This window comes from Ruditapes philippinarum, unplaced genomic scaffold (assembly GCF_026571515.1).
Source record: "Ruditapes philippinarum isolate M1 unplaced genomic scaffold, ASM2657151v2 ctg2171_1_1_1_1, whole genome shotgun sequence".
Taxonomy (NCBI): Eukaryota; Metazoa; Mollusca; class Bivalvia; order Venerida; family Veneridae; genus Ruditapes; species Ruditapes philippinarum.
The window spans coordinates 6362-140565 of record NW_026864434.1 but is presented as its reverse complement, the minus strand read 5'-3'; the positions used below and the strand labels follow the sequence as shown (position 1 = coordinate 140565).

The window sequence follows — 134204 nt, the reverse complement described above, 5'->3', positions numbered from 1 at the left end:
ATTTAATTAAATACCTAGTACAGCCGATATACAAATGGCCGCCATACTGTGCGCGAAATCTGATTGGCTAATTCAAATGCAAGCGTTTAAATGAGTCCAGAAGTTTCTAACGGAATATTTTTTCAACGAAATAATTGCCCATGCACCGTCAGTGTGTTCGAATATATTTTTCCGTTCAAAAAATTGGAATCAATCTGTAAAACGCTTTACTTAACCAGTATGGCCGATGAACGAAATAGACTGATATTTATATTTTATTTTTAATTGATAAGTACATTATTTGAAAGTTTTTGTTAATGATAGACCATGCAATTGAAAGAACAAAAGATAAGCTTTTGAATAAAGCTTGAAAGGCAAGTAAACAGACATTTTTTTAATTTTTCAAAATGCTACGCATTTATGAGCAATAACTATTAGACGTCAGGCTTGACCAACATAAAACTATAACAAGCCTGTAACGTCTAATCTATTGGACTACATATCCCCATATTTTGTAAGTAAGTATACAACTTTTTACTGGTGATTATCATACATATATGGATTTATTCATTACACGAACCATGCTCTATCTACTTAAACTTCTTAAACAATTAGGAAAATTAGAATGACAGACTATTCTCTCCCTTACCAGTTCCTCTCCCTGACGGTTCTCTCCCTAACCGTTTCCTCCCCTGACGGTTCTCTCCCAAATTTGAAATATGCAGACAGTTCTCCCCCAATTTTATTTTTATAAGTTATCATTTTAGTTTTGACTTAATCTAATAATATTTCTTAATGAAGTTTATTAAAAGAATGTGTTTGATATTAACTGCATTTTATGTTTTATGTTTATCAGCTGAAAAGTGTTTGTAAATTTAACACCTTTTTTCATTATTTTAATCCTATCAACACCTTTATTTTGAGAGGTACAGATCATTGGACAGTGATTGATATACACCTGTACTTATTGTTAATGTCTAGCTTGTGATGTTCATTCATTTGTTAAATAGTGAATAAGGTGGAAACAAGTATGTTCTACAAAATAAATAAACAACAACTGGTATGCAAACACATTCCACATTTACTTTTTTACGAAATTGATTTAAAAACATGTAGTCATTAACTTGAAACAATATATAATACCAAATAACTAATATAATACTTATTCATCAACACCTTTTCACAGCTATTTTAATCTAATCAACACCTTGATTCTTGAGTAATGAATTAATAAACACCTCAATTATCACTGACAGCAAACTTAATGCATACATGTGTGTATTGAACTCCTTTTTTCATTATACAAAAGTTTAGCTATTAAAAAAATTTATTAATAATTTTTGCCTATGAATTTCATTTTTATTTATTAAAAAAATATATATCTAATGTTTATCCTAATCCAGTAAATTATTCATTAATTATTTTCAATTAAAAAGTATACATTACATCTAATTAAAAAATCAGAATAATTAACTAATATCATCATTGATCAATTACTATTATAATTATGTTAAAAAAAAAATTTTAACTCAATTAATATCAGTTGATAATAAAGTTACAAATTTATTAAACATCTAAATACTTCAATAAAATATTTTTTTTCTCTTATATTAATTTTTGATAATAAACTTACAGATTTATTGTTGCTGATGATGCTAACAAAATTGAAACTTGAATTAAACATCTGAATTACTTCATTGAAGTATTTTTCTCTTTAATTTATATCAATTAATAATAAACCTACCCATTTATTTAACAGCTAAACACTTCAATAAAATCTATTTTTTTCTAATTTATATCAATTGATAATAAACTTACCCATTTATTTATCATCTAAATACTATAATAATAATGTAATTATAAAAATAAGAATGGGGAGGAACTGTCTTCTAATTTGCAAATATGCAGACAGTTCTCCCCCAAAATAGGGAGAGAACCGTCAGGGAGGAAACGTCAGGGGAGGAACTGGTAAGGGAGAGAATAGTCTGACTACCGGAAAATTAGGCCTTATTTACCTCTGCTCCAGTATAAGTATGGAAGAAAAAAAGGATCAGCTTCTGATACAATGAGTAGAGGCAGTCATCAGCTGATGTGTAAATGCGACGAGGCAAACATAGTGTCAGAATTCTCATTGCACCCCACAGTGCTATGAATGTAGGTGATGATCCAATCATAATCGCAGTTGGAAATGACCATCTTAAAGAATGTGCATGAAATAAAATAGAAAACATTTTTGCAAGGACTGGGTGACATGTGAGACACGATATTAACAGAAGTACGCCGATCTTGGTATGCTTGGTTGTATTTCATCTGTCTGAGTGAAGAAAGTGGAATATGTTCAGTAACAGAAACGTTACCTAGCCTTCAAAAAGAAAGACCCTGTCTCGTCTTAATTCACCAACATGACCTTTTTTTATCTTTGTCTTTTTACATATCATGAAGTTACATACAGATGTATCCAATATATCCGTGTTATATATCGGCAAAATATAATGTCGGTTCAGGTTCAGTGTAAACTCGGTTAATATGAAAGTTCAAGTGTTTCGATCTAAACAGTCACGAAAAATCAAACGCAGAGACTATATAGTAACGTGACGTCATAAAGGGAAAATAATAACCATGTAGTTTTTTTCGCGCGAAACTTAAAAAAAAAATGTCGAACTCCCTGGGCGTTGCAGATAAGACGCTGGATTCAAGCATCTCTTCTGCAGATGCGAGTACAATGTTATTACGTCTTGCTGGGAAGCAGCCATCAAAGAAAGGAGAAACAGCAGTGAGTAGAGTCAGTGCGACCCAGTCCCGCACACTTTCCCATTTTTTTCTTGAAAATTCAAATGAATTTATTCAGTTTTCATTTATGTTTCAATGAACTGGCATGCTTTTAACAGGATATGACATAATCTGGAATCTTGCACCCAAGCCTCTCCCTGGGCCTGGAGAGTGCAGACGAAAATGTAAATAGCTACATGTACGTGGCTGTGTAGGTCACACATAAAAACAATTTATTCAGCAATTATAAACCATGCTAATTTCTACTTTAATGTTAAGATTATTATAAAATATATATTTGAAAAGAAATGAATGTTTTGTTATGGCAAATTTGCTGTTAGTTATGAAATATATGCACATGAATTAACTTCAATTAACATCAAGGCATTTCACCTTGATTCTTTTGTTTAAAATAATACCAAACTTTTAAGCGAACAAATCATAACTAAATAGCTAGATGAAAAAACTTTCAATAATAATTTTTTATGTCTGTGTTTACTACCTACAAGTGGTAAAAAAATATGTTTCCATTGCTGTTACATGTTTCCTGTGTGCTACTATGGAAATAAATGCTTGTATACTGTAGGCCTACTGTAGTAAGAATGTGCATTAAATTTATTTGAAGTCCTGAAAATTTGCCAAAAACTATATCTTATCTGGACTTGATATATACATTACAATTATATTACAATTGAGATATATGTTAAATGATTTATAAAACATGTTTAAGATGTAAAATAACCTTTCAGTATAAAAATGGCCTTGTGTGCGGAACCGAGTCCACTATATATTATATTTGGCCCATTCCTGTTGCTTAAAATCAAGTGCGCCTAGAAGTATGACCTACTTAAGATAGAAACGATTTGGTAATCAGTTTTTATGGGCAAGGATGTAATTTTGAAAATAATATCATATAATAGATATTTTTCTAATTTTTCCTTAAAAAAGTGTATGACACTGGGTACACTGACTCTATGACATATATCATGTGTATGAACAGAATAAAATCATGAATAATAATGAAACCCCTGTTTTTACCTGAAAGGCTACAACTACGAGGTCATAATGAAAAGTTTTTACAAGGCTGAGAATTCATACTGAAAAACTTTTATTTTACTGAACTAGTAACTAGTTCTGGCTTCAAAAACTTTATAAGCCGCTTTTTAATATTTTTGTTTTTCATCTGATGCGGTTCACGTCATGTCACACATCATGTCATAGTATATAAACAGGTACACTGAAGACCTTAAGCTAACTACTAACTTACCAAAAAACAAATTTTCTTGAATAATCCATTTGTGCTTCTATCTTGCAACAACTGGATAAAAAGAGCAAGATAAACATCACAAATACAGTAGCCTAGCTGCTAGCACATCAATTTACAGCATAAATAGAGGATATATTGATTGATTAGATTTAATACTAAATTTATTTAACAGGTTTAATAAAATCATGATGCATTGTATGCTTGTCTTGTTCAGAGTTCAATAAATCTAATATTAAAATCTATATAGATATATCTAGTGTAATATAGTTTTTATTTAATTAGTTTATTACACTCCTGTGTCATGGCTTATATGATAAATTATTTAAAATGTGTATGTGTATGATATTTAGGAAAATGCTGATGTCAATAAATTACAATGTAGCTTGAAAAAAAAGAAAAAGAAAAAAAAACCTGTCTAAACTAGATTCTACTTGTTAGTACTAAAGTAAACCTTAAATGTTCTTTAAGGAAAATGATTATGCAAATAGATTATGATATTTGTAAGTGTGAAAATCACACTATTTTCCCCCAAAAAAGGGCTTGGTCACCTTACGAATAACTAGTAAAAAGGCCCTGTGACTGTGTAAAATTTCAAATTATATATTTTTATGCTTTTTAACCTCAGTGGAGTTCCTTTAAATTTAGTCAAAACAGTATTCGTTGTTGTCTTTTACAAAGAAATACAAATTAAAAACCATAATGATATATCATTATAAGGGAAATGGGTCGATGGCCCAATTTTTCAAACCAAGGGAGGAAACTATATGAAATGAAAATAAATTGAATTGTATGGCTTTTAAAGACTTCATGATGACCAAAAGAAAACTGTATGACAAAGAACAGGATTTCAATTGAATCTTAAAATTTTTAAAACTTTTAATGATTTATGAAGAATCAAGACATTAATTGTGTTAATCTCCCATTACATTCCATATATAGGCCTCTCCATAACAAGCATTGGCTGCCTCGTCTATTTTTAATGAAATTTTGGTTTTTTTCCCAATATCTTAACCTTGCCATTCAGCAATCAAAGTTCACTTGCTGATTATTTAAAGATTAATTTCAATTCTCGACTTCAAAATATTTTGAAACACAATGTTCGGTAAATTGAGTTTTCTAATGTACACATTTTTTTCTCTTATAATGCCCTACTTAAAAGACACATTCTTATGGTAAAAATGATAAATTTTGTGTTTGATAAAGTAACCTATATGTATATTAAGAACCTAAAATCTATTGGGCAAAATTCCATTCTTTTCTATGGTTTCAGAAAAAAAAACATCATGTTTTGTCCAGTGATATGAAGGATCCAACTATCTGTAATTAACATAGACTTACAAGTTGAAAATTTATTTTTTTTGTGAATAGTCAATATTTTACACTCCAATTTCAAAACTAGCTTTTACTCATACACATTTACTTCTGTATTATAAATTACTTACAAGTAAATAAAATGTACAAAGTGTTTAGTTAACTTTTCATATCGCAGTGGCACATATTATTTGAAATTTAAATTTTTTTTTTCTAGAGTGATCAGAAGGACAAAAACAAAGGGCAAAAGGGTCCCAGTGGAAAACGGGACAGTGTTGTAAGCAATGATGGTACTGATGGTAGGTATATGAGCAGTGTCACGACAAAACCAACATAATGGGTTTGCGACCAGCATGGATCCAGACCAGCCTGCGCATCTGCGCAGTCTGATCAGGATCCACGCTGTTAGCTATCAGTTTCTCTACTTGTAATAGGGTTTGTAAGTGAACAGCATGGATCCTGATCAGACTGCGCAGATGCGCAGGCTGGTCTGGATCCATGCTGGGAGCAAACCCATTATGTTGGTTTTGTCGTGACACGGCTCATGGTAGGTGTCTAATATTCAATCAAGTTTTGGCATACCAGGGTATTTGTAAGAATATTAATTAGTGTGCTAAGTTTGCTATGGTTATGTCCTATGTACCTTGTCTGGTATTTACTTTTTTAAATCTATTCTAAAATACTAGTATACAATGACAGCAGGATTGTTAAAATGTAAGAGAATTACATGTATTCAAACTATAACTGTCAGGTTTACATGTGCATTTTTGTATAAATAATATTTTGGTCAAAATCAATGCATATGTTTAAAGTGCACAAATCATGCATCATGTAAAAAGTATAAAATAACAACTGTATTCTGTATATTTGTTTTTCAGGTGATGATTTACAAGACTTCAGAGAAGTATGTCATGAATTTATACACATTAAAATGTCCAGAAAATATTACCTTTGACTCATGACTTTTATGTTTGACAAAAAAATTTAACCACCTAAAAAGCCCCTATCTGTCTTGGGAGGTTATGACATTTAGACATTCCAAACGTAGGTCAAAACTGCTAAGCTTTCAATCATATATTAGACAAAAATAAAAGTTCTGTTTTGGGTCTCTTTCACTAAACCTAATTATACATTGTACTTGTTAATCTTATCCTTTTCTTGCTAGGAGCATACTTTTTCCTTGGCCTTATAAAATAGTAAATTGTCAGGGTCCTTTTCAAATTAGCTTTATAAATAAGTCATTCAATCTGACCTTCTTCAACAAGTTTTTAATTTGTTGCTTTTTTTAGTTATTCAACATGCTGGACCAATCAAATACTGGCATCATCACAGCAGAAAACTTGTACGCGGAACTGAGTCGTGTCGATAGTGAGATCACATACGAAGAAGTTGAAGATGTTCTGAAAAAAGTGGACAAGGATGGCAATGGCGAGATAGATTTTGATGAGTTCTTGGTCCATATGACAAACTTGGGTGGAAATCTGTATGGGGATGAAGTAGGGGAAGGTATATATTCACATTTGTTTCCCCCCTGTTTTTGAACACTTAAATTAAAATCTAAACAAGAAAGTGTTTGTTAAACACAAATGCCCCCAGCTCAGATTTTTGTCAGTAACAATATTTCAAAAAAATGTAAACCCATTCACTCAGTTGAGGACGGAATATCAAACTTAAAGGACAACCTTAGGTATGTTCCTTGTAAATATGAGACATTGGTAAAAGAAAATACAAAGGCAGCAAGGCTGTATAAAAAAGTGTAAAAAAAGACTTTGTGACTCCCAGCATTGGACTATCCAAGGTATATTCCTTTCAAATAAGAAAAAACTTCAGTCTATAAATAAGCCAATGTAAAAAAATCTTTTTTTGGCACCCTTGACTTTGACCCACTGACCTTTAATACTTAATCCAAAAACTATGCAAGATGTCTTCCTATCAAATATGAGAAACACCTGTCAATAAAAAAGGCTATATGGGCAAAAGTGTAAAAATCTATTTTTAGCACTTGTGACCTTGTACCAACTGACCCCTAACTCAATTCAAGGATGCAAGTTGTCATCCTTTGAAATATGAAAAATATCAGTCGAAAAATACAGGCTGTTTAGCAAATGTGTAGAAATCTAATATTGATGTTCTTGACTTGACCCACAGACCCCTAATTCAATTGAAAGGAAGAATAACATGCAAGTTATCTTCCAACCTAATATGATAGACATCTGTCAATAAATAAAGGCTATATAGACAAAAATGAAATAAAAATTAAGCACTGATGACCTTGACCAAACTGACCCCTTACTCAATCCAAAGGATGAAGACCTACAAGTTATCATTCTACTAAACATAAAATGCAAGTTATCATCCTACCAAATATAAAAAAACATCAGTAAAAAAATAAAGACTGTATAAGCAAACATGTAGAAATCTATTTTTGGCATCCTTGACCTTGACACCCTGACCCCTACCTCAATCAAGAGGAAGAGTATCCTGTAATGTAAGTTATCTGCATACCTAATATGAAATATATCTGTCAATAAATAAAGGCTGTATGGGCATTAGTGTAAAATGCTATTTTTAGCACTACTGACCTTGACCCAACTGACCCCTAACTCCATCAAAAGGAAGAATACCATGCACATAATTTTCTTATCAAATATGAAATACATCTGTCATTAAATAAAGGCTATATGGGCAAAAATTGGGGGAATCTATTTTTAGCATTGGTGACCTTGACCCGACTGACCCTCAACTCCATCAAAAGGAAGAAGACCATGCAAGTTATCTTCCTACCAAATATGAAATACGTTAGTCAGTATAAATACAGGCTATATGGGCAAAAGTGTAAAAAAAATCTATTTTTAGCACTGGTGACATTTACCCACTGAGCACTACCTCCATCAGAAGGAAGAATTCCATGCAAGTTATTTTCCAACAAAATATGAAAGACATCTGTCCTTAAATAAAGGTTGTTATAATGAGCAAAAGTGTAAAAATCTATTTTTAGCACTGGTGACCGTGACCTAACTGACCCCTAACTCCAGACGAAGAAAAAGACCCCAATTTTATGTTCCTACAAAATATAAGAGACATATGTCAATAGAATAAGATAAATACACCTGAAGAAAAGTAAAAATCTACTTTTGACATTATGGTGACCTTGACCCAAATGACCCCTTACTTAACCCAAAGGGTTTGTATTAAACATGAATGACTGCAACTTAAACAAGAGGGCCATGATGGCCCTGAAGTCGCTCACCTGTATATAGGCCCCCAGAGTGGGGCCAGTTTAAACCCCAGGGCTTTATTTGAACAAACTTGGTAGACACCCATAACAAGATGTTTCATGCTAAACATCTAAGGTCTTGCTCATTGAGTTTTTTAAAAAATAATTTTTTAAGTTTTAACTATACACATATAGTTCAAAGCAATGACACCCCTAGGGCAGGGCCAGTTTTGCCCCCAGGGTTTTTTTTTTTTTAACAAACTTGAAGACACTCACTAGAAGATGTTTTATGCTTGATATCTAAACTCTAGCTATTTGTTTTTTTTTTCAAAGAAGATTTTTAAGTTTTTGCTATACACACAAAAAAAAAATCAATGACCCCCGGGGCAGGGCCAATTTTGACCCCAGGGCTCTTATTTGAACAAATTAATTAGTAGACACCCATTAGAACATGTTTCATGCTAAATATCTTAGCTCTAGCTCTTTGGTTTCTTTAAAAGAAGATTTTTTAAGTTTTTACTATATGCTATCGGGAAAATCAATGACCCCCTGGGGCGGGGCAAATTTTGACCCCAGGGCTTTTATTTGAACAAACTTGATAGACACTCATTAGAAGATGTTTCATGCTAAATATCTTAGCTCTAGCTCTTTTGGTTCTTTAAAAGAAGATTTTATAAGTTTTTACTATATGCATATAGGGAAAATCAATGACCCCCTGGGGCAGGGCCAATTTTGACCCCAGGGCTTTTATTTGAACAAACTTGGTAGACACCCATTAGAAGATGTTTCATGCTAAATATCTTAGCTCTAGCTCTTTGGGTTCTTTAAAAGAAGATTTTTTAAGTTTTTACTATATGCATATAGGGAAAAACAATGACCCCCTGGGGCGGGGCCAATTTTGACCCCAGGGCTTTTATTTGAACAAACTTGATAGACACTCACTAGAAGATGTTTCATGCCAAATATCTAAGCTCTACCTCTTTGGGTTTTTTAAAAGAAGATATTTTAAGTTTTTTCTATCGGTTGCCATGGCAACCAGAGTTCTGCATGGAATTAAATTCTTTGAACAATTTTTAAAGATGACCACCAAAGGAACATTCCTGTGAAGTTTGGATGAAATTGGCTCAGCGGTTTATGAGGAGATGTCATTTAAAGTAAAAGTTTACGGACGACGGACGCCATACGAAAAGCGATCACAAAAGCTCACCCTGTCACTTTGTGACAGGTGAGCTAAAAAAGGGCTGTATGAGCAAAAATGTTAAAATTTTATTTTTTACACCAGTGACCTTGACCCTAGAGACCCCTTTCTCCATCCACCTACCAAATATGAACAGGTATTTTTTTTGGCTTATTTTATAGCCGTTATTGGGTCAATTGAAAATAGTATATTATTTTCCCAATCCACAGGAAAAAATTCCCAATTGAAAGTTACAAAATAAAAATATTGAATAAAAGTTCTAAAATCTTTGCTTATAAGGGCTTCCTCACTGTAATAGTGCTTAAATCTTTGAAGATGCCATCATAGACAGTAATTGTTTGCATCCATTTAATCACTGCAAAATTTCAGTCATGCATTTTTTCCCAATTTTTAACAAAACACCACTGAAATTCCCAATTCCATGGGTATGGGTCGTGTTCCCAAAATCCTTGAAAAAATCCCTGATGAAAGATATCATTAAATAAATTAAGTAATTAGGAGATATTTAAGATAAATCTAAGTTAAAAACCAACTTGCCGGAATAGGTTAACCTGCTTACAAGGTCCTATTTTGAAAGTTATAAAAAGGGAAATAACTGGGAAAAATGAATGGCACAGTTATCTAACGTGGCAAATATCATGTACTTTGTATTGATAAGTATGTGTTGGTAATTATAAAGCCATTAGTATAGATAGAACCTAAGATATATCCAACTTGCCATTTTAGGTTAACCAATTATTCATTTTTCACATGCTGAAAAGGGCAATTACTTGTAATAATGAAAGCCATAGTTATGTAACTTGCCCAGATCATGTACTTTGTGTTGATTAGAAAGTGTGTAAAAGTTTAAAGCCATTGGTATACATAGAACTTGAGAAAAATCCAACTTGCCATTTAGGTTAACCTCGTAAGGATGGACAGACGGTTGAATTTAACTGATATGCCCCAGGGTTTTAAAAATTCTTGTATCTATTATTAAAATTTTTTTTTTTAATTATTTAATTTGTTTTCCAATTTTTATTTGTAATATAAGTCTCTGTCATCACATAAATTTTAAAAAATAATTATAACAAAAATAATAATGAAATATTACTAATGTCTTCTTTGCAGAAGATGAAGAACAACGAAAAAAGAAATCAAGGCGAAAGGAAATGTTTTATAAGACGATAACATGTTTCTCGCGATCAAAAACATACCCTTGCAGATATAGAGAAAACAATTCCTAAACAGGCACCTCATGTGATTGGTCATTACACGGCAGGTGCCTCGTTTAATTGGGCTCACAACACGTCAACTTGAACGACAGATGGAGAGGATGCAAAGGTCTATTTGCAAACACTGACTCTCCTTACGCGAAACCTCTTCAATTTGTCCATGTTAGTAGGAAAAGCGACAAAGAGGTATCGTCCAAAAGAAAGAAAACAAAGGACAATTAAGAAATAGCCAGGTTCTTGCCGAGACCTTCAACAGAAAAAGTGTTGGGAAGGAACAAGACAATCTGACGAGGGAAATTCAGGACACCATGATAACGTTTGCTCATGAAAGTCTTGAATCTGATAAGAATTCAGATATCTTCATGCAGCTGAGGGAAAAAGCTTGGATCAGGTAAAGGATACATTATTCATAAATTAATTGTTGATTAAAGCATTGCACTATTTAAAACTTGTTTGCTAAAATTTGTAAACTATTTATGTTGGGATTTTTATCTGCTCTCAACACCTCTGTGCCAATTACCCAAAGCATATTTTTGGATTTCTCGTATGGTATCATGAATACTAGAACTTATAAATAAGAACAACAGTCATGCACTGAGCATTTATTTGTAATTATTCATAATCATTCACCAATGACAATATCAATGCAGCAGCACATAAATTGTATTAGACATAATATCAGTGATTTTTACCATCGTCAATATGCTGATCGAAAAGCCAAATGCAATTACAGGCATATAGACACATTTAAAAATGAGCACTTTACGGTTCTCAATGTTTGAACAGTACATCGTAAATGTCTTGACTGTGTAGCTAAAATAATCTAAAGACTGCATCATCACAGACAGAAAGGCAACCTTTTTCACATTCTTAGTCTCTTTAAAATCATAAGTATAGTTTTTACACAATTCTTTAAATTTTTACAATTTAACAGTTGCGCATAAGATTATAGAATATAAATGACACTTGTTAATTGTGAACACAGATTCATCGTTTAATTATCATAGGAAGGTATCCTGCAGTTGTTTTTTCAGCGTAGAGATAAAATTTTCTTGCACATCAACAATATATTATCACAAATGCTGGATAATTATTTGGTGTGCTTTTAGTTTTTAATATTACCGAAAGTGACATTCACGAATTTACAGCCTCTTATCTTTTCTACCTGGGCCGAACTGGATACCTCAAATTACAACTCCATTATAAAATTGCTTTTAGTCCGCAAACCAAAAAACTTTTATGCCCTCGAATATAAATAATTTCACAGTATTGCTTTTATATCTATATAATAATGAATAGCCACAACAACAATTTATTGATTAGATCTTATTTTTATTACAATAAAGTGAAGGCCAAATTCAAAGAGCAGAAGCTGCAGACACCTGAGGACATCACATATCAACCTTTCCTTCCCTCAACAAGGTAAAGCCTTCTTATGATAAGAAAAGTCCAACAGGCTTACAACCATCGGGTACAAAGCAAAAAGAAGGTATTTTATGCCACTGCTAGTGAGGATGAGAGGAAAATGCAGAAAAGTGAAGTAACATTTGAATGAATGTTTGTAAGTTATAAGTGTCAAGGGTATACAGTTTTGTGAGTCTTTTAGCACTGTTGTGAAAATTCATTATAATCATTGCCCATTCAGTATGTCTGGACATCAGCAGTTAAAGGCACATAAGATAAGATTAGTACTCTGACTAGAGATTTCACAGGTTTATGTTTTATAATAATCTCGTAACAAATAAAGCATTTTCCTGAAATTAACAAAAGACAAACAGATTATACATTTTCAGTGTAGATAAGTTTCATGTTAAGAGATTCAAGTTTCATAAATTCATACAAACAATTTAGGGCTTTTGAATAACAAAGGCAAAAAAGAGAATATTGTTTTGTTTTTTTTATCAAACGAGGAGACAGATTGCATAGACTAAATGATACTACATGATATTTCGGAACTAGATATAAATTCTGAGAAAATGCACGTTTCGAGTTCAGTTGCATAGGATATAATCACTCGGAGTCTGAGTTCTGAGTGATTAATTACAAAGCATTCGAACAAACCAAACGTGCATTATTATACTATAATGCTTGAATATTAAATATCTATTTCCATTCTAACATGCTAATCAAAAAATGAGAATTGATAAAAATATGTTGAACTACATTGAACGGTAGAAAGAAATTTCCCCCAAACATCATTTGAGCCGTGTCACGACAAAACCAACATAATGGGTTTGCAACCAGCATGGATCCAGACCAGCCTGCGCATCCGCGCAGTCTGATCAGGATCCATGCTGTTCGCTATCAGTTTCTCCACTTGTTATTTAGGTTAGTAAGTGGAACAGCATGGATCCTGATCAGACTGCGCGGATGCGCAGGCTGGTCTGGATCCATGCTGGTCGCAAACCCATTATGTTGGTTTTGTACATGACACGGCTCATTTTGGTTTATTGACGTCATATCCGACATCAATTTCATGACGTGTTAGCATTCCTTATTCATGCACTTGACTGCCCTATCTGTTTGATATTATGAAGTGTGTTAGAATTGTGCATTTAGGGGTTTTCACCTTTTCTTAAAAAAAAATTTGTGCATATATTTTTTTAACCCCCATTTATTTTTCTATGTGAAAATTAAATGAAATTTTAAGGATATATATCTATAATGAACATATTTTTTATTTTTAAATTATCAGGAAAAAAGAAGAATTTAATGCTTGCTCTTGGATGGACCACCCCTAGAATTCAGTATTATGATGTTGCCTTGCCAAGTCTTAAAATGCACTATCTCAAAACCAACTTGTAATGATGTACATAGGATCAGAGCCAAGGTTTGTCTCATTATAACTGTAGACAAGTTTTGATGCATCACACATTTTTTCACAATTATAGAAGTTTGATTTTATTACATCATAAAACTATAGAATTTTTTTAATTTATAAAATTCTTAATAATACGATGTCGCCAAAAAAATAATCTAATTTTCCTACTTAATGCATTATAAAAGTCAAATATCAAAACAAACTACTTTTATGTAGATGTTGTTAAGCGTTGAACTTAAGAAATTGACAGAAAGCGTATATAACATTATAAGTTGTGTGTCCTTTTAAACTCATCTAGTTTTATATTTATGTACAATTTGTTGTTATTTAGGCCTGAGCAGGTCCTTGATGATTATTACCTTGAACTGAGCCAGGAAGAAATACAGAATGCATGGAGATGCACTGGGATAGGCTTATGCTAACGTCATTACAGCCAGAGAGGCTGTTACGTTAGTTTTCAAAACTATTTACAGTGCATATTTTCCACATCGTGAGGCAGGAAGCTTTTGTTGTGTGTCCGGTGGAATTCCTGGACCCGTTCAGTTTGTAAGACACCTTTCAAAAAAACCATCCTGCTATCATGCTGCCCGGAAGATCACCCAATTAAAACAATTAATAAGAAGTTGCTAAATGCATAAACCACGTATAAATATACGTCCAAGAACTGGTTCAAAATACAGTATTACAGCCCAGTAGTTCAACAACGCGAGATACACCCAGCCCCCATTGGCAGCCCATATACTTCAATTTCAAACGTATGAGAGTGGTTAAATCTTTGTGGTTTCATTAGAATAATTCTTGAATTTTGAAATACTAAAAGCGTGTTTTGTCTTTGTGGTTTTTAACTTAAATAAATACCTCTTCATTAATTGTTACATTATTATATATATGATATATTATTTGTATCAACCACTTTTAGTCTTTCGTAAAAATTTCTATCAAATTCTTTCAGCATAATATATATCGAACTTTTTTTTTATAAAGTCCCCTTAAAATAAGTTTATGGATTGGGGGAATAAAATTTTTGTTTACATCCACATATTCTTAAATAAAATATAATTATTTCTTAACCAATTTTTTTTCCTTATGTTCTTTTTTTTGGTTTATATGTGTAAGATATTTTCTGATTTATTTTTGCAAGAAAAATTGCTCCAAATGAATCAGATGCTTTCCAGATCTTTGAAACTGATTGCTAGTTGTAAGATCAACTCCTCAAATTCATTTCAGTGTGAGGCCCACCATGGAAGAATTGGGTAACCAAATGTGTAGCCTCAGTAAATAAAGACTTTACTTACTTACTTATTACTTACTAGTATCTAAGGTTGTTAATGTTGATCAAATGATAATTACACCTCAGGAACTTCTTGTACATCGTGTATTTTATAAAAAAAAAATTCTTTAAAAATACATAGAACATGGGGACTATGCTGACTACCGGGTATGTACATTATATTGTAGGATTATTCTTACTTTTAAAATTACTGTGCACATAATTCATAATGTATTTACAATTCCAAAAAAGGGAGGTAATTTAAATGAAACCTTTACAAATATATTATCAGAAGTTATCACACCTATGTTATAACTTATCTTCTATAAAACACGTCTCTCTTCCAGTAATTTATAATACACAAGCAAGTCAGAATTGCATAAAGTCATTTTATTTGCTAAAAAGTCATTTTATTGTAAAACTTTTATAGAAAATACAATGAAAATAGAAAATATTTAGAATAAATATAGAAATGAATAATATAGAATTAAGAAAAATATGTAAACATGGTAAAGCTCCACGCTAACATATAATTATGCTGTAACATATACATGGGTAACAACTGTGGCAATTATATAAAGTGTTAAGTTGACTATAGATGTGTTAAGATACTAACTTTGATACGTATCATGCTATGCGTTATGAATACTGCTAGTAATGGTAGTGTGGCAGTTACCCTTCGGATCACAGGCAGTAAGCTACTTTGAATGCACCCTGAGCACTGTTCTGCCATGCATCGTTCCTGTGCAGAATTTGTTTCAAGCAGTTTACCAGTACTGTAGTTTCCTTTCACTTCACCAGGAATTGATTAACTCTTTACCATGCCAAATAGTATTCAGTGCAAATAGCATATAATAGGATTTCATGATCAATTACGACAGTGACCTATACACTTATCCAGGAATTGAACCCAAGTGCCCAATTCAAAGTCAAACCACTCTCCTAGCTGGGAATATTAAATTAAAAATCGTTTCATTATGAATTATGTCAAAAATCTTTGTGCACTTATAAATAATTGCGAAGATTGACATTACCCATTTCAATTATTTATTCATTTCTTTTTAATTCCTATTTTTTTAACTTTAATTTCCTGTTTGAATCTTTTGAATTTCCTCATTTCCTAATTTAAACAATTCTTATATATTTTTTTTTATTGAGTATAAATCTTACAATATATCTAAATATTAATTCCAAAAATTGCATTCTACAAAAGTCATGATACATGTTTCCAATGATATAGCTGTATAAAAACGAATACATGTTTTTCAATTGATAATCTTATAAAAAACTAAATAAATAATATACAAGAGTCACCGCCGGGGAGCAAGCTTGCCTTTTTACTTTTCTAAAAGCAAACAAAAAATGATGCGTCAAGGTCATTTATGGATGAAGCGTAAGGTCAGTGTGTTCTACTGAGAGTCTTGGTCCAAGGTTGTTGTGGCCAAGTATGAAGACAATACACCAAGAACTAAAAAAGGTTAATGATCCAGATACAAGTTTGATGACGCGCATAATTACATTGAAATGCATTAAAAAGTAAAATATTTGCTGAAATGAACAAAGAAAATAATTTTTCACATTGCAAACTCCACTTAACCACCCATGTTAATTACTAAAAAGAGGCAAAACATATGCAAAATAGTTCTTTCAAATTCTGCATTCCAATAACCATGATAACTTAGTAGAAATATGGTGAAAAATTAACAGCCAAATCTGTCATAATAGTCAATTATTATAGTATTATTTACTTTTATCTTGAATCTTTTTACTTTCTCTTAAATTCGATTCTTTTCTCAAATTTTGATTACCTTGAAATATTTTGCTTTGATCTGGGATGCTGTGCCAGCTTAAGGTATCACAAATATATTTGAATTACTGATAAAAGAAAAACTTAATCTGAAATAATGGATTTATACATCAATTAATTGTAATAATTCCTGTAAAATATCTTAATGCATATCAGTACAGTACATCATATATGGTTAACATTTTCTTTCTGGAATAACTTGCATATGTTATAATAATAAAACTTTAATATAGGCTGGTAAATACAAAAAAAAAATACTAATATGAAACAAAACAAAGTTTTCATACAGACATGTAACACCTTATAAAGTTACAGGCATGTTTTATTTATTTAATATAATTTTCTTTTTCAAGACACAATATCAATGTAAGTCTAAGCCACTATCCGAAGCAAGACAAGTTACAAAGATAACGCCATAAAGTTAAAAATATCTTTGATTTTCAGGCTTGTTACAAGGAAGTCTTTAAAAACCTCTCCCATCATGCAAGAGAGTCCCTTGTCCTACGAATTAACCCCAATCACTAAGGCATGTGAGACAAGACACACTTTCCTATGGTCCTCAGCTCTTCATCACATTCAACAACCCTATGCCAATCGGCGCAATATTCCCTTATATCTTGCGACATTCCGCCATTTCTCACCGCTTACAACCTGTACAGAAATAATTAAATACAGAAAGTGACCGAAGACAAGACACAATACCGCGTGCGTGGACAGTGAGACCACACTCTCACACCAGCTATATCATACGCGTACACAGACCTGTCATATTTCATGAAAGTCCATTACGTCTGAACGACCAACACGAGTGAAGTGTGCGAGAGCATAACTAGTGACCTCATCCCACTCATTCTATCCAACTCTATCGCTGACACTTTTCATAGAAACAATATATTATATAACAAATATTCAGGGTCCACCAAATTTGTATTACATATATCCAAAATTCTTAATATCTGAAAGGCCAAAATAATTGAAAACGAGTTGGGACTGTGGCAACAGCACTGTTATAAGCAGTATATCGTTATAAGTTTGGAGTTTACTATACCTATCGGTAAAACAAAATAATAATGTCAAAATAAATTCCACTCCAAAAATATGATGTTTTATAAATTAATTTTAAGTTTTTGTAAAGCCATTGGGTTAAATTGTGATATCTTAGTCTGCCAATTCTTTATTATCATAAACTTAACAAGGCAAATTTTCTTATAAATTGTTTAATAAAAGTGTGTCTCAATGTTCAGACCCACTTAACCTAAATTAACCATTCATTATTGTACAAAATCTAAATAAATAACCGTACCTCATCTTTATTTTTGCCAAAAGTCAACACTGTACCACTTTAGGATCTGTGACAGTTTATTGTTCTGTTTACGTCCCCCATGTCAACCTGGCATCCATTCATCTCCTTCCAGGAACGACTCTGCGGCCAAGTTTAGAGTCATAGATACCCTAAACAAAAAACAAGCAGATGATCATAGTATTGCAAGCAATCCATAAGTCCCCTAGCCGGTTAGAACCCCAGCAACTTTTCTGATGGGCCGCATTGGGCCAGTCAATTTTACCAGTGATATGAAATGACATGAATGAACTTAAATCTTTTGAGTTCTAAGTTTGTCTATATCACAGTAATGTGTTAAGTTTCCCTGCCTAGTAAGGAAAAATTATGTTTATACAACCTTGTCATATTATTACAATGTGGGATTTTAAAAGTAAAATCCTATAATGAATGAAGAATTGGAGTGAAAAATACCAATTTCTCGAAAAAAAATTTAAGTTCAAGGGGGACATAATTCTGGAAATAGTCTGCTAGAGTATTTAACCTTCTCAAAAATGTTGAGTGATAATAAGAAAGCGATATATATGAAGTTTGAAGTAGATACATTAGGAAATAAAGAAGTTATTTAAAAAAGACAACATTTTTTTTCATAAAAAATTCTAAGGTCAAGGGAAGGTAAATACTGATAATTTTTGTGCTAGAGTTGTAAAACCTTGTCACATATGATGTGGTTGATGACCAGAAACTTATATTTAAAGTTTGAAGTAAACACCTTAAGAAAATAAAGAACTTATATAGTGAAAAGCTGAAAAAATTTAAATCAAAATCTTGAAATTCAGGCTATTTGTTGCCGTAGCAACCAGAATTTCAACATAGGAAGAAAAAAAAAAAGACGTGCATAATCTCCATACTGCCATCTATCCATGTATCAAGTTTCATAAAAATATTTACAGTACTTTTTGCGTTATCGCGGGATCCAGTTTATGTGTTCAATTTGCCATATTTTCAGGCTATTTTTTGCCATAGCAACCAGAATTTTCCACATAGGAAGAAAAAAAAAAGACGTGCATAATCTCCATACTGCCATCTATCCATATATCAAGTTTCATAAAAATATTTTCAGTACTTTTTGCGTTATCGCGGGATCCAGTTTTGTGGACTGACGGACAGAGGGTAAACATAAAGTCCACTCCGGTTAAACCGGTAGGGGACTAATAAAAGCATAACCTTTATTGTATTTGTTAATAATATGAGCAGTGTTGAGATGAGAAAAGAAAACGTGTTTCTTGCATATAGACTGGCATTTCTGTAAGTTTTACTCATGCCGAAAATTTCATCTGGTATTGGGGGTGAGATGAGTCATATGCTATACAATGGCATGCTTAGGATGACGTTATTTTACCGTATGCATGGAGTTGTAATTTCATACGCTGTAGTAAGAAAATAGTTACAGATGTAATGACATAAATTTCCAAGGAAAATTGATTTTTTAAGGTAGATAATTTTAATTTAATGGAAAATGGTAGATTATGCAAGAAAAAATATCTGACATATGCTTGCGGTTCGGATCGCAATATCAGTTCCTTGGGAACCCACCCATTTGCAGCCCCCTTGGGACAGATATTCCGATCGAAACAGCAATCCCTCAGGACAACAACATAAATGATATTATTAATATAAATAAATGTATGAATGACCACAGGAAAGTGTTATACCAGTATACCACCGGGTATATTGCCTAGTATATTGTATTGTAAGGTTAAGTATAGATTGATCTATCGATTCAGTTTACAAGGTCAAGCCCTAATAATAATTTATAATCACCTCGGCAGAGTAAGTTTTGATAGGAGGACAGCTTTTAGCGCCACACACTAGGGCAAAGTGTATAAGAGGTTCTGGTGTTTCCAAGGATACTTTCAGTCTTGCATCTGAGGAACCAAATGGCTTCATGAACATACCTGCAAATGGTGGAAATAACAAAGTCATTTTAGGTTTTATCACATACTTGTGCCACTTTTGTGACTCTGTAAAAATGGTATTGCACGGCTGTGTATATATGTTTGACAAGACATCATACAAACAGCATAAAGACACACATTTTAGTGAATAAGCATCATACTATAGGCGTGTCAATGAAAAATGATTATTTTTGTGTCACCTTGAAAAAGGCAACATATAGGGGTTACTTTTGTCGATGGTGTCAGCGTCCCCTTAAGATTGTCCGGAACATAATTCAGTCATTATAAGTCAGATTGACTTCAAACTTGGTATGCATGCTTCTTTCAATAACCCGAAGTGCAGTGCACAAGGACCGGTACTCTTCAGTTCTTATTTTTTGAGTTATTGCCCTTTGTTAATTTTCATACTTTAATTTTGTCCGGGCCATTTCTCTTTAACTAAAAAAGCTATGGACTTGAAACTTCATAGGATGATAGATCTCATTAAGAAGAAGTGCAGTACACAAGAACCAGTACTCTTCATTTGTTATTGTTTGAGTTATTGCCCTTTGTTAATTTTCATACTTTATTTTTGTCCAGGCCATTTCTCCTAAAGTATAAAAGCTATGGACATGAACTTCATAGGATGGTATATCTCATTAAGAAGAAGTGCAGTGCTCAAGAACTGGTACTCTGCATTCCTTATTTTTTGAGTTATTGCCCTTTGTTAATTTTCATACTTTATTTTTGTCCAGGCCATTTCTCAATAAATTATAGAAGCTATAGACTTGAAACTTCATAAGATGATAGATACTTATTAAAAAAGAAGTGCAGTGCATAGAAACTGCTGCTCTGCATTTCTTATTTTTTGAGTTATTGCACTTTGTTAATTTTTCATATTTCACTTTTTGTACTGGCCACTTCTCCTAAACTATATTGTTCACAAGGCGAACACAATCCGACTCGCGGAGTTTCTAGTTTCACTTTAATAGTCTTTATTGTGGATATGTGATAAACAGAATATTGTGTTTTGTGTATGTTCATTCCTGAATATATTGAACTCCAGAGACTCGCATAATGTATTTCCAGTCAACTCTTTCAATAAATTCAGTATTGAACTTACACTCATTCAATATGCCCTATATATCAATTCTGTATCATGTAAATCATGTTTGGTTTTCATGCCAATTTCAACACATTTTTGGTTAAATCTCAGCAGACGGTCCACCTAACGACTTTTCTACATACTTGCCAATTTCTCTGCAAGCGACTGACTACTTACGTGAATCATCAGTAAGAGACAATTGACTCTAAGACTCAAAGTCCGAAATCAATTGTCACAGTGAATTTTAGCATGTCTCAAGAATTAAACCAGCCACCCCTGGATAAGGAATACAATGCTCATCAATTTTGTAAATATTTATGTTACTAGGCAGAGATGAAATAAAAAAAGTTAGGTTACTGACAATAATAAAAGACAGAAAATTACTATAAGCAATTTGAAGTTGTAGTATTTTTATATCAGAATGTCATACCCATTCCTTTCCTGTTGGCACGGAGCACACCATTTTCTATGTCCTGTAACGAGTACTGATGTCCGCCAATTATGTACCGCACTGTGTTGAAAAACTGAAATACATAATTATGCCCTTTACATTACTAAAAACTCAATAAAGACCCCGCAGATTTAGACCCCGAACAAGTTCTTGAATTCTTCACTCATAATCACCAATAGCACCATGCTTTGGAAATGTAAAAGATAGATTCGGTAGAACAAACACTACATGTTTAAGTTCATGAACTAAAAATTGTTCCTTTACAACCACAATTAATTGAAATGCTTTGCAAAAACTACATTTTAAAGAACACAGGATAGATTCTAGTATGTGCATACAAACTTTAAAATAAAGTTTCAGACAAAATAATCAAGCACCTTAAGATTTCAGACAAGTAGAGTTTTCCTATTTGTCAATGCAATAAAATTAATTCTCCTAAAATTTTAAGTCTAAGGTAGCCCAATTAGGATAGGTAAAAATTACATTTTCACAACACTGGTTATCTCACTAAACTGGAAGTTTTTGACCACGCCAATACCATTCACTTTCAAACACTTCACTTTTAATAAATGTCATGATTTTGAACTGTTCATTATCTGAAGTAACAAGAGCTGTCGGAAGGACAGCACGCTCGACTATTCTAAGTGCTTGATAGTAAAAGAGCCTTGATAATGTTAAATTTTTTAAGATCACAAAAGGTCTAATTTTTTTTTAATAAATTCATGTTATAGGCCTTAGAGAGAGTCTAATTATACAGTATTGGCTTGACTATCCGGAAGGTAATGTCACAAGGTTGTTTTATTGAGTATAATAATACTAATTACCTATGAATACAAAAATTTGACAGAAAAGGTACAAAGGGATTCTAATTAAGATGTTTTATCAAGTAAATCACTGCTTTATTATTATGAATGCATAAAATTGTCCCAAAAAAGGCACAAACCCTTCAGTAGTAATTGAGATAACAGGCTTACAAGCAAAACTTTACCATGAATTTCTAAGTTGAAAAAGGGGAGAAAAAATCAGCCTAAATGCAAGATAGAATTATGGATCTTTGTCAGTGACCTACAATTATGACCCTAAATGCATATGTGAAGTTTTAAATAAATATCTTTAATAGTTATTGAGATATGTAAAACTTGCATGTTAACATTAACCAAGAGACTAAGTAGAAAAGGGGATATGAATCAGCCTTAATGCAAGATAGAGTTATGTGAAACTTGGTCAGTGACATACAATTATGACCCTCCAATTATGACCCTAAGTGCATGTGTAAAACATTCAAGTAAATATCTTTGAAGACCTTTAACCTTTAACCCAAATTTCTAAGTTTCAAAAGGGGCAAATAATTCTTCAAATTTTGCAGGCAGAGTTATGCAATTTTGCAAACTGATGTACATTGTTACTATAAAAAAAGTATTTTAAAATTTCAATTGAAATATCTCAAGCAATAATTGAGATATTTGACTTTACAAAAGAACTTAAACCAAAATTTCTAAGTTCCAAAGGGGCATAATTCTGTCAATATTGTAGGCAGAGTTATCCAACTTGTCAAATCTGATGTACCTTGTTACTATAAATAAGTATTGTAAGTTTTCAATTGAATATCTCAAGCAATAGTTGAGATATTTGACTTTACAAAAAACTTTAACGCAAAATTTCTAAGTTAAAAGGGGCATAATTCTGTCAATATTGTAGACAGAGTTATCTCACTTGTCAATCTGATGTACCTTGTTACTATAAATAAGTATCGTAAGTTTCAAATTGAATATCTCAAGTAATTTATTGAGATATTTGACTTTACAAAAAACTTTAACCAAAATTTCTAAGTTAAAAAGGGGCATAATTCTGTCAATATTGTAGGCAGAGTTATCCAACTTGTCAATCTGATGTAACTTGTTACTATAAATAAGTATTGTAAGTTTCAATTGAATATCTCAAGTAATTATTGAGATATTTGACTTAACAAAAAACTTTAACCAACGCAGACGCCGACGCGGACGCGGACGCCGACGCCGGGGCGACTACAATAGCTCTCATATTCTTCGAATAGTAGAGCTAAAAATGTGTAAGCTGCCGGATAGCTCAGTCGGTAGAGCCACAGAACGGTATTCCCAGAGTCCTGGGTTCGAGTCTCACATTTTTCTCACCCAGTGACATGAGTTATTATAATAACTTACATGTATGTAGCTTAAATATGACAGCCTTAGACTAGAAACAAAAACAAAAAGCATTCTTAAGTCCTCGTTGCAATTATTTATCTCAATTTTAAGAAAGAGATTTAACCTTACCTTATACCTCTGCCAGAGATTTACCGGTGGTTCCCATGGTTTAACAAAATTAGCAATGTTAATCCACCTGCGCAATTATAAACATTGATGGAAGAAGGGAAAACTTTCCCCTCCCAAGTTCCCTTTTTCCCTATCTAAATTTACAAGCCCTTTCGAAAATTTTTTGATTTTGTTAAAATTTTCGTTTATTTCTCCCCTTTTCCCTTTTGTATTTTCATTTCTAGATAAAAACAAAAAAAATTTTTTTTCCCTTTTATTTTTCCGTTTAAATTTTATTGATGGATTTTGAAAGTTGGGGTTTTTAAATTTCTTTTTCACAGTCAAATTAATTGCTTTTTTTACAAAGGGAAAGCCCCTCCATTATGTCATCTAAATTATAATAAGTAGGAAAACCCCAAAAGGGAAAAACCTTTTGGCCCTTTCCCTCTTTTTTAAATAAAACACCAAAGTAATTTAAGTGTAAATTTACAACATGAAAAGGGTTGGATATTTTTCAACTGTGAGCAGCGGGAAATCAGTTAAATTTTGCCCTTTCCCACAAAAAAAACCCATCGGTTACCTTCACCCTTTTAATGAAAAATACTACATTAACAGATGACAAATTTTATCAAATATTTTAAATTTTTAAATTTTAAAAAAGTAATTTACACATTGCAAATGATTGTAAATTAACAACAAAAAGTGGTCAAAAAAGGCCCTCACAGCGTAGTGAAGTCAAGCAATAGATTATGGTAATAAATATGGTACATTATTACTTGAATATTTCTATTTTTCTTAAAATTTTATTACATTTTTCTCAAATTTGATTTTCTTGAAATATTTTGGTTCAATTCTGGAGACCTGCAGCTTTAATCTTGGTCAATCACAAATGACTGTAGGAATTACCTTATTTTTATTCTAAAGTAAGCAATGATTTAGCTTCAAAATGTTTTAAAGTGTATAAAGCTATATATCTGTTGCTTTACAGCGGTTATAATAAATTTACTGTGAAATCTTGTTTTAGAGAAAGATGATACTGTTGTTAAAGAGAGATCATTGCACTACAGAGGGCCACTTTGCTGAGTTTATACTGAATATACATTAATCTATACAATATTTATTTTACCATCAAGTTCCTATACAAAATGATCAAATAAGATTATAATACATAATGTGTATACCTAATTAAATTTAAGTTTGCCCTTACGGAATTCACTTATAAGTCACTTATAGGCTATTTTATATGTAGATTATACTTCACTTAGTCAATTCACCTATAAGTCAAGTATATGTATTTTAAATGCAAATTAGATGTAAGTGCAGTATATGTCTGGCATTTTGACATATAAGTGAAGTATAAGTTATATATAAGGCACAAATATGTGACATGTAAGTCAAAGATATGCTCAACTTATAAGTAACATATAAGTGGACTTATATGTTACATATAAGGTGACTTATATGTTACATTTATAAGTGACTTAATATAAGTCACTTATAAGTAACATATAAGTCACATGTAAGTGGCATATATGTTGCTTGATGTCAAAAAACCTTGAAATAAAATAAAAGTTTAGTAATTTAATTTCAAAAATGTTTATTAATTTATATTCATAGTCATATAAATGAGCAAAATACAAAATCCAACATACATATCCTTCAGTTTCAATCATCTTACATTCACTATAACATAAACAATATTCATTTCTAGCAGCAAGTTTTTGTTTTTTTATACTGGTTTCTTGGAATCAAACAACTTTATTTATACAATTATTTTTGCTGGAAGTCTGTCGGTGAGGAACTGTTCAAATCATAAATTTGATCAAATGTTTCTTGATTATTCAAACTACTATTTCTTTTATTGATGTCTGTTTCAGTGCTCTGCTTCTATTTCCTCGGAGAACTTTCATTGTGGCTGTTGTTCACCTTTAAAGATAAAATTCATAATTAATTAAAAAAGATGTGGAATAAATTCCGACCATTGTATATGCAGTTAAATTTCATATTTTTTTTATATCATCAAACTATATAAGCTATTTATGCTTATGCATATACGAATATACTAAGTTACACAGTATCTCATTTTAGTGCACAAGTCAACAGTGTTGTTTAAGAATTGCTAAAAGTCTCTATAAGAATTGATTTACTGCACTATTTGCAACAAAATTTATTATGCTCTTTTCTGTGAAAGAGTTAGAGCAGTAAGTATAGAGATTTAAAAAAATATACCTTTTCAGGCTCAATACTGCATATCATTATTCACCTGGCATCTCAAAGTAAGAACTGGTCCACTAGCCTGCAATGTAGTGTAAATGTAATATCAGATTTCTCCATTGAAAACAACAATAAAATGATAAATGATTATGATAACCCTGTCTTATTCAGCTGCATAAAACTACTGATTGTACTATTTAGTTCTAAAAAAATTCAATTAATTTAACTATTAAATCTAGATTTAAATCAATTACAAGTATTAGTAAATCTAATGTATGAAGCTTAGAAATAAAAAACAGCCTTGGATCTCTCAAGTTACAAATTTTAGTTTTTGCTGCCATCTTACTTTGATTGTTTAATACAAATGTATATAACCTGTATCAATTCTGCATAAATGTAACTCAAAGGTATTTACCTGATTTTGTTGTATATCTTCTTGTCCAAGGTGATTCTTCTTGTCATTCTTATTTACCATAACTATACTTAAACATCTTAAACAAAACAATATCTCTAAAATTCCTAAAACATCAAGTAGATTCTCTGTGATTTCCACCAGCTTGCTAACCTAAATGTTTTCAGACTTACAACTGTGTACCTGGGGCAGGTCCAATGTTATGTAAAACAGGGTAAATCCAAAAAATCAAAGCACTCATCAGTTCTATCTTACAATCATTGAATGTTAAAAAAATCAAATATGTAATAGATATGTAAAGTTTTAAAAATTATTATACATTTTTTGAAAAAGAAAATGCAATGTCCTTTTTTACAAATTCAGGATAGGAATGTTATCTTTCCCCCAAAATAATCACATGGAACAGTCTGATTTGTAGGAAATGACCAGTCAAAAAAATTAGTCATGCACATATGGTGGCAAAGGCAGGTGGCCAGTTTTATCAGACCTCTGATCTATGTGGTGTATCAGTGGATGTAGAAAAATATAAGCAATCTTCAGGCCATATTGGTTCCTTGATTTTATATAGATTAAAAGGGCAATATAGAACTGTTTATTTTTAAAGCACTGTTTTTTTTAGTTTAAATATCTAAAATACACTAGGCCTAAATGTCTTAAAAATAACACTTGTATATTAAAAAAAAATTACACCTCTTTTTCTTGTTAGAATATCTTACTTCCCCGAAATTAGGTCTGTAAGAAGTACAGTTGGTTTAAAAACATATAGATTTTCAATGTCTGTTTCAAGTTAGAAAAAAAAAAAACAAGAGTAGAATCTATGCCTTGGGTGACTTTTATGTGAAATATTTTCCTTGTTGAGAAGAAATGACATGGAAATTTCATTTCTGTCCATGGTAGCCTAGAAATCACTGATTGAATGCCATTTCTGTCCCAATTCCGCACAGAATATGTACCCAAAATTTTTTACAGGTAATATACTTAATTGATAATCATTTTTCCTATTATCTTATTTAAAAAAAACCCAGCTGTGTTAAAAAAATTAATAAGCAACATTTAAAAAAAAAATTCTTAAGTGTTTGTGATTAAGGGTCTAAGATTATAGTATTTTAAATTCTCAGTATTTTGATACCCATTGTGTTAAAGCAAAGAATTACAAATCAACTTCAATAAATTTTATCAATTTTTCTCATGTTTTTGTACTTAGTAATTTTTTCAGCTTTGGTCAGTAATAAAAAGTCTCGCAAAAGTTCTAAGTTTTCACTTATATCTAACATAGAAACTGGTTACTTCAAACTTCAACAGTATAAGGCACTTATAGGTGACTTGTATGTGACTTATATGTTGGGGAAAAAATGGCCAAAAGTGAACTTATATGTAGCATATACCTATAACTGACTTAGACAGGTTTTTAGGTGATTTATAAGTGACTTATATGTAACTTATAGTTCTCTTATAGGTCAAGTATAAGTTGCATATAAGAAACATATAAGTCACTTAAAGTCATTTTGGTAAGGGTACTCACTACCATTATACATGTACATGATACAGTTTTTAATTATCAAAAAATTAGGACACAAAATCAGTTACAGTATGCAGATACGTACGTAGCTTATATATATAGATAATAATACATTGAATTTCACTATTATCAGCAGCTAATATATAGATAATACAACATTCACTGTTATCGGCCGCTAATCTTTCTATGTCAGTATTCAGATAAATTAAGATATGACCTTACCTTCCCATCAGGTGATAAATAACTACTGTAAATTTTAAGTATCAGTTTCCTCAAATCCTCTCCCAATTCTCCCGCTGTAATTGACCAATATGACATATATAAATAGTTATAATTATGTAGTATAATACTTGCATACATTGTAATGTACATGTTATAGGATCCTACACAGAATTTAGCTGCGCCACGACAAAACAAACATAATGGGTATGCGACCAGCATGGACCCAGACCAGCCTTCGCATCCGCGCAGTCTGATCAGGATCCATGCTGTTCGCTTACCAACTCTATTACAAGTAGAGAAACTGACAGAGAACAGCATGGATCCTGATCAGACTAATGTTTTCCTTTTCAAGATATATAGCTCAAGACATTATTTTTCAAATAGTAGCAAATTCTACTATCCTGTTTTTTAAATTTATTGATTTGTAGTTCCAAATAACCTTTTTGCATTTTTGTCCCAATGTAAATCACCATGACATATTAAGAGGGATTATAATTGCATATGGAAAAAAGTTTTTGTAGAAATTATTTTTCTTCATTCTGGACTTTTGCTTGACCAGAGTTTCTAAGTTGCAATATAATAACATTTATGCACACTTTTCCTCCCTCTTCTTATTAAACACAGCCATATTTCTTTGCATATCTTTGTTAATTTCTTGGGGGAGGTGGGGAGGTGGAGGGGGGAATGTTCATATCACTAAAAACAGACATTTAAACATGTTTGGTTGCTTGGATCCAGACCTCTCACATCCTAAATGCGCATCTTACCCCTACACCACAGGCTTCCTATACATTTATTAGGAAAAAGTTGGAAGCAAACTAAATTATTCTTAATTAAGAATTTCCATTAGGGTTTGAAATCCTTCAGTAAAGATTAAATGGTAACAAATGTAATATTCTTTTCTTCTCATGATATTAAATAACTTAAGCAAAAAGAATAAGTTGAAATAAAGGCAAAATGGTTACATTCTCATCATAATTAAGTCACTTCACCCATTGTATTTAAATAGCATTGATAAAGTCATGACCTTTTACATTAAACATGTATAATATTATCAAGTTATATGTATTTAACTTTTTTTTAAACAATAGGTAGATATGTTTGAATGATTATACAGCTGGAATAACCATATATAACACATGTGAAATGAATAGGGCGAGTTTAATATTTTGTCAGCTGGGTACTATAAACACATTTTCAGAAAGAATAAAATGCATGGCATTAAAGGCAAGACATGTCATGTGATAAATATATCAATAGCTCTCCTTATCAAATCCATTTAAAACATACATTGGAGATTAAATACTTGTCAATGCTTAAGTTTCAAACTGATTTTTACCTTTCTAGTACAAAATCTTAATAAATTAAGCAAATAGAAAAATTGTTCCAGAAAAAAAGAAGAAAAAAAACCAGGTTAGAAGATCAGCTAAAATGATTACTATGTCAGCATCCTTTACAACAAAAGACTTTGAAGTACATTTTTTTAATAAAATATTATTCAGTATTGTACTATGTGATAACAAATTAACCTATTTTCAGAATATAATGTTATCATGATTTCATATTAAGGTCAATATAGGGAATGTAGATTAATCAAGGTACATGCACATTTAATATTGAACAGTAGGTCAACAAAGGTTATTGAATTAATGGGTCATCAAAGGTGGCTGATTAATACAGAACATTACAAAACAAGAGGGCCATGACAGTCCTTTCAATGCTCCTCCAAATAAAAACTGTAGCTACCTTTTTTTTCTTCTCATGCTGAATATTGTACAATTATAAAGGTTCAATAAAAAGATCAAGATATTCCTTCATCTTTGCCACTGAACAAGTTTGATACAGATTCAATCAAAACAGTAACCTCAAGACTGGTAACAAGCTTCTGACCTTTTCCCTTTGGACACTGGATGACCTATAATTATTTGAAGTTGACCTTACAATTATCAAGATAAAAAATGCTGTAAGTAATACTGATTATAGCTCACTAAGATACATGATGATTAAATAGATTTTAACTTACTGGCCATGGACAATGTTCCTTCTAAATTTCAGAAACCTAAGCTAAGTTCTTACTAGAAAAGGATTCTATCCTAATTGTAAATGTGACCTTGACCTATCGATCTCTTCACCAAGAAGAGTCATATACTGACCAAAGGCAACGATATTACACTCAGCATTTTTGCCACCATTGACATTATGACCTCAAACTCAATATAGGTAATCTATTGCCCATGACTATCCTCCCTACTAAGTATGAAAATAGTACAAATGATAGTTATTAAGTTATTGAGCAAATATTGATGTTGCTAACAGACAGAAAGGCAAACAGAAGTTCTCCCATAATAAACATTTCTCTTTTGTGATCTCTAAAACACCATAAGCAAATTTTTTCTCCACAAGTACAGCCTGTGTGTAATGAACACAGAAATTCATCCCACCAAAGTGTGTGCGAATAGACGGATGAACAAGACTTACTGCCATACCATAAAAGGACAAAAGTGATATTTGGAAGTATGAAAAGAATATATTGTACTAAGAAGTTCTTTATGGACAGTCATTGTAATCAGCAAAAAGAAGTCACTATAGAAGGCATATATTACCTGGTCGCGGTTTACAATCCGAGGGCCCGGCATTTAAAGCACTACTATCATCATCCTCAAGAAGTCTGTAATAGACATCTTTATCCTCAAATGTTTCCTGATCTTTTACCTGATGGCCAAAATGGCGATCTATCAAGGCTTGTCCCATCTCTATGGCCCTTTCTCGATCTTTAAATAGTAAATTAAATAGTAATTTAATTATCTATGAAACAAAATGTCCAATCCCTTGTGCTGAAAATGTGTACAAGAACAATAGAAAAAAATATAAAGTATTCTTACATGTTAAGAAGAGATCTGTACACACAGAGAAGTTTAATTAAAAGCAAACTTCATCTATAATTGATGTTCAAAAGTTGATAGATAATAAGGAAAAAGAATTGTTAGTTTTCTATGAAAGTATTGTTTCTTTTTATTTTAACATCTTGCAGAGATATCTGTATTTCTGGTGTTTTTAAATCTAAAAGAATGCATTAACCCTTCCACTGCCTGTAAATTGAAAAGTTGACCTTTGACCTTCAAAAATGACCTTGACCTTAAGAGGCAGTCTGCCTGCTACACATTTTGAAGACATTTGCCAAATATATAAACAATCCATCAAGATATAACAAGGTTATAAGCCTTACAAGGCTTACAGACTTTGACCTTTGACCTCCAATTACGACATTGACTTTAAAAGCCTAGCTGCACATAAAGTAAATGATGAAACACTTGCTGTGACCTTGACCTTTGAGTTCTAAAAGCCAGGGTGAAGTTTGAAGTTCCTAGGTTGATGCAGTTTGCTGAAATGGCCTATTTTATCTTTTGCTATTACAGGTAATAGTGACCTTGACTTTTAGTCTTTTGACCTGCAGGTAGAACTCATCAAGGTGCATCCACATATAATATTTCAATATAACAGATTTGATGAATGTTGAAGTTAACAACAATAGATGAAAACATAACCAAAAAGGTTAAGCAACATTTAGGCCAATGACTGGGTAAGGAAAATAGCTCCAAACCAAACTCAAAACTTTAAAAAAAATCAATCTATACAATGTCAATTACAGTTCATTTAATAATTTTTAAATCGGTTAAGTTTCATGTAATTCATGTGATAAAATGGTGTCACATGTAGAGGACAACTACACTGTAACAATATTAAGTATTTCATTGCACTTTAGTACACAGTCATAATTGCTTGTTTCAATGTCTAAAGTTTAGAAAAAAATCTACTGCTGAGAAGGAAATTGTTCATATCCTTATTGCCACAACTGTCCTCAAACGAGTTTTAAAACATTCATACTATGAGAAATGTACCATGATTAATGCAACTTCACCTATTATCAAAGTTACATGTGTACTTTGTGACCAGTTATACATATACACATACATATGCTCCTCCTCATAAAGCTTGTGATGCAAAAACAGTTTCCAAAGGATTCAAGTGCTACAGTCCTTAATCATCCCCTGTAAACACTTGATCTTGCACCTTTTGATTAGTTTTTATTTACAAAAGTAAAACGTTTCTAGTTTAGAGATATTCATCAAGAAAAGCACTTGGTTACGGCTGTATTTAAGCGCTTCAGCAGAATACCTGTTTCAGACTATGAAATATGATTTAAATTTTAGATAAAGTGGTTAAAAAATGTACCTGTACATGGGATTCTTTTGAAATGCCATAATTGAAAATATCTACAAATGTTTATAAACCTAAAACTTCTGAAGTAAAACTGCAATATTTTCTGAACACCAATCGTATTCATGATCAACCCATAGGCCACGTTAGGTAATATATATTTCATATATTAATACATGTCAATATATGTAGTGAAGTATACTGAAATAATTGTCTTACCAACTTCCTTAGTTTTGACCACCCAGTCAACAAATTCTTTGCCACTGAAAGAATTTTTGTAGCTTCTCAGCAATGATCTATGGTCTTTTATGATTCCTGAATTCCTCAGTTCTTTTACAAACTCAGCATATTCATCAGGTTCACACACTATATCTCCAACATCTGAAATAATTAGCGAACAGTCAATAATTTTCTATTCTGTCAATCCCCTCCTATCAACTATAAAGAATGATACAGACAGCTGAGCCAAGTTTTTGTTGAACTTTGAGTGAAATCAACACTGTAAAAGACACACAGCCATTTTTCAGCTTCACTGGTGGAGGAATACCTCAGATGGTTGTGCCCCTTCTTGCATTATTTCAGTCACAAGCCCTGAGTTGAACAACCAACCTTAAGCTGGATTGAACTGACCCATAAGTAAAATATGTACTAATGAGATAAAATTGAAAAATCTAAATTAATTATAGGAAAGAAATGTCTTAACAACAAAAACTTTGATTCAACCAGTTTTTATTTTTAACTAAGGCAACAGATGTGCCAACAAAAACAAATGGTTTGGCCAAGGATCAAGGGGGATATCTTAATCCAAATGCTGAAAATACAACTGATTTTAACAGCCTTTTAACCGATGATATGTATCGCCAATCTTTTAATAATTAAAAGGTAATGCAGCTATGAAAATTCCACATTTCAGCTACAAATATAGTAGTGCCATGACATGCAGGCTGGCCTGGCTCTATTCTTGTGGCACAGCCTAATTACTTTTGTTTCCAACAGGTAAAGAGTTAAAAATATGTGAAAAAAAGAATGCATACCAAAAGATTTTACAGCAGTGCTTGGATCAGGAACTTGTGGAGCATCAGGACCAGCTGGTGTACTTTTCAACACTTCCAGTGCCTCTGTCCACTTTTCTTGGTCTTTTACCTTGATAAAACATATTTAGATCACTCAATTTACAAGATCTTGCACACAATTTTATTCTTATATAAAAAGGTAAATAATTAAGTCCAAGTTGTTGCTAAAGCTACATATCTTTGATAGAAACCTACAATTATTATCCCAAAGAAATGTATGACCCTTGCATTAAGTACCTTCAGTGGTTAATGAGCTATGAAGTGACACATAAACTTTCATTATACATATACAATGTATATAAGTTCATATTTGCCAAGATGTAGACATTTATATTACTTTTAAGTAATAAACAAAACAAACAACAGGTTAACATGTGAGTATGTTCTTATATGATATAATTATTATACATCTAATAAAAAAGTCAACAATATTTTTAATTACCAAATTTTGTAGATCCTCGTTACCACCAATATGTCTGGCATTGAAGAATATCTGAGGAACTGTTCGTTTTTGTGTTCTCATCTGAACGTCTTGACGAGCGTGTGGATATTTCTCTAAGCTCACATCTGTGTAAGGTACACCTAACTCCTGTAATGTACTCTTGGCCTTCATACAATGGGGACAACCCAAGATGGAGTAAACTAACACTCTTCCTTTAAGTTCCATTGCCATCTTTAATGTCCTATAGTTCATTCAATATTGAACAGTTGAATAAGCAATCAATTCTTCAAGTTCCACTGTCAGCCGTCACGATTATCCTGGCTGCGGCTGTTGTATCATTCAATAACATTCATCGATAATTAACAGATTATTATACAGTAACCTGAAACTAGCTAAAGTTCAAATTTCCGTACACAATTTTGACATGCAACAATAAGCGAGGCTGAAAGACATGTACCCCAACAAATAACAGATAAATAAACAACGTTCAAAATTTACTAAGTAAATGCACTATAATTAATACCTTGTCACACCCATATATATAATTAGATAAATCATTGATCAATGTAAGAGATGTACATGTATACCCGGAATTGATTGAGCTTGTTCAACCGTATAAAAGGGGAGTAACTTTTGTAATATTACTACACTATCATGTCCAGTTACTTTTACAAAATAAGCCACAGTGTTATTAAGATTTTTATAGGTTATATTGTCTAAATAAACGGTTATATTGCAAATAACCGTTTAAATACATATACTAACGAATTTCTGACACAACAAACTTCCTTTATTAGAGCTGGGACAGAAGACATAGGGCCTATCCCAGATGAGAGGAAAAACTGAAATAACTTTATGAATCGGCAGTAGCAGCCGTTTATATAGATTTTATAATCGCCATATTGTTACAAACATGCAAAAATATAAATGATGAAATAATTATGAAGTGCCTTTAAGTAAATCTAAAAACTCACGTATCATCACAACCACAGAGCTGTATTATGAGTGTAAGAGACAAGGTCGACCGTCGCGGATGTTTTAAATTAGGCCTACTGTTTCAATAAGATTGCGTAAATTCTCCGACTATATAATTGAATCACTACTATTTCACCACAAGTTTCAAAAAGAAAAAAAGATATTGATTTTGTCAAGCAATAAAAAGCTTTGATTAAAGATTGGGTGTTTTTTTCTAACCTAGTTAATGAATGGAGTTTTATTTGCGATTTTTGTATCAGACATATATTATATACTCGTAAATGCCTTATAACACAAAATTTAATGCATATGTTAGGACTCTAGTACTATTGCTACTTTGTCGAATTTTACCCTGTGTAGTTATTAAAATATCATTTTGATTATTTTCACTTAAATTTGTTTTATAAACGTAGTTTTAGCTGGGAAATTGCATAATGACAAAACCGAGCAAACACGTATAATGTCTGAAAATCTTGCGTTTAAAAGAGATATTGATAACAGCTGTGAGCAAAAACACATATTTAAGCAAATTAAAGCTGCAACCGCTACAAGTAAAATACAAGTAAAAGCTGCAACCGCTACAAGTAAAAGCTGCAACCGACACAAGTATACAGAAGCTGCAACCGAGACAAGTAAAAGATGCAACTATACAAGTATGACATAGTTCATGATTTGGGTTTCATTTAGTTCATTCCTAAAACAGCACGTAAAGCATAATTGAGCCTCGTCATGACAAAATCAACTTAATGGGTTTGCGACCAGCATGGATCCAGACCAGCCTGCGCATCCGCGCAGTCTAATCAGGATCCATGCTGTTCGCTATCAGTTTCTCTACTTGTAATAGGGTTGGTAAGCGAACAGCATGGATCCTGATCAGACTTAAATTAATTAAAATATTTTACGAGTAATTAATGGTCGTTTGTGGTTTATGCTAACAGACTAATTTCTAAAATAAATAAAATAAAATAAAAATCTAAACAATCACATTTATATTACATTATGTTTCTTTGAAGCGAATAGGCTAAAATCAAAAGTTCACCAACACTTATAGTCCGAATGTTAAACTGCATTTTCGTCAACATTCCAAGCATATAAATCTACCTTAAACTTTTAATTGCAAATTTCTTTTAGCCATACCATATACATTTATTAGTAATAAAATAATACAATGAAAGTTTATATGTGCAAATCGAAACTACATTTGCACAGTTTATGTTAATTTCTGCAATGTTTCATTTTAATCTATCCAAATTCACTCATTCGGTGGATGTTTTAAAACGTGTGCCATAAAAGTAATTGTCGTGTGACTAGTACATGTAGTAAAATGGCTTATAGATGAAACATTACTTATTACCTCCTTGCTTCATCACGTGTTCGTATTTTTGTCGTTACACCATCAACGTAAAATTGCAGTCAGGGAATATTCATTGCGATAAAACAACACACATAAGGGGTCGTCTTCTACGAAAAAAATCTAAACATGACACAAAACAACCGATACCAAGTAGATTTGCTTTAAAGGGACTCCACTGAGGTTTTTTGACATGATGGAACTCGAAATATTTTCCAAGATTGTGTACCAATTAATGAAGGTCTGGTCTTCCCCACACCCCGTTTACCAGAGTAATCATTTTTATTGTGGAAAATGTTCACAAAATGAGAAGTGTTGCAACGCTTTTCACTCAAAACCCACTAAGAATGTCACAAAAATCATTTTTTAATTTAATTCTGATTATGTTTGTTTGTTATCCCTTTCAGACCTGTTAATTCTAATTGCTTCTCTGGATCTATAGATGTGAGATTTTCAAATTTTACCTTTATTTCCTTTTGACCTCAGTGGAGTTCCTTTAAATGGTATTCTGTTCTAAAAAATGGATCAATTAATATAAATTTTGTAGGGTTTAGAAGTATATTTTTTCAAACTAGGGCTAACAGATAATTTACAAATTCATTATCAACTATGTTTTATAGGATAACTACAAAAATGGTCCATGAGATTGATGAAAGAGGCAGGGTGATATCTGGTCACCGCAAAATAAGATACTGCGGTTTTTATAACGTTCATCGTACTCTGTTATCTGTATATACTGATTATCTGAATATAATAAAACTTTGATAGCATCTATTTGTTTAATGCAGTTTTAATTGTATAGCATTTATATAATTACAATGACGTTTGAAAATGAAATATTTCAATGTTGTTGTACACAATTTGATTAAGCTCTAATTTTATTTTTGAAAATGGTCATTTTCTCGTGACAAGTATAGAGAACGCCACAAAAAAAAAACTGATTTGTAGGTACACCATAAATAGTTAATGAATTATTTAATTTAAACAGCATCTAGAAGTAAGTTGACCATACAATTCATAAATAATTGTTTAAAAAGGAATATACAGAAAGAAAGAAAGAAAGAAAGAAAGAAAAGAAAGAAAGAAAGAAAAATAGAAAGAAACAAAGAAACAAACAAAGAAACAAAGAAAAAGAAAGAAAGAAAGAAAGAAGAAAGAAAGAAAGAAAGAAAGAAAGAAAGAAAGAAGAAAGAAAGAAAGAAAGAAAGAAAGAGAAATAGAAAGAAAGAAAGAAACAAAGAAACAAAGAAAGAAAAGGATGAATGTCAATGTGTACAAATTGAAAATATTAAATAGAAATGTCAATTTGTACAAAATTCAATTTTGAATTAACCCTCTTCTAGCTTGTATTCTATACTTATATTTAGTGTTGTCCAACCATTCGTAGTTTAAGGGGTTTCAGTATCAATTTATCAATATATCAATCAATATATCAATCAATCAATACATCAATCCGCAAATCGATCAACAAACAAACGAATAAATACGGATGAGCATGCTAGTTAAGACAAAGGGCACAGACATGGCATTATCACAACATGCATGATTTTAACATATTTTGTTCTTTAGAATATATTATAGAACTTCAGCTATCAAAGACATAAATCCGTAACTTGAAACCGAAGCTTTTTCGTGAGTTCGATGAGATTTTTAATGTTTATTTGAATGGCTTATAAAATGCACACTTGTGAAGAGTGCAAGGGCTTTTACATTCCATAATCATTTTACATAAATAAAGTGGAGTAGTTGTCAGTTTTAAGTGGATACCATTCTGGTTCTTTGCTAGATTTAGTATAATTATCCGCCAAAATTTGGTTAACACAGGTTGACAAACGGACTCTTACTAAATAGCTTTTCAATAACATTTTGTGGTACAGATATTCAAGCACCTGAATCACGTTTATCTTTTATTTCTATTGATTTAGCTGCTTTTAACATTCGTTAGAAACGGCCCTAGCTTATCTAGTCTAAACATTACAATATTTTGTAAATTAACATTATGAGTATACAATAATCTGTAAAAAACAAATCAATCAAAGAAAAGAAAAAGAGAGAACTTTTGACATTTAAACTGAATAACATTAACATGCACTTTGCACGTTGTTATTTCTTCTAAGTGGTGCAATCTTTAAAAGGGAAAGACTGTTTCTTTCCTCCCTTTGTGCAATCATCCACTATCTATATGTATTGTTAATCTTTGATAAAGGAGTATATATATTAATAAACATTATGCACTTGATAATGTCATAAATGATAATGAAACTTTCGAAAAACACAGTATTTTTTTTCTTTCATCCGCTTGCTGATTCAGCCATCATAACTAAACTAGTTCAAATGGACTTTGACCCTTTCGCAATTGCGCACGAGACCACAGCGTATATATAGACGGACATTAGACTTGACTTTACATATTGCGAGTGCAGTCCGTTGGCGAAGTGTACTCAAATATTAAATTTTGATTTTAAAAAAGTGGCCGGTGATAAAAGGACATTGTATATACAGCTCCATTATGGAGCGATTTATCGTAATATTGAGCGTCCTGCTAGTGGCCGTTAACGCAGGTGAGTTTATTTTTTTCACACTTTTCAGTACGTATTAGACATTTGTAATAAAGTGCGATAATATTTATTTAAAAAAATGAATAAAAATAAAAATATCTATACTTCGGAAAAACGAATGCATGTTGGTGTACTTGCTGCTGATAAGACTACGTACTAAGAACCATGTAAATTAGTATATACATGGTCGGAATGATGGAGAGAACTGTAGTGATTGACTATGCAATGCAATGTGAAGACTATAACGATCCTCTATTTTTTATAATCCACACAGCACGTAAACTTCGTACAAATAACGATGAGAAATGTTTTCGTAACCGGGGACATGCCCATATTTTTTTCTAATTCTACCGAATATTTTGTGAGGGAATAAATGCATTATACAAGAGACAACTTTTGGTAAAATTCTAAGATATGACCATAACAATATGATTAAAAGATTGTCTTAGCTAACCATGACTATTAAACAATTTCTTAACCATTATATTTTGTGTAATAAACTTGTCCTGTTTTTACTATTTAATTTAAATATAGATTTAATACTGCATAGATAGATTGCATGGATGTACAGACTGATATTATTAAGCATTAACTACGCGAAATATGTAAAATGGTTTTGCCCATCTTTCAAACTGGACAAAACTATTTAGTTTCGGGTAAATTAACCAAAAGTGTATTTGTATTACATTTAATGAAGACAAGCGCAAAGTTATGGACTGTGCTATCTCATACTCTTACTTTCACTCATTATCATTTAACTGACGTACGTACGGACGGACGATCAATCGATTGATCGACCGATTTGATTGATATAATAGTTCCTGTGTGTAGTCACATTAGTGCAATAACAGATTAACTCCTATAAATTATATAAGGAGTTAACCCGTTACTGCACTACGGTGACGGTTATCCTCTTATGAAAATAGTATAGTTTTTAAAATTAGTTTTTAAAATTCAAAGCTTATTTTTTGTATGAGAAGGTTTATTATGTATAAAACTAATTTGCCATTGATGTCACTTGTGACTCATGTACTTGTATAATTATATTCTAAATATGTTGACTCATAGACCAGTCTGGTCTACTGGCTTTGTAAAATCTATTCTATCCTATATTGTATTTTTAAAATAAAATCACTTTCTTTATTCTTCTTTTTTCTAAAGAAAAAAATGCAATTGGTTTCGTCGTATTATTGTGATCTAAGGTGAAGGATTTAGGATTGCACGTGTTTATCACAAATTAACCTACCTTTAGGACAATAAGCACGTAATTACCATATGATAATGATTTAAACAGTGATAACAGTTATCATATAAATGATAATGATGAGTGAAATATGTGGGATTTTCAAATAAATGTGATGAAATATATCAGTTATTAAATTTTAGGTTATCAATGGATATATAAGGTTATTATGATATATTAAATGTAGGACCCATTCGAAAACTGGTGACAATTATTTAAGATCATTTCGTATAAATAAGATAACTTGATGATAAATATGGGAGATAATTTACGAAAATACTGATATAATTAAATTAATACGCATTTAAAAATGCGACTGGATGTCAAAGGTGCATGACATAAACGAATTAAAATTTAATACAAATCAAAATTCATTTATCATATCAAATCAAATCAAGTCAAGTAATCCCTGTTCACTAAGTTTTAAGGATCAGGATCAAGATCAGGATCAAATTTAAATATTCAAATATTTCAAATATTCTCCATTGTTTATCCTTACTAAATTTAAAATTTAAGATTAACTTGATAGAAATGGACTTTAAATAGCATGTTTATGAAATTTAAGAATAAAATTGTTGTTTTTAAACAAGATATGGGCGGTTAGCGTACTAATCAGCAAATTTTTAGATTTATATGTGCCATTTAATTTTAGGAAAAAGGATTAATTTTAGTATATGAAAATGAAAATAGAATCAGGATCATTTGATCCTTATCCTGATCTTTTGTTAGTTTATTGGCTAGGGGCCAGGTATAACTACATATGTTAACAAAAATTCTATAGAGCTTTTTTTATTAAAGCCTTTGTATTATTATTAAATATCTTTTCTACCTATTCAATATTTCAAATATTTTCAAAAACCACTCTAATTTATCAGTGAATAATTCACTGATAAATCCTATATAAGAAAATGGTCTTTATTAGCATTTTATGCTTTCGGATCTGATCCTTTTTCAGCATTGTATTGTATTATTCAATTTTTTATGCAATTTTGTTCGTGCAAAAATGTTTGAAACAAGCTACATGTATGTTTTAAACTAAATCCTATGTACATAGATCAGTTAACTAAGAACATTCGCTGCGATATTCCTACACTCTGTAACCTGAAACATAGACTTTGATTAAAAAACAACTTGTGGTTATTGGCCTTTGGATTTTTTATGAAACTTTCATCTATTTGTAGCGCCCACTTAAGTAGAAAAAAATACTTTGTACCGATTATAGTCCTAAGAGTAAAGTAGATGTTTTGATATCTATTTCTATTTCCGGGTCTACTTAAATATTATGATTTTTAACCTTAATGGTGTCAACTTGATCTGTATTTTATTGCGTCTTTTATTAAAGGTTATTTTCTTTATTTAGTCTACCATGAACTCTTCATTTGTCGTTACTTTTTTTCTGCAATTCAAAAACAATAGCTGTTTTAAAGAACAAACAACATAGTGGTCAGTGAATTATAGTCTATATATTCCGGCAATGATACAGAATGTGAAAAGAATTTTACAAAATTTAAGATAACTGTCACTTACAACACATGCCCGGGATATAGATATTAAACGTAAAAAATTTACGTGAGGAAAATGTACTCCAGTATGCTTGCTTAAGAATAATTATTGATTTCGCAGTTATAGGCACAATATTTCTACTGCGTGACTTACGCATTTAGGACTATTTTTGCATATTTTGACCTCTTTTTTGTAATTTACGTTGATTGAAAGTGCCGTTTGCAATTTGTAAATAATTTTCTTTGTCCAATTTACAATACATTGTATTTTAATTAAATATATATTTTAAAAATTTTCACGAAAAAAACAACAAAAAAAACAACAAAAAAAAAAACAGGAATCTGGAGGCATGCTGCTTTAAAATATATATTGAGAATTGAAGCATAGCGAAAAAGGTTCGAGCATAAAATGTTCTGCAATATATCAATGGCATATGTAATGTAAACGAATTTCGTTATTTGCCTTGGAAATGTTTCTTCCTTTATTTCAAGCACGCTTTAGACATTTTTTATGAGCACAAACCGTTTTCTCCTTAATTAAAGGTCCATAGTGCCTCAGGAATATGCTTTTATTTTTATTTCTCAAAAACATTTTTGTGTGTCCTGTAATAGTTTCCAAAGAGTTACTAATTGGTTAAATACCTGACACATCTTTTCTTTTGTTGCTTTTTAGCAATTAATAAAATTATAAAATTGAATTGGTATCTTGTATGGAAGTCAAAATACTACTTTAAGTTCGGCACTTACTTAAGCCATTATTAAACATGATAAAACACATGTCTGCCATTTCTAAAGAAAAACTTACTTGTTTTAGGTAAATATATAATATATGTATCGTATATATATTTAATTTGCCAGTAAGAATATGCTGTGACACATAAGAATTATGTTCCTCTTTGTACAAAAATCGGAACTTGTCGGCTATTATTCATAAGTTATCCGAAGTTTGACGGAAACGAAGGGCCGAGAACATGAGATTAACATTATGTATCGCGTTTTGCTTGACAATGACAACATTGTTATGAAACATACTTTCGTATTCATTATATTCCTCTTTGACTACTTTATGTATATGGTATTTTGTTTTACAATTTTTGAATTATTGCAAATAATCACTCTTTCTGCCTTTAAAATCAGAAAATATTTTAATCATACAAATACATGAAATCGTTTCTATGCCTATATCATACACATTACATAATGTATTATGTTCACAATTAGAAATTATTGTGAAACTTAATCCAATTATTGAAGTTTCCCCAATAGTATGTATTGCAACGCTCTTAAAAATCGGTTACGAAAACATATCTCATTTTATGTACCGAATACTCCAAATATCCTTCTTTCCATACACATCGTTATTTGCACGAATATTATGTGCTGTGATAGCGGATCGTGATAGTTTATCACTCGTGGTCTTCACATTGCATTGCATAGTCAATCATATTTTATAGTTTGCCCCCCCCCCCCGCACCGCCCTTTCATATCAATTTTCTTTAAGCTTTTTAAGAAATATTTTTTTATTAGTTAGTTTGCCATTCTGATTTGAGTATTTTCCTTGACTTATAGAAAGAATAATGAAATATCAACCAATTCTCTTTATTGCCTATAATATGGTATTTTGTCCTTACAATCAAAATTTATCGTGAAACTTGAACGGTCGTCATCTCCGCCATGATTATGCTTTAGGTTTAATATTTTGTTTTACTGTTAGAAAGTATTTTGAAACATATATGTTATTATCCTCTTAGCCTATTTATAATATTGTCTTTTGCTCAACAATTAAACAATATTTTGAAACATATAAAAATTATCGATTTTCCTCCGTTTTTGTTATTATGCATCACATAATCGTGATTTGCTTAAAAATTGAATATTTCGAAATATATAATTGTTTTTCAGGACCGATACAATTGTCAGCAAAGAGTACAAGCAAAACATGCCCAAGATCATGTACAGGTAAATATTTCTACTACGTATTACTTTTGTACTTTTATAAAAAAAATTAGTCTCTTAAACCATGAATATTGTTCAAATAAATAATAATAGAAAATGTATACATAAAATCATAAAAGAATAAACATTATTTTTCTATATAAAGGATAATAAACCCTATAACAATACGCAACGAACAAAGATTCAATTAAATTTTATTCATTGGAATACTAAAATGAGTTTTCTGAATTCATTCATATTCACAGGAAGCAACAAGTTTAACTACATTGAAGGACGGACATATAATTACAAGTATGACTCTGACATCAAGACTCAGATCCAGGGTGCATCAGAGGACATGGCTTCCTTGCACCTCTCTGCCAACGTTCAGATGGAAGTTCTCTCGAAATGTGAACTTTCTATGAGGGTTTGTTATCAATTTATTATATAGATAACTTAACACACAACTTAACGCTTAACGACTCTAGAAACGTCTTTTGTCAGCAGTTGAGTTGCGAACACTGCATTTCATCACACGTCCTGTCAGTAGTAATGTGATTTGCATAATTTGTATTATCATATCTTTTATCATGCATATTTTGAATCGGTTACACTTTATACAAAAATCATTTTAGTTCGATTTGTGTAGGAAGATATAAGCTTATAGACACACCCGCGAGTCCGTTTCTGGAACCAGCTAGTACTAAACAATGAGTGAAATGCTTCTTGCTCAAGGAAACAACGGATCAACTCTAACGAGATTTGAACTCAAGTGACAAGCGATCCTTAGATGAATTACTCTAACGCGTTAACATTCGGCCTTTGGTCAAAGTTATAGTATTCATGCTTAGAATCTGATATTTACGATATCTTTTCTTCTTTTACAGCTGAGTGACGTAACATTGACCGAATATGATCCAGAAGACAAAAAGATGAAAGAAGCATCCACAGATTTCAAAGCTGGTCTTGAAAGATTTCCAGTCCGTTTCTCATTCCAGGACGGGGGTATAGATGACATATGTCTCTCTGGGGACGAACCAACATGGGTTCTGAATGCCAAACGTGGTATCATCTCCCTTTTCCAAAACAACATGGATGATTTTGCAAGAAATCACACTGTGTCAGAGGTAACCTTATTGATGACTGTTAATCAGGAGATTTTAGTTTTTAACTGCCATAGAAAAATGCTAGAAAGATGATTTATGAGCATAAGTACAACTTACTCAAGATTAATCACAGGGGTTTGACATCTAGAAATTTATCAAAATTACAATGAAATACAGAAACTTCAAACTATGGCATATTTAATATCATTTTTCCATGTAAGTCTTTCAAATCTTATCTATATCTCAGCAGAAAACCTTTATACAAATGACTCAATAAATGACTCAGGTTATAAAGTGATTCTTTCAGGAAGTTTATCTTTCCGACAGACATTATTGTATTATTTTTATAGATTAAACAAGGTTTCATAATTACATGAACCCATGATATATTTACCGTATTGTTTTATTTATAGACGGACGTATCAGGAGTCTGTGACACAGAGTATTCTGTCGGTAAACCAGGCTATTACACCACCTCTGTCAGCAAGACCAAAAATTTGCTTGGCTGTACTGACAGACATGGTTACAACACCGCAATCCAGGGAATACCGTACACCGCACAATCAGTAAGATTGGTTTCACCCTTTTTCGATTAATTCCATCTTCTACACAAAAGAACACAAACTTATAGAGACCTTTCATTTCATAGTATTTTTTGTAATAATAAACACATCAAAACTTTTACATTACGCTAGTTCATTGTTTTGTATTGATACAGAGACGAGGACAGTAATAGTGTTAAATATTTATCTTTGTCAGTTGAAAACTTGAACAATCAAAACTAAATTTGTCATTTCAAAAAAAAAATGAAACAAAACATTGCCTTTTTTTGTATCTTTAGGACATTCAGTCACTGCCATTGTTGAAGAGCGACCATAACTGTGTCCATGAAATAGACAAGAAATCGGGCGTATTGAAGAGTGTCGAATGCAAGGAACAGCACGTGTTCCGACCATTCTCCAAGTCCGACAGCGGAGCTATTGCGATTAACACCCAAACTCTGACATATCGTGATGAAACCACAGGAACCATATCACCAGGTTTGTGGGAGCATCTCAAATAAGCTCGTTAAACGTCGGCAAATTTCGTCACTTTACGTATCTTATAACGATCAAGTAATATAGAATCCATTCATTAGGTATTATAAATTAAGAAAACAGATGAAATTTTTGAAATTTACACAGACTGTTATGATATAAGTACATTTTAATTTTGGTGTTTTTTCGTAAATTTATCAATATAATACCTTATAATTATTTTGTAAAATTCATTGTTAATTTGAGTTTACCACGTTATAGGTTATTCACATAATACTTTAAGAGCTTTTTTGATTATTCATATAAAACATGGATTTATAATTTGTTCTATTTCTTGTCAAGCGTTTATGAACTAAGATATACATCTTTATCTCTCAGTCACGTTTAGTAAATATGTACATAGCATATGACATACGAAAGGAGACCGTTGTAACATGAAGTCGTGCAATAATAAAACCTAAATGAAACAGTTAATTGCCTCTTACCCGGTGAAATGTAAATTATTATCTTCTATATTCACAGCACCAATTAAGACAAGAGTTTCTTTGAAGTTTGATCATGTACATGATGTAGCAGGAGAAAGCAAAAGTCGAAAAGATATTACTCGTAAACTCATGGAAATTTGTGAGAGGACAAAGGCTGGTGTTCGCCCCGAAACACCAAAACTCTTTACAGACCTTGTGTACATGATGAAATCAGCAGACATCGAAACATTGTCAGACATTAACAAAATGCTGATAGACAAAAAGCTGTGCAGTGACAATTTGTTCCGCACTAGGTAAAGTAGAAGCGTTCTTGTGTATAGTCCATACCACAATGATATCCCTCTTTAAGTGTATCAATTAAGTTTGTCAAGGAAGAAAAACAGCAGAAAAAAGTAATTAATGTACGTATATGATAAATGCGGTCTTAAGATTTTATTTATGTATCAACTGAGGAAGCTGAATAAAGCCAAACATGTTTTGATACTTAATTTGTGTTGGTTTTTGATCCAATTATCCGGTCTTAATATCAAAAACAGAATAAAAATCACGTTTGATTTCCACAGTAATAAACACGTCACGAATTGAGTGAGACAATGTCATTAGATACAACAATATCATTAGACTTAAAACCAACCACAATGTCTACAAACTGGTATTCCTATATTTAGGATCATAGAAAAGACATTTAAACCGATATAAAATGCGTTTGTTTGAGATTTTACTTGAGTTTTGATTTTGCAACGTTGTTTATGTTCAACAGGAAGTTCTTTCTGGACGCCCTTCCGATGACTGGTACCAGCGCTTCTCTGAACATGATCACAGAGTTGATAACCAGCAACGAAATATCTGGTGTGGAAGCAGATATGTGGCTTACAACCCTGTCCTTCATTAAGAACCCAACTAAAGACATGCTGAAGGAGGTCAAAGTAAGAAGAATCCATTTTCAATGTATCATTTGCAGATTAAAATCAGTCTTAAATAATTTAACGCGAAAGGAAACACAAACATATCTGAACTTAAGACAGATTCCATCATTTGCATGTTACAAAAAAAATGATGATTACGGAGAGGACTAATGCGTACAATTTTGAGCTTTCCTTTTGCACAGTGAAATAACTAATAAAATTGATAAAACTTATTGTTATCTATATGTAGTTTCGTTAGAGATAGTTTCCTAATAATACTATAATATTTCTTCATAACGATATCGGAAACTCTGAATCAGAATAATCAACGTAATATATATTCCTAATGGTAACTATGATTAGTTGTTATAGACAAGGATCCGCTTAGAATAACACTACATGCTTTGTTTTGCAGCCACTGATCAATGCACCCGCCATCTCTGAGAAAGCAATGCTGTCGGTCGGGACGTTGGTACATAGCTACTGTTTTCACCATGGTGACTGCGAGAACGACAATATGGTCAAGGCCATTGTGTCAGCATTTGTTAACAAGATGGCAAAAGGTTGCAAAGTTAGAGATGAAAACGCAAAAACTGTAAGACGTCTCCCGAGTCTTTCTAAAAAATCTTATAAGCATTACAATTAAAGTATCACTTCGACTGTAATATATTAATAACAGTTTTATTGTGGTTTAATATAACAAATCTCGAGTCTGCTTCCTGGAACGATTCAGTACTGATGCCTTCATGGCTCGAACCCTAATTCTTTACCACTATACCACACAGCCTTTTTGAATATCACTTAGGTCCAGTGAGTTATAACTTTTGTAACGGAACGAAACCTTTTAACCTTTTAACATATTAATGATTTCTAAATGACACACAAATTTTGTATTTATAGACACTAGCTGCATTAAGAGGTATTGGAAATGCTGGATATGCATCAACAGCAATAAAACAACTCTCATTGTGCATGGAACTGACAACCAACCCAATAGAGATAAGACTGTCAGCCATTGAAGCCTTTAGACGAATGCCTTGTGGCTCAGATGTAAGTTTCGTTATGTATTTATATATGAGCCGCGTCACGACAAAACCAACATAGTGCGTTTGCGACCAGCATGGACCCAGACCAGCCTCTGCATCCGCGCAGTCTGATCCGGATCCATGCTGTTCGCTATCAGTTTTTCTACTTGTTATAGGGTTGGTAAGCGAATAGCATGGATCCTGATCAGACTACGCGGATGCGCAGGCTGGTCTGGATCCATGCTGGTCGCAAACCCATTATGTTGGTTTTTTCATGGCGCGGCATTTATTATTTTCACATGCATATCTTTTTAGACACATTTGAAAAATCAATAAAGAATAAAGTGAAGACAGTGTTACATATTTTTTGTAAATAATGATTCTTTGAAAACGTGACAAATATTCTAACAAGAAATTGAGTTAATTTTTCATTTGTACATGTAATATTGATATCAAAGTAGTAAAAATACCGTTCTGGTGGTATTACGATTGATCAGTTATATTTTAATTCAGAGATTATCCCTAATGAAAATTCTCCAAGACATTGATGAGGATTCTGAAATAAGAATAGCTGCCTATAAAGTTCTTATGGAATGTCCTTCAAACAAAGTTCTTGGTGTTGTCAGAAACACATTGGCAAAAGAAGAAGTTAATCAGGTTAGTGATGTTCTCTTTTATGATACTTTTAATGTTTTTAAAATATTTAATACGGAATATTTTAGATCATTTTATTAAGAAAATACAAAGCGTTATTATATATAGTTTGACATGCTGTTATCGAAAATATCGTTGTACATACAGGTTGGGTCTTATATCTGGACACATTTAACAAACCTCATGGAAACATCCGATCGTCACAAACAAGATATCCGAGCTGTCCTTGAAGATGAGACATTTAAGAAGGAGTTTGACCTTGATAAAAGGAAGTTCTCCAGGAATTACGAGGGGTCAGCGTTCATAGAGCGAATAAATACTGGAGCTAAAATTGAAGGAGATCTCATTTGGTCCTCTAAGTCATTTATCCCTCGTTCTGGCATGATGAACCTCACATTTGATCTTTTCGGACACTCGGTTAATTTGTTTGAGATAGGAGGACGGGCTGAAGGGCTAGAATATTTCATGGAGTCATTCTTTGGACCAAATGGATACTTCAAAAATCCTGAAGCAGACACTACTAATACAAAAGATATGGTGCCGAAAAATATCCGACCAGACAAGTTGAAAAAGATCGACAAAAGAGTAGGTTTTTTTTCTCCTATGTTTAAAGTGAGCGCATTGTAATTTTGAATTTCATTTATATTTGTGATAACACATTCTAAATGCTTAACATTACTTCTTCGCTTGAGTGAAACAATTTGACTTTAATATGTTGTACATTATTCGACACGACATTGTTGTTACACTGTAAAACGTATCTCATATTACTGTTTCGTTTTACTCACCAGTTTACACCAAAGTTAGATGACCTTCGAGGCTCACTGTACATGAGAGTGTTTGGCAATGAACTACGTTACATGAACTTCAAGGGAATTGACTCCTTGTTATCTGGACCTGACTTTAACCTCTTGGACATGCTCATCAAATTTTCTGAGGATAATGATTATACATTCACGTAAATAAAATCTTTAAATAGTTGAAATACTGAATTTAATGATTAATGTCCATTACTTCTAGTTTGCGTATTATTATCTTCTGTCTTTTGAACAGAAGAAAAAACATTTTTTATAAATATATCAAATATATGATAGCTTTACACCTTAAATAATATGGAGTGAAGACTGATGCCACTGGATATCTACCTAAATCAAGTCTTCAAATAATCTTGATATAAATAACGACTTGTGTCTTGGCGGATCCTTCTTTTAGTGGAAAAAGTTGGCATTTACACCTTAACTACCGCACTTGTACTAAAGTACATGTATTATTGTAAAATTATTTGTCCTGATTCGTATTAATTCCAGTCATTCTGCAATGTTCATGGACAGTACTTACATTGTTCCAACAAGCTCTGGTTTTCCTCTAAATCTTACTGTGAATGGTACAGCAACCGTAGATTTGAAGATGAAAGGTAAAATGGACTTGAGACACCCTCCTGCATTAAATATAGCTGGACGTATTCATCCAAGGTAAAACTTACAAAATATATTGTTTATAAAGTTACTCCGCCGATGGTTTAATATTATGACTAAGGTATTTAACAATAAGTGGAAAGATACATAAGTACAAAACGTATTATAACTTTTCCTGTTATGAAATATAAAGGACCGATAAATCATATCTAGATATATTATCAAGAGACACATTACTTAACCTGAACATCAAATTTGAATAAAGTCTATGGATTTGTCGCCCCTTTTTAACCACAAGAATTAACGGATACTTTTAAATTAAAAGCGTCTAACGAGGTATTTCTTATCTTTAGTGCTGCCATCGATATATCATCAATGATGAGTGTGGATGCATTCGTTACTAAGTCAGGAGTGAAAATGGTATCAACCCTTCATACCAATACAGCATTGGAGGGAAAAATTACAATTGACGAGAAAGGATCAATTTCTTCAGAATACGAGATGCCTGAACCAAGGATGGAAATTATAGACGTCAAGTAAATCTTAAAAGAATTTTCATAATTTTAGAAAATCTTTCTCAATTATGATTATGTTACAGTAAATTCTTATTTGGGAGAAAACATATGTTTGTTTGTTTTTTTTCTGCTAAAGATTTATAGTGATTACCTGTATTATATCATGCCTTACGTTGGTATTTTAGATCTTCATTTTTCACCGTTCACCGCGACACAGAACGTGAACAAAAGATGGTCGAGGACAACAGACAGACATTGTCTTACTGCTCTTCACAGAAAGTTGTTACATATACTGGACTTGAGCTCTGTGCAGAGATTGAATATCCAAACGCTAGCAATAAGGCAGACGCACCTTACTTCCCATTGACTGGACCAGTCAGCGCCGGGGTTTATCTGTACAACAGGGATACACATGTTAAATACATTCTGGAAGCCAAGTCGATACATGTAAGTGACATTTTGTTCTTTCTTGAATTCAGCTTAACCCATTACTTCATGAGCATTTTTTGAAAAATGGCTGTTTTCATTGAAAAGTCTCCCGTTACAAGTTCAAATTGCTATATAATACTATAAAAACTGCTTCAACACTAATCAAACTTGGCACAAATGTTGACTGAACCATTGCCCTTGCAACAACATGCTCGGGCTTAAATTGTCTGTTACCATGGTAACGAGGTGACATCTCAAAATTGCTAAAAATCCTTATTTTGTGTTGATTTTATCCATCAAAATTAATTTCAAAGTGCTGCAACTTCTCAATGGATTGAGATAAAGTCAAATGCTTTTCAGCGTTGGTTACACGTTACCTTATGGTCAATCTGGGGTCATTTATAGCCTCCTACAAGTCCAAAATGTTCTTGGCGATGAGGGGGACTCCGCCCCCTTCACACCCCCCAAACAGAAGGGGCCACATCCCCCTTCTGGCAACCCTCTGATGTATCTTTTGGTTTTGGGCCGCGCCGAAAAAAAAGAGGTCACTTTTTTAACAACATTTCTCAAACAAAAACAAGTGTTTGGGGCCTAAATAAGGCATTTTTTCACCATTTGAGACAACAAAGGGGGGGGGTGAAAAAGGCGTGTATATAACGTAATGGGTTAAGCCGGTGCTAGGGGGCGTGGACGGTAACTTGCACTTTCCATTACCGCCCATGAACACGCTCAATCAAACCAAGCCTGCATTATTTACAAATCTGTCGTTTGTGTGTTCTTTAGGTATTCTTTATTTCTCTTTATTCTACTATGTTTTATAATGAAGATGGACACGGAATATTGATATTTTATTTTTGCTTTTATTTGTGATTATTTTTTTGTAATATCTTTACTATAGCGTTTTACTTACCTACATGTTCATATTTTATTATTATTATCATTATCATTATTATCATACACATTTATATGCACGAGTATGTAGAGTAGTATGTACAAACAAAATCGGTAAAGTGTTTAACCCTTTCACTGCCATAGGGACGGCTTAAGCCGTCCCTGTTATTTTCGGCGTATTTGCCATATGGACGGCTATAACCGTTTCTATAATAATAATGATAATAATAATAAATTAATAAAAATAATAATAAAAATAATAAAAACTATAAAGAAAATTATACCATTGACAATAATTATCATTATACTAACATATTTGGAATCATATATAATTATTATAATACTAATAACAAATAATTATAATTGAATTAATTAATGATATAGTAATTTCTTAGAAAACCCTCTGGCAAATAGGTTATCAATAAAACATTAACCCTCTGGCAGCGAAAGGGTTAATAAGTGTTTATTTTATTAAAATAGTTTCATGCTAATTTGATCATTTAACCTTTCTTTCTATTTATTAGAATATCACTTTCTTTTAAAGCATAGATCTTAAACTGTTACCTTCAGATTGAACTATTATAATTATTCTCAAACCTTAATTACAGAACAAAGACAAAAATATCGTTCACTTCAAGTTTGACACACCTGGTTCACGTATAGAAAGACATGTTGCAGTTGACTTTGGTTTGAATAAAGTTGACCACACCCTTGATGCTGCCCTCATGTCACCGTGGGCTGATATTAACATACAAGGTAGAATTATTTAGTGAATACAATGTCAGTGTAAAAACAATTATAGTTAATATTTTGTATTGATTTGCTTTATAACAGGCCTATTAATTTTAGATACGGAAACAGTACAGCTTACTGGTCATTCATTTATTATTGTTTCATAAAGTCAAATAAAGACAGATTTTATTGAATCTGTTGAACCTTTAAATGTCACATGTTAAGCCCAAATGTTATTATTTGTGAGTAAAATAGACTTGCAGTTTACTATCAAAACAGTATTAAAGAACCATTGGTTTCAAATTTGATTATTAAAATTAAATATGGTTGAGAACTTTTGTAATATACCAAATTCATGTTTTTGCAATCTCATTAAAATTGCATTGTATTTATCTCATTTTCATAGGCACAGTTTTAAACACCAAAAAAGCATCAGGTCTAAGCGGCAAATTGAGCATTGACAAACATCTGCAATACTCATTTGATGCCAAATTTGTAAGGGATGTGAGTGACAGTTCATATATATATAAACCGTCATTTGAACTGCAAGCGAACAACAAGATAATTACCACAGCAAACGGCATGATGACTCTGAAGAAGAATTTTAGACAATGTGACGTTGAGTTCAGTATCGGCGGGGAAGTTACTGGACCATTTTCTACACAATGTAATGACTTATTTTCAATTTTCAGTTTTATCATATTCATAATTATTGTAGCTGTTATTTTGCTTTATTGAAATAATAACATTTGAAGGACAATGTGTTCAGAGGAATGCTATGAGAATCTAGAATGTTTTCAAGTTTTATATATACACATGTACATATATACATGTATATATATACTGATCTCAAGTTGTGATGCACCGTTTTTTTATTTTATGTAAGTTATCGTGCTTATTACTTTAAATATAATTAACATACCATAATTATTACAAAGACAGTATTGACTATTAATTTACAATTTCAGTTAGTTACAACAATAAGATTGCATTAATGGGAATCCAAGGAAGTATTGGTAGAACTCAAAACAAACAGTATTCATTCGATATTAATCTCGCTACGACCACATACAAGAAGAAGGTGCTGTATAAACCACTTGTTTCCATAAGAACACCTATTACTGAGGTTATGGCTTTAGGAGGTGGAGTATCGCACATATTAGGAAAAGGCTTAGATATAAATCTAGTACTCGACAAAGTTGTTGCGAAGAAAATCACACTTAAAGGTTAAATTTATATATATTTGTTTTCATATATATCTCAATAAATGGTATAATTTCCAAATGTAATTATAACTTTATCGTTATTAATATGGATAAAATTATATCTGCGTTTCTTTAAAGCGTATGTTACACAATTTATCTTCTTGTTAGTTAGTACCAATATGCTAGTAAGGTGAGATTGGTAAAATAAAATGTCAAGATGCTTATAAAACAGATAAATATTTACAAAATAAAACTTTTTTTTACACAAATGAATTTACATAAACAAGACTGGTTTAGATTTTCTGTGGAAGAAAGCTACATAATATTTCTGTGTGTTGTTTTTTCTGATAGATTTTTATTTTGTCTAGCTAAATCATGCATGTTATCACTCAGTACAACAACTAAATATCTTTAAAAAAGCGATTCGAGTAATGCAACTGAAAATCAAAATAAAATACAAAACAGAATTATGCAAAAGACAGAAAAATTATGACACTACATTCTATTTCATGATTTAAAAATTACTTACAGGTAAAGTGAACAAGGCTATCAAAAGACGCAGATCAATATATAACACAAAATTGGACTTTACATCTGGTCCAGCCGACTTTGCACTTAAAGCCAAATTTGATAAGAGAGCCGCTGGAACGTTGGCAAGTGACATTGACTTCACTTACGTGATCAGACGTGTAACCAGAAATAACCTCAAGCTGGTTTCTAAAATAACTAACCAAAGCAGCAAAACTCTCACAATGGCAAAAGCAAATGTGTAAGTTTAAATTTCTATCATAATAGTTTGTAATAGTAAGAACTTCATTACAAGAAGAAGGTATTAATGTTAGAATCTTTAATAATACACATAATTTGATTATTAGGAAAGAACTAGGGACTAATTACTCACTTGAATGTGCGTTTGTCCGTCCTATCGTCAGAACTTTGGCGTAATTGCACGGAAAAAAAAAGAATGGAAAATCTTAAGAAATCAAGACTGCTATTCTGCAAATTGATTTTTATGTTTTGGCGTTTAAAAAGCTTCATCATACTTTCATAATGATAGCATGCATAAGTCTCTGATTCACTTTGAGTAAATAGCATTGTTTTTGTATTTGTTCTGTTGCGCATGCTTGAATGTGTGATTTTGTGTGTGTGTTTTACTTGATCTTTTTTAAGGACCATATTTCAAATATACGAGTTATCAGAATTTCCTAGGTAGAAAGATCTGACCATTTTTCATTTTTCCGTTTTAAAAATCATTACCAAATCTTAAAACTAGCATCAAATAAAAATTGAATCCTTTTATTTAAGGAATTTTGAGGTAAAACGTAATCCAGAGCTAAACTTCAAGATTCTTGGTGAAGTAAGTCACAACAAAAAACATACAGAGATTGCTGGAAATATCTTGTACGGGTCGGACTTTAAAGATGACAATAAGCAAATCGACATGAGATTTGAAATGAACAGAGTCTTGAGAAGTTTAATGAATGCATCGGCTGATATAAACACTCGAGTGAGAATTCCAGCATTGGTAAGAAGTTTAACTTAACATTTTTGATATATTTCACTTTGGATTTCGTTTTCTCATATCACTTAAGACAAAGGTTTTTTTACAACTCATTTAGAGTACATGTAGAGACATCTGAGAACATTATCTCGTCCAATGAAATGAATCAAGTATTAGATCATATGAGAAATTCAAAAAGGTAACTATTGCCTGCTCTATGTGTACTAGAAAAATATTTAGAACACCCCTGTTTAAAAGAATATCTTAATCGGTACACTTGAAAGCAAATCATAACAATTTAAAATGCCTGATGTTACATGAGTCAGGTATCTGCACGTGTAAGTAAATTATTAGGTTAAATCAGGTTTCCCTGTTGTTGATATTTCAGAATTTTATTACAATGGTAAAAGGAGCTCACAGTCATGATGACAAGAACTTGAATTCAAACTTAATGTTTAAATTTGGAAAAGGTCAGCCGATAGAAACAAAACTAAGAATAAGTGACAATACAAATAAATTGATGAAAGTAGATGCAGAATATCAACTCAATATACCAGGATACAACATTGATATTGAACATGTTTTGGAACAAACAGTCGATAACAGATACATAAGCACACTTACAACCGAAATGAAAAAGGGTCAAGAGAGTGAAATTATAACCATATTTATGCCAGATAGCAGGAAAATAGCCTTTAGTTCAGATATTAAAATTTATGGTAAAAGTCCAGCTTATTTCAAAGGGGCATTTGGTTTGGACCCCTCCGATTTTATTACAAGTCTGTCATTTGAGAAAGATTCGACAAGATATGCAAGCTCCTTAACCTCAGCAACTGAAATGGGAAAATCATCGTGGCTGACCCTAGATATCTTTCATCCTTCACGACATGTTGTTTTATCATTCAAAGGTAAAAAGGACAACGACGTTATGTTTGGGGATGTAGATATGCAATTTAACACTGACCAAAAGATGTCCATAAAATCTTGGTTCGAAACACCAACATCTGAAAAGTTGAATGGCTCCCTTGCATTAAATTTCCCATCTAGAACTGTTATTCTTAACGCTCATCTGACAAAGGGATCAAATTACTTGAGCCATGTAGATTTGCAATGGGATCTCGACAATAAAATTATAGCCGACACTGACCTGATCATTAAAGATAAAGCCATCATCGGAAGCGCAACATTTACAACCCCTTTCAAAACATTCCCGAAACTTGCATTTGAAACACAGTTTAGCCACGATAGTGAACAATATAATGTGGAATCAAAATTACAATTAGAAAAGTCAGATACTTTAACACTTAAAGCGGAAATTAAAAAGCCCATAAGCGTAAAAACGCTTGTTGGCTCTTTCGCCGCCAAGTCTTCGAAAGCGATATATGGCCTGAAAACTGTATCTTCAACATTTAATCACAAATTAAGCAGTTCTCTTGCATCTGACCTACGATTTGGCTGGAATAGACAATTCATACAAACTACCATAACTCTTCAAAATAAAACAAAAGGATTGAAAGTTGCATTAGATGGAACGATTAATCTCAAGACATCATATCAGTACATGAAAAAGGGAAAACTTATCCTGTCACACAACAACAATGGTAGAAATTTTAATACTAATTTGAGCTTTAACAGAAATAGAAGATTTTACACGGTGGTATCAAAATGTAACCATGAGCCATCACAAGGCAGTTACGACAATTCAGGTTCCGTTCAAATAAAATCACCTTACGGAAACGTGGAAAGCACCTGGAATCACAAAAATACAGTGGAGAACATTGCAACAACATTTACATCTACATGGGGGAAAAATAAAGCCGTCGTCGGTAGGTTCACCAGTAGTTTTGATGAAACATTCAATGCCAAATTTGAGCTTCAAACCCCTTTTACAATTTTACGTGAAACATCATTCGAGACTTCGCTTATCAATAGAAATGGTCTTCTAGATAGTAAACTTCATGTAAGTGCTAATGGGAACCAACTTGGATTAGCAGAGATTGGATATTCTCTTGAGGAAGATAAATACTCTGCAGGACTGATAATTAAAATAGCGGATCTTAACGTTGATACTAAAGTAGAGGCTAGTGCAAACCTTCCCGGAGATGGTAGAATAGCAGGTTCCATCAACGCTTCTATTTCACCGAAAATATCAATAAGCATCGAAGGAAGTCAGCATATTTCAGAAGAATCTGGCGCCTTGGTCAATACACTTCTTCAATGGAGGTCCTCATTTCCAGGATATGAACAGATTCGATGCTCATATGAAGTTTTAGCAGCTAATCATCTTTCTACCAGAACTACCTTACTATACAAGAAAGACAAAGAGATTAAGCTTGAAACAAACTTTGCTTTTGAACGCAATGAAAAGCTTTTGTCGTTTTTCCTTCAAACACCTTTTGAATCACTACCAAAGTTTGAAGGGAGCATAAATGTCCAAAATGATTTAGATTCTTTCAAAACAGATGCTTACATAGAAGCTCAACCAGTTCTTGCTAAAACAGCAGCTCAGTTGTCATGGAATACCAAGTCTGGATTAGTGTCAAACATACGTATTGATTTGCCACTTGCAGAGTACCCTTATTTTCAAGCCGGCGTGAATGGCAGTTTGAATTCGGCATCATCAGCAATACAACTTAATGTCGAGTATATGCCCAAAAACGTAATTCTTATAGAAGGAACACATAGTATCATCGGATCAGAATTATCATTCAGTGGTAAAGCAAAGACACCCTTTGGAACAGTAGCTGTTAGGCATTCTGGTAAATCAAATGATTTTACATGTGAACTGTCTTTAGAAGATTCTAATTTAGTCGATTTCAGGGTTATGGTAGGATTTACAAATACCGATGAAACCTCGGGTACTGCAACTTTGTCAATTCCTGGAAAAAGGGACATTAAAGCGACGTTTACACACTCTGGTAATGCCGTTAACTTTAAAACACGTGCTGAAATTCAGCACAATAGAAAAAATTATTTTGTGTCAGATTTGAGCTTTGCGGCACATGATAATGTAACAATTTCATTTACTGGAATTTTGAAGACACAGGCTATATCTGATTCTGAGGAATTCCAAACATCCTTTGATTTTAATGGTATTCCTTTGAAATTCGACACTCACGGGGAATTTTCGACGACTAGCCTAGGGAAATCACAGACAGATATTAAGATTGACATAAAAACAGCTGCCGAGGGTAGTCTTGTTATTAAATCGAAGCTAATGAAAAATGTGAAAGCATCCTTTAGCTATCTTAACCGAATTGATTACATGGAATCGAAAGTTGACATTATTCATGGTGGTGAAAACATCATTGACTTTAAGGCATATATGAACAGGCTTGAATCTTTGATACTGGAAGTTACACTTATATCACCAGTTTTAAAGGACATTACTTTCATGTCCAGATTTGATGGAGGTATCAAGAATTTTGTGATAAGATCAGAAGGCAAATATGGTCAAAGCAAGGCGGACGCTGAATTTACATCAAACATTGATATCAAAACGGTTCAACAAAAGATAAGGTTTAGTGCAACAGGAATGCATGACATTTCTGCAGAATTAAATCATAACGGTGACATTAACCAATTCAAATCTTACGCTGAGATCAATAACGGTTCAGAAAAACATCGCTTAGACGTTCACTTCAGTAGTTACGGAAAAACGGAAGGAAGTTTCTCACTTGTATCGCCATATATTTTACCATATGCAGCAAATTTCCAGCACAGTGGTAATCGTCATGATTTCAAGTCACATGCAGAATTAAAGATAGCTGAAGATATCAGTGTAGCTGATTTAACATTCCGTCTTCCTTCAATAAAAGATGTAGTTATAGAAGTAAATTTCAGAAGTCCGTTCTTTAAGGATGTCACTATAAGTTTAAGCCACGTCGAAAAAGCGCAAGAGTTACGTTCTTCGGGACATCTCTCAATTGAGGACATGGAGGACTTTGATCTGAAATTGACATCAACAAAGCAACCACTTTCCATCATGTTTGCTTTGAAAACACCAATAGAAAACTTCACTTCTTTCGAAGCGTCGTTTGCCATGAAGAAATCGAAAATCAATGGCAGAGAATTCCATTTTGATTATGCTCTAAATGGAAAAACTTCTTTAGTAGATCTTACATACAGTCAAATGAAAGGATATACCGGTCACTTGTCGATTAAATCACATCTGATCCCACAAAGTTCAGTAAGTTTTGAACTTATTGGGGAATTGAATAATTTTACAGGACATGCTGACTATAACTTCGGAGAAAAGAAGTCTGAAATAGACATTTTCTACAATGGATCATCCAGAAAAGAAGGCTTGATGACAATTACATCGCATTTGATACCCGATCTGTCAGTTGGTTTCGAGCATGATGGGACGTTAGAGAAATTCAAAAGTCATGGGGAATACAGCATTGGGTTTAAAAAAAGAGAATTTGATATAAGTGTTAATGTGCAAAATGATGTTGCAATAAATATGCAGTACAAATGTCCTGTTCATGGTTTATCTACAGCAGCATTTACACATAAAGGTGAATTGTCAGACTTTACTTGTCACGCCGAAATAACAAGTGCAGAACACAAATTGGAAGGTGATGTATCTTTCAGCTCAGTGAACAATATTCGTGGCCTGTTGGAACTCAGACCATCTTATTCTTCAAAGTTTGATCCTTTAACCATATCTTTTGAGCAATCTGGAACGGCAAGAAATTTTAAGTTTAATAGTGATTTTACTCTAGGAAATGACAAAACAACACATGAACTGAAATGGAAACTGTCGGACCGATTACTTTCTACAAACATTAAAATGATATCACCATATATGAAACACCTGTCAGTAATCTTTAAGTTGGAAGGACAACCTAAAAATATAAAAATGCAAGCAGGATATAAGTTTGGATCAGATAAAATTGATACGGACTTTACATGGGAAATGAAAAACTCTTCAGCTACCTCAGCATTCAGTGTAGCATCTTCAATATATCCGGACATTACAGGCAACTTTAATATTCAAGGAAAATTGAATGATTTCTCATCAAATATTGACTTGAAAATAGACAATGATGAAAACAGTGGATATTTCAACTTCAAAAAAGTGAATGCCGACATCGATTCAGCAATTGAAATAAAGTCAGCGTACATGGATGACACCAGACTAGAATTGCATCACAGTGGGAATATAAAAAAATTCTCAACCAACTTCATCAGGACAATTGCGGGAAAGCAAAACAATGCAGTGGTGAAACTCAATTTAATGGATGACATACAGGGTAAAATATCTTTAGATGAACCATTATTTTTGGTTGAAGGATCTTTCAAGAAAGGTGTTATATCTGTTTCAATGAAAAAGGGGTCAGATGATTATTCGTTATCCTTAAGCTATTCACTGAAAGAGGCCATCATAATAAATGGCAGAATAACAACGCCGTTTGAAGGTTACAAATCTGTAATGGCATCATATGAACACCATGGCAAACTGAGGAATTTTAGATGCACAGGAAAACTTGAAATTGAAGGCGCGGAAAGCGTTTTTAACATTAAATTGAATACAGAAAAAATTAATAACCTGGATTGTAGTTTGGATATAACATCACCATATACATCACCAATTGATTTGAAAGTAAACAATATCGCAAATGCAGAAAACTATATTTCAACCTTTGAATATCGGAGAAAAAATCAGAAAGCATTGGGATTATCCATTTCCGCTACCAATGGACAGGCAATGAAGAAATTATCAATTTCACTTACCTTGAATGATAAAAAACATGAAATTTTAGAGATGTCATTATCGTCGTCAGGCCTTACCATTTCATCTGATATTAACAGCAACAGTTTAGAGATAACATTTACACAAAATCCAAAGTTAGTTGCTACATTCTCTTTAAACTATAAACAATTTCCAACGATACATGCAAATGTAGACCTTGATGGAACATCTTCAAACTTTGTAGGTAGTTTTGATTTGAATATTGATAGCAAATCAATCAGTCATTTCACAATTTCACTGAATACTATTGACAAAATTACCGCATCGTTCAATATGGATTTACCACTCATTGATAACAAAGAATTCAGCGGAGATTTTAGTTTTATTCCCGGAGATAATGCATTTAAAATTGAAGCTAAAATGACAAATGAGTTTCAGAAACTATTTGAAGTAAATATAAACTTGAACACTAATACTTTTGACTTTGAGCTTGAATCCAACAGACCTCATCAACTTTCTGCAAGAATAACCTTTACACATGTCAATCAGAATATAAAAATGAGCTGGGAGTTAATTCATGCAAGGAAAAATCTTATTAATGGCAATATAGACTTAACAATGACATATAATCCGATACTCATTAGTGGCACAGCGGCTGCAAATACATTTGATTCGGAGATTTCTGCAACAATCCACATCGATCAAAGCTTAAAAAGCTTTAAAGCAGAAGGGTCGTTTAAAAAGAACAAAAAGAACAAAGAAATCTGGTCTGTATTCAGCCGTATAAATGCAACCAACGATGTAGATGCTGAATTTAGTCTCACAATCCCAAATATGGAGGATATTACAGGAACACTCGTCCACACAAAACGTACATACAGGAGTAAAACAAATGCAGAACTGAGATTAAATGCAACTCATCACTTTAATTACGACATGGAATTGAAATGGAAAAATGGATTAGATGGAGTGCTTTCTATTACAACCCCTTTTGAAGGTTATGAAAATATTAAATTTAAAACTGAGCATGAAGGTTCTTTCCCTAGCATGAAGTCGTCTGCTGAAATACAAATTGCAGAAAAAGTAATTGCTGCTTCAGCAACTTTTTCACAGAAAGAGTCTAGTAAAGCAGAGTTCAAATTATCTACACCCTTTAAACAATTCGAAAATTTGGCATTTAGCATGTATCATGACGGTGAACTATCTAGCTTCCGGACAGGTGGAAAACTCGTGTATGCTAAAGGAGAGGATATAGAAATAGATCTTGATCACATGTGGATTGGTATGACTCAACATTCAAAAGTACGCTTTATGTCTCCATACACTGATGAAATAGTTGTAAACGCGAATCATAGTGGCACAGTAGCAGACTTTTCAAGCGCTTATGAGATGACAATAGGAACAGGTTTGGAGATTATTTCAAAAACATCCCTAAAAACTGGAGAAAAGTTTCTTCAATTTTCAAATGAAATGTCATCAAGAATGAGTGGCAAGTCTTATGAGCATAAATTTGATTTAAAACATGACGGCAGTTTTGAAAAATTCAAAACTGAAGCATCACTTAAGTGTCTTAGTTATCAGTACCGTCTCGAGACATCATTTCAGCTCGATCCAATTATAGAGGGATCTGTCGAACTCATCACCCCGTTTGAAAATTTTAAAGACATCAAAGCCGCGTTCACTCATACTGCAAATGCAAATAATATTCTTACAACAGGTGAGATTCAGTTTGCTCCATTGAAACCGATTAGTGGGAAAATTGATATTATGCAATACAGCTTGAAGAAAACGGTTGCGAATGTTGAGCTGATGACTCCTTTTGAGAATATGAAATTAAATAAGTTTTCTTACTCGCATTCCATTGATTTAAATAACATTCATTGTGAGATCGATTCTTCCATTTATGGAAATGATATCAATGGAACATTTTCAGCATCGAAAACTCCACTTACTATAAATATTGACATTCAAACACCATTTAAAGGATTTGAAACGATGGGTTTGAATGGAAACTTTGAGGCAAAAAGGAATACTCGACATTGTAGTCTATCAGCAAAATGGAATCCAACAAGCCAGATTGTAGTAGAAGGGGAAGTCAGTTCTGGACATGGAAAAATATCAATCACTACACCATTCAAGTCGATCAGGGATGCATCAATGTCGATGTCCGTAAAACAACTCAAGAATGGTTTCCTCCAAAGTATAAAGATAATCCACAATGATAATAGTTTGTTCGACATTGATGTTGATCACAGTCTTTCACAAACACAAAAGCATATTCGTGTTAACACTCGGGCACCAAGATCAATGAAATTTGAAGTTGATGGTGAGTTTTCCCTATCTTACACAGATTTCGATATCGATGCAAATTGGAACACTGAAGATATTGACAGTAGGTTTAGCACAGAAATATCATATGATATCAGAACCGCGAAAACTATGAACATTAAGCTTACACAATCAAAACTTCCTGGCAAAAAACTTGCACTTACTGCATTTGTGAATGATAAACACAGTAAAGCAGATCTGTCATGGGGACTTAAACCCGAGGATAAATTAGGATATGAAATCATTGTAGGTGACTATGATGGTACTTTAAAATTGGACCTTCCTAGCCGAAGTCTCAAGTTTTTTGGCTCGCATAGAGGACAAATGACCGAAGGCTCATTCATGTGGGACGCTAATGGTGATAAGACCAAAAAGATATCGATACAGTGTCACACCGTTACAGCCAGTGACATTTCCAAAGCTTCAATTGTAGTCATGATGCCATCTCTTGGAAAGGTAAACAAGTTTTTGTACTTATATAATTTTGATATTTTTTATTTATTGATTTTTTGATATTTGATAACTTTGCTTAAAATTGAAACACGTGCGTACAGGGGGTATCATTCTTAAATGAAAGAAACTAATATACACTAAAAACCTCTCTATTTACACCACCAACGGGATGGCCTCATTAGTGAATATTATTTTCAAGGCTTATATATTTATTACCATGGTCTTTTTTCCTTTTTTTTTTCTTTTTTTTTTGTAATCTTGCAAGTGTTCAAACAATATTTATTGTAACCTTCACTGAAAAAGACAATATATAATACTTAATCTGATGATTGCAGAATATAACTCTGGACTTGATATATCACTGGTCTCAAAATTGTTGGGTAGAAAGCAACATTTAATCATTATCCAATGCATTTTCTCAGCTCGCATAATTGTAATTTGTATACAACATTCTAATCATTGCCGTTTTAACACCTTTTCAATAAGGTACCATGCCTAAGAGCCAATCAAGCAGATAATAACAAAAAACTTGTGGTCGAATAAGTTGTTGACTTGATTGTCAGTAATCTAAATGTGGGGTGAAAAAAAAAGAATAAAACAATGAATTAAGACTGAAACTGGTGATCTTAATAGTGGATAAGCGAGATGATCTAACTTGTGGGTCATGTGACTATTGACACTAAGAACAAAAGAAATCCTTTCTTTAAAAATGGTTAATAACTTGGTTGTCTGAATGTCGGGGTTGTCTTGCGTAGAATTTCTTCTGTAAAGTTAAATAAATCATTTCTCTTGGCAAAATATAGAGCTAGAACTACCATTTCCATAGTGTAAATACATTGTTCACAATTTTACAGTAAGTTTTTTTCAAACATGAAATAAATATTTGTGATCTTCATCAAAACTTTCAAATTGTATTAATATTCAGAATGTTCAAGTTGGATCTGAAATCTCTGTAAACCAAGGACGAGTTATCTTTGATGGAAAAACTGAGTTATCATACTCGGGCGATTCCAGTAAAAAACTCGTGTTTACATCTAAACTTGAAGATATTTCTACAGAAGGAACTCAGAATTATAGGTAATTAGATATTTGTTTCTATTTCACTACTTCACTGTACACTTCCTAGCTACAAATTCGGTTATACTTGACATCATATGCGTGTAAAATTAATTATAAAAGGTCATGTTATGAACTTTTTTCTCGATTACTATTAGTTTTTTTTGTTATAATTATTTATTTTTCAATTAATTACCTATTTTATGAATATACCAGTTAAACCAATTGTTTCAGCTTAAGCTTTGGAGTAAGCCATCCATACACAACACTTGGGGTAACGGTTAACACAAACGCCGGTAGATCACGAAACGAATATACAGCTGGCATTGGTTTAGAATACCTGACAGTAAGAAGGGATACCAAAAAATTCCATATGGGTGCTAGAATTGATAAATTAATGAAAGCTATAAGTTTTGAAGTAAGTTTATATATGGTAATAAAATAAAATAAAAATTACTGTCTCTAGTAAAAAAATACATGGTTTATGTTAATTTTACAAAATCATAACGTTCGTAACGTTTATTTCAGAAAATAATTAAAATTAAAGTACTTTACATATTACGGCCATAACTGACTGTCTTTTTTTGTAAACTTATGTATGTCGCTAACATTGAAAAACATGACTTTTTGTTGACGTTGTGTCAAAAGTAATTTTATGTTTTGCAGCTACAAAGTCCAATAAAATCTATAAGTATTTCTGGAAGAGCTCAAACTGATGATAAATTCCGCCTATCACTATTAAACATTTACGACCAGAGACAACCATTGAGTACAACTTTCACCTTCGATCGTGCTACACGTTCCATTGATTTTGTCACAAATTTCGATGAGGGTTTGTATAGTCTTGAATTGTTCATAATGACTTTCTTTGCTAAATTTTGCATTGTTGTTGTTTGTTTGTTTTTGTAAACTTGTATTCGCTTGAAGAATTCTTAAGATTTTCGTCGTAAGTGTAAACCACATGTAGAATATCGTTACAATTTCTTTTTGTTATTTCAGACAAGCCAACGAATGAGTTCCACATTAACATGAAGTATGTCAACAGCACAGCAATATCAGCAGAAGTTTACCATATTGTCAGATATAATCGAGTAACAGATGTTCTTATAACAACCCAACTAAAAACTTCCCATATCCTTCATAATAGAATACACTGGAGACCACAAATTATGAAAGATGTACAGGTATGTAAAACAAGATAAACTAATTTAAAGTTCACCTGAAAATGTAAAAAATTTATCATGATGTAGGGACATAAAGTAAGTTAGCTCAGTTTGCATTATATGAAATACAAATATTTTCTCTTTTAAAGAGTTATCTGGTAAAGTGTTCAAATCAATATTACTTATTACTCGGATGATTTTATGAACCGTATTTTAAATTGTTTTATTCTAGGCTTTTACGAACAGAAAACTGGATGATTACCATATGCGTCTGCGTAACACTGCAGCTGAAATAGAACCTGAAATAGTTGAAGAGGTGACGGAGAAGTTCCGCAAGATCTGGGGTGCAGTTGAAGAAGAGATTGGCAAAGAGAACATTGCGGCATTCGAAGCTGCAGTTGTACAATACCTTGACCTTGGTCTTCAACATACTATTGCTTTGTCACAGCCATTAGTACAACCTATTAGTGACTTTTTGATGCGATCAAGGTAACTTAATATTGATAAGCAATTGTAAAATTGGCTCGGTTAAGACCCCGTTGGTATAATTTTAAAACTATTGATTTTTTTCATATGATTTTTTTCATATGAATCTACATGAACCTCCGGTTTAATTGCGTGTTGACTTCTATTCGGTATTTTACTTTCAGAGTTAAACTTTTAAAGTCATATTCAAATTATGTATTCTTATTGTTGTTGTGTTCGTAAATAAAATATTTCGGCGTAAATTATAAAACTTTGGTATTATTTATCCAGAAATGAAGACAGTCGCCAGTTTCAAGTTGCTACTTCTGACATATATGTAAGTACGATATAAGTTGTTTTCGAGCGTTTGCATGAACAAATATGTGAAATAAGGAAGTTGTGAATTCGTATTTTAGTAAGGGGATTGATAACAATGGCCTTTAGGCTTAATTTGATTTTTATGTGCTCTTTATTTAGTAAACACACTTTCGATTGACATTCCTTTTGCTTCGTCGGTAGCAAACACTTTGACTATTCTGAATTATTGAAACAGTTTTGTTGGTAATTTGTTCCTTCGGTTTTGACTCATTTAAGTATGTGTTTATTTTCAGGCGGAATCATGGGACTATGAACGCCTTATTGCCCTGAAGCAGACTATTTCAAATAAATTCAATTTGGTCTCAGGTATGCCAGTCTTACTCATTTACTTGTACTGAACCTTAGGACATAATTTGATGACTTAAACAATTTAGAATTTATCATTACGATCATGTTTTAGATTTTTTGTTATTCATTTTTATAATTAATCAAATCATTAAAATACTAATATAGATGGTTTGTTATTTTTGCATCCATGATCAAACATGTAATGAAACAAACCTATTAATACAAACCTAAATCACTTAAATCATTGAATTGGACTAGATTTGACAGCTTAATTATACCTATACAATTTTAATGAGTGAATCTTGATATTAAAATTGCTAAACATTTCAAAACGAGGCAACTTTTAACCAACATTTTAATCTGGGAAATAACAAAATCATGACCACTAAATAAATTGAGAAGATATAAGACTATTAGGTCTTCTCGTCAGTTGCAGATAGTTGATGCAATGCATTTCTATTTTACAGAGAAAATGAAGCTACCAGCAAAACATATCCCAAGTTATGTTAACCACATCATGTCAAATGCTCTAAATTACACTACAGAGCGAATGCCAACCGCTGTAGCAAGCCAGGTATTCTTTTTTTTTTTTTTTTCATTTTCATTATCGACTTTATGTACAGTAACACATCATATTTATCTTCGGATGAGCAAATATAAATATTTTACTATACTTTATATAATACAAATACATGTGATTGAAGTATCGTGCACTCTTTCAAAGAGTGTCGACCTCCTGGTTGAAAATGATCCGACTTTCATACTTCTGATGAGCTTTACCAAACCAATACTAATGTCAGTGTCTAAAACTGTTGAAATGCTAAGATTTCAAATTTCTATAGAATTCATTTGCCTTTCTTGTTTTTTTCCAGATGGTTGTTTTAAAATCATATGGCATAATCGATGCCATGGAAGTATTCGTAAAGGATGAAATTTTAGCCATTGAAAAAGAGGCCGAAACAAAGCTGAGGAACATCGAAGAAATCATAATGGGACATTTGAAATCCCCATTCACTGTTTATGATCCTGCTCATGGCGAAATTCAGATGGAACTGTACTCTTTTATACCTTTATACTCATTGGACAGTTTGCCCGCATTAAATGCTGTCAGATACATCGAAAAACTACGGGAACTGAAAAAATCTTTGTCAAATAGCATTCCAGATGTAACATTGCCAGACCTTTCAGGAGAATGGGTGCCGCCATTTACAGGTATATATATTCGCTTTTAATCTATTCAATAAGTATATACATGTACATGTATGTATATGTGAATAAGGCAAATACGTTTTAGAAGAATCTAAGTAACTGTTTAGATATTTGAAATTATTTGAACAATTTGAACAACGTATCTTTTATCTGGATTGTAAAGCAAACTTTCAGTGTTTTTTTCAGCTGATATTTAAGACAGTATAATACAGTCGTATATCTTCTCAACTTTTTTTCAGGTGTCGCATCAGTCTCACTAGGTCATAAAATCACGACATTTGACGGCTACATTTATGACTTGAGCAGTGACTGTACATACATCCTGTCACGAGATTATGTTGATGGCAACTTTACTCTTGTTCTATCAAATGATGGCTACACCACACTTACTGTTCTTTCATCAGGAAAGCCAATCTCCATCAATCTACAAGGAGAGGTATAATCATTTTGCTATCCAGAGTTTGTCTAGTAATAATTTGAATATATAACAAGCATTCACTTAAGCACACGCTTTAAATAAAAAAGCAATTAACCATTGAAACATATTTTTTCTTTACATATAGTCATGACTGATCTTCCATGTTATTATTGATAGTAACAAAAATGTTTTTGTTTTTTTTTATTTTTGTTTAGGTTTTCGGGTGTTTATTTTGTTTGTTCTTTTTTGTTCGCTTTTTTCATAGCAGATGCATTATTGGTTTAAACATATTTATTTAAGCTCGATTGCGAAACAAGTTCTTGCAATCTATATTAATCAATTTCGAGTCTGCTTCCTGGAACCAATCAGCACTGGTGTCATATGAAGAAACATGGTCGCGACCTGATTAGGGCTCGAACCCATGATCGCAGGGTTAATAGGCAGGCACCAAGTAACAACTAGGCCACCGCTCCCCTTTGAGATGCATTAATCGTTAAGATATAACCTAATCGTAACTTAATTAAATACGCATTGAAATTTGTATTTACAGCTCCTTTTGGATGGAAAACCAGCCGACGTACCTTTCACAGAGGGAAACATAAGAGTAACTAAGGATGAAAATGATGTGGTAACAATCAAGGGAGGTAATCACTTTAGTGTGGACTACGACCTTACAATTGATCACATGAAAATCGAGATCAGTGGGTGGTATCATGGCAGAACTGGTGGACTTCTCGGTATCTATGACAACGAGCCGTCAAATGACAAAATGACGTCATTCAACAAAGTAGTCGAAAGTAATGATCGCTTTGCTAGAACATGGCAAGTTGGAACCGCCAGCTGTTAAAGAAATAAACATTTAAATATGCATAATACTGTGCATATCTTGATATGAACTTTTAGTTATTTCTATAGATTATTCGTGTATATTTCTTATATATTATTTATTTTTTAATTGTATTTTGTGTGTGAACTTGACCTGACAAATGCTCAGATGTGACTGTTTCAGTCTTATTATTCCAAATGCGTATCATTGCAGACCGAATGACATTCTTATTAAGAGTTGAAACGGTTAGTCTAGAAATAATATAAGAAGAAGAAAAAACGGTAAAACTAGCGAAAGAAAAAAATCATACGCATATAATTATGTTATTATTGTCTACGATTTTTGCTAGTATTCACTATTATTGTAGTTCATTGTCATATTTATCCTCTTCCACTGTTCATATTAGAATTATTTGAATTAACACGAATCGAATAAATGACTGTAACATGTGTAACGTATGTGAAAAGAACGTAGTTTAGCTCTATGTAGCGTCTTTATTAACGGCCAGTCAGATTGTTTTGTTTTATACGTCATTGTTCATTTGTATGTCAATAATTTATATTTATAGTTGTATAATTTATTGTTTTGTTTTATGTGTGTCCTGTTTTCGTCCATTCTAGGGTCATGTTTTCGTTTATTCTAGAGTCCTGTTTCCGTTTATTCTCAAGTCCTATTTTCGTTTGTTTTTGTTGTTGTTTTTTTTCTAATGCGATTGTTCCTTTGTGCCAATATATGTAAAGAAGATACATTGATTAAGTTTCTGTGATATAAATATATGATAATAATACCCTTTGGGGTATTAAACAGTGTAGAAACAATGCAAGAGTTTAATTTCATATTATGTTTTTGTACTGTGTGTGTGATTTAAAATGAATGTTTATATTTACTATTGCATCATTTCAATAAAGAATTGATTCTTGCTATATGTTTTGTCAATTTTTCAATATGGTTAGAAATGAGGACTAAGCGTTGGTGTTGTCATTGAATAATTATATTGTCAAAACATAAATATTTAGACGAGAAAAAAAAGTTCAAATAATCAAAGAACTATTTTCAACCATTCCATGAATTACCAGATTCATTACATGTCTTGTTTACTTTAATGCTTGTCGCATGTTTATCTGCTTCTGTGACATGAGAGGCCCGTTGGGCCGCGTGTTCTTTTCTAGTATATACCAACTTGGTTTTGTTCAGCCTGTTTAAATTAAAATGTGTCTCTATGATAAATAAATTTCAACTTGTACAGTTCTCATTAAAAGCCCTTCAAAAGTTCTCATCAAAAGACATCGTTATCATCCGAAGCTTAACAATTGTCACGTGACGGCAAGCAGTAGTTCTAAGCATATTTTGTAACTGTAAGCGGATGCGTTTATATAAAGGCTTGACCCTGTAGTAAGCATTAGAGAAGAAATTATCAATTTGAAAAGGACTTGTAAGTTTTCATAAAAGATTATCATAATTTTACTAACAGTCGAAAATGATTTTATTACTATAATTTTTTTTACAACACTAACATGTGTACAAACGTGTCCACTAAATTCATGATCGTCACAAAATTCAGGATTTCACAACCAAAAAAAAATATGATAAACAAGATCAACAAGGAAAGACGGCGTTCAATGAACGCAACTCTGTAGAGAACAATGTAGGAAATGTGGGGTGGTTTATGAACATAGCTAGAAGATGTATAAAAAGGGGACATCTGAAGCAAGTACAAGTTTATGAGGGAAAAAAGTGAACTTCTTGAAAGCTGCGTGCCTCCAAATGAGCCAAAATATTTTAAAAAATCGAACTTGAGAAATATGTAAGCTTTTATGAAAAGTGAAAAAATTTAAAGTAATTATTTACATGTCATGTGCGATGATGCCTGATTCTGCAGTATTTATTACCATATAAAAGTTTCATGGAAAATAGCATGAATCTTTGGGCATGCTGCTTAAAATCGTAATATACATGGACAGTATGTTTATAATTTTATTATCGTCGTACATTTGTATATTACCTTTTACAGACCAGAAATTGTTACATTAATAGTAATGAAGCAAAAATGTCATCTAACCATCGAGTTTCTTGTGTAATTAAAGATATTTTTGTGTTAAAACAGACGCAGGTATACTTGTCGAAGGATTAAACACAAACGTAATACTACAAAATATAAGAGAAAATAATACGAGTTCTAACACGTAGTAAACAAAAAGGAGGCGATTTATATGAACTCTTACCAGATATGTAGATATGTGTCTCTGCTCTAACATACCAGTGAAACATAAATATTACGATCTTCTAATGCAATTTGTCAAATATATAATTTAGTTGAAACCAGTTAAACGAATCCATAATGATTTAAGAGAATTTCTAGATGCATTATCATGATGATTTGCACCATTTACTTTGAAGTACAGTCAAAACAGCCCCAAGTCAACCCGATCCCTAAATTGGTTAGTTTAAATTCGATATACATTTTTCTTAAATGCATTGGTATTGCTGTAACTTATCTCTGTATGGGTAGACATTAATTCATTTCTATAAAGTTTATCAAAAGCGCAAAATAAATAATACTTAAAAAGGGGCTGGGTTGACCAAAGATCAGATTAATTTGGAGCCGAATTGACTAATTTGAGGCCGTGTGATTTGGGAAACCGTTTATTTTTAATAGCACACATACAACTACACATGTATATCGCTTAAGGAATACGAGGACATTTATTATAACGTCTGAATATTCAATTTATGCATTATTTTAAGAATTTGAAAATAGGAAACACATTTTTTCAAGCACTTGAGTATAAGAGTTACGAACCCCGACACTCGTAATGTAAGAGATCGAAGCAATTAAAAGTTCAAATGTTTCAAGAAAACTTTTTTACGATATTTTGATTCTTCATATTCCATTAAATACGAATTTAAATTAAACATGTGTTAAACTTTGAATTGCTTAACGATTTTTAAAAGTATTTTTAAAAATAAATTGATCATAAGATTTTTGCATACTTGATTATAAAGATAAAACGTTCGTTACTTACAATATTTACCTTATCTAGAAATATATAATCCACGCATACATTTAAAATTATGCAAAAGAGAATATGGATGTGGGACAATATACTTTCCCTAACGAGATCCACCAGCGTGTGGCGTTTCAAGTTGATATCTCTTATACTTCTTCAGTTGTGATTGAAGAAAAAAATAAATTTGAAAAATAACGGCATCTCGGATGAACAAGGATGAAAAAGTCAATGAGGCTGTGAAGTAACACGACACTGCATTTGTGCTAATTGACATATTATGGAACATATGTCACGAAAACCTCAATTCGGTATTCCATGCAGATTTAATCTTGTCTGAAGCCGACCGTATTCTACCATCAATTCACGTGCACAGATAGATAGTATCTTGTTTCGAAATTGTTTATTTCTAATCATCAGCTTTCATATATTTGAAAGACCCTGATACGACTTCGTTTTCAATAATGTCTTTATTTTCACGATTTAGTATCAATTTTTGCTCAATCTTTTTTAGTTTGGTTTTAACTGTGTGATTTACATACTGATGAATTTCGACATATCTATAACAAGATCAAATATTTGATTTGTTTGTTAATAAAAAAAATACCTGATATAAACGTGCCCTATAATCCTGAGAAATTAGAGGACGAATTTCAATATAAAGTGTGGAAGTATTTCATGGTTTATAGCTCGAGCAGTTGGTACGTAGAGTCGCAGAGCGGTATTCCGAGGGTCACTGGTTCGAATCCCAGTCAGTTTGCACATTTTTCTCATCGTGTGACAGGTATTCGATGTAGGTCTCCAGCTACATTACTTTCCAATATATCCAGTAATGGAGGCTTTTACCTTTGAAGTATTATTTATTAGTTTAGAACTCTGTAGCCTTAATAGTGCATCGATGTATTTTGTGGTGTAAGACCTTTATCTTACTGTTCATAGCTATTTCATTTTACGACACCGTCCCATCTCGGTAAATAACGTTAATTCCGAGATTTGGTCCAAGCTACTTCCTTCTCCAGTTTGTGTATTTTTTTAGGGATTTTACCTTTTTCGCATTGGGATGTCTTGATAGTGATAACAAAATATATTTTTGTGAGTATAATTATTCTGTAATTCAGTACCCGTTCTCCTGAATGATATTTTGATAGTGTCGGTTTCGTTTCTATTTCGATAGAAATCGTGATCAGTCACCCGTAACGGCGAAAAAAATATATATTTATGCCAACCCTAAATCTGAAAGAGTGAGATTTGAAATAAAACAAGGATTAGCAATTTTATTTTCAAATCATTTGTATACTTGACACTTGTTACAGGGACAGGTGTTCCGCGCGTTGATTGGTCACTTACGACTTACCCCCCCCCCCCATGTAAACTGTACTCTTAGTGTAGTATTTTACCATGTTTACATTTGATATAAACTTTTAATTCAATTTCCGTCATTTCCCACAAAAAATACATAATATGTGCACCATACACAGTGTTGCATCTAGAATTGCAAAATTATGAAATGGTAGACAGAAGGTGTCATTCAGTATTTCATGCACGCTTCCGTTTTCATTCATTTCATATTAAACAGAAAAGTTGTGACAGTTCCGTTAACAGAATACCCTGCCTGTTATCAGTAGGTAACTAGGTTACATTGAAAATGATGGTGACCAACTAGATAATACACAGAAAATTTCAATCACTGAATGACGAATTACACTTACAGTCAACCCGGCCCCAAGTTAACCCGGCCCCAAGTCAACCCGGCCTCAAAATTGGTCAACCCGGCCCCAAAATTGGTCAATCCAGCCCCACAGTATTTTTATTTGGTCAATGCGGCCCCAAAATTGGTCAATGCGGCCCCAAAATCGGTCATTCCGGCCCCAAAATATATATTTTCAAAGAAAATTATTTAAGTCATCTTGTTGTATGATGGAATAAAAATGATTTATTATTAATTGTACCAAATTTAACGATTATTTGCATGTTATTTCACTGTAATCCAGACAAAAAAACCACTTACTTTATAAAATATAAGTCATATAATGATATTTGATATCTTCTGTTCTTCACAGATATGATTTTATATATATATAAAAAAAACAAATATAACTTATAACTTTTTTATTTAAGCCTGATGAAGAGTATTGTATTACTCGAAACTAGTAGCCAATAAAAACTTTTAAAACTTGACCTGGTGTTGTACGTGTGTTCCTCACCTACATTACTTATTTTTTTATTTATAAACCAAATTTAACGATATATTGCATGTAAAATCATTTTATTATTAATCAAGAAAAGTTAATAAAAAAATAATCAATTTATAAAATATAAGTCATATTCGGTATCTTCTGTTCGCTACTGATATGACTTTTATCTGTTCGCTACGGATATGACTTTTATAGAACGTAATTCGAATATAACTTATAACTTTTTTATTTATGGACAAAATTTAACGATATTTTGCATGTAAAATCATTTTATTATTATAAAACATCGTATCAAGAAAAAATAATAAAAAATAATTACTTTGTAAAATATAAGTGTTTATATTTTAAAGCAAAATAAATAATAAAAAAATGGGGCCGGGTTGACCAGAAATAACATTGGTTTGGGGCCGGGTTGACCAATTTGGGGACGGGCTGACTTGGGGCCGGGTTGACTTGTACCGCTGAATGACTGGTATAGAATATATATTTTCAATTGTTTTTTAAGCAACATAAGATAAACAAGAAATCTGAACTACCTGATACCCTACTCGAGGACACAATATCATCAAAATTCTTTCTTTCCTAGGAGCATACGTCTTTGGAATAGCCTTCCCCTAACTGTTCAGTCCAGCCCCAGTTTAAACATCTTTACTGAGAGGCTTGACCCATTCTATAAATTCTAAACTGCACACTATGTTTTTAAATTAATAGTCTTGTAGAACTTTTATTCTTTTAACTTTTTAATTTGCATATAAACAAATTCTTTTATTTATTAACAGTTCCCTGACAACGCGCCTGCTAGTCATAATCAGAATTGATTGTTAAGCAGTATGATGTAGATGTAGATGTAGATAATGATAACGTAATTGCTCATAAACCAATAGCACATTCTGATTTTATTACTATAAAACCCGTCAGTCAGCATATAAATACATTAATTTTGACCTAATCATGAAAAAGAATACCTTTTAATGTGCATGTGCTAAGGGTACCATTTTAGTAAATTTTGCAAAGAGTGTACTGATAATGATATGCACTGGCTTGGCGTTGCTGGCACCATTTTTAAGATCTTGGAATGGTTCTATATTTAACCCTTTACCTCATATAGATGTGTTTTGACGGCTTTTCAAAACCTCCACCCCCCCTCCCTTTTTTTTGAGGCCTCAAAGTTCAAACTGTGAGAAGTTATCCTATTTAGGCCCCAAACACTGTTTTCGTTTGGGAAATGTCATTAAAAAGTGATCACTTTTTCAGCTCCTCCCCTTAGCAAAAAGGTACATCCTGAAGGGGGTTGCCAGAAGGGGGATGTGCCCCTTTTGTTTCAAGAAAATTTTGGAAATGTGACAGGCTAAAAATGGCCTCAGGTCGTTCGAAAGGTAACATGTAACCAACGCTGAAAAGCCTTTTACTCCAGAAGTTGCAGCACTTTGATATCAGTTTTGATGAAAAAAAAACAATGCAAAATAGTGATTTTTAGCTCGACTATTCGATAAGAATAAGTAGAGCTATTGCAGTCACCCGAGCGTCGGCGTAACCACTTATGTTAAAGTTTTTGTAATAGTTCAAATATTTTCAAAGTCCATTGACATATGGCTTTGAAACTTTGCACACTTGTTCACCATCATGACCCCAACCTGTAGACAGGAGAAGGTAACTCTATCAAGTATTTTGACAGAATTATGCCCCTTTTTCGACTTAGAATTTACGTTAAAGTTTTTGTAATAGTTCAAATATTTTCAAAGTCCATTGACATATGGCTTTGAAATTTTGCACACTTGTTCACCATCATGACCCCAACCTGTAGACAGGAGAAGGTAACTCTATCAAGTATTTTGACAGAATTATGCCCCTTTTTCGACTTAGAATTTACGTTAAAGTTTTTGTAATAGTTCAAATATTTTCAAAGTACATTGACATATGGCTTTGAAACTTTGCACACTTGTTCACCATCATGACCCCAACCTGTAGACAGGAGAAGGTAACTCTATCAAGTATTTTGACAGAATTATGCCCCTTTTTCGACTTAGAATTTACGTTAAAGTTTTTGTAATAGTTCAAATATTTTCAAAGTCCATTGACATATGGCTTTGAAATTTTGCACACTTGTTCACCATCATGACCCCAACCTGTAGACAGGAGAAGGTAACTCTATCAAGTATTTTGACAGAATTATGCCCCTTTTTCGACTTAGAATTTACGTTAAAGTTTTTGTAATAGTTCAAATATTTTCAAAGTACATTGACATATGGCTTTGAAACTTTGCACACTTGTTCACCATCATGACCCCAACCTGTAGACAGGAGGAGGTAACTCTATCAAGCATTTTGAAAGAATTATGCCCCTTTTTCAAGTTAGAATTTACGTTAAAGTTTTTGTAATAGTTCAAATATTTTCAAAGTCGATTGACATATGGCTTTGAAACTTTGCACACTTGTTCACCATCATGACCCAACCTGTAGACAGGAGAAGGTAACTCTATCAAGCATTTTGACAGAATTATGCCCCTTTTTCGACTTAGAATTTACGTTAAAGTATTTGTAATAATTCAAATATTTTCAAAGTCCATAGACATATGGCTTTGAAACTTTGCACACTTGTTCACCATCATGACCCCAACCTGTAAACAGGAGGAGGTAACTGTATCAAGCATTTTCTTTACTATCAAGCACTAAGAATAGTGGAGCGTTGCTGTCCTACCGACAGCTCTTGTTTTGCAATTTTGAGACGTCCTCCTGTTGCCATGGTAACAGGAAATTTAAGATTGAGCACGCTGTTACAGAGGCTATGGTCCAGTCAACATCTGTGCCAAGTTTCATTAGTATTGAAGCATTTTTCATTGTTTCATAGCAGTCTGAACTTGTTACAGGAGGTTTTTCAGACAAAACGGCCAATTTTCACAATATGCTCCTGAATGAGGTAAAGGGTTAAATTATAATTAGATTTCATGAAGCTTTTGAAAAATCATATAATTAATAAAATGGCCTACACAATGCAGACTTTGCTAGAAGACAAGTCAGTCTTCTGTCCTATATTTGTTTAAATTACATTTCTGGTAGAAATATGATTTTAAAAAATCAGTAATTAAATATTATATTTATAATCATTGATTAAACTGAAATAATGGTGAATAAACATCGTGATTAACATAAAAAAAGTCTCTTTTTAATATCTATTATGATAAATCCTCTCATTTAAATAACCTAAAAACAAGAACTCAGAGTAAAGATTAACAAATACGGCGAAACACCCAGAATACTTTTATAAAAGGTTCAGCACCTCTAATTCATTTGAATCTAATTAGCGCAACAAAATACCAGCATTTACTTGTTATTTACAAAGTCCAAGACAGATCTGATTTAATTTTATATATTGAAAACTTTATGCTTTTTAATGAGCTGAATGCTTGATATGTAACAGTAAATGACCAGTTGTTTTTAAAAGTAGATTTTTTTTGTCACTCATTTGAGCAATTATTATCCCCCACCGAAAATTTTCGGCGGAGGATATAGAAATAGTCTCCGTCCGTCCGACCTTCCGTCAGTCCTTCCGTCCGACATTTTTGTCTGGAGCATATCTCTAAAAGTATTTGAGTTATCAACTTGAAACTTCATAGGTGGATAGACCTCATTGAGGAGGAGTGCAGTGCACAAGAATGATAACTCTACCTTGCATGATTTTTGAGTTATTGCCCTTTGTTATTTTTCAAAATTGATTTTTGTCCAGAGCATAACTCCAAAAGCCTATGAGATATTAACATGAAACTTCATAGGTGCATAGATCTCACTCAGGAGGTGTGCAGTGCACAAGAATGATAACTCTACCTTTCATTATTTTTTAGTTATTGCCCTTTGTTATTTTTCATACCTAATTTTTCACCTGAGTGGAGCATAACTCAAAAAGTGTTTGAGATATTAACATGAAATGTCATAGATGGATAGATCTTATTGAGGAGGAATGTTGTGCGCAAGAATGATAACTCTTCCCTATACAATTTTTGAGTTATTGCCCTTTGTTTTTTTTCATGCTATTTTGTCCAGAGCTTATCTCAAAAAGTATTTGAGGTATCAACTTGAAACTTCAAAGGTGGATGGATCTCATTGAGGAGGAGTGCAGTGCTTAAGAATGATAACTCTACCCTGCATTATTTTTGAGTTATTGCCCTTTGTTATTTTTCAAAATTAATTTTTGTCCAGAGCATAACTCAAAAAGCCTTTGAGATATCAAAATGAAACTTCATAGGTGCAAAGATCTCACTCAGGAGGTGTGCATTGCACAAGAATGATAACTCTACCTTTTATAATTTTTGAGTTATTGCCCTTTGTTCTTTTTCATACTTAATTTTTCAATTCAATTTTTTTCTCAAAAAGTATTTGAGGTATCAACTTGAAACTTCTTAGGTGGATAGATTTTACTGAGGAGGGATGCAGCACACAAGAATGATAACCTACCCTGCATTATTTTTCAGTAATTGCCCTTTGTTATTTTCAGCCATCAGTATTCACATAGGTTTCAAATCTGTAATCACTATAGCCATCAGTTTTCATTACCAAAAGACCTCTTAAAATGGAATTATTCCGCCCTACTACATATACATTCTTCCAATGAGCAAACACATTCGGCGGGGGATGGCCATGTTGACATGGCTCTTGTTATATATAGTGTTTGTCGTGTACATGTATAATTTTATGTCTAATATTTTCTTAACAAAAAAAGATGACAGAATTCCAATAAAGAATTTGTGAATGTCATTTAGCTGTTTGATGATTGTTTGAGAAAATCTTTAAAAGTTTGGCAGACTTATTTCTGAACAGCTGGTTATGCACCTGTATGTGTAGGTCAACTTGTGCATTAATTACATAAATTATGGTAATTAGGTTTTCAAGATTTGTTAAATTTAAAGTGAGACGAATTGTCAATAAAATGGGACAGATCATTATACTGTATTATCAAAAATAATAACCTGATTTGCAATGTCCCAAGTAGAATACATTTGTAGATATGTAGAATACATGTGTGGATATGTAGAATATATTAAGATACATGTGTATCTATGTACAAGTTGCTTGCATATTAAACCAGGAAGTTTTCATCTGCATGGCTGATAATATTGAAAATGACTATAAAGAATGTCAGTTTATGGGAAATTATCTTAATTTCAATCTACAGTGATAAAATAATATTGTCTCTAAAAAAAGAAGTTAAGCAACTTTATTTTTCTATGTCTTACTTTTAAAAATGCAATGCATATACATGTATCTAGTTGTAATTTGGAAAAAAAAAGAGTAAATTTTTGGAGGTTACTTTCGCATCCTGGTTCATATTTAACACTTCATTTATTATTTGAATTAATACGCAATTTTAAACTAGTTAGTAATATGGCAATGATGCTCTTCAAATAGTTAATACTATGGCATTATTGAGTAATACATGTATGGTTCTTTGTAAGAAATTATGGTCCAGTGTTTTTTTTCGACTTTATTGGGAAGTGGCCTTCTAAGCCTCTTGATTTTGGGAAAAAATATCACTAAAATTGCTTATTTGGGAAGTAAAAAACCTGGTGTAAGTTCAGATTTTTGGTAATCTGCATGATTAAAAAAAAAATATTGGGAAGAAGTCTTTAAATAGGTGAAAAATCTCTATGGTCCCTGATGAGTCTTAGTATAACTATTTTTTTTATAAGAAGGAAAATCATTCACAAGAAATTTGATCTAAATCCATTTGTTTTTTGTACATGTAACTCTGACATGAATGTACCATTAAGCATGTATATTGATGATGGACCGTAGTCAACTTGAAATGCCAACATGAACATTTTGTAGCTTGTTGTATTTATAAACAATCATGTACCTTGTCTGTTGCAGCACTAGCATGAACCTTCAGAGATGGGTAACTGTTTCAGCACAGAAGAAAAACAACCAAAATTTCCACCATCTCAACAAGAATTAAATAGATCCCAGTCCCAGACCCCGGTTTCTCCTTCCGGTGTCAATGTAAGCCTTGATCCTACCAGACCACTGCCGTCTACACCCAAAACCAAAGGTATGCCTGTTTGTTGAACCATATAGCTTTTAAACTTAAAGTCCACATTAGTTTTCTTCTCTTAAGCCAGTTGAACTATTTCAGGAAAATGACTTACATGTACAGTTGATAAGAAACTGATGTCTATTTGCCTGGTTAAAATAATTATCTCTCAATTATTTAAAAATCAAAAACAGATCAACCTGTAAGTTTCTAGCTAGTATATTCAAGTTATATTTAGATAGGTTTGTGTTTTAATCTGTAGTCTTTATGCATGTATAGTAAGTAAAGGAAGGTCTTGTGATGTTTACCTCCTAATTAACTGACTTGTTCCGTTTACAGATTCTTTAGAAATAAATATAAGTTAACCAATCGGTTTCATTAAATATAAAATATAAAACCTAGTTCTTTGGTATTTGATGGTAATGCTATATTTTTATTGTGTGAACTATGCATAGATTGTAATGAATATTGTGCGATTTCAGATGCCCTTATAGTGCGTGCCTTATATGACTTTGAAGCAATCAATGATGATGATCTCAGCTTCAGGAAGGGAGATAAGTTGGAAGTTGATGAAGAAACCAGGTACAGAGTTACATTTCTTGATACATTAAAGCCCTTTTTTATGGCTTTGCTTTAATGGCCAGTTAAGTTTATATTTTGTTCAGTTTTTGTGTGTCTGGATTGTAATTGTAGGTCACCAGCTAAGACCCATAACTCTAACATGAATGTATACAAATTTATACCTGTTTCTAAACTTTAATAATTCCTGCATCATCTGGGCCATTGAATTTGTCTTTCTACCAGATGCTAAAGATAGACAAGCATTGATTGACAGGTGGATTCTATTCCATTTGATAAGGAAAAACTTATATTACCTATTAAATTTATATTTTCACATTGAACTTTTGGATACAGTTGAATCTTTTAGGAAATTATTCAAACTTGATTTTGGTTTCTTAAATATAAATTGTCATTTTGAATTTTCAGTCAAAACTCAGATTGGTGGGTAGCACGGCATCTGACAACGGGGGAGAAAGGTTACATCCCTAGTAACTACGTGACGAAAGATGATAACTCCCCACAATCTCAAGAGTAAGTAACTTTTATGTGATTGTTACATTCTAAATAAAAACTGTTTTTACGCCTGTTTGAGAAAATGGGTGATATTATGGGATCGCCCCTGGCAGGCAGACAGAAGTCATCCAGTTTAGTCCAGAGTATAATTATCTTCTGTATGCATGAAGGGATTTTAGTATTTCTTGATACAAATGCTCATTACCATAAAAGGTAGGGGCCATATTACCTTAAAATTAAGGTGTACACATAAATTAGGTCAAAGGTGAAGGTCAAACTTGGATGTTAGAGGAAAATGCTTGTACAGAGCAAAACTTCTACATGCATAGAGTGATTATAATATTACTAAGCACATATTTTCACTATTGTGGGGTGATGTGTGTTCTGCACAAATTCAGATCAGTATGGCTAAGTTCAAGGTCATATATGACACATTCAGACTGGTAGTAAGTTGATTGAGGAGCTGAATATTTTACACCTATTAAGGAAGGGCAATGGTCCTTTTTGTGTATCAGCTTAGGCTTTACATTATGCACAAAGAAACATCAAATGAGCAGCGTCATGACAAACCAACATAGACGGTTTGCGACCAGCATGGATCCAGACCAGCCTGCGCCTCCCCGCAGTCTGATCAGGATCCATGCTGTTCGCTATCAGTTTCTCTACTCGTAAAAGGGTTTGTATGCGAACAGCATGGATCCTGATCAGACTGCGCGGATGCGCAGGCTGGTCTGGATCCATGCTGGCCGCAAACCCATTATGTTGGTTTTGTCGTGACGCGGCTCAAATGATTTCCTCTATAATTTTACTGTCAGATTACCACTGGACTTGCACTGTAATTTCTATCAGACTGAAGTTTGTTGTTCTTGGTTTTTCTTTGATATTTTTGTTTCAAAATTCTTAATATGAGCATGCATTCAATTCAAAACTGGTTAAAGTTAATTGGTTTTCATTATTGCTGATAAAAGCTACATAAGCTTAGGAACAGACGTGATGCTGTTTTGATTTCAAAGAAATAATTGTTTTCTGATCCTATGGTTGTTGATACTAGTTTTGGTCACTTAAACTTATACAATGTTTGTAAGAATATTATGTTATATTGACAAATATCAAAATAGATAATGAAAATTAGCAGAGTCTTGTAAGTGTAGCTGTTATAACCTTATCTGGTTTACATGTGTGCATTTGTATGGATATAAATGCACAAATCTTGATAAGATGTCCATGATGATATGAAATGTCTTTAAAAAACCACTTCCTGGTTTACTATATATCAATGTATGTATAACACTTGAAAAAAAAACTCTTATCTATATTGATTAGGTGTGAACCATGCTTTGATATTTCCTACCTGAAATAATAAAAAAATAAAGATATGTATGATAAACCCAGCCATTTGGTTAGATCTACATACAGTAAAATACCCTGTTTGGGTTTCAGATCTTTTATTTTGTTTGTTTGAATCCCAGGGGTTGTGGTCGCTGTTGTTTGTCCGTGTCTATCTGTATGAAAGTGTTATGAGTGAACAGGAGAAAGTCAAAATAAGCTTACATTTTGCAATAATTCCTTTCAATTTTATAATAATAATAATTTATTTTGCATGAACGATATAAATAATGTGTTCGACTGAAGGAAATTTCTGTAAATATCCATTGGAATTGACCTGTAACATTTTATATAAGAGTGGGACAGTCTTTTCATGTTTTAGGCAGATTTATACTTTATATATCTTTAACATTTTCCAATATCAACTATTGGTCCAATATTGCCATTATAACAGTCCATCTTTTGCAATATAAATCGCAATTCAGTTTAACTTGACAATGAAATAATGAGCATAATGTCGCTTTAATATTTAATGTAGTTTCATAATAAACTTCCTTACACAAAATACATATTTGAAAGGTTTATCTCATTTGCCTAAAATATTATTTGAAATGGTTATCGTCTTCATATATATAACTTAGCTTGAACAAAAACAAAACATTTTGACCTCAGCTGGAAAGTCACCATGTGATAAGACCTAATTCATAGTTACTCTCTAAGGTAAAAAAAAAATACAATTAAAGTTAGTCTTAAAATTGCATTATATTCATTGTGCAGCTGTTTTAGGAAGTAAGTCATGTGTCATATAAAAACTACATATATTTGGTGTGAATCAGTTAATTTGTACATGGATGTCTTCAAAAAAAGTGTTTCAAACACTTCCTGGTTGAATACCCATTATGACTTCCTTAATGAATGAATTTTATTAGTTAGAGCTATCATTTGCATCAGTCTATGAATTTCTAAAGACAGTCGGAAGTTGGCGTGTGAAGTTTTTTTAACAATATCACAACAGGGTTTTCTTGATGAAATGATTGGAACTTCTTTGCCTTTTTGTGTCGCCTCTATGGAGTAGTGGCGACATATAGGGATCACTTCTCCGTCGTCTGTCTGTCCGTCACAAAACTTGTCCGGACTACTCCTCATAAACTACTGGTGCAATTTCATCCAAACTTTACAGGAATGATCAGTACCAAGTCTAGTTGTGCTTATTGTCAGAATTCTCCGGTTCAATGATTTTTGTCAGAGTTATGGCCCTTTAATAATTTTTATTTTTAAAGTTTGTCCGGACAACTTCTCTTATACCACTAATGCAATTTCAATGAAACTTTACAGGATTGATCTGTAGCTCAAGTCCTTGCGCATATTGCACGGGTTTTCCGGTGGAATGATTTTCGGCCGAGTTATGGCCTTTTGATAAAAAGGTGTTTTTTTCTGTGTGTTGCCAGATACACAAATTTTAAAGCTTGTCCCCACTACTCCTCATAAACTACTGGTGCAATTTCATCCAAACTTTACAGGAATGATCAGTACCAAGTCTAGTTGTGCACTGTCCGTCTGTCACAAAACTTGTCCCAACATGAAATTGGCCATCATGAGGCGACACATGTGATCACTGATCGCTCTTGTAATATACCAAGGGTTGACCGCAAAACTGCAATAAATTAAATGCAATAAAGAAGGATGAACAACAGATTTGCAATCAACTCTCGATTATTAATAACACTTGTAGTCTCTGTAAATTTAGTTCACTTTAGGCAAATTCTGTTAAATTCATTCACTTAAAGATCCTGTATGTTGTATTTTTTTGTAATTGAGGTTGTATACCACACTTAAGTGAAATTGTATATATATGTATATAATTATGCTTATAAAACAATTTTCAAACATCGAAGAATATGTAAAATATCTACTGCAAATATTTGTACATATTATATCATATGTAATCATTGAAATATATGCATTCATTTCTCATTGAAAAATTTGACTTGGACTTTATAGAAAATAAATTTTTTATTACCTCCCTTTATTTACATGAAATGATAAAGCGGTAATATCTTTATAAATAATGCTTTTTGGAACTTACAAAATTGATAAATCTAAATTTAATCATCATATTAATGATATAAAACCATAAAAAATTTGTGTTACAGGATCTTTAAGGTGAATTTTGATACTTTTAGGTACATATTGAGGTCCGAGTGGAAACTTTCTGTTTACTTGAAGAATACTTGCCCAATTGACTTGTAAGGTCCTGTGTGCATGGTCTATGGTTTTAAGTTTTTGATTTTTGAACAATCTTTGTACATTACCATGACATTATCATATTAAAATGTTTGTCCCCTTGAAGCTGAAGGGTTGCCTTTGAGGATTAAGGCATCGGAATTGCAGCTGCCGTTTATCCTTGCGTGATCGTAAAATATTAGGCAACTAAATGGGTTCAAATAACTTGAGTCTGTGCATCGCTTAGCTCCAGCAGGTGAAGTGGTTTTGACCCCTGGTGTTGTTGTATCTGAGGTTACCTAAAATCATCTTTCCTGTTTCGATGCCATATGACCTAAATTGTGTTAGTGCACCATAACACCAAACAAAAAAATCCTTTTAGGTTACCCGTATTTGAATTCTTTCGTCTAAGAAAGCTAAGCAGAGACATGTTTACTTGCATGAAAAATTTGAACTGTCATTTTTGCCATAAGCCTTCAAACGTTTTAAAATTTACACATGTACCATTTTGCATTTTCCTTTCTTAACTCTTGAGAAGATATAAATTGAAAAAGAAATTGCATTATTATAAGTTGTAAAATGCTATTTCACAATAAATCAATTTGATTTATTACATACATAATATCTATTACATGGATTTCACAGATCTTGAAAAGGTTTTTGTACATTTTGTTAAACAGGCGGAACAAAGGTTGTTTGTATGTAATGTTGGGCGTAATTTAGTAAATAAATTGTGTAAGAGATAATAGCATTGTAAATATCATGTTTCCGAAGTGAACCGAAATTATAGACACACACATAATTTATATTATCATTTTACAGTGATTCTCCACAGTCTGTATCTAATCGGTTTATAAATTGAGCAGAAGAATGTTACATTTCTACAGTTAACCATTTACAACAATCATACATGTATATATGAGGGATCATATATTTTGTAATTTGTGTATGTTGCATTTGTTTTGCAAGGGGGACTTGTGTTTAGCAACATAAGATTTTAAGTCATCGTTAATAATAATTATAATAATAATAATGAAAATAGTAATAATAATGATATAACCTTTATTTATAGAATGTACCATACAGAGTTTTACACAAAAAGAGAACAATTGTATACTTATTTTCAGTACAGCCTTCTGATTAAACAATAACAAAGAAAAAAAGAATAATAATTAAAAAAGAAAGAAAAATACTTGTAGATTTATACAAAATTTGAATCTTTTTGTACAAAAAAATTTCAAATAAATTTTTTAATAGGTTAGGTATTTTCATTCATTCACCTGGCTTACACTCATATTAATCATAGTAATTAAAAAATAAACTCATAATGATTCAAATATGATAATATCAATATTTACAACAGCTACAGTATAAAGTGGTTAATTTTCATCATGTATGATACTATCTAATTGTAAAATTAGAAAATGTTACTTGTTCCATTCCAACATCAATACTGAAATAAGAAAAAGAATCCTTTAAATAATGTGGTTAAGATTAAGTTTTATCTGTAAGAATTTGTTTTTGTTCAAACTTCAGTATAAAAACAAGATTGTCAAATTTGTGCAGTTACAATTTTAATCAAAACTACCAACAGTTTTCATTTAACCAGTGAAAATCGTCCTGTTCAATACTAAAAAAACAAACATTACTGGTCAATACTGGGTGATGGAATATATGTCAGGTAATTTGTTTGAATAGATACTTTGGTGAAAGAATAGAACTGGTCCTTGAAGCTAAGACATTTCATTCTACCAAACTTTTCAATGATGATGTTTCATAGAACTACTACATTGTATTAGACATTTATGAATCAATTGCATTTGAGCCGCATCGTGAAAAAAACAACATAATGGGTTTGCGACCAGCATGTATCCAGACCAGCCTGCGCATCCGCGCAGTCTGATCAGGATCCATGCTGTCCGCTTATAAACCCTATAACAAGTAAAGAAACTGTTAGTGAACAGCCATGATCCTGATCAGACTGTGTGGATGCGCAGGCTGGTCTGGATCCATGCTGGTCGCAAACGCATTACGTTGGTTTTGTCATGACACGGCTCATTTGTTGTTCTTTATACTACCTGTCTCACAATTATATTATATTATCTTAAGTAATGACTTGGTTTTGTAACTCAAGTCATCTGTCATATTTGATTATTAACTTTTCAGTTGGTGGTATAATGTAGACAGGAAGGAAGCAGATAAACAGCTGCTGTTGCCTGGCAACCCGACAGGAACTTTTCTCATGAGAGAGGCCGGAGGTAGGTAATTCTTACCTTTGAAGAAGAGAAAAATGAGCTTAAGACTTGAAATTCAAAGACTTCAAACATTTTAAATGTGTTATCTTGATGAGTATTCCAGATCTGATAAAGAGGAAAACTATTAACTGTACATTTTATTGAAAAAGGAAGATAGGGTGTTAAAAAACGATGAAATTGCATAAGAAATGAGGCCTTTACAAATGTATGTAAATAAATAAGTTTTGCATTTAAGTTTTCTTAACTCACATAAATGTATACATATATATAAAGCCAATTCAAGCCTGTCAGTGTTACTCTTTGACTAAATAATTTACTCATTACCTGTATACTGTTTATGGTATGAATTCTTTTAAAAACCTTGTATTCTTTCATGCCAGGAAGCTCAGACATAACATGGTTTGTACATAAATGGCAATACATGAAATGATGAGAAATTGGCACCTGAGGGCTCACCTAGAAAAGCTTAGAAATTACTATATATGATCATAAAACAGTCAAGATTAAACAACCAAATGCAAGAATAATCATGCAAAGTTGTTTTGAAAATTATTTGTTATTATTATCTGTTACTATTTCAGATAAGGCGTCATTTGTGCTATCAGTGCGGGATTTTGATCCAAAGACCAATGATGCTTGTGTAAAACACTACAGAATACGACGGTTAGATAATGGAGGATTCTACATCAGCCCGAAGAGAACATTTGACAACATGCTTGATCTGATCTTTCACTATAGAAGTAAGTTGTAGCACAAAAGTGCAGCAATGTGTGGTGAGAGTAGATTCATAATTTCACAAGATCCTCTCTATATACCTTTAGTTTTAAATGACTTCCAGGGATGTTAATTGCATTAAGTATTTTCTTTAGAATGAGGAAACAAATTACATTTACTTTCATAAGAGGAACACTATAATATATATTTCACACAGAAAAGTGTAATCAGTTTATTTCCCTGTGACACTTTAAGGGACTTGACTGAGATATTTTTGACATAATGGGACTGGAAATAATTTCCAGTGGTTTGTGTACCATTTTATGTAGGCTTGCACTAATAACTTGTGTAAAAGTTTTAAGATCATTTCTCCACCCTGTTTTCGCAGAATAGTCATTTTTATTGTGCAGAATGAACCCAAAAATGCAATGCTTTTCAATCAAATTGCGCTAAGAATATTCAATTTTATTTCTGAGTATATTTCTTTATCATCCTTTGCAGAATTTTCCATTTTAAGTGTTTCCTTTGATATTTGTAAGAATTTCAAATTCCATGGTTTTAGGCTTCTTGGGCTAAGTGGAGTTCCTTTAAAATTAAAATAAAAAATTAATTATAGTGACATACTTTACATTGATTATAAAAATCTTTTATCATGTTGAGGTATATTGACATACATATCATAATGAAAACAAGTTCTCTTCCTGATTGACATTGAACTCCCACTGTGGATTTTGGTTGTTAGGTTTAAAAACATTCTATATTGATTAATGTTTTAATATCCCAGTTGTTACGAAATAATAAACCCATAAACCATATAAATATGTGCTTATCAGTGGAAGTTATTTCTTATGAAAATGTTTTGTAATCAGTGTTTTTGAAGTTATGAATAGCAACCCCATTACATAATGTTACAGTTTATACAGCCTATACTGTTTAAGTGAATTTTTCTCATATTTATTTTGATCATTGTTAAACTTGTATAATGCATGAATATAGCATAGAAAATAATTTGAAGAAAAAGATGGCATTACACCTTAACTTCTAAGAAAGAAGGGAGAATGAAGTTGATCATTCTTTAAAAAAGTTGCCATTCCTAGTTAACTCCCTTTAACACAAGTTGGTTGTAGTTTTTCTGAGAATGTCCTTTCTGAAATATATACCAGTATTTTATATATGAATTGAAATGTTTGATTGGTCACTAACAAAGTAATACATGAAATAAGTCTTCAGGAGATAAAAAAAAAAACGTCATGAGAATGTAGTTGATTAAAATTTTTCAATTTTGAAAAAATTTTCAATTTTGAAATATTTTATATTTAAGTCCTTTTGTTCTTAAGTAAGTATTTTGTCTAATAATACAGACTTCTTATAGTGAAAGAATAAATGATGCCCTTGAAATAGCACTTCACACAAATCCTTGAGTTCATTGTTGTTTGGGTCTGTGCATGAAATATCATTTAGTACTGTATTCATGCAAAAGTTGATCATTTTAATTATTTTTTGAGGAGATTTAATCTTCTGACAAATGGCAAAACATGTTTTGCTGCCATTGATATAGTTATGTAACTTCATATGATATTAGATTTATACAAGGCAGCATTACTTCAAATTCATGACTGTTATCATTGTGTATCTTACATCCTTTATACATAATTTAAACATGCATGTGTGTCATACACAACTGTTGCCTAGTGTATAATGTATATAATACCAAACTGGTGCATTATGAATCATATTTGAATTATGATTGAATTATACACAGTTAACTCTTAGTAGAATAGTTACTTACAAAATTATAACCAAAATTTCTATTATTTAAGATCCTGTGAACAATACCTAATTTAAAATCAAAATCATTTACTATTTAGATGCAGCTGATGGTTTGTGCTGTAAGTTAGAGATACCATGTCCAAAGATTAGGCCTCTTGTACAGTTTAGGGAACTAGAAGTATCCAGGGAGTCTGTAAAACTTCTCAAGAAACTTGGTAGTGGTTGTTTTGGAGAGGTATATGCAGGTAAGTTAGATCTGTGATTGATTTTATTTCTTCTTATTGTTCAATAGTCATAACTATTAATTACACCCCAATAACAATATTATCAATATCAGATGTTTTGTACCATGCCAATATGATAAAACTGGAATGTAACATATTTTTGTGCCCTCACTTAAGGGGAGGCATTTAGATTTGCCCATGATTGTCTGTCTGTGCGTCCGTCCGTTCTTATGTTGTGTCACATATACCTAAAAGTGCTTGAGCTAGAGTCAACAAACTTTACAGGAATGTTGATCAGCATTTGAAGTTGTGCACCTGGGGTTTCGTGTGTGGCTTTATCTAGTTTATATATATACTTGACAGGTAAATGGCGTAATACAGTAGATGTGGCTGTGAAAACTTTGAAGCAGGGTCAGATGACAGCTGATGATTTCTTGGCAGAGGCAAAGCTTATGCATCATTTACGACATAATAAACTGGTACAACTGATGGCCGTATGCACGAAAACGGAACCTATATGGATTATCACTGAGCTCATGATCAATGGGGCCCTGCTAGATTACTTACGCAAAGATGAGGGCAAAAACTTGAACTTTAATGCATTAGCTGATATGGCGGGACAGGTATGAATCTGTTGAATTTAGTTACTATCATTAATCCTAAGCCTACTGGCGGTAACTGAATATGCCCATGCTTTCAGTGCAGACCATCATCTGCTGTCATGTCCATGTCTGATCATGGTCTGCACTGTTCTCTATTTGATCAGTACTTATTTTGAAAATTAACCAAAAAATGCTTTTAAGGTTTTTGTCCAGGTTATATGATGAACAAGGTCATGCGAGCTATGGTATTTAGTGAAGGTTAGTGTTATTGATGCTACCAGGATTATTTTTATGGAAGCGTTAAGAGTATAAGTGTGCACCTTCCTTTGTTACAGAGCAAGCTTTCATAGCAACATGATACCATTGTCTGCCCATGGTGTGAGAGGTGCAGTGTTGAATTCCTTAGTAGAACTGGGTTATCATCAGTCTGTTCCATTTAAAAATTATTCGTTTCATATCAGCATTATTGTTACTTCAATACTTGTTACTCAGACTAAGCTGAAGTAAGTTAACTGGAATGTGGAATGTGGTTAGCCTTTGACACCAGTATAGAGCCAGGCCAGCCTTCATATCCATTCATTCTGACAAAGTGCTTTACTTGGGAGCTTAACTGGTGGAGGAAGACCTCAGGTGTCCCTTAATGCATTATTTTAGGCACTTTGGAGCTCAGTTTTTAGCTCGACTTTTCTATGAAAAGGGGAGCTATCCTACTCGCCCCGGCGTCGGCGTCGGCGTTAGCGTTGGCGTCACACCTTGGTTAAGTTTTTCGTACCACCCCACTTTATTTCAGAAGTATTACAAGTATGGCTTTGAAACTTACCATACTTGTTCACCATCATAACCTCCATCTACAGACAGGAGTACATAACTCTGTCAAGGTTTTTGACAGAATTATGGCCCTTTTTTGACTTAGAAAGTGTATTGAGTTTGGTTAAGTTTTTTGTACCACCTCACTTTATTTCAAAACCATTGGAGGTATTGCTTTGAAACTGACCATACTTGTTTACCATCACGACCTTCATCAACAGACAAGAGGACATAACTCTGTCAAGGTTTTTGACAGAATTATGCCCCTTTTTGACTTAGAAAATACATTGAATATGGGTAAAATCCACTTATTGCCTTAACCCTTTGAGATATTGCTTTGAAACTTTTAATGCTATTTCACATCATTACCCCATCTGTACGCAAGAGAAGGTAACTCTGTCAGGGATTTGTTTTAAAAATTAAGGCCTTTTATCGACTTAGAATCTTGGGTTAACTTTTTGTACCAGTCAACTTTTTGACTGAACTGGTTGAGATATTTAAATTTGAAAGTTGGAATACTTGTTTACCATCATGGTCCCAAAACATGGGCAGGAGAAGGTAATTCTGTTAAGGATTTTATTTGAATTATGGCCCTTTTTGACTTAGAAACTCAGTTAAAATTTTCATTCTTGTCCACTTGTTGACTTAACCATTTGAGATATTACTTTGGAAGTTGGAGTTCTTATGTGCCATCATGAGACCTATCTGTAAGCAAGAGAAGATAACTCTGTGAAAATGTTTCTTGATTTGTACTTAGAAATTCCTAGTTAAAGTCTTGTGTGCCCTTAACTGTCAAAGTTTTGTTTTATAGGCAAGCACTAAAAAAGTCGAGCGCGCTGTCCTTCTGACAGCTCTTGTTGTATTTCTACTTGGAAATCTCTTAAAACTGGACTTTTTCACAATCAAAGCTTGGCAAATTCATTACAAAAATTCAAGAGGCTAAATGATAAGCATTAACATATGACAAGTCAGGAATTGTTTTAGTTTATTTTCTCTTAAACAACCAAACCATTTTCAATTTGTAAATTTCAGCATGGTTACCATAACCAAAGTTGAGATAATTTAATAAACCTTTTTAACAACATTAACCATTAAATGGTGCTCAGCAGAAAAAAAGTCCTATATGTCTATAAAGTTAAGCTGATTCGGGGGATGTCTCATCAAATTTTAAGGTATTTTCAAGATTTCAGGGTAGTTAATTAAAAAATTATACATTACATTCTTTATTTTTTTCTATCCAGATAGCAGATGGTATGGCCTATCTAGAGACAGAAAATTTTGTACACAGAGATCTTAGGGCTGCCAACATTCTTGTCGGTGAACACAACGAAGTTAAAGTCGCAGATTTTGGTCTAGCTAGGTTGATTCAGGAAGATATATATGAAGCTCATGAAAGTAAGCTCATTTGTTCATTCTGCCTTCTCAAGGTTATTCACATTAAGAGTTTTGATGCTTTTAGTTCTGTGCTTGAGGACTCTTATCAAAATCTTTTTGAAGTGAGGCTAAAAAATGAGTTTAAGCACCACATCAAATTCTGTATTTCTGGTATACATCAGACAAAGCGCTTGAATGATTAAATCCAAATTCTTGCTTTTTCACCTGTCGAAATGCACTTTAAGACATAAGACTATAAGAAAATGAATGAAAACTGTAAGAATCTGCAAAAAATATGATATTTTTCTACTTTATGATCATGATTTCATAAGAAGTACTGCTCCAACACTGTTGTGAGTTAAATCCTTTTTTGATAATGTATAAAGATCATCATAAGTACCTTTTATTTGGTCTTTTGTTTATTTATATAGCTCTGTCTTGCAGATACAAAGTTCCCTATTAAATGGACAGCCCCTGAAGCAGCGTTTGACAGGAAATTCAGTATCAAGTCCGATGTTTGGTCATATGGTGTATTGTTGTATGAACTTATAACATTTGGAAGGGTTCCATATCCTGGTAAGAAAATTGATATTATAGTCAACCTGTCAGTTATTGCATCCATATAGTTATACTAAAAAATCCTTTACTCTTTAAACTTTATTATTGTCACTTTCTTAGGTCTATATTCCTGGATGTTCTTTCAATTCTTGGGTCCATATTCTGTGTTCTTATCAATTCTTTGATCAATATGCTAGGCTGTAGTTAATTCTTGGGTCCATATTCTGGGTTCTAATCAATTCTTTGGTCCATATTCTGGGATGTTGTAAATTCTTTGGTCCATATTCTGTGTTCTGATCAATTCTTTGGTCCATATTCTAGGCTGTAGTTAATTCTTGGGTCAATATTTGGGTTCTAATCAATTCTTTGGTCCATATTCTCAGATGTAGTTAATTCTTGGGTCCATATTCTGGGTTATGATCAATTCTTTGTCCATATTCTAGGCTGTAGTTAATTCTTGGGTCAATATTTGGGTTCTAATCAATTCTTTGGTCCATATTCTCAGATGTAGTTAATTCTTGGGTCCATATTCTGTGTTCTGATCAATTATTTGGTCCATATTCTAGGCTGTAGTTAATTCTTGGGTCAATATTTGGGTTCTAATCAATTCTTTGGTCCATATTCTCAGATGTAGTTAATTCTTGGGTCCATATTCTGGGTTATGATCAATTCTTTGTCCATATTCTAGGCTGTAGTTAATTCTTGGTCAATATTTGGGTTTCTAATCAATTCTTTGGTCCATTTTCTCAGATGTAGTTTTAATTCTGGGTCCATATTCCTTGGTTATGATCAATTCTTTGTCCATATTCTAGGCTGTAGTTTAATTCTTGGGTCAATATTTGGGTTCTAATCAATTCTTTGGTCCATATTCTCAGATGTAGTTTTATTCTTGGGTCCATATTCTTGGTTATGATTCAATTCTTTGTCCATATTCTAGGCTGTAGTTAATTCTTGGGTCAATATTTGGGTTCTAATCAATTCTTTGGTCCATATTCTCAGATGTAGTTAATTCTTGGGTCCATATTCTTGGTTATGATCAATTCTTTGTCCATATTCTAGGCTGTAGTTAATTCTTGGGTCAATATTTGGGTTCTAATCAATTCTTTGGTCTATATTCTCAGATGTAGTTAATTCTTGGGTCCATATTCTGGGTTATGATCAATTCTTTGTCCATATTCTGGGATGTAATCAATTCTTGGGTCAATATTCTGGGATGTTGTTAATTCTTGGGTCCATATTCTGGGATGTTGTTAATTCTTGGGTCCATATTCTGATCAATTTTTTGGTCCATATTGTATGCTGTAGTTAATTCTTGGGTCAATATTCTGGGTCCTGATAAATTTTTTTGTCCATATTCTGGGATGTCATTGTTCTTCAAGTTGTTGAGTCTGTATTCAGGTTGTTCTTAGTATTCTCAGGTCCATAATCCTTGATGTTCTTTTAATTCTTAGGTCCATATTCTGTCACTTTCATTTCAATATTGAGTCTTGAAATCCTTAAATAACAATTTGCATTTAGTAAAGAGTTTGTTTTGTGTTTATTTCTGTATTTAAAGAATGTTACTTTAATTTATCTTAGCCATCTTTGATATTCAAGCTTATTTCATGGACAAAAGGAAAACTACTTTCGATAAAGGACCTAGGAACTAATTAAATAAGTTAAGATTATTAAATAAAATCAATACTGTTAATGCAATTAGATTATTTGAATATCTGTTACACAGTAAAACTAAAAAAAAAATTACATCAATTAATTTAGGTATGAATGGACATGAGGTCCTTAATCGTGTTGAGAAAGGATTCCGAATGCCGAAACCAACAGGAGGGCCGGTTCCATGCCCGGAACCGTACTACGACATTATGTTAAAATGCTGGAACCGTGTGGCGGACAGTAGACCTACATTTGCCTATCTCCAAGATTTCTTTAACAATTACATTGTAAATGTAGAGGGAGAGTATAGGGCTATGGAAGATTGATGATCATGCAATGATGCATAGGTTGTTTGTGACATTAAAAAGACGGTGGAAAGGAAACTGGACATCAAAATCACTAAATTTCTATTTCCACTACTTTACGTTTCACACACACACTAAAACGTGACACTTTCAATACTGTTAGAAACAGGGCTACATAATCACTTTATTTAAATTTCCACATCATTTATTTTAAGATTACATATACAGAAAATGGGACAACATAAATATTTCATTTCTTATACATCAAAAGAAACAAATATGGGTGTGATACTATTTATTACCTCATGTGAAATGATAATAGTTTGATTGTGTTTATCTGGTGATTTTTTTTTTGTCAAATTTATTTGTATTTTTTTAAGAAACTTTTACATTCAACAAATTCTGCAATTTTTGTTTGATGAACTCTGGGCAGGTATATTGTTAAATTTTGATATATATTCCACAAAAATGTAACAAGGAAATGTATATTGTCACCTCAATAATGGGTTATGTCCTTCTGAATTTAATAGGAGTTAACCAGTAATTGCACTAGGTGACGATATGGCTTTTACTAGACCTGGATGTGTTCTTAGAGCAGGTCTTAAATAAATGGACACATTTTAAACAGAATACTTGGTATTCATCTCTTGGAATATTTTTTTATCTATTTATATTGTTGAAAGAAAACTTTAAATTAGAATATGTGTATGAAACGAAAAATCGCATATCACTTGTTGAAACTAATTGTGTAGTTTCGTTAAATATATTTTTATAAGCTGATAATACATGCAAACAATTTCTTTATGTTTTAACACTAAGTTGGTTTGTGTGAAAGTATTCTAAATGTGAAATCATATCATCCTCTTAAACCAGATTTATGTGCAATTCTACTTCACAGCAAATTCTCATTTTTTCTTACTCAATTTTCTTGCAAGGTTCTGTCGTTTTTGTAATGTTTTCAAAGTCATGGATTGACAGATTAGTATTTTACTTTTTATATGTTACTTACAAGACCAGATGACGTAGAGTAGGGGAACTGAATCTTTAACTCTGTGATTCCCTGGTGGTGAATGAATCTACCCACTCACGCCATCTGATCATGGTCTGCACTGTTCTCCATTCACTCAGTACTTATTTTATTTTTTTATGAAAATAATTTCTCCAGATGAATGGCTTTGTCCAGATTAACCCTTAACCTGCCTGAATTGAAAGTGATTAGTCTTAACCACCAGTATAGAGCCAGGCCAGCCTGCACATCCCTGCAGTCTTACCAGGCTCTATATTGTTGTTAGCTCAGTGGTATTTTGATATTTGAATAACTTAAAAATTTGAATGAACTTTTCCATATTCATAGCAGGGCACGTTGAAAAACAGGCCTCTGCCATCTGTATACAGTCAGGCTTGCCTGCTTATCCATGTACACTTCTTGCTGGTCTAGTTTATATATTTTTGTTATGAAATCTCTGAATAAAAATAATGGAGAGCTCCATTTTACATGCAGTACCATTCCATTGAACAAATGCAACAAGAGTGTTAAAAGCAGTTGAAAAACTATAAATTGTTAGTTTTCTTATATTGAAAGAACAAGATAGAAAAGTGTGTTTGTTTAGATATGCCTAGAAATATTCATTTACCAAACTTTTGTTTGTTCGAAATGTTGTATTATTTTACTGTTTTGATATATATAGACAGAAGCAAGAATTTCATTAAGTGTTTGAATTTAGAATTTTTGAAGATTTGAATCAGGTTTAAACAGAGTCATTTAGACTTTCATTAAGATTTTCACAGTTCACCATTTGTTGTAACCCCAAAGCCTCAGTATGTTCACCCTCATTGATCAGTATGGTGAAGGGCAATCATTGAACAAATCTTATTATGTTTAATTTATAACCATCAATTTGATTGGTTCTCAACAGGTTTCATTTTACAACCATCATTTTGATTGGTTCTCAACATGTTTCATTTTGTAACCGCCAATTTGATTGGTCCTCAACATGTTTCATTTTGTAGCAATCAATTTGATTGTACCTCAACATGTTTCATTTTGAAACCATCAATTTGATTGGTCCTCAATATACTTCATTTTGTAACCATCTGTGTGATTGGTCATCATCTTTTATTTGTGCTGAAATCATTCTTAACCCTTTGCCTGCTAGAACCATAAGTGATTGGCCTTAGTCACCAGTTTAATGCGAGGTAAACCTTGCTCTTGACTCTTGGTAGTTCAGTTGATTTTTCATATTGAAAATACCTGAACCTGTTCCAGATTTGAAACTGGGCAAATCCATTTTGTAATATCTGCAATTATTTTTTGAGCACCATAAAATCTTTTGTTGTTGTTGAAGTTTTTCTAAAATACCATCTATATTTTATAAGTATGAAATTTATAAAAAAAAAATTCTCCATGTTTGTCATTTAAATGAATATCTCTTTTTACATGTAAGTCTTAAGACAATGTTATTATGAATGAAAAAAAAAACACAACAAAATGAGGTTTATATTATTCAATAGGTAAAAAAATCAGTATTTTTGTTAAGATAAACTGTAATATTGTAAATCAATCTTATTATATCAGACTGCAATGTGTTTTGTTTATCTTTTCTTTTCTTTTTTGAAGTTTACAAAATATCAACATAAGGTTCTTAAAATAGACACCAGTCCTGTTCATTTACATGTCTAGGTACTACAAGTTGGTTCAGTTGGAAAATTGTTGTCAAAAATCAAATTGTATACATATAATTTGGGTATGCTGGTGACAGCAGTTTCTACTCATGTGACCAGTGTAGACCAAGATCAGACAGCACTGTTCTCTATTACTCCATAATTGTTTTGAAATATTCCCTTAAAAGTGATGAATGGTTTTGTCAGGATTGAAAGATGGTCAAGTCCATTTCAGATATTTAGTGTGGTTAGGGTTATTGGGTCTTTGTCTATCCAATGGAATGTTTTGGTTTCTAAACATACCTGAAAATTAAACAAGTTATGTTAAATGACTTGACTGATATTTAGATTAAATATCATTAACTGAATCATGTTTAAAATCACAGTACATTTAAATAGGGTCTGTGTAAAGTCATAATGGAAATAATTTAAAATTTCTCATATTTTCATCTTTTATGTTTTATATTCTAATAAGATCAAAAGATTTCAGTTTAGTCTATTCTCTGAGTTGTAGAATTTTTTAAAGATTTTAGATGGAAATCTTTAATAATGTTTTCCAAAGTAGTATCTTTTTAGTTTGACTAATTTGACTAATTCTTTGCTTCATCAGTGCTGAGGTATTGAACTGCAGTAACTGAATACACAGAACAAATAATGTAATTTTGAATCTGCTGTAAGTAGTAGAATGCTTATCATATAAATGCTTTATATACATGTATGTAATTTATACAGCATCTGTTTCTCATAATAAATTGATCAATTCTTTTAGATTAGTGTGAACATTTGTAAATCTGTTATGAGAAATGCAAGTGGCTGTTTTTTTCTTTTATATTACATGTTGACTGTTGCCTTTTTAACTAAAACATATCTCTTTATATGATCATTCCAAGTTATAATTTTGTACAGTTATATGATTATTAATATGTATATTGAAAACATTCCTTGTAAAATTTATCATTTTTATATAGACATTTAAATATATATATATAACACTGGGATGTCAGCGTTGTTTCTTTATTCTGCAGTCATAATGTGCGTTTATTCCCAACCAAACTATTATCAGGTTATAAATGGATTATCTTCATAATTTGGCAAAAGACCTTAAAGTGATGAGCTTTGAATGACGTTTTCCATCAAGGTCAGATTATTGAATTCTGGTTAAATTGCCATAATTTTTTATTATACCACAGAAACAAAGTTTGGGGGGGTATATAGGAGTCAGCTTGTCGGTCGGTCGGTCCACATCATGGTTTCCGGACGATAACTAGAGTTTGGAATGAGGTATTGTAATCAAACTTGGTATATAGCAACCTTATGTGGAGACAAAAAGAATTGTGACTAGACAGACCTATTAAAATAAAAAAATGTATGGATGAGAGATAAATAGTAAGTATTGGTTGTGACGCACAACGAAGTTGTAAGGGGGATATACTGGAATCAGCTTGTCCGTCCGGACGTCTGGCCGTCCGTCGGTTTTTCCTTGTCTGCCCAATAACTTAAGAATCATTTGACCCACAGTCTTCATATTTGGCATGGAGGTTAGTCATGACAAGTAGATGACCCCTATTGATTTTGAGGTCACTGGGTCAAAGGTCAAGGTCACAGGGGTCTTGACTATAAAAAGCTTGTCCGCCAAATAACTTAAGATTCCTTTGACCCATAGTCTTCATATTTGGCATGGAGGTTGATCATGACCATAAGGTTACCCCTATTGATTTTGAGGTCACTGGGTCAAAGGACAAGGTCACAGGGGCCATGACTATAAAAAAGTTTGTTCGCTCAATAACTTAAGATTCTTTTGACCCATAGTCTTCAATTTTGGCATGGAGATTAGTCATGACAAGTAGATGACCCCTATTGATTTTGAGGTCACTGGGTCAAAGGTCAAGGTCACAGGGGTCTTGACTATAAAAAGCTTGTCCGCCCAATAACTTAAGATTCCTTTGACCCACAGTCTTCATATTTGGCATGGAGGTTGATCATGACCATAAGGTGACCCCTATTGATTTTGAGGTCACTGTGTCAAAGGTCAAGGTCACAGGGACCTTGACTTAAAAAAAGTTTTTTCCCCTCAATTGCTTAAGAATGCCTGTCAGCAGTGTATTGATTTTGACATATTCACATTTGAAGAATGTAGAATACATAACTTAGCAATGCAATGGCTTAGTAACCTCAGATTTGGCAAGGAGGTTGTCCTTGAGCTCTAAATGGCCACTGTTGATTCTTACAAAGTGGTATGCGGGGGTATTCACGCCATGTTAGTGGCAGTTCTAGTTTTGCTAAGGTTGACAAGAAGTAGGGGATTAAGTAGATACAATTGTTATGGCAAGTTATCAAGAAAACTGTTACATTATCATGTATATTTAATCGATCAAACAAATCTATTGACACATTTTATTAAAAAAAATCCGTGTTATGTTTATTTAACCAATTAAACAAATCTTTTCACATATTTTATTAAAAGATTCGACTTATTTTAGACAGCTTTAAGTATTTTTCAACAGCGTCCAAAGTTGTTATATTAGCCTCGCCTTCAATTACTCGTTGTACCACCTCTGCTGACTCAACAAAACAGACTTCCTAAAGAACGCCTAAAATTACAAAATTAAAAAAAAAGTTGCAGGCTCGGTTTGATTGAGCCTTTTCAAGGACGGTACTGGAACTAGTGCAAGGTACCCTACACGTCCCCTAGCACGGGATTTAGCAGAATTCAACATTTAAGTCAAGCAACGACGTCTCATACCACTATATGCAGCGCCGAAACTGGCTCACGTGATGTTCAGGGCGGAGAATTACGTCTTTGGACATATTTATTTAAGTTCCACGTGCTAAATAGGTGATAAGTTCTGGCTCGGCAAGTTTTGCCTTATTGGCCATATTTTCATCGTCGTAAAAGACATAAATTCTTTGCAAACTGAATGACATGAGGGCCCTACATCACGGTATTACTGGACGATTACACAGTCATGACACACAATCATGTACCTGTGCCGTTGCAGTCAAACATGCGCCACCCCATTCCATAATGGATCAGCAGCGTCATTTAAACGTTCACCTTGTCAACGCCAGACCTCTTTGACCATCACGAAAGTCTCGGGTGAATTTGGAATCGTCACTGAACATCACATTTGCCACTGATTAATTCATTATACAAATATGAGTTTAATGATTTACTAAAGTCTTAATCTTAATCGAACTTTATGAGCTATATAACGTTTATTCGTTCATTTTTTTCTTCATTTTTATGCCCCCGAAAAGAGCCATAATATAATCGCACCGTCTGTCTGTCCGTCTGTCCCACTTCATTCGTGTCCGGACTGTAACTTTGTCATACATTGATGGATTTTGAAATAACTTGGCACAAATGTCTATCACATTAAGACGATGTGTCGCGTCCAAGAACCACGTCCCTACCTCAAAGGTCAAGGTCACACCATCATTTTGAAGTTACACATTATCGCAATTAGAGTGAATAGGTACACACATTCGTGTCCGGACTGTAACTTTGTCTTGCATGGAAGGATTTTAGAATAACTTGGCATAAACGTCTACAACATCAAGACGATGTGTCGCGTCTAATAATCACATCCCTACCTCAAAGGTCAAGGTCATACCATCATTTTGAAGTTCACAATATCACAATTAGAGTTCATAGGTACATGTACACACATTCGTGTCCGGGCTGTAACTTTGTCATGCATTGAAGGATTTTAAAATAACTTGGCATAAATGTCTACCACATCAAGACATGTCGCGACAAAGACCTATGTCCCTACCTTCAAGGTCAAGGTCACACTTATAGTTTGAAGGTACTCATTCTCTTGAGAAGAGTTTGAAGATACACATTCATGTCCGGACTGTAACTTTGTCATGCATGGAAGGATTTTAAAATAACTTGGCACAAATGTCTACCACATCAAGACAATGTGTCGCGGCTAAGGCTCATGTCCGTCTGTCCATGTGTCCCCACTTACACAACAATCATGTCCAGACTGTAACTTTGTCATGCATTGAGGGATTTTGAAATAATTTGGCACAAATGTCTATCTCGTCGCGTCCACTTCCCTTCTTCAAAGGTCAAGGTCACAGTTATATTTTGAAGGTTCATGCTATCACAATTAGAGATTACAGGTACAATAATACAAAGAACAATATTCAGCAATAAATTACTTTCATTCTCTTTTCTTTTCATAATACATGCATGCTTAAGAAACATTTTCGGGGAAATTCGTCACTTTGGTGACAGCTCTTGTTTTTTTTCCGCAATAAAAACATAAATAATTGCAACATGCGCAATTCTTTCGGTTTAGATAAAATGGACCGTTTTAGTATACATTGTATGTTTTACAACAGTTAATTCACAATATATAGTGTCAAATTGAATTTATTTATTTACATTTTAACTATAAATTTTAAAATGAGTGGCCTGGTAAAAGTTGGCCATTTGTTCCCATGCAAATTATCAAAAACCTTTTTTTAAGAAGACAATGTATAAATAACTTAGTATCTTTTCAAGCACAGAGGAAGATATGGCTCTTAATTATGTTATATGATTGGTTATTAAATATATCACTCCTTTGAAAATGCAATTTACTTTAATTGAGGCTAAGTAGATCTTTTGATTCCGGTTTCGATGTGGTGTTCAACGGAAGATATCTATAAGTTTATTAACTTAAATATAAATAAATTATATTTATTTATATATATGTGTTTAACCACTGTCCCCATGTTAATTACAAGTACAATGTTTAAAACTTTATTTTCTGTATTGTTGTTCTGTATATGAGACTGACATGAATAAACGTTTATGTTGTTGTTGTTGTTGCTGTAAGTGTTCTGAAAGTATTGAAATATTCATAAAAGTATGTTTTGTTTTCATAGCATAAGCCATATACTTAAAAACATAACTTGTCAGAAGTAAAAAGTCGCCTGCCGCTAAATCTGCAGATCAAGCTTTTAGCTCTATATATTAAAGATATAACAATCTTGAAAAGAGCGGAACCCCTTGTAAGCAATGAAAACATCAAAATTATATGAGTTGATTTGAAGATTCTGAACTTGAGAGAAAAATTTAAGAGTGCAACAATCAACCTCCTCTCCAAATGTTGGCTGAAGCAGTATCCACAATTCAATCTTCACAAACACCCCTCCACTCTTCACCGCTGCCACATCTGTTCTTATCACTTAGAATGCATCATATTAGTCCACATCTGAAGATCTTTTATATAATCAGAGACTTATACAAAGTTCCATGATATAATTTTGTGACTTCTAAAAATTGCAGATGGTTAAGCATGATAACACATGATTTGATAATGTTATTATAAATTGCCCTTCTTTTCTGTTCCGTATTTTCTTATCATTTATAAGGAAATTGATTTTCACTCTGCCAGCTATAAGAGTTGGCATTGTTTTATCATGCGGAAGCAGCGGTTCAAATATATTACATTATATTATTTATTTATAAATGAAATATTGAGAAATATTGATGAAATAAAATGCATATTTTCATTTTCCGTATTTTCACTGTAAAACTTTATTTTGCACTGCAGTGAAATACTTTTTCCGTTTTTTTCACTGTTAACTTTCCCGACTTCTTTCTTAATTCAGCCAATACACAAAATTTAAAGATAATTCTTAAGAATTGTAAGGTCATGAAAGAGAAAAAGTATATAATAAACAGAAAATTCAAGTTCTTTTCTATAAATACAGTATTTATTTGCATCTTGTGATACAAAACTTATAATATGAAATAGTGTGAAATAGTTTTCATACCACTTGATGAAAGTAAACACTGTATTTTTAGAAAAAAAACTTGAATATCCTCTATATTTAGTACAACTTAAATCAGTGCACTTATTCGCAGACAATATTTTGGGCGGTTTATTAAGCAATATTAAGTACATTTGTGCGCATTGCTTCTTTGATAATATTAAATCCACATAATATTCCTTTAGCGTTTGAAAATTGTCACAGTAAATTGCCTTTCGGTTATGGAGATTATTTTTGTTCTTTATAGTTACGTTCTAACATTTCAAGACTCCCTCTACAATGCCCTTAGTAATGATTTTATATTTTTCTTCTATGTTATTAACCAATCACTGTTTTGAACTGTTACCATCTAAAAAGGATTCACCATTCCAATCAGATGTCCAAAATGAACTTTTATCAAGTAGATGAGTTTCATGTAATAAATATATTGAAGTTCTTAAGTATTTTAGCCATTGAAAAACTTGGTTTATTTTCCATGCATTTCCTAAACCCCTAACATTCATTGTGGTTATTTAAGAGTCCTTATATTATTGAAATTATAAATTATATGATGTTTCGGGTATTGTTAAATAAGGAAACGATCATTGTTTTAGATGATAGATGATGGATGAAGTAAAATAATGGTGCTAATTTCTGTAGATGAATGCCCAGGGCAGTTTAATAATTGATTAGTAGCGTTTTCTTTTATGCTTAATTCTAAGGTATTGGGTATAAGTAAAAAGAACATATTGTAAACAAACAATTGATTTGAATTTCTAACCAAAGTTGAAAAGCGTTGCAACGTTTTTTCTCAAAACCTTTGACCCAGTGACCTCAGCATCAATATGAGAATATAAAGACTGTGGGTCAAAGAATCCTTAAGTTATTGCTTATTAAGTTATAAGCTTTTTTAAGTCAAGGCCCTTCTGACCTTGACCTTTGACCTAGTGACTTCAAAATCATTAGAGGTCATCTAACACTCATAACCAACCACAATGCCAAATATGAAGACTGTTGACCAAAGCATTGTTACGCAATTGAGTAGACAAGCCTTTTGAGCTAAAGGCCCCTGTGACCGTGACCTTTGATCCAAAAACCTAAAAATCAATAGGGGCCATCTACTAATCATAACTAGCCTCCATGCCAAATATGAAGATGTGTGTCAAAGGAGTCTTAAGTAATTGGGCGGACAAGCTTTATATAGTGAAGGCCCCTGTGACCTTGACCATTGACCCAGTGACCTTAAAATGTATAACGGTCATCTAATAATCATGACTAACTCAATGCCAAATATGAAGACTGTGGGTTAAAAAATTCTTGAGTTATTGGGCAGACAAGCTTTTCTTAGTCAAGGCCTCTGAGACCTTGACCTTTGACCCAGTGACCTAAAAATCAATTGGAGTCATCTTCTAATTTTGACTAACCACCATGCCAAATATGTTATATAAGTTATTGGCCGGACAAGCTTTTTCAGTCAAGGTCGCTGTGACCTTGACCTTTGACCAGTGACCTCAAAATCAATAGAACTCATCTTCTAATCATGACTAACCTCCATGCAAAATATGAAGAGTACGGGTCAAAGGAACAAGTTTTGGGCGGACAAGCTTTTTTTAGTTAAGGCCCCTGTTACTTTGACCTTTGACCCAGTGACCTCAAAATCAATAGGGGTCATTTACTCATTAATCATGACTAACCTCCATGCCAAATATGAAGACTGTGGGTCAAAGGAATCTTTATTATTTTCATTGGGCGAACAAGGGAAAACCGACGTCGGCCGGACGGACAGACGCCAGGACGGACAAGCTGATTCCAGTATCCCCCCACCCTTTCAACTTTGTTGTGCGGGGGTATAAAAACATAAAGATCACTGAAGTGTATGTACTCTTATTCTTTTAATGAATAATCAAGAAGTGCATTATTTACAAGACAATTAATTGACAAGCAAATAAAACTGTTCTTAAACAGTTTAATAAAAGTTGAACATCATAAAATAGTTTATACCACATTGCTTGCATTCTATATATGCAACACTTAGATTTCCAAAGTTTATAAATAGTATTATTGTGCGTAACTTTGCAGCTCACAACATATTCATTAACTTATTGTTTTCAAAAATAACCCATGAAAAAGTTATTTTTTAAAAAGCTCACATTTTTATTGAATGGAGCCGGGGCTTGTTTCTTAACACATCTGTCTGTCTTATTAAATCATAATATTTTTATATCATTTCTTTATGGTTTTAATCTTAAACATAAATAAGAAATAAATGACCCTGCTACACTATGGTCATATAGGTAATTGGAGTTCGTTGTTACGCCTTAAACAGTCCTGAAGAATATTGCTGTAAACTATAATCCGTTTCAGGGTAGTCAGTTATAACTTATAAGTATTATATTTTTATTTTCTTTTAAAAACACTCTCGTTTCCTTCCTAAACATCTGTTACTTCAGCTTAAGTGTTTTCACAAACTTCCACAAAATTTGCCGGGAAAATCCCGCGTGCTCCATTTGCTGTTGTCCCAATCCACCAACCTTCATCTATTTGATCTATGTCTGTTATTATATCGCCTGGATCAAAAGAGATCTCATCATCATCTTCTATAATAGAAAAATACATTTGCACCGGTATAACTACTGTGAGGAAAACTCCATGGAATTAAAAATAAAAGGGGTAGAATTAAGCACATATTATCATCAAGTGTTATAGAATCTTAGTCCGGATATTTCCTTGTTAAAACAGTCACATTTTTGTTTCAAAATATCGAACACGTTTCCTTTAATTTTAAGTTATAGACCTGAATATCGATGTAATTATATAAATGTGACAAATACTGATTAAGTTGTTAGAATAAATCTAAAAACATGATGTTGTCGACGCTTTCGAAAATTGTAACATATTAAATCATTTTATGCATGTACAATATTAAGTAATCAGCTTTTAAGTATATTTTCAGCTCACCCGAGCATAACGTGCCCATGGTGAGCTATTGTGACAGGACTGTGTCCGCCCGTCATCAACTTTTGTTTCAAACATCTCCTTCTTAACCATTATACTAATGTTGTTAAAACTAAGCAGGATTGCATGAACTATTTTTGAATTGTTCAAAGACTTCCGTCACAACCTAAAGGAAAACTTGAAAAAAAAATCTTCTTCTCCAAAACACAAGGGCTAGAACATAGATATTAAATATTTAAGATTGTCTTGCGGTCCTCTACCAAATATGTTCAAATTATAGCCCTGGGAACAAAATCGGCCCCGTCCTCTGGTCATGGTTTTTCCGAATAGTAAAAAAATCTCTTCAGAAACCACAAAGGCCAAAGCTTAGATACGAAACATTATCTAGTGAACGGACCTCCACTGAGTTTGCTTAAATTATAACTCGCTCTTGGGTCAAATTGGCCCCATTCGCGAGTCAAGGGCTTTCCTTATATATCTACGTAGATATATAAGATATATAAGTCAAAACTTATGGACATATACCAAATTTGTTCAATTTGATATTGGTCCCATCCGATAGGTCATAGGTTTTCGTTAAAACTAAAAAAACAATGTTTTTCTTGAAAAATAAAATTTGGACTATATGCAAAGTTTCAGATGCTGAATTGAACTGTCACCCCGAGTTTGATACAGTGACCTCTTTCAGTGTTTTTCAGTTGAGGAATATAAGGCCTTTTTGCTCTTTTTGTATCCCAGTAAATATGCAGCGAATATATTTTTTAAGCATTGATTTATAATATTTAGATTATTTTACACCTTCAGAATAAAGAACAGTGAAACGTTTGACAAATATTATATGATACATTTGTATTTTACAATTAGAATATCTAGAAAGATTTTTATTTTCCTTATGCAGCATAAGAGGATATCCCGTCAAAGGAAAAATAGGGTCGGTATATCTTAATTCATGTTCTCATGTTCATACAATTTCATTTACATTTTTGTCAAACGAAAAGACAATGTTTTCTTATAAGATAAATTTGCAGACAGACTAGTGTTATGGTAGTGTTGGCGTGTCTTACTTATGACAACAAATTACAATAAAAACTGGACCAAAGTCATGGCTATCTTTATGATCAAGATCAGCCGGATGGGGTGTCATTGGAAGGCTACCATTGGTTTAGCTTCGGTGCTTATGCTCAATGACTAAAATAGTATGATTAAATAAGTTCAGCAAATTAATCTACCAATGACAAATTTTGTCCGTAAATACGAGTACCTTTGGTATGTCAATGGTTAGTAAATAACCAATGGATTAATTTCCTCTGAACACACCCCATAACTGTCAAATTACACCACACTCGCGTGGTAACAGCATTAAAGAACCGGTTCTTATAGGAAAGAAATATAACATATTCCCGAATCTGACAATTACTTTATGCAAGAAATGCGCCTCTTTTACTAGAAGCCCTCGTTTTTTCACGGGCTCTAAATGTGTCACTTTGCTTCTGCAGATATTAATGTTCGAAAAAGTGTAATAATTCTCTGTTGTCTTGTCTGTTCAAAAAAAATAATAAATGCGTTGTATACCTGCTTGATAATTGTACAATGCCTTCACAGTTATTTTCGGGGTAGATGTTGTCTTTCTTACATTGTCTCCAGATGACTGTTGTTTCCGGTCAGTTGTCTTACTTTGATCGATTTCATATTCTGAAATAAATCTTGAATCTATGCATGTACGTAGAAAGTGTTAACTGATTACTGATATATATTTTATCTCAACTTTCAGATAAAAAAATGGATGTATGTTTTCATGACGCTCTCGTTGGCGTTAGTTAACGTATTCGTTAATCTCCATTTCTCAGAAACTATACTGACCACTTGAAACTTGGTATACTTGTTCATTATCAAAATTCGTATGCATTTCCGAAGGAAAAAGTTTTTTTTTTGCTCGGAGATACTTTTTTTGTTTTACTAAGAATTCCATTTAACCGTGTTCAGTTGTTTACTTTCAAAATTGGAATGCTTTATAAAAGGAGTATAACTCTTCATTTTTTCTATTAGCAGGTAACACTGCTAAGCACTTTTGCCAAATTATTTTGCCTTTTCTGCTGGGATTGAAATATGCTTTTACCAAGGTGCAGGACGTGAAGTGGCTGCACACTTGGTTCAAGCGAGAAAAGTGGTTGTAAACTTGACAAAATGGCTACCGAGTCATCAGGTAAGTGGGTTTGTATGCTATTTTGAAACTCTTTAATATGCCTATTCCTAGCTCGAAAATCATTTTTTCAATGTACAGGGTATGCAGAAGACATAAAACGTATAAAAAAAGAGCTGCATGACAGACTGTTTTCATGTTTTTTTTCCAGAGTATATAGTATTGGGAACGAAAAACCAATGCAGTATATAAAACATACAGAGACTTTAATGTGTCTGTATGATTTCAAAGACAGGGAAATATGACTGCTTTTGTAATATGTTTTCGCGATGATGGCTTATTCATCTCCTCATAAGACGATCATAAATGAAAAATGTCACAATCGCCGACAAAGGCGATATTTTTTCAAAATTTCTTCTTTGTGATCATGATCTCTGTCAAGCGTCTAGAGGTTATGCTCTAACACTGTATATAGTGAGTTAATAAACCTTTATTTTTGCAACTTTCAACAATTTAAATACATATTACTGCTAAAAAGTGAATGTACCTTAGATATTGTGTTATTTTAAAATGACAATTTAAAGTCTTACCAGGAATTTTGAACTGTACATCAACTTCCTTTGTCTGCTTGTGTTTTTTCTTTCAAGTGCCGCTTGACCAACTGAGTCTTGGTTCATGATCTAAAAAAATAAATTCAAAAATGTGATGTACACCCTTCAACGATATTAAGGGTGTTAATAATGAATTTATTTAACGTATTGAATAATACATAATCATGCGCGCCTCATCAATTCTAAATCTGACACAAGACCGGGTGAAACAAAAATGAAATTTCAGACGACACGACAATTTGATAACTTCATGTTATACAAAATATGTGCTAAGATTACCCATGTATGCAGACTCAATAGCATTTTGAAAATCATATAGAAAATCTCCAAGGAACCCAAAGGTTAGTCGACGATCAGGATTTTTGTGCCAACATTGAAGCATTGTGAAATGGTATTCTTTTGGACACTGCACTGGAACATCTTTTGGTATTGGTAGTCTGCGTTTGTCCATTAATAAACCATACAGAACCTCGTCTTTTTCAAAGCCTGTAAATGCGTAAAGCATCGATGCTTATAAAATGTGTGTAGTGATATGACTGAGCAACACATCGAAAGGAACTTTGTTATGCTTTGAGTGTATGATAAATAAAACCTGACAAAGTGCTGCAGTTTCGGAGATGTGCTTAGATACCTACTTTGGAACCACATAATTTATTTCTTTAAAGAATATTTGCATAATTTAAACTATAACATTTTTTAAGATTATTAAGTCATATAGTACTATAAACTCAAAGAAAAAAAATATTAACTTGATGTTGTTATTTTAACTTTTGAAAGGGTTAATTGTTGGACCAACTATTTAGATACGGCACAAACGTTTCTGTTAACCCGTACCCAATGTCCCTACTATCTATCATAGTGCATAATGTCTAGAAATACATAATTATAAATAAAAAAAAAAATTACCTGCATACGGTATTTCCCCAAAAGTAATCATTTCATACAGAATAACTCCAAACGACCAAACGTCAGACTTTGGACTTAACGCATTCTCGTCTGTAATGACTTCCGGTGCTGTCCATTGCCATTCATATTTACCTTAATTATCACAAGCTAATTTAAGACGTATCTAGTCATGCATTATGATAAAGAATGCTTACACATTATCCTTGACAATTATTTATTTTTCATTTATTTATTATGTAAAACCCCACAAGGGACTTTTAATATGTATTTGCCCATCTGTCAAGTATGTTTGTTGTACTCCTTCCGTCCATTTGACAGTAAAATCCAAAAATGTATAGGTAATCTAGAAACATAGGTAATCTGACTTTATCCATCGAGTTTGCCGTCCTAAAGTAGGTTTTAGATGATATATAACGTAATGGATATGGAGTAACTAGACAATAGAGCAATATACATGTTTATTTTATGATCTAAATATTGCTGCAATCTATATGGTCCCAACAGAAGTCAAAAAAACTTTTTATAAAATCATATTCACTGGGTGTAGTATCATATTCACTGGCTGAATTGGATTTTCCCAGTCTAAAAATAGATTGAGACTCATACATGTCATATTCCATGATCATGCACCGTAGACTGTTTATTACGCGTGTAAATTAAAAAAATAATTGTTGCATTTTGTTCTTTAATGCATATTTCTCGATCAAAATATCATTACTTTACTATTATACTTAAAGGCTTTACCGCAATGATGTGTATAAATTTGAATTATTTTTGTATGCGCAGCGTTCGCGTAGTCGTTGCATGCCTAATGTTCACGTGCGTCTATTTTCCCGTGCTTCAACGAGACAAAATTTGTACATGTATATAAGGTTGTACTTTTTGTGATTTTTATTTATTTCTTAGCCTATTCATATAATAAAACAGTTATTGACTAGTGAGCCATTGAATATGATGTGATATTCGCCGGCAGATGACATATTGACCGAGGCGGTAGCCGAAGTCAATATGACTTTCTGCCGGTGAATATGACATCATATTCAATGGCTCACTAGTCAATAATTGTATAATGTTTGCGACAATGAGCATTGACTTAGAGGATTTAAATACATGATCATTTTCTTTATATGATGGAAACCTAGAAATAATTGATTTTTTTGTTCTATTTTAGTAAGTTTAAATCACATTTAAATGTAAACAATGAGCAAATATGACATAATTACGGAAATTTATATATCTTAAGTAATACGTACAAAGGGTAAACACCCTTAATTTGAATGGAAAGTAATGGTATTTTAATGGCATAGTGGTGTCACATTTTGAAACACTTTATAATATAACAAAGGCAGATGAATTAATTCATACCTTCTACATGCTCATCATTTTCACTGGTTTTCATAAGCTCAATCAATTTTGGATGCACTATTTTTAGCATCCTAAATTTACAAACAAACACGTTTTCCGCTTTCAAATTTCCATGGATGATACCTTTTTCTTCAAGAAATGCCATACCATAAGCAATCTGTCAAATAATTTAAAGAGATATTTCAATAATAAATTCTTTCTGTGAAAATTGACGGTATTAGCAAGAGCATAAATTGGATTTTAACGACACTATATTTATGTTATTTTCAGTAAGTCATTAAGATATTACGAGATAACAGATAACTAAACGTATTTTCTAAAAATTCAAAAAGGAATTATTAAATCTTCGAGGCTTCAGTTGTTTGTCGAAAACTTTTCTTAACTCCTTTTGACTAAACCAGGAATAGCATATGATCATTTCGAAAGAAAATTATACAGCAAGTTGCTGGATGATGAGTTCATGAATGTGATCAACATTGAAATACAATTTTTGAGAAAGAAACAATAAATAACACTGTAATACCTCGGAAGCCATTTTTGTAAGATCCTTGAATGACAGTGTTTTTCCACGGTCATTCCTCAAGTAATTTGGTAACGTATCATGAACAGTCTCTCCAAGTATTATCATAAATGGTTCAGGTTTTATTACCACTGCTATCATTCTAACAAAATGTTTGCTCTGTCGAAAATCAAATGGAATTTTTGCCTCTGCCAAAAAATTGTCCACTTCACTCTTACATTTAGTGACCACTGTAACGTCAAAGGCTTTGAACAGTTTTCCTATATTAGATTATTTCATAAATGTTAATAGATTCATATAAAAATACCAGATTTTATACAAAAAAGTTGGGACTGGGTGTGGAATCAGGACTTTTCTTGTATTTCATTTATGGACAATAAAAGCACAAATTACGGAGCATCATATAGCCAATATAAAAAAACAACAACAAAACAGACCATATTTTAATCGATCATGTTAATGGCCCAATGGTTAACATTTATCAATGCCATTTTATATACGGTTTATCAAACAAGAATCCTTTCCATTGACAGGTTTATACTAGAAAATACACAAATGTACGTACGCTTTTGTCATCAATTTGTCGAATTTAGTGAGAAATTCGGAAAAATGTATATTTGCCAATTACAAACGATTAAATCAATATTTGAATTATTTTGAAAATTCTGGAGAGTTTTATTGTCATGTGTAGTGGAGCAAGAATTTATTTGCATACATGTTTCGATGATCCCAAATATTGTCAGCATTCAATTGTCACCAAACAACAACGTTTTAAAAAGATTTGCTTCTGAAAAGCGGACCAGAAATCTGAAGAATTTTTGCCGCGTGGGTCCAAATCTTGACAGTGGCAAGCCATTGTTCCTTTAAGCAAGATACTTAACACTCAATTTTTGATACTAGTTTGTTCCAGGACCGGATCAGACTGTTTCAATAAGCTAACAAAATCGAACTAGAATAAATTCTGTACAATATAACAATATGATATATATATATGTTAGTTTAAAAACAATGTGTCTACAAGTATATTTCGTAAATAAAGCTCAACAAACCCACAAACAGCTTCCCATATTTGCCAACTTTGACTGACTGTTTTAATTCAACAGATTGTCTATGAACTTCAATGGTCCTTGGATAAACAACAGGAGGCTGTTTCGGAACGGTGTACATTAACTTACATGGAAGCTCACCAGCACCGCCTTAAAAATGAAATTAAGTTATTTATTTGTACGCAATTATGATGATTATGTTAGTTAAAGGTCAGTGATTGAATAAATATTCTGAATAAAATTGTTTAACAAACATTAGATAGTTAAATGGGCAAATGCGCTTGTTGAAAAAAGAAGGAATTTTGCATTTCTCATATCTTTTTAAAATCAAAGAAACATTGTATAACATGCATAAAATTTTACCATTGCTATCTTATTAATGCACTTCAAAATTAAACCAAATGGACAATTCAACTTTTGACACGCCAAATTTGAAGTTAAATCATACAAACTTCTCTTCAAAATTTCAAGAACCATTTTTGTTGTTTACATGTTTTATCAACAAATACAAGCATTTTAGACATAGATTTAAAAATATAGACAATATTTCCCAAGCTTTCGCCGCTGTCCCTAATGCTCTAAACATGTCCATTTAGAATAGAGTCGGAGAAATGTGTGAAAACAGTACAGTAGACTGAATTTGTAAAGAAAAAGTTATTTTGAACATAAATATTTGGAAAGTGAAAAACCCCTTCACAATCATGATATTTAGATATAAATTAGCCTTATCCGATAATTCACTGCGTATATTCTGGCGCATTGACGGCTGAGTATATATATTCCATATAAAATGCTCTGAAACATTTTGAAAAAGAAAAAGCAGCAAAGCAAAGTAAAAAAAAACAACAAAAACAATTGTACTGATTAATAAATTTTTGTTGACAAAAATGCAACAAAAGTGTTAAGTTTCCTTGTTATGATTTTTTAAAGGGTTTTATTTTGAGGGTTTATTTTAAGTAAGAAACTAATAAGTATTATTGACTTACGTGTATAGTTATCGACAAGTGCAAATATGTCATCAAATCTGCTTTTATTGGATATGAAGAACTGACCGTTTTGCGATTTGATCATATAGTGTGCCACTCGCAATTCTTCGTTTTCAGGAACAGTCATCGATAACGAATATTCATTTCTTTCTAAAATAAATACCAAAAATAAACATAGTTACCAAACAATCAAACTGATAGCTCACAGTTATACAAAATAAGTGATTTTAGTACAATAGCAACGTAGATGATTAGATTTTTTAAAAGTGCATTGTATTAATTGGGATAAAACAAAGAACAATAAAGTTTTATAGTTCTTTTTTAAAGTGTGTTGGGAAGAGGGGTCTGTTTTTAATTTTTATATATATGAAAAATAATGTTACCTTCCTAGATAGATTGCCATCTAAACAGATAAACAATCAAACAAAGATCTGACATCGACAACATCGAGCTGAATGCCCTTTTTTAAAAGAAGACATCAAAATGGAATTTTGATATAACGTTAACTTTCGAATCTTCTCTTCCGTAATTAACAAAGAACAATTTATTTGATCATACGTACTGCCAGAAGGCCTTATAAGGTAATATCCAATAGATGGACTATCGAGCTGTGTGAGCAACTCTTCTGCAGCAAATCTGTTCACGTCATGCCACCAACTAAAATATTTACAAATCTAAGCTAAATGATATGTAATGACTTGATTTATTTAGCATTCCATACTGATCTTTCAAGCAAAATTGAAATTAGTTTTCTTAATAGTAGTATTTTTTATAGTAATCTGTGCATGGATCAGTGTAAAAGATTCTGTATGTTGTAATTAAAGTTGTAACAAAATCAAGTAAAATTTTATATATGTACATGTATATAATCATGCTTCCAAAACATCGAAAAATATGTAAAATATGTGCTGCAAATATTTCTCCACATTATATGTAATCATTAAGATAAATGCATTCATTTCTTATTGAAAAATTTGACTTAGACTTTTAAGAAAATAAATTTCTGATAACCTATCTTTATTAACATGAAGTATAGATTCGGTAATATATTTACAAATAATGCTTTTCTGGAACTTACAATATTGATAAATCTTCATTTGAGCATAATATTTATGATGTAAAACCATATAAAAATTAGAGTTACAGGATCTTGAAGAGGAGTATATGGTTTTTACATGGAAATCAAAGATTTTTCATACTCTTGTGAGAGAAGTTCATGCTTTGCATGAGTAATGTAGGCAAGAGGAACGTAGCCTTTCTGCCCCGTGGACAAATGTTCAGCATAACACCATTCAGAATTATCACTGAAATAAAAAAAATGAAATACACTTTAAAAAAAACGCGAAGAATGCATTTGACATTCACATCAGTCCGCATATAGATCAGCAATTTAATAAAACAGAGAAAAAACAGAAAAACATATGTTTTTCAACAATAAGGTTTTACTTAACTTATCAATTACTAAAATACTTCAGTTTGAAAGCTGCTTCACTTTTGATAAACTATAGACCTTGAAAGGTTAAATAAATGCCGAGTATTGTGAAATAAATGTATGATATTTTCGAAATCAAACTGAATTTTCGTTTCTTTGTTAATTTTCTTCAGGTTATTGCCTGAATTGATCAGTCAAAAGTCTCAGTTACTACCAATCCATACAATTTCATAGGATGCGATGTTATATCCTATTTAGAAAATAATGTAAATAACGGGAAGACTCCGACAATTACTATGCCCTCGTTCAAGTGTGTCGAATATTACGAATTTCTTTACTAGAATAGCAATATGTTTCTAATTCTACTAAAAAAAATGAAATTTAACATTATTATCTATATTTGATATAATGGTCAAATCAATTATTTTAATTCAGTAAAATGGCATAAATCTTTTTAAACTAATTAACAGTCAGAAACAACTTAGTCCAAAACTGTCGAAAACTGAGAATATCAAAAATAGTCGGTCCCCTAAAAATGATAATCTTACATAGAAGAAAATAGTTTATATGTTTATAAAGATATAGCTTCGTCAAAAGTGTGTATAACCTAGTCCTATCATAACGGATTTTTAGTTTATCCAGCCTTTTAAAGCTGATTTCATCATGAGCGAACGTCTCAAAATCAAAGCTGGTTGTAACCGCTCTAGACCCAGGCGCAGCTCCTGTGAAAAGTAAAACAGTAGGTGAATGAAATGAAAATTTAGTCAAACTTGTAATCGAGTATGAAACCAGAAGACACTGTTTCTGCCAATACAAATATGACGGACGTTTGGTACTAATCTTAAGGGATAAAAGAAAGGATTTAATTCAATACAGTGTTGCAGCAGTACCTCTAGACACTTGCAGAAATCATGATCACAAAATAGACAAATATCGTTTTTTGGGGTTTATTGTTGTTGTTGTTGTTGGTTGTTGTTGTTTTTTTCAATCATTATCGTATATAAATATATGTGAAGAGATTAATTAGACGTTTTAAAGACCATTTTGTTGGGTGTAAAGGTGAGATTTTAGCATTAATCATTCAAGCGCCTTGTCAAGTATATCATATACATACCGGAATATTGTATTTAGTTCGGTGCTCCAATTTTTTTTCTAATCCTCCCTCAGACAGAAACGTTATTTTTAGTAAGTAAGACTTTATCAAAGCTATTTACTGACAATTTAACAAAAGTATTTTAATTAACAAAAAATAAAATTAAAAAAAAACATTAACAAAATACCTAAAAAATATATAGTAAACTGTTAGATACACATAACCATATTCTTAACGTCAAATAATATTTCTTAAACAACATCTCATCTCTCTCGACTTATCTATAAATCTACGATTAAATAATTAATTATCAAAGTGCTGTTACTGAGTAAGTACAATTCTACGAATTAAATGCTTTCGTCAAATAATATACATAAGCATCTTAGTTTCCGTCTTTTCTATATTTAATATTCGAACAATTGATCCACTTTTAAACACTTGTTAATACAGAAACATGTTAATGTAAGTGTTGAAAGGCGGGATAGGTGTGAGGAGGATCTAAGTGCTTTCTTCACAACAGCTGTTTTGTTATCGGTTAGTTCCGTCATTTTCCGGATAAATAAGCTCTAATTTAGAATAATTGGCGAGGTGTTTCGAAATTGAAGGGGCTACAAAAACTCGGTATACGCTTGTCTTGATCCGGTTAGCTCAATAGGTAGAGTGTTGGACTGTAAATCGGGCGACCCGGGTTTGATAACCGGACGCCGCCGGTCATTTCGTTGTGATTGATCATGAAATCCTTTCTACGGCCATTCGCATTGTACCTCTAGTCTGGCATGTACAGAAGTTTCAGTTCCTTGCGAAAGTGAAGGCAACTAGAACTGGTAAACTGCTTAATAGCCTGCCCATGAACGATTCAGTGGTTGAACTGTGCACTGGTGAATTCAATGTGGCTTACTGCCGTGATCCGGAGTGAAAGCTACCAACACCACCACCTCTCGGGCATGCAATAGTGTTAAGTGATATTGAAGCTATACACATGGGTTTGTGGGTAACAGTAAAAGAACTCCCGCGGAAAATACTGTTACCCGAGGCGTTAGCCAAGGGTAAGGAATGATATTTTTACTGTTAGTCACAAACCTATGTCTTACTTATTTTATTACCCCGAACAAATACTGTGATGATCTGAAATTGTCAACTGAATCTAACTGTAACAAAATTGAACTGGTAGCCATTCTATTTCATTTTTCTGTAGCAAATACTCGTATAATCAGATATTATACTGATAAATAATACTGTTACAATTTTTTAAAAACACGAAATAGTAAAATGCTATTCAGAAAACAATAATCAATTTATACAGTATAAAGGATGAAAAACGGAATGAACCATTGTTTGTTATGTTAAATGTAACGGATATTATATTTTCGAAATATTACATTTACCGACTTGTCCATCTCTATGTTAGTTTAAGAAAAGTCGTATTTTGAAGCGGAGCATGCGTATAAAAATTTTTGCAGACTGGTTCGAATGATTTCACGTTTTAAATAGGATCCATTAACTTCAATTTGATACTCGAAAATGGATACCGTCAGCAATCATTCGAGGTCTGATAACCTCTACATTAATTTAACAGAACCACAGTAACTTTATCAATTTATCAATATACACTGTTTAGGTCCAATTTTCTAAAAACTACCATATCTATCTATATCAAAAGCACAAGATGATGTTTTATATATATTGATGTTCTTTTTTTTTTTTTTTTTTTTTTTTTAGAAAAATCGGACTTGATAGTAAATATTTGATGAATTTTCAAGTTCCTTTGATGCATCTAACAGTTCGAGAGTGTATACAAGATCTTTTACAAAATGAACTTAAATAAATTTTGTATGATTTAAATTAACATAAACAAGAACTGTGTCCAAAGGACACGGATGCCCCCACTGACAACATATATATGGTATAATAGTGAAAAAATCAACAAAGGGCCATAATTCTGTTCATCCCTGGAAGTTTAAGCAAAATCTGCCATCCGGTTAAAGAGGAGTTGCGTTCACAAAATTTCTATATGGTATATAGTGAAAAAATAAACAAGGGGCCATAATTCTGTTAAATTTAGTCGCAGCAAAAATTCCTTCCTTACTAACATCAAACACATTAAGGTTGATAATCCCTGGAAGTTTAAGCAAAATCTGCCATCCGGTTTAAGAGGAGTTGCATTCACAAAATTTCTACATAGTATATAGTGAAAAAATAAACAAAGGGCCATAATTCTGTTAAATTTAGTCGCAGCAAAAATTCCTTCCTTTACTACAAATCTACACATTAGGGTTTGTTCATCCCTGGACGTTTAAACAAAATCTGCCATCCGGTTTTAAGAGGAGTTTGCGTTCACAAAATTTCGGGACGTACGGACAGACGTACGGATGTATGGACGGACGGACGGAAACAGAAGTACGGACGGACAAGTGGCAACGCTATTGCACCCCACTTTGGTGGGGGCATAAAAATTATCATGAAAAAGTATCATGAAAAAATTCATAAAAAGTTTATGAAAAATATGAAAGACAAACCTGATAAAATTAATTAAATATAACTAAGAACATGTATTAAATCGGTTTTGGACATTGGGGTCTAATTGGTTATTTGTCTGTCACCGACTTGCAAAAAAAATTGCTACATTACTGGGTAAGAGCCTAAGAAAGCAGAATAGGCGATCGACCCGCAGGATATATGAACAACAATTGATTTGAAAATGGCTTTTAAAAAAATAAAAAAACCTTGAAAAGAAAAATTTCTCGTAATAGTTTCACCTTCCCAATAGTTTTTATCGTTGTTACCAGTTTATAATTGCCTGGTACATATTCCAGCTAAGAAGACTTGTTCTGAAAAATTTATACTGTCATGAATATTTTTTTCTTTTGATAATATACAGAGCATAGCTTAAATAACAAGATCCTAAAATTGGTTTCACAATATCTCAAAAAGCGGAATAATGATATAAAAAACATACTGAATAAATTTAGATAAACATAATATATGTATGAAATTATACATACACACTGATTTGTTGTGGGGAGTTTTTCTTGTAAAGGAAAAGTCTTACTCTTTAAAGAAACCCCTGAAATACACCTAAAAAGAGTTAATAAGTATAAGAACATAATTTACACTTATTCACTACCCCAATTATTCTTGGCGAGTAGGGTAAATTGTAATAAAATGTTGAAGTTTCTTGATGAAGTCAAAATGTCTCTTTGGTGATTGCTTCACGCTATGGCACAAAGCACGTAGTAATAATGGCTTAAAGTCAATTATATAACTAAATTGATTATCAATAGGTCGCCATTCATGGATCGAGAAGTTGCAGTAAGGATTTTACAAATCACAGACAAATTGAGGTATTTCATAAAAGAGCTTGGATATTTCTCCAAAAAACAAATGATGAATTGCAAATTGGACACTTGGATTAATAAGGTCAGCTATATCTATTTTTATTCTTACTTGTCACGCGCTAGAGCAACCACCTATTTGTCTTCAGCCTTCCGAACTGCAGCGATTAGCACAAAGTCATCATCTGTATCAAATAATTATCTCAAAAACAATTCATGCTTATATTTATACATTAGAAAATCGTTCTAGAATTTGAAAGCAGTTTCAATTTAGCTAAAAACAAGCCTACCATCTTTTTTAACATATTCTTCACTTCCAAATTCTTGTGTCATTTCTTCTGAAGACGCCTTAGTGTCATTATGAAACCATTTGGCACCTAAAAAGTCATAAGACAGACATTTAGTCCTGATACAAAAATGATGAAAAAAAATGAATAAGTGAGATCATGTATATGAATATAATGACAGTTAATGCAATTTCCCTATAATTGCCAATTTAACAATTATATTTTACAATTTTCAAGGTTATTTTCATCTCGGGTGTTGGATAGAACAATATTTTATTTACTTATTTACTAAAGTTCTGAACCGATACACGGAAATACCTTCAACGACAGTCTTATCAGCCTTCTGTCGCTCATTTCGTCTCTTTAGAGATTCGTTACGAGTTCTGTTTAGTGGTGATACTGAAATCTCTTCAAATGTGTAATTGGTAACTCCTTCGTGTTTTGTCCTAACTTCTTTTGACTCCGTCACCTTTACAGTTTTCGTGCGTTTAATCTCAGTGACATTCTCTATTTCTCTTATCGAGATATCGCCATCGCTCTCTTCAGTTATTTGATACCTGACATTGTCAGTGAAAATAACGTTTTCTATCAACTGAGCTGTACGCGATTTTTTCAAAATATCTAAAAATTTCAGTTTTCCATCGATATCTAAAAACCAATTCTGATTTATACACTTGAGTTTCCATTTTGTATAATCCACCCTGTGTTTATCCATTGTGAGACGTACCACAATTCTATTTGGTATTATACATAAAAATATATCAAAGTTCAAACCGGATAACATGTATATGTATTTCTTTCATGGATCATTAAATTTGTTCTGTTTCACTGAACACTAGTATTTATTCCGTTTTTACTGAACACTTTTATCTATAGACCTTTTTATTTTTGTTGAACTCGTCCATATAAAAATTAAAGAAATTTTATAACATATAAAATCGAGGTTAATTATCATTCTGAAAAAAGTCGGAACACGTACTTAATAATGCACTTTTAGTTTTCAGTTAATCTAATTTTATCCTTTATTCGACATGACTGTGATGCAAAACATATTTTTTTAAGTCACATAGATATATTTAAATAATTTTTCAAACTGTTGAGAATTTAAGATGGTTTGTGAAATAACACACACTTTATCCGCTTCCTCGTAACACATTGAAATGCACGTACACTAATTGTCACTTCACAATATTAATAAACATTGACATGGAGCTAAATATATATGTGACTTTGATGAGATTGGTATAAATAAAAGTTCCTTAAATTACGATTTTCATAATTTTAAGTGATTAACTATGTTTTGGTACTGAAACGTCCCGGTTGAATGATATTGTAAAGTAGCTGGCAAATAACAACCGGTCACGTCTCAATCTGTTTGACACTTACCGCCTTGCCAAACCACTTTCAAAGGAATACAATTTATGAAATATTATGTAATACATGGGTAATAAAATTTCATCTTTAACACCCTGCTGTTTTAATTTGAATTACTAATGAAAAAGTCATCTAATGATACCTTGAACAGAGGACTTTTGGCCATTGAATTATTAAACCCGCTAATTTTGTAAATCTGTCATAAATATCAATTCACGTTTTAAGTACTTATCGCTTTAATAAATCTCCCCCAAAAAATCTGTTTTCTGAGTGACATTACTTATAATGACGTCTTTTAAAGCCTTTAAGTACGCTAAATGTTGTCTATTTTTGTTGCAACATTCGTTGCTAAGGAAAAATCGTATTGTAAAAAGGTATATTCTGTTTCACTGAACACCAGTATTTATTCCGTTTTCACTGAACACTAACATCTATTTTGCTTCACTGAACACCAGTATTTATTCCGTTTTTACTGAACACTTACATCTATTCTGTTTAATTGAACACCAGTATATCTATTCTGATTCACTGAACAATAATATTTATTCTAATTACACTGAACACTCCGGGGTACAGCGCGTACGTTAAACTGCCGAAGATAGAGAACGATGTATAACCATATAAGACACATCATGTCTAAATTCTTTTTTATTTTCGCCGACTTTAGATAATAATTTATGTGCGTGAGGCATTTAACTTCTTTTGAAAGACTAGAGTTGAGAACAAAAATGTTAAAGACAATACTACACCATTGACATAATACGCATAAAAATATTTAAAGGAAGCTAAATGATCGTTTGAATACGACAACCTTTCGTTACACTAAACATTTAAGCTGTTGTGTTTGTATTAAAGTCATACAGATCATTTTAAAGCATATTTTCCTTGATTTTATCTCACGTTAAGTTATGGTGAAACAAAAGAAAAATAACAAAGAAGAAACTAAACTTGTTACAAAAGGAGATAACACCCATCTTTTTTACAAGAGAGACACCTGGCTATGTTTTGTTTTTTTAAAAGCAAATAACTTTTAAACTGTTTAAAACAGTGTACACGTTAGACTTCGTGCTATTTCTTCAGTATATGTTCTTAATTATTTTCATAACTATAGATAAAGACAATAGTAGTACAATTAGCTTAAATATCCCCTAAATCATTAGTTAAAGCACATAGCTATATTTGATATATAAGTCTCTGGCGATCCTTCGGCCAAAAACCGGCACTCGGCGTACACTCATAATAAGCCGAGGTACGCCCCTGACTCGTATTTATTCTGTTACACTGACACTAATGTTTATTCTGTTTTCACTGAACACCGGTATTTATTACTGTTTCACTGAACACCGGTATTTATTTTGTTTCCGTGAACACATATATTAATTCTATTTTCACTGAACACCGGTATTTATTCTGTTTCACTGAACACCGGTTTTTATTCTGTTTTCTCTGAACACCAGTATTTATTCTGTTTCACTGATTGATTTTTTAATTTCCATTAACTTGTATGCGATATGTTTATAATGTTTGTAAATTATTCCATGTTTTTTTGCAAAGACAAAATAATAATAATAATAACCCAGCAAAAAATTAAAGGCTAGGCGATGCAATCTTTATCCTATTTAAATATATAAAGTAGTTTTGAAACAACTCTGTTGAAATTAAACTTATTAGAAGTACTAGCGAAAAAAATAAGTGTTCTTTGTATATTTAAACGACTAAGAAATAATATAATGTTGAACAAACGCCACAAAAATATATGAAACTGAACACTAGTAATTTGTTGCAATTCATTACCGTGTTAATATTATATTATTATAATAATGAATTTCTACGCTCGTTTTTTATGACAAATTCCTGGATTCAGACTTATTATTATTTTTACCATTCCATTTGCATCCATTTATTACTTTACTTTTGCATTTTATATTTAAAAGTTTATGATTTCATTTTGATTCTTTAATTAAATAATGTTACATATCCATGCTTTAAGACTTTTTACTTTTAAATGCTTACTTATGATATGCTTTTTTTACTTTTTATCCATACGCTCTCACACTTAATCATTGCATTTCCATGCTGTCAGACTTAATTATTGATTAGGAACGCATTCGGAATTCTAACATTCATTCTTTATTTTTTACTTACTCATGAGTTAAGACTTGACTTTAATCATATTGCAAATTAACAATATGATATGATATGACAATATACGATACGATACAATATAATAACAATTATATTCTGTCCCAGGTTCATACTAATTGTTTTTCACAATTATAATTAAGCCTACTTATCCATGCGTACAGATTATTTCACAATTATTTCACAATTAAGTTTATCCATGCATTCATACCATTTTACACTTATTCATGCATTTAGTCAATTTCACAATGAAGCTTATTCATCCATGCATTCAAACTATTTCACAATTTAGACTACTAATTCATGCATTCGGACTATTTCAAGCGATCTTCACCTTTTATTTCTGTCCGGAAAAACAATTCTGTATTTTTTTGAAACTTATTTTTTCCAGTAATTTTATCTTGGAAAAGTGCATCATTTCACTGTTAGGCCTACATAACTTGTTAATCAATGAATTATCTTCATACTTGGCTAAAAACCTTTTGGACAAGACCTAAAAGGTTGAACTGACCTTGACCTTGAGCAATAAACGACCTTGACTGTCAAGGTCAAACTATTGAAGTTTGGTTACGTTGTCATAAGTTTGTTATTTATGTAAGGATTTGATTTATACCTAGTCAAAACATTTGTGACCAAACAAACATGTTGAATAATTTAGATATGACCTAGACATTTCTTTGGATTCTTTTATGTAAGGAAGCTATCCGGCTATATTACGGAACGTCGATAGTTCTACTCAGGTGCCCGTCCGTGCCTGAAATTATGCACGGAAGGACACCTGAGATTTTCTACCAGTGTGACTGGAACGTCGCAATTTCACCTTTAATGCTATTTACTGTTTCGGTGACATAACCCAATCAAGCAAAGAAACCTTAACATTTTAATGCCCGTCAAAAGATTGAATGCTGCTTATATTTTTTGACTTTGTCATTTATTTATGGAAGTGATTAATACACACTTTGACAAAATAAGAAGTGTGACTAGACAGACTTACTAAAATTATGAAAAAAAAATTTTCAGTTTTCTTTTTAATAATTTGCTTAAATCACCATTTGTTTGCTTTTAGAAAAAATTTGTTTTAGCTCATCTGAGCACAGCGTGCTAATGGCGAGCTATTGTGATCCGAGGTCGTCCGTCGTCGTGTCTCTTCAACATTTACTCTAAAAACATCTCTTAAACCAATGACTACACAGTAATTAAACTTTACATGAATGATCCCCGCAAGGGATATGTCCAAAAAAATCCGCATTATATATTAAATGAAAATTTATCTATATGTATTATTACAGATAACTGTCTGATATCTAAGTTACTAGTATACTCCCAATAAAAGGACAATGTCCTATGCGTACGAATTCTAGACCACTATTCCTATAGCACTGCAACTACATGTAGCTCACGTGATGTTCAGGGCAGAGAATCACGTCCGTGGACACTTTTCAAAAATGTTCCACGTGCTAAATAGGTGATAAGTTCGGGCTCGTCAAGTCTTGCCTTATTGACATAGCATTATCTTCGTTAAAGACAAATAAATTCTTTGCAAACGGGATGACATGATGACCTTACTCCATGGTATTAGTGGCCGTTTACACAGTCATGGCACACATGTACCTGTGTTGTGGCAGTCAAACATGTGCCACCCCATTCCAAAATGGATCAGCAGCCTCATTAAAACGTTCGCCTTGTCAACGCCAGACCTCTCCGACCATCAGGAAAGTCTCGGGTGAATTTGGATTTGTCACTGAACATCAAACACGGCCACTGATTAATGCATTATACAATTGCAAGTTTAATAATTTACAAAAGTCGTATTATCTTAATAGAACTTTATGAGCTATATAACGTTTATTCTTTATTTTATCTATTTATTATTTTTTGCAATAAAATCATAACCAATTGTAAAATGCGCAATTCTTTTGGTTTAGATAAATTGGACTGTTTAAGTATACATTGTATGATAAACAACACAATAAATTGTGTCAAAATAATGCGTTTTATTGATCTTTTTAGTATTTTTGTTCTCTTTACATTTATTTATTTACATTTTAACTAAACAATTTTAAATTACATGTAGTTGCCTATTAATTTATTCCCATCCAAGTTCTCAAAAAATATATCAAAGAAGACAACGTATAAATTACTCAGTATCTCTTCAAGCATAGAGGAAGATATCAGATTAGTCTCTCAATTATGTTATAGGATTGGTTATAAATTTATCACTCCTTTAAAAATGCAATTTACTTTAATTGAGGCTAAGTAGATCTTTTGATTCCGGTATCGATACATAGATGTTTCATCGCTGTCCCCATGTTAATTACCAGTACAATGTTTAAAACTTTTTTCTGTATTGTTGTTCTGTATATGAGTTTGACATGTTTAAACGATTTAATTGTTGTTGTTGTTGTTGTTATTGTAAGTGTTCTGAAAGTAATGAAATATTCATAAAAGTATGTTTTGTTCTGATAGCATAAGCCGTATATATAAAAAATATAACTTGTTAGTAAAAGACGTCTGCCGTTTAATCTGCGGATCAAGCTTTTAGCTCTATATATTAAAGATATAACAATCATGAAAAGAATGGAGCCCGCGTAAGCAATGAAAACATCAAAATTATATGAGTTGATTTGAAGATTCTGAACTTGAGAGACAAGACCTTCTAAAAGGTTGAACTGACCTTGACCTTGAGCAATAAACGACCTTGACTGTCAAGGTCAAACTATTGAAGTTTGGTTAAGTTGTCATAAGTTTGTTCATAAGTTTGTTATTTATGTACATTTATTTATTTACATTTTAACTAAAAGTTTAAAATTAGTTGCCTGGTAAAAGTTGGTAATTTTTTTCTCAGCCAAGTTATCAAAAAAATTTATTAAAGAAGACAACGCATAAATTACTTAGTATCTCTTTAAGCATAGAGGAAGATATCAGATAAGTCTCTGAATTATGTTATATGATTGGTTATTAAATATATCACTCCTTTAAAAATGCAATTTACTTTAATTGAGGCTAAGTAGATCTTTTGATTCCGGTTTCGATGTGGAGTTCAGTGGAAGATATCTATAAGTTTATTAACTTATATATAAAAATTATATTTATTTATATATAGATGTTTCATCATTGTCCCCATGTTAATTACCAGTACAATGTTTAAAACTTTTTCTTTAATGTTTTTCTGTATATGACCCTGACATTAATAAACGTTTATGTTGTTGTTCTTGTAAGTGTTATGAAAGTATTGAAATATTCATAAAAGTATGTTTTGTTTTGAAAGCATAAGCCGTATATTTAAAAAATATAACTTGTCAGTAAAAATCGTCTGCCGTTCAATCTGCGGATCAAGCTTTTAGCTCTATATATTAAAGATATAACAATCTTGAAAAGAGCGGAACCCGCGTAAGCAATGAAAACATCAAAATTATATGAGTTGATTTGAAGATTATGAACTTGAGAGACAAGACCTTCTTAAATGTTGAACTGACCTTGACCTTGAGCAATAAACGACTGTCAAGGTCAAACTATTGAAGTTTGGTTAAGTTGTCATAAGTTTGTTATTTATGTAAGGATTTGATTTATACTGGACAAAACACTTGTGATGAAATAATTTAGATATGACCTTGACCATTCTTTGGATTCTTTCATGTGTGGAAGTTATCCAGCTAGCTTACGGAACGTCGATGGTTGTACTCCTGAAGGTGCCCGTCCGTGCCTGAAATAATGCACGGAAGGGCACCTGAGGTTTTCTACCAGTAAAGCTGGAACGTCGCAATTTCACCTATAATGCTATATACTGTGTCGGTGTGACATAACCCAATCAAGCAAACAAACCTTAACCTTTTAATGCCCGTCAAAAGATTGAATTCTGCTTATATTTCTTTAACTTGGTCATTTATTTATGGAAATGATTCATACACACTTTGACAAGAAAAGAGAAGTGTGACTAGACAGAAATTATGATACAAACAAATCTTCAATTTTTTTTTTAATGATTTGCTTAAATCACCATTTGTTTGCTTTTAGAAAAAGAAGAAAAAGTCGATCGTTTCCCAGTGGCTCGTTTGGCAGAATTTTTATCCTTTGTTTTAGCTCATCTGAGCACAACGTGCTAATGGCGAGCTATTGTGATCCGAGGTCATCCGTCGTCGTGTCTCTTCAACAAATACTCTAATAAAACATCTCTTAAACCAATGACTGCACAGTAATTAAACTTTACATAAATGATCCTCGCAAGGGATATGTCCGAAAAAAATCCGCATTATATATTAAATGAAAATTTATCTAGTATTACAGATAACTGTCTGATATCTAAGTTACTAGTATACTCCCAATAAAAGGACAATGTCCTATGCTTACGAATTCTAGACCACTATTCCTACAGCACCGCAACTAGCTCACGTGATGTTCAGGACAGAGAATCACGTCCGCGGACACGTTTCAAAAATGTTCCACGTGCTAAATAGGTGATAAGTTCGGGCTCGACAAGTCTTGCCTTATTGGCCATATCATTATTTGTCGTTAAAGACAAATAAATTCTTTGCAAACGGGATGACATGAAGACCCTACATCACGGTATGACTGGCCGATTACATAGTCATGGCACACATGTATCTGTGCTGTGGCAGTCAAACAAGCGCCACCCCATTCCATAATGGACCAGCAGCGTCATTAAAACGTTCGCCTTGTCAACGCCAGACCTCTTTGATTGTCACGAAAGTCTCGGGTGAATTTGGATTTGTCACTGAACATCACACGTGGCCACTGATTAATGCATTATACAATTGCAAGTTTAATATATGTAATTTACAAAAGTCGTAGTATCTTAATAGAACTTTATGAGCTATATAACGTTTATTTTTTATTTTATGTTATTTATTTATTTTATTTTTTCGCAATAAAAACATAACCAATTGTAAAATGCGCAATTCTTTTGGTTTAGATAAAATGGACTGTTTTAGTATACATTGTATGATAAACAACACAATAAATTGTGTCAAAATAATGCGTTTTATTGATCGTTTTAGTATTTTTGTTCTCTTTACATTTATTTATTTACATTTTAACTAAAACATTTAAAATAAGTTGCCTGGTCAAAGTTGGTAATTTGTTCCCATGCAAGTTTTCAAAAATATATCAAAGAGGACAACGTATAAATTACTTAGTATCTCTTCAAGCATAGAGGAAGATATAAGATATGTCTCTCAATTATGTAATATGATTGGTATATAAATGTTTCACTCCTTTAAAAATGCAACGTAATCAAATACAGGTACTTACAGAACTTTAATGCTGATACATTCCTAAATGATCTGTCAAAACAACCATGGTCCCTTACTGATATGTTTAATGATCCAGATGATGCTTTAGACCCTTTTAACAAACTATTTTTAGAAACTCTTCACATACATGCTCCTTACAAACAAAAAAAGAGTTAAACATAAAAATCAAGCTGATTAATTAGTTCAATGAAGATATAGCTAATGCAATACATAGTAGGGACTATGCAAAGAAAAGAAAAATAATGTTGATGACTTCAAGTAGTACTGGAAGACACAAGTGAAAAAACTCATCCATATAGCAAAAACAATTTTTTTTAATCCTGAGATAAATTCAAATAAGAAAAAGCCTAAAAAACTTTGGAAAAACTTGAAAAGTCTATCAGGAAAAACAGATGGTCAACAGACATCCTAAATAAATGATGAAAATGGTTTGTTAATAACTGATCAAAAGTTAACAGTAGAAACATTATACATCTTTTTCGAAAATGTATTTTAAAAAGATGAAAATATAATTGAGTTATCACATAAAATGAAAATTGCTCTTCAAGAATCTTTTAAATCTGAAAGCACAAATTAACCAAATAAATTTAAAATCCCGTATGTTGAACTAAGTTATGTAAAACAAAAACTGAACAGTCTCGATATTACGAAAGCAACAGGCTTAGATGTCATTAGTGCAAAATTTCTAAAAACGGCAGCAAGTGTCATAGACAAACCCCTTTATACCATAATAAACTTAAGTATTAAAATGGAAAATTTCCTACACAGTTAAAACCATCAAAGGTAACACCAATCTACAAGAAAGGACTCAAATCTGACAAAAACAAACTATAGACCAATTTCAGTTCTCCCACTTATCTCAAAATTTTTTGAAAAACATGTTTCTGACCACTTGAAGCTATTTTAAGAAATAAACAATTTCCTCTACACAGCTCAATCAGGCTTCAGGGCATACCATTAATGTGAAACAGCACTTACAAATTTAATTGATAATTGGATAAATGCGCTTAATGATGGCAAAATTGTTGGAACTGTTTTTCTGGACTTATCTAAGGCCTTTGATTTAGTTATTCACAAAATTCTTATTGAAAAACTACCCTTCTATCATCTTTCCTCACACACTATTACTTGGATTACACCATATTTGTCAGACAGGTCACAAAAAGTAAATGTGTCTGGTGTTTTGTCAGAATCTGCTGAAGTTGTCTGCGGAGTACTCCAGGGCTTAGTTCTAGGGCCCTACTATTCTTAATTTACATAAATGACATACATCTTCATATAAAAAAGTCAAATACTGATATGTTTGCAGATGACACTTCTCTAACTTCAACTGGAAATACTGTAAGGAAAGTAGAAGAAAATCTTCAATCAGATTTTGATAGTATAAGCACATGGTGTGTGCAAAATTCAATAGTACTAAATGCGCAAAAAAACTAAAGCTATGAATTTCTCAATAAAGCATTCAAAATCTGAGCATTCTTCAACACTTCTCTTAACCTTCACAATCAAGAAGTAGAATTTACTGACACTGAAAAAGTACTAGGAGTCTATGTGGACAAAAATCTAAAATGGAAAACACACATTCAAAAAATCATTAAAAAATGCAATTCACAGCTCTATTTGCTTCTTAGAATTAAACAGTATCTTTATGTTCATGCTAGAAAACTTTTTTTCAATGCATATATACTGCCACATTTGGACTACTGCTGCACTATTTGGAGAAACTGCAGCAGTGATTTACTCTCACAAATAATCAAATTTCAAAAAAGAGCTATTAGAATAATTTTGGACAAAAATTTTGATGCCCCATCAAATTAACTATTTAAAGAACTAAATTGGATGTCCTTTAACCAAAGAATCGGATACACAAGGCAATTCTAACGTATAAGTCAATAAATGAACCATCCTTTCCTAATTATATAAAAAAATAATTTCAAACAGTAAATGATAGACACAACTTTAATTTGAGGTCTGTCCAAAACTAAATGTACCTAAACCAAAAACAGAAAACATTTAATTACTCTGGGCCTACAATATGGAATGACATTCCAATACATGTTAGAAATTCTGAAACTTTGAAAAAAATTTCAAGCCAAATATATTCATTGGCAATTTTCCATTTAAATGTATGTAAATTAATCCATTTTTATTGTGTACATAGTTCTCTAAATATGATACCAAGATGACTATAACTTCTATAACTGTGTTGTTTTTAACATTAGTTGTATTTTTAATTTATTTTTACTTTGCTTGTATTTTTCAATATTGAAGTTTTTGAAAATGCCACAAAAATTAAAAATTAAGTATAAAAATTAACAGTTTGTCTCTTAATATGATGTTTTATAAATGTTGTATTTATATGTTGTTATGTTTCATTGTATGTATATGCTCAGGCCCACATGGAAGATCAGGAAACCGAATGGGCTAGCCTCATTAAATAAAGTCGTTACTTACTTAATTACTTACTTGCTATTACATATCAAACACCCTCATACCAATCGGAATGATCGGCTATTATGACCGGCTAAAAAGCCCGAGAAGTTGCAATTGCCCTTTCACAAAATCTGATTTCATTCCATAAGGGGCGGCGCGCTTCGGCGCGGTCGCCAACAAAGCTCACAACTGTCTCGCTAGAGTTCAGAACCTGAATAATTTCATAAAATCTCTGAAAATCATGACCTTTAGACTTACTCAAAGCTATTGAAGATTTTACATAAAAATGCATAACATGTATCAGACATTGCAATGTAAGTTGTTTCCTTTCAAACAAAAAGTTTGTTTAAGTTTTTACTATATGTACACAATGAAAATCAATGAAACCGCCCCCCCCCCCCCCAAGGGCTATAATTTGAACAATCTTGGTAAAGGTCCACTACACAATGTTTCATACCAAATATCTGACCTCTTACCTCTGACCCCCGGGACGGGGCTAATTTTGACACTAGTGTCAAAATCTAGAGGCAACATTTGAACAAATTTGGTACAGGATCTATAGATGATATCATATACCAAATATCAAAGCTCTAAGCGTTATACCTTCAGTCAAGAAGATTTTTTAAGTTTTTACAATATGTACATATAGTGAAAGTCAATGACCCCCGGGGCGGGGCCAATTTTGACCCCAGGGCTATAATTTGAACAATCTTGGTAGAGGTCTACCAGACAATGCCTTATGCAAAATATCTAAGCTCTAGCCATGTGAGTCTTTACAAGAAGATTTTTAAATTTATTCTTATAATTTTTATAATTTTGGTTGCTATGGCAACCAGATTTCTGCATGGAATCAAATTCTTTTAACAACTTTGGAAGTCTTTTACCCAAGGAACAATCATGCCAAGTTTGGTTGACTAGTGGTTTTTCACAAGAAGATTTTTAAAATTCACTTTATAAGCTATATAACGCACACGCACGCACACATGCACACACACACAAGGTGAATCGCTAATGCGACAGCATCGCAGATGCTGCGGTGGCATAAAAATTGTTAAACCTCATTTTTTCTTTAGTTTGCATTCTTTTTAATGTTACAAAAAATATAAAAATATATATAAAACCTAAATAAAAGTCTGGGTAAATAAACATTTAGTTATATTGGACTTCATAAGATATTAAATTGACTTCACTATTTCGTACTGATATTTGAGTCAGTTCCATCTGTGGTCTTATTAAAGAGAATTTACTGTATTGCGAGAGGACCATGACGGCCCTGAGTCCCTCACCAGAAACTGCTTTTCAGTGTTGGAGTGTCAATATATTCTAATATTAAATTTGAGCATAGAATATGTTTAAACAATAATTTGAAGAAATGCCATGACCTGGGGCATTTAAGCTGTAGCTTAAATGGGGCTAATCAAGTTAATATGAGCAAACTTGATAAAAGCCTACCCAACAATGCTACAAAGTTTGGTGATCATCTATCAATTATTTCAGTAGGAAATGATGTTCAAAGGTTATTTTTTCTATTTTAAGCTTTAGTGGCCCCTTAAAGGGGCCAATCAAATTAATGTGAGCAAACTTGATAAAAGGTTCCCAAAAAATGCTACAGACAAAGTTTGGTGATCATCCATTAATTTTTTCTGTAGGAGAAGATGTTTAAACGTATTTCTATCTTTAATTTTAGCGGCCCTTAAAAGGGGCTAATCAAATTGATACGAGCTAACTTGATAAAAGACTACCAAAGAATGCTACAAACAAAGTTTGGTGATCATCAATCAATTAGTTCTGTAGCAATAGACGTTTAAACGTATATCTATTTTTAATTTTAGCCGCCCATAAAAGGGGCCAATCAAAATAATATGAGCAAACTTGATAAAAGACTACCCAACAATGCTACAGACAAAGTTTGGCGATCATCCATCCATTATTTCTGTAGAAATAGACATTTAAAGGTATTTCTATTTTTAGCTTAAGCGACCCCTAAAAGGGGCCAATCAAATTCATATGAGAAAACTTGATAAAAGACTACCCAAGAATGCTACAGACAAAGTTT

The 134204-nt window shown here is 32.4% G+C and overlaps 6 protein-coding genes across 7 annotated transcripts; 3 read left to right on the top strand and 3 right to left on the bottom strand.

Annotated features, from left to right (window-relative positions):
* Nucleotides 1–2559: 2559 nt before the first annotated feature.
* Nucleotides 2560–10967, top strand: LOC132725546 (calmodulin-like). Its single transcript, XM_060710681.1, has 5 exons — nucleotides 2560–2752; nucleotides 5544–5625; nucleotides 6205–6230; nucleotides 6616–6832; nucleotides 10852–10967. The coding sequence occupies exons 1-5, from the start codon at nucleotides 2633–2635 to the stop codon at nucleotides 10965–10967; spliced, it is 561 nt and encodes a 186-aa protein (XP_060566664.1). The 5' UTR covers nucleotides 2560–2632.
* Nucleotides 10968–19935: 8968 nt separating this feature from the next.
* Nucleotides 19936–34622, bottom strand: LOC132725542 (uncharacterized). The gene is made up of 9 exons (XM_060710676.1): nucleotides 33996–34622; nucleotides 33515–33623; nucleotides 32700–32861; nucleotides 30866–31033; nucleotides 28263–28336; nucleotides 26142–26191; nucleotides 23917–23983; nucleotides 21605–21698; nucleotides 19936–20090 (listed from the first exon to the last, which is right to left on the bottom strand). Exons 1-9 carry the CDS (start codon nucleotides 34245–34247, stop codon nucleotides 19936–19938), a joined length of 1131 nt encoding a protein of 376 aa, XP_060566659.1. The 5' UTR covers nucleotides 34248–34622.
* Nucleotides 34623–38722: 4100 nt separating this feature from the next.
* Nucleotides 38723–70662, top strand: LOC132725545 (uncharacterized). Its single transcript, XM_060710680.1, has 33 exons — nucleotides 38723–38882; nucleotides 43527–43583; nucleotides 43826–43986; nucleotides 44447–44686; nucleotides 45079–45231; nucleotides 45507–45705; nucleotides 46225–46480; nucleotides 46948–47113; nucleotides 47508–47687; nucleotides 47993–48142; nucleotides 48631–48774; nucleotides 48919–49356; nucleotides 49563–49729; nucleotides 50079–50243; nucleotides 50540–50722; nucleotides 50887–51148; nucleotides 52630–52777; nucleotides 53160–53420; nucleotides 53722–53979; nucleotides 54490–54727; nucleotides 55264–55483; nucleotides 55848–63941; nucleotides 64864–65015; nucleotides 65229–65412; nucleotides 65661–65826; nucleotides 65994–66178; nucleotides 66390–66646; nucleotides 66914–66959; nucleotides 67234–67306; nucleotides 67756–67862; nucleotides 68161–68500; nucleotides 68737–68933; nucleotides 69466–70662. The coding sequence occupies exons 1-33, from the start codon at nucleotides 38831–38833 to the stop codon at nucleotides 69760–69762; spliced, it is 14196 nt and encodes a 4731-aa protein (XP_060566663.1). The 5' UTR covers nucleotides 38723–38830; the 3' UTR covers nucleotides 69763–70662.
* Nucleotides 70663–73691: 3029 nt separating this feature from the next.
* LOC132725544 (tyrosine-protein kinase SRK2-like) lies at nucleotides 73692–99503 on the top strand. Its single transcript, XM_060710678.1, has 11 exons — nucleotides 73692–73838; nucleotides 80803–80980; nucleotides 81445–81544; nucleotides 81950–82054; nucleotides 87752–87843; nucleotides 88422–88580; nucleotides 90423–90569; nucleotides 90912–91171; nucleotides 93199–93352; nucleotides 93776–93907; nucleotides 95648–99503. The coding sequence occupies exons 2-11, from the start codon at nucleotides 80824–80826 to the stop codon at nucleotides 95863–95865; spliced, it is 1524 nt and encodes a 507-aa protein (XP_060566661.1). The 5' UTR covers nucleotides 73692–73838; nucleotides 80803–80823; the 3' UTR covers nucleotides 95866–99503.
* A 6633-nt stretch (nucleotides 99504–106136) lies between these two features.
* On the bottom strand, nucleotides 106137–117079 carry LOC132725543 (tyrosine-protein kinase HCK-like). Its single transcript, XM_060710677.1, has 12 exons — nucleotides 116825–117079; nucleotides 115985–116089; nucleotides 115348–115442; nucleotides 114786–114935; nucleotides 113803–113949; nucleotides 112757–113013; nucleotides 112234–112390; nucleotides 110869–111000; nucleotides 110242–110448; nucleotides 109942–110031; nucleotides 108784–108903; nucleotides 106137–106853 (listed from the first exon to the last, which is right to left on the bottom strand). Exons 4-10 carry the CDS (start codon nucleotides 114910–114912, stop codon nucleotides 109994–109996), a joined length of 1065 nt encoding a protein of 354 aa, XP_060566660.1. The 5' UTR covers nucleotides 114913–114935; nucleotides 115348–115442; nucleotides 115985–116089; nucleotides 116825–117079; the 3' UTR covers nucleotides 106137–106853; nucleotides 108784–108903; nucleotides 109942–109993.
* A 3375-nt stretch (nucleotides 117080–120454) lies between these two features.
* On the bottom strand, nucleotides 120455–123872 carry LOC132725547 (uncharacterized). Of its 2 annotated transcripts, XM_060710683.1 has the most exons (3): nucleotides 122788–123872; nucleotides 121248–121885; nucleotides 120455–121019 (listed from the first exon to the last, which is right to left on the bottom strand). In XM_060710683.1, the coding sequence occupies exons 2-3, from the start codon at nucleotides 121711–121713 to the stop codon at nucleotides 120913–120915; spliced, it is 573 nt and encodes a 190-aa protein (XP_060566666.1). In that variant the 5' UTR covers nucleotides 121714–121885; nucleotides 122788–123872; the 3' UTR covers nucleotides 120455–120912. The 2 variants fall into 2 exon arrangements, with proteins under 2 accessions (XP_060566666.1, XP_060566665.1); XM_060710682.1 differs by lacking the exon at nucleotides 122788–123872 and having other exon boundaries at nucleotides 121248–122493.
* Nucleotides 123873–134204: the final 10332 nt, after the last annotated feature.

Excerpts from the sequence above, each read along its gene's own strand:
- LOC132725546 (XM_060710681.1), top strand. The coding sequence starts at position 2,633 with ATGTCGAACTCCCTGGGCGTTGCAGATAAGACGCTGGATTCAAGCATC. Across the intron at positions 2,753-5,543 it reads CAAAGAAAGGAGAAACAGCA|AGTGATCAGAAGGACAAAAA; the intron begins GTGAGTAGAGTC and ends TTTTTTTTCTAG. Across the intron at positions 6,833-10,851 it reads TGGGGATGAAGTAGGGGAAG|AAGATGAAGAACAACGAAAA; the intron begins GTATATATTCAC and ends TCTTCTTTGCAG.
- LOC132725542 (XM_060710676.1), bottom strand. The coding sequence starts at position 34,247 with ATGAACTATAGGACATTAAAGATGGCAATGGAACTTAAAGGAAGAGTG. Across the intron at positions 32,862-33,514 it reads CACTGCTGTAAAATCTTTTG|ATGTTGGAGATATAGTGTGT; the intron begins GTATGCATTCTT and ends TAATTATTTCAG. Across the intron at positions 26,192-28,262 it reads ATTTATCACCTGATGGGAAG|GCTAGTGGACCAGTTCTTAC; the intron begins GTAAGGTCATAT and ends ACTACATTGCAG.
- LOC132725545 (XM_060710680.1), top strand. The coding sequence starts at position 38,831 with ATGGAGCGATTTATCGTAATATTGAGCGTCCTGCTAGTGGCCGTTAAC. Across the intron at positions 46,481-46,947 it reads GACAATTTGTTCCGCACTAG|GAAGTTCTTTCTGGACGCCC; the intron begins GTAAAGTAGAAG and ends TATGTTCAACAG. Across the intron at positions 54,728-55,263 it reads ACAATGGCAAAAGCAAATGT|GAATTTTGAGGTAAAACGTA; the intron begins GTAAGTTTAAAT and ends CTTTTATTTAAG.
- LOC132725544 (XM_060710678.1), top strand. The coding sequence starts at position 80,824 with ATGGGTAACTGTTTCAGCACAGAAGAAAAACAACCAAAATTTCCACCA. Across the intron at positions 88,581-90,422 it reads TCTGATCTTTCACTATAGAA|ATGCAGCTGATGGTTTGTGC; the intron begins GTAAGTTGTAGC and ends TTTACTATTTAG. Across the intron at positions 93,353-93,775 it reads TATATATGAAGCTCATGAAA|ATACAAAGTTCCCTATTAAA; the intron begins GTAAGCTCATTT and ends TCTGTCTTGCAG.
- LOC132725543 (XM_060710677.1), bottom strand. The coding sequence starts at position 114,912 with ATGACTGTTCCTGAAAACGAAGAATTGCGAGTGGCACACTATATGATC. Across the intron at positions 113,950-114,785 it reads ACTTGTCGATAACTATACAC|GCGGTGCTGGTGAGCTTCCA; the intron begins GTAAGTCAATAA and ends TTCATTTTTAAG. Across the intron at positions 110,032-110,241 it reads TATTGAGTCTGCATACATGG|ATCATGAACCAAGACTCAGT; the intron begins GTAATCTTAGCA and ends TTATTTTTTTAG.
- LOC132725547 (XM_060710683.1), bottom strand. The coding sequence starts at position 121,713 with ATGTTATCCGGTTTGAACTTTGATATATTTTTATGTATAATACCAAAT. Across the intron at positions 121,020-121,247 it reads TGATAAGACTGTCGTTGAAG|GTGCCAAATGGTTTCATAAT; the intron begins GTATTTCCGTGT and ends ATGACTTTTTAG.